Consider the following 144179-nt stretch of genomic DNA (forward strand, 5'->3'; position numbering starts at 1 on the left):
AACAAAGTCTGCATGGCTAGTATCTACTGTAGCTACAATGTATTGCTGTCTATGTTTGAAATAATGAATTAAAACCAGCAGAGAGTAATGATTGGTAATGAATCCAAACTATTCAGGTATGACAGCTGGGCATGCTTTTGTTTGACTGCCAGGTGTCATCCAGATTTCTACTTGATATCTAATAGCAATTAATATTTCCCTGCTCAGAAAGATAGCAAACATTTGCAATAACATGCTTATGCTACCAAATACCAGGAAAAGCAATGAAAATCTTTGTACTGCGTTTAAAATGATTTTGGCAGGAACTCACACCAGACAGATTAATGAAAGCTGATTGTCACTTTTAATACAAAATGTTGTTATAAATATAACAATAATCATGATCAAGGATAATAAATAGCCATCATGCATAACTGTTTGGCTTGTGAGGAATATGCTATGAGTGAAATTCAACCTTGTGCAAATGACCCACACAAAGCTTAAGAGGGATTTAATTGGCACATAGATCTTGTAAGGATTCCATACACAGGGATACATTTTACCCAGTGTGCTTACTTCAGTTGCTGATAGCTTTTGATTGAACACAATTGAAGAAAGACTATTTCTTTGGGTCTGCTCAGTGGCTCTCTCTTTGGAGAAGTCTGTATTTCATGTGGCTGCAGAGACTGAATCGTAGTGCCTGTGTGCAAACCTAATATTTAGTTTGAAAGACAAACAAAAAATTCCAATGTTTCATTCTGTGTTTAGTACATTAATATCCAGTAATTTTTGACATCCCCCCCCAAAGCCTTCATCACAGGTACACAACCGAAGCAATAGATACTGGATTAGATGACCTAATTGGTCTTTTCTCTCTCTAATTTTGATGATATTCTTATCCAAAGCCTAAATTGCTTAGTGTCAAAATAGTTGATTTTGCAGTGCCACCATCCAGCTGTTACACTGTGTAAATATACTATTTATTATTACACTAATCACTCATGGTAGTTGCCTACATTTTATGGGCCACATGCTATCTTCTGCTACACACTGATGAGGGGAGGAAATTGTGGCAAAATTATCTGAAAATCGGACAAAGGGGTAGAGCATTGGCTGTCTTTTCCATTTTTCATGCCTTTAGAGACAGTGAATACCATACAGCTCCAGATCTATGGGTATGTCTACTCTGCAATGTAAGCCCAGGGTTAGTGGGACTCAAGTGAGCTGACCCACGTTAGGCAGCCCTGGACTTGAGGGTCTACATTGTATTTTAACCCTACGTTTAGAGATTTTTCTAATGCGTGCTCGAACCTAGGGTTCTGGTGTCCACACTGCAGTGTACAGAGCTGAATCAAAGTAATCATATCCCAGAGTCACTAATTCCTTCCCCAAAATGTAGCTGCTCTAGCCCTAGGACAGTGGTGTACTGTCAGAAAAATGTACTGCCCACCCTGCACATACCAGTTTGCTTTGCAAAAGGCTCTATCAGGGCTGGTGCAAGGACGTTTCGCACCCTAGGCGAAACTTCCACCTTGCACCCTCCCCCGCCCCGTGGCAGCTAACCCCGCCCACCGCCCCCGCCGTGGCAGCTAACCATTCCCATCCACCCCTCCCACCTGAGGAGCCCCACCCGCCGCAGCAGCTAACCCACCCCCCCACACGCAGAGCCCCCGCTCGCAGCAGCTACCCCCACTTGCAAGTCCCCCCTCCACAGCAGCTAACCCGGCCTGGGGAGCCCCCACCCGGTGAAGCTAACCCCACCCCCCTCCATGGCAGCTAACACTGCGCCCCTCTGCGGCAGCTAACCCCGCCCAGGGAGCCCGCCCTAGCTCTCCTCTGCTGAGCACGCCGGCACTGCTCTAATTCTCCTCCCCTCCCAGGCTTGTGGCACCATTTGGAGGAGACTTAGAGCGGGGGCTGTGTGCTCAGCAGAGGAGGCAGAGTGGATGTGATCTGGGGTGGGGAGCGATTCCCCTGTGTGCCCCCCCCGTTACTGTGGGCGGCCCTCCCCGCGCCCCAGCTCACCTCCACTCCACCTCCTCGCCTGAGCGGGCTTTTAGGCGCCCTCAACCACTAGGTGCCCTAGGCGGCCGCCTAGTTTGCCTAAGTGGTTGCACCGGCCCTGCTCTCTATTGTAAACCCAGGAGGCTCTCTGATAGTGTGCATTCAGATAGGTGATAAGAAGAGAATGGGTTAACTCTGAACTGAACTGCTGCCTTTTGCAAAGGGGTCTGGGGTTGCTTCCTTTTTCAATATAGTGGATTGCAGATTGTTGGGATAGTTGTCCCATGGAATTGTGGGATATTTCCAGCTGAATCCCAGGACCTGGGTCGAGCGGGGCTGCATCTATCCTGCAAATCAATAGGGCTCTGGGTCCCAGCTTAACTTGAGCTCAGACCTTCCAGCTCTTGGTCCTGGGTCCGAACCTTGGGTTACACAATTGCAGTGTAGATGCAAGAGGAGTTAGGCTTGAGCCCGGGCTCAAGCACGGGCTTACATTGCAGTATGGACATACCCTTCAAGGCTAGAACTCCACAGCTTAGAGACAGGAGGAAGTACAGACTAGAAACAACTGGTTACTGCAGATCTCTTCAGTAATTCCAGCTTGTTGAACAAGCAGTAAATTTCACTTGGTAACTTTGATTCTCCTTGTTCCCACCCTATTTGAGGGGTGGAAGGGAGCGGGCATAAGTGAAATGATCACTAAAGACTCAAAGATGCAGCTATATGAGGAGAGTCTAAAGACTGGGCTGTCTCTGACAATAGGTTTGTACCAAGCTCAGCATGGTGGGATTCTCATCCTAACTGGGCCCCTGGGCACTACTGGATAAAGCAACATCTCACCTTGGAGCCACTGTTGGAGACAGGATACTGCAGTAGACAGACTTTGGCACTTCCTCTGTTTCTGTGGAGCCATGATGGTGAGGAGTGGAGGCCAATAGAGCATCACATGGGCCAGGATTCCTTCACATGAATGGCCTGGGTTGCAGTGTGGACCCCTAAACCCTTCTCTCTAGAAGGGAGAATCAGGTGGAAACTCTGTGTCATTCCTGCTATGGCCTCTTTGTGCTCAGCTGCCCTCTTGAAGATACCCTTTGCACAGAGTGAATCTCTGAGTGGTGCAGCATGCTCCAATTCCCTCCCCACCCAGCGCATCAGCATAAAGGATGTGCCTGGGGTAGAAGGGGTTTGCTGGAGATTACTAGCCCTCAGAACAGCTCTTTAAGGCCACACACAGCCAGGTACAACACAGCAGCCATAAGGGCACTCTAGGTTGTGCCAAGTGTCAGTTCTGGCACAGGACAGGCAGAATGTAAAGCGACTTTTCAGCCCTTTGTTGTATGCTGAACACAATTCATATGGACCACAGTGTTCTGCTATGTGCTCACCCTTCCACGGATTGGCCCAAGGTCTGGAAGACACATGAGATAAATAACCTATAAACATTGAAAAACAGGCTCTCAAATTGAAAAGACAAAATTGTGCTAAAAAAGCCTTGTAAATTACAAAAACAAAAAGTGCTATTCTTTATTGGTAGAACTCAGTGTAAGCGCTCATTTCCACTGTAAACCAGCGAGATATATTTATTTAGTCCATGACTGCAAGTGAAATATATAGTATTCAAGTCAGAACCTGAGCTGGTGCAAATCAGCATAGTTCCATTGAGGCTAATGGGGCTACACTGATTTACATCAGTTGAGGATCTGGTCCAATCTCTCATATTCCATTTCTAATCATTTGTTTTTACAAAGAAAATATAGATCAAAGATTCAGCTTGTATTCCTTTGAAAACAATACTCAAGGAGTGACTCAAGGGTTCATGATAAGCAACATACATTTACAAAACATGGATGATCTTGTAGGTAAGGCAACGGTGAGAGCCAGGAAGTGTGGATTCTTTTCTTAGAAGTGCTAAGGATTTCCTTTGTAACCTTGAGCAAGTCCATTCCTCCTTGTCTTTTTCAATTTTCTCTTTTGCAAAATAGATCAAATAATAATTATTTACCTCCCAGACATACTTTGAGACTAAGTTTCATTAGAATATGTAAAGTGCTTTGAGAGTCTTGGATGGATAAACAAAAAGTCATCGGAGTATTTTACCTCTAGCTCAATGGTTCAAATGTGGCTTAGATAAGTAGTGATCAAAATCTATTTTCTGCCAGTGTTGGCATATGTGGAATTAATCATTGGTGTCACTGCAGTTCCCAGTGGAGAAGAATTGAAATCACAAAAAATAGCATTAAAATGGATAGTAACTTCCACCTTTGCTGGCAACCCCAGCAAAGCAGCATAGGCAGGGGCGGCTCTAGGCACCAGCAAAACAAGCACGTGCTTGGGGCAGCCCATTTGCAGGGGTGGCAGGGATCTAGCACGGCAATTGAGAACCAACTGGGACCCCTGGGAGCTGTAATTCGTTGGTTAGCTCCCTGCCTATAGAGCCAGCCCTGGAGCAGGGAAAGAACTACATTTCCCAGCATTCCCTTGGCCACTACCAACAGGAAAGAGGGGGAGGGAGTGAGGAAGCTGAGACCTCATGCTGTAGCCTGGAATGGAGAATTCCTGTAGAATGGAGAGCCGTGCTGAGAGTAGGGATTCCATATTTTAACATTCAAAAAATAGGACACACCACGGGGAGGGAGGGTAGCCCCACCCTGCCCCCATCCACTCCCTCCGACTGCCCCCCACAGAAACCCCAACCCATCCAACCCCCTTGTCCCCTGATCACCCCCTCCTGGGACCCCTGCCCCAACTGCCCCCCAGGACCCCACCCCCTATCTAAGCCCCACTGGTCCTTGAACCCAACTTCCCCCTTCCTGAGACCCCCCCCCCCCCCAACTTCCCCTCTAGGACCCCACCCGCTACCTGTCCCCTGACAAACCCCTGGGACTCCCATGCCTATCCAACTGCTGCCTGTCCCCTAACTGCCCCCCCCCAACCCCTGACCCATCTAACCCCCCCTTCTCCCTGCCCCTGACTGCCCCCCCCGAACCTCCGCCCCATCCAACCCCCACTGCTCCCTGTCCCTTTACTGTCCCCACCCCGGAACCCCCTACCCCTTCTCCAACCCCCTTACCGTGCCACTCAAACCAGCGTGTCTGGCTTCGTGCATGCTTCATACATGCTGCCGTGCTCCCCTGCGGAGCCACAGGCTCCCCACCCCCATCCCCCAGCACCTGCCTTCCAGATTTGAACACCTCAAAATTCAGGAGTGCTCAAGCTCAGTTTGGGCAGCTGTTACTTCATTTCTCCCAAATCAAACATACTGATCCACTGTAACTTGCTGTAGAAAAAGTAGGATAAAATTGAGCAAGAAATGCTTCTCAGTGGTTATTAGGACTGGAATTGCTATTTTCAACAGCCATTGCCTTTTGTTTGTTTGTTTAAAAGGAAGACAGTGCTATTGCATTGGCAAATTCCCCATAGAAAGAAAGAGTGGAACAAAAGAATAATAAAGGCACCTCAACTTTTCCTCATTTATGTAGGACAGTCTTATAATATGCATCCAGATATCCTCCAATCACACAAGCTGAAAATTGTTCTACTTTACTGCAGTTCTGTAACCATGTGGGAATCAATCCTGTCTGTGTTCTGTGCACATCTAAAATTCCTGCTGAATGACCTGCCGTGGGAGCGAGTTACCAGTGACCCAGGGCTGCGGTGGAAGGATGGTGCAGGTGGGGGGAGGGGGTGAGCCCAGGGCTGGGGCAGCAGGAGGTGTGTGTGTGTGTGTGTGGCAATGGTGGGGGGGTAGGGGGAACCCAGAGCTGGGGCAGCAGGGTGTGTGTGTGTGGGAGAGCCCAGGGCTGGGGTGGCAGGGGGATGCGGGTGGGGGAGGTGAGAGCCCAGGGCTGGGGCGGCAATGGGGTGCGGGTCAAGGGGTGAGAGCCCAGGGCTGGGGCGGCAGGGGGGTGTGGCGAGGAGCCCAGTGCTGGGACGGGGGGTAGCCAAAAAAGTTTTTGCTTGGGGCGGCAAAAAACCTAGAGCCAACCCTGAGCATAGGATAGAAGTATAATGGCAACGAACTACCCTTTCACTCCTACTGGTGGTCCCTCCAGAACGGATTTCAGGTACTTCAGAGATGCAGCAGTTGCAAGCTTGTAAAATGTCTGCCCACAGTCTGCTTTGTAAACCATGGTTTTCAGTGCTACTAATTTGATACTTTTCATTAGCATCAAACTATATTATATATAGCCATATAGTTATATATACACACACGTATATAAGAAATGAAAAACAAAACCCTTCCATGAGCTCTGGATATTACTGTTAAATTGCCTTATCATAATTCTTTTCAGCCTCCTAATCGATTTACAGTTGGTGGCGCTAGACATTAAGGGTTTGATCCTCTTTTCAGATGCATGGGCACATATCACTGTAGTATGATCAGTTCCTAAATTCGAACTGATACCCCACCTAGACAGTTTAGATTAGTACACAGGAAGATTTTAGATACCTATTTTGGAGTGATCCAACCATGGAAAAAAACAGCTGAGACCTTTCTGATCATATTCCAAAATACATTTATAACCCATACATTGTCTGGGCTGGATATTTACATTTATTCATAGTGAATTTCCCCTCCCGTCTTCTACAGTATAGTCATCTTCCTTTATGACCTGATCCACTGAAGAAAAGACTCTCATTGACTTCAATGGGTTTGGATCAGGCTTTAAATACATAATTAAACACCCAGGTCCTATACACTGCATGGGTAAGTTGGCAATTGCATTAAAATTATATTTACAGGTTCAACACACTGCACAAAACCTAATCTTCATACTACCTCTTTAAGGCAGGCGTTCACAGGGGTCTTTCCACCTCTTGCTGATGAAAAAACTGAGGCACAGTGAGGACCCAAATGCATTGGGGCTGATTTGGCCCAATGTTCCTAAATGGAACTTGATGTAGATCAAATGCAATAAAGATGACAATAGTTCACCTCAAATAGCATATGCCCTGCGAATGTTGCCGCTCTTACTTTACTCACATTTAAAAAAAGAAATTATCTTCATTCTTCTCACATCCCCCAAGGAATGGAAAATCACCAGAACTGAGTAAAAGGAAAAATTTGTTTCACAGCAGCTCAGCAAATTTCCAAACACTCAACAATACCAAGAAGTTTATCCAGCAGTGAGTTGAAGAATCTGCAGTAAACTTGAATACTGGGCCAGCCTCAGCTCTGCTCCCTTGAGCTACACTGGTAGCATACACGGGCCATAACCAATTTACTAAGGATTTCCCCTAGTGCAGGGGAATCCACAGATGACATATGGCTAGGGCTCCATGTCTGTCACGGAGGTCACAGGAAGTCACAGATTCTGTGACTTTCTGTGACCTCTTTGACTTCTGCAGGGGCCAGGGTGACTGACAGCAGGGCCGCCCAAGCAGCTTGCTCTGGGGCCAGCTGATCAGGTAGCCTCAGGGACAGCCACACCAGCCACGGCTCAGGCGGCTCTGGCAGCAGTCCCTGGGCAATCCATGATCCACGGCCCTGGGCAGCGGTCCCCGGGTGGCTGGTCAGAGCAGCCACAATCCACGGTCCCCGGCCAGCCGGAGCAGCCGCAGTCCCCAGCTGGCTGGCTGGAGCAGCTGAAGTCTGCAACTGCTGGCAGCTGGTGCTGCTGCCCCCCTCCAGCAATACCTCCCCATGCTCCCCCAGCACCCCCCACCCAAAATGTAATCACAGGTATTTTTAGTAAAAGTCATGGACAGGTCAAAGGCTGTGAGTTTTTGTTTATTGCCTGTGACCTGTCCATGACTTACTACTAAAAATATCTGTGACTAAATCATAGCCTTACATATAGCATCTGGGTGGCCTGACCATAGCACTGCAGCATTTTGATTATCTCCAGATGTTGGAATGGAGTGCAGTTTAGAGAAGCCCTGTGGTTAACTCATTCCTATTTGTATCTGTTTAAGAGAAATCCACTCGGGTGTGGAGAGCCTGTCCATGTCCACTGCAACACTCAATGTCCTGTGGGGCAGCAGCAGCCCGTGGGAGAGCCAAGGCTGAAGCTGTCACTCAAGTGAAGTCTGAGAGTCTCTGCATGTCTGGAAGGGAGTCTCTGTTTGGGCCCCAAATAAGCTGGTTCAGAGAGGAATACTGGGGAGGTCTGGTGGATGAGCCTATGTGATCCATGCTTACATGGATGTGATGGCCCAATCCCAGGAGAGATGCTGGAGAGGAGCTGCAGCCATTATTCCAGCCCATAGAGCACAGTAGCAGAAGAGCTGAGTTGTAGTCCTGCAGCCTAGCTACAATTTATGAGCATGTGGCTTCTTTGTTAAAAATCTGAAATTAAACACAAGTTGCCAACAGGAGGAAATAAACTAATTAAAAATATAAGATAATCACCACATGCAGCCTCAAAGCTATGTTGAAAAGTCACTTCAGAGACTTTTTGGGGAACAGAAGTGCTTAGAAATAGTGAGAAAGAGTAGACTAAATGGAGGTATGGTTGTTTCCACACTATTAACTGTTCTCCAGTTGCCCATATTGTATATATGTGAAAGCTATGTAGTCTTGTTCAGTATGAAGTAATTACATAAAGAAATATCTTTTAAATATTGGCTTTGTTTTAGTCAGTGGAATTATCCCTATTTTTTCATTATTCTTTCTTCTTTATGGGAGTGTGATTTTGGATGCCCTCATATTAAGCTCAAGTCCTGTGTTGTTTTAAATTTTTTCAGAGCCACTTTAATGGTCAGATTATGCACTGTTGCTATATATATATCCAATTCTGCTTGGAAAAGTCCATACTGAGCTGGGAAATTTCAGGCTTATCTACAAGGACATGCATAGCAGAGTCTTGATCTCGGGCAAAGAGCTGGTTGCAGTTCAACATGAAGCACTAGATCATGTCAGCAAGATTTAACTTGTTATAAATTGCATCTAATCTCACTTTCAGGCATGTTGTGACCCCCGGGGTAAGTGTGTGTTATGTTTGTAAACATTATTTATCACCTGCCCTTTTGACAGATGATGCCAAAAGCGCAACATACATTCCTCTGCATTAGGAAATGCTTCTCCGGCCCCATTGTTTTCTGCAAATATAGTTCCTGGAGGGCCTAGGTACAGCAAAATACATGTAAATGCACAGCTCTGCAGTACATTTATATATGACTTTATTGTTCATTGATGCATGAAAGCTGGCTAGTCCAATGGGATGCAAACGATCATACCAGTAGATGTGAATTGATCAGAAACCTTGCAAGTAGAGACCTGCTGCTTGTGAATTACTGTACAATGTCTTTCAGTTCAGCCCAAGTGAAGTTTGCCATAAGTGAAAGAGAGAGAAGAAATATTGCGCATTGGGGGAGCTAAATTACATTGCATGGTGGCGGTCAGCCTGTCAGTAAATGCGATTAAAGCAATTCCTATTGTATAGATCTGTCCAGAACAATAATCGAGGAGAAAATGCTCCAGTGAAAACTATAAAAACTGCAGTTAAATTGTAAATTTAATCAGCATCGATTGGCTGCAGCTTTAGAATTTATTAGGGTGCTAAAAAATTCTGTTTTCTCCTTTTTTAAATGGGGCTTACAATATCACTTGGAGGTAGTAAAATACAATCAACATTGATTTTTTTTTAAATTTCAGAACTTAAAAATATTTATAAAATTATGACTCCCCCCCCCCCCTCTCTCTAATTGCTTGCTCTTAGAACACTTTTCAGTGGAGCAGCTTCACATACTATATGTTTACCGTACAGTACGATACATTGGCTTTCAGTTTTAGTTGCAGTTAAGGCAGAGCTATCTGTTTGGTCACAAAATGTTTCATTTCTATAAATACTAATGACAATATTTACAATTGACACACACAGGAAAAATCACAACCATTCCTTGAGCTGCACGTTTATAGGTTTCAAACCTTGCCCTGGAGTGTTTAAATATTGGTGCGATACCACAGACACCAGGCGGTAATGTGGTATTCAGAAATGACTGAATTTTGTGCTTTAAGGTTTAAACATGACTAGTCTGGGTTCAGTCCATTCAGGTTGCAGAGTCAAGCACTCAAAAATTAGGAAAGGCCAGAATTAAGGTTGGCTGTGCAACCTTAATTTGGCCCGCTTGTGCATGTTCATAATGATAGTCTTGTTTAACATCATCGAGGGATGTCTGTGGCAGAGCCAAGAACAGAACGCAGATCTCCTGGGTCCCAGTTTAGTGTCTTAACGGAGACCATCTCTTCCTCATTCTCTCTTCCTCCTGTGCCTAAGGTATGTAACAAATAGTGTGTTAATGTATGTACTATATAACAAATAGTGTGTTGATGAAGACTATCATAATACATACCCATAAGGGGATTGAACATTGGGAATTAGGAATCTGGGGTTGTATTCCTGACTTTGTGGGGAACATGGTCTAGTGGTTACAGACAGCACAGATGAATGTATAGGTTTGGCACATTTATTCTGAAAATCATTGTGGCTGAGTGGATAAGGCTTGAATCTGCTATATTAGAGCCAGATTCCATTGTGGCCCTTTGATGCTGCTCCAGTCACACACCAGGGTTGTAAGAGAGGAAGATATATCACCTGGGAAATTCCCCCAGTGCAGGAGCAACATAGGGACAGAATGCACAGCTCTATGCTGCCCCTGATATAGAAATCATGTTGTGTTGCATGTTGGAAGCACATTGGGGTGAGATCAGGGCCGGCTCCAGGCACCAGGCACCCAAGCACATGCTTGGGGCGGCACCTGGTAAGGGGTGGCGGGGGGAGCGTGGCGCGGCATTCCGCGGGGGGGGCGGGCTCCGGTTGCGCGGGGCTCGGCGAGGGCGCAGCGCTGGAAGGGGGTTCCGGCGGGGGCGGGCTCCGGCGGCGCAGCGCAGGGCTCGGTGCTCGGGGTTCCAGCGCGTGGCGCTCGGTGGGGGTGCAGCGCGGGCGCGGCGCTGGAGGGGGGTTCCGGCGGCGCTGGCAGGAGGCGGGCTCCGGCGGCGCAGCGCTCGGCAGGGGGGGCGTCGCGGGGCTCGGCACTCGGGGGGGGGGGTTCCGGCAGCGCTCGGTGCGGGGGGGGGCTCCGGCGCGCGGTGCAGGGGCGGCACGGGGGGCGGCGCTCTGGGGGGGGTTCCGGCGGCGCTCGGCTGGGGGGGGGCGCGGCACTCGGCGGGGGGGGGCTGTGGGGCGGCCCTTTTTTTTGCTGCTTGGGGCAGCAAAAAAGCTAGAGCCGGCCCTGGGTGAGATCAGCTTACTAGGCACTCCAGCAAATCCATGGTGTGGGGAAACCCAGGGGTAGCTGGATAAAGCTACCTTAATTTGGAACAACTTCCAGCTTTGTGCAACAGTTTGTTACTCTGGGAAGCACAAAGGTGGGTAAAAGTCACCTTCCCATCCTTCAGCCCCTTCCCAGGGTGCACCTTCTCTGCTGCTCCTCCTGAGAAGTACAGCCACAGAATGTGGGCCTTGGATTCTACTTGCAGCATTGTTGCAACTGACCTTATATAACCGTTCAGTTAGTCCATCTAAAATATAGGGAACAATACTTGCCTGCCTCCAAAATTGTGAGTATGAGGCCTTGCTTAAGAATAAGGGCTGTGAAATGCAAAGAATTATTAAAACCAGTGAATGGAAAAGATGACACGAGAACTCATTGTATCCTCTTGATACCTCGGCAAAGGACATGGCAGCAGCAGTGGCTTGTTACTGGTGCTATCTTGTTCCTCTAGTGAGGCTATGGCTCTATGCCTTTGTGCCTAAGAGCATGCTCAGTGCAATTAGCATGTTAAGGATGTCTGTGGGACATGAACATGTTCAGCACAAATGGAAATGTTCAGAGAGTTTATCAGCCAGCCTCTAACAAGCTATACTGACCATATTCAATTTTCAGAGACTTATACCTTAGTCAATGTGGTTAGATGTGCACTGGGACAGACAAAGCACCTCTCTGACTCTAGGGTCAACCACCTGCCAAGTTTCAAGTTCCTGTTCTCAGCCCTGAATGTGCTAGAGTTCTTGAAAAACATTTTGGGAAAAAAACAAATTACTGTTTATGACTGACTACTTACTATTAACATAATTACTTATTTTTTCAAAAGCTTGTTTTTACAAACAGCTGAAACAGTTGTGCTGAATTTAGAATCAGAAATTTTCCATAATTGTGCTGAAAGCAATCATGGAAAATTTCAGTCTGCACGGCGAAGTTATAGATGTTCATAATATTAGATAATATTAACTACAGACACTGGTACCAGCTTTAAAATTAATATTCTGCTGTTAAGGTTACTAGTTTCTCTCTCAAAAGTGAAGAAATGACAATATTACAATTGTTCAACCAACCTTACTATTGCATTCTATTTCTCAAGTAATGTAATATAACATCATACAGAGTTTTGTTACCACTTAACCCCCTGTGTATCTTTCCCCCTCACTATTTTATACTTAAATTAATATTAGTATTGTAATGGTCCAGTAAATCTTTGATGACTTATCTTGTTTTACAAGATGGCAATGGAGCACTTAACTATCAAGCTAACTTAGTTGCACATTGCAGACTTTTGTAGGTACAATTCAGGCAGTTAGAAAACTAACTAAGCTGCAAGCTATCCTGCAAACACTATGCATCTGGATAATTTCATTCTCATGAGCAGTCCTATTGAAATCCAATGTTGTCTACTCTCATGATTAAAGTTATTAAAGCATAAGCGTTTGCAGGATTGTATGAGTGTACGTTTAGATCTCAGTAGATTTTAACCAATGATGCGTTTGACCCAAAGCCTATTGATGTCAGTAGGAGTCTTTCCATTGACCTCAGTGGATTTAGGAGCATGCCTAAAGTCCCTAAACGGTCAAATATTTAAGCATGTATTTAACTTTAAGCATGGGATTAGCCCCATTGACTGTAATGGGGGCACTCACATTTTTAAATTTAAGCACATGCCTCAGTGCTTTGTTGCATCAGGACTTACTTTGTTAATGTCAGTACAGAACTCTCCAACAAACAAGGCCTGATTCTACCTTATATTGTGGCAGCTGTCTTAAAGCATGAGGTAAGGAACCTGAGAATTTTCCCTCTTTTAAGGAGATATCAGGTGTGTTGCTTCACTGTAATGGCCATTCACACCACCCAGCTGCTGACATAGGACTGTTGAAAGGATTAATTAGATATTATTAGTAAAGCTGTAGGAACATGAAAAGCTCTGTGCGTAATGCAAGATATTATTAATATCAGTCTTCAATATACTACATGCAGAAAAATAGGTGAGCTGAAAGAACATAGTGGGTACTGACAAACCCTAAAGAGCCCACTTTACTTCTTTATTTTTGCAAGAATAAACAATCAGCTTTATTCTTTATCTAGAAGAAGGTAAAGTGTTTGTGCTGGTATTATAGCTTTTCTTTACTCATTTCCCAACTTACAGCATCCCTGCTCCAATGCAAAGCCCCTAGGGAAGAAACTAGGGGAATCTGCAAATTAAGTTGGGTGCCATTCAGTGTGTGCTAATGCTATGTTGTGGTCTAGTAATTTAGAACAATTGTACTAGCTATTATTTCACTTGTGCCCTAAGTCACACCAGAGCCCTTCTGCATTTCTGTAAGATCATGATCATTTCAAAGGATTGTAAAGTGAGATACCAAAAACTATTGTATAGAATAGTGAAAATAAATCCTTTCTAAGAACACTCTTTCAATGTACTTTTAATTATTTGTATTTAAGTATTTCCAAAGTAGCATTGCAATTGAGTGAAAATATTTGAAATCCCTGGTAATTAGCAGCAGCTTTTCAAGCTAAACTAATAGGAAGCTGAAAACGAAATAGACAAACTAGGTAAAATGCCTCCTACTGTTTAAGAACTGGCTTTCCAACCTAAAACAATAATTAGATGCAAACTCAATATTCATAGTGAATAAATTCCTCCTTCTGTTTGAACACAAACAATAGGAGGTCAAAACTCAGCTCACGATGCAAGGCAATCTGATACTTTTCTATGGTATGTTTATGAATCATATTAACCGAACCTTTTTCTGCAGGTGGTGAAACCAAGCATTCTCAATTAGTAACCATGGATGCAAAGAAATAGTCACTACAGCTGTCTGCTTCTTTTCCAAGGTTATTTTTCCTGGTAGTTTATCATGACAAATACTCTCTAAAAGAAACCCATCAAAGTCATGGCTAGGGTCTATTCCAGGAGGTAGGAAGGGGAACAAAAACACAGACAGGATTAGTCTGATTTTCTGTAACTGTGACAGTCAGAGTGTGGTAATGGTGGGTAACCTCCTTAACTTTAAAGAGTTCTAGGTGAATGTAATGCTCATAGAAATAGCAAATTCATAGCCCTAGCTACAGTCATACTCAGGGCAAGCTTCTCCACACAGTTCAGAATCCTGACCTAAACTCGAGTTGACTGCGCTGAGGGGGAAAATCACAGGCCCCCACTCTCTCAATGTTTTCACCAAATTGACAGAAGGCAAACATGTTGCCGAATTTTGCTGGAAAAATGGTTCAATAATTGTCTGTATTGCACAAGCCATTTTCATTGTTTTTTTCCCAACATTTATAGCTAATAAAATGTATCTGCAATTTGTTATAAGAAACAAATGCAAAGCTAATTATAGACAAAAAGTAATTTTAAATTTCTAAATAAAATACACTTCTCTTCGTTTAGGAGACCACAGAGACCACGTTCTCCAGCCTATACAAGGGAAAGATCAGTAATGGGAGAGGCAGTGAAGGCCCTTACACTTCCCCTACCATCCCCCCTACTTCCCCCACATGCACATACATATATAACTCCTTGCATCTTCATGGTTCACCAATCACCAGCTGAGTCTCTGAGGACAGGGAGAGGACAGAGCCTCACAAAGAGATTTTTGACCAAGCAGAATGAATGAAACAGTGCCATTTTATTTCATGGTTAGCTACATATCTGGGTGTGTATTTAGATTTAATTTACATCTCGACCCAAATATACAGACAGCAATAATAGTCATACTACACAACTAGCCCATTTATTTGAATTTTTATTTACACCCGAAGACTAATCTCTGTCCTACTGGATTATAATAAAATAGTGTATATCCTGTAGAGCCAAAACAGAAATAATAAATAAAATACTGTAGGCCAGAGACCACTTCTCAGATTTCCTGTTCAAATGAAAAGGGGCAATTTTGCCTCTGCAGTATTATTGCCTTCAATCCATCCTGAACCCAGAGATACCTCTTACACTTGGTTTGGGAGGCTGGAGGGAATACAGCATGAGAATGAATATGTTCTGTGACAACGTCCCCAGTTAAAACTATAAATTTGCCAATGGGGTTTATTCTGCTTAAAGTACCTATGACTGTGGGGGAACCCAATCAATGGCAATATGGTTCCTGCTGGAAACATATTGCTGGGCATAGTGTGGCTAGGTTACTGCCTTAGCAGACATGGTAGTACTTTCCTGACAGACCAATAGATTGAATAGAGTTGGGAGGTTTAACCTGCCACTCTGGTCCTCTCCTCTGGATTTTGTCTATCAGGAGGTGATCTAGGCCAATGATAGAAAGAAAGAGAACACATTTTACTACAAAACAACTGAAAGTCCAGGTTCAGTAAATAAAAACGGATGGATATTCACTACACGGTTTGTGTCTTCTGGAAGGGTAGAGGGCACAGAAAGGTGAGGGAAAAGAGCAGTCCTAGAAAAAACTTTACATCAAGGTGGGAAAATCCCTTGTATATCTATGAAAAGAAAGCCCTATTCAAGGGGGAGGCAGGAGAATTGACAGAGTGCTAAAAGGTAGCATTATTAACATAAGATATTTTTATGAACACTGGCTGTTAACAATGAATATAGGAGTATGCAATATTATTCTTTTAGTTGAAGTATGAGGTAGAGAGATGCACAAAAGAACAAAAAAATCAAAGAAGAACTGGTGACAGACAAAAGTTAATTTAAGAAAGAATAATAAGAAAGGGAAATATCTCCTAGAAGTATTCTTTTTTAAATAAGAGGAAAAACAAAGTAATATTCTATTGAGTTTTGAATACAAGAGGGAGCTATCTGATCTATTAGATTGCTAGGTACAAAGAGAGTGGAGAAGATGAACTCAACGGGATGAGAACAAAAAATGATGCTCTCTCCAAAGAATGAAATGGCATATTCAGACCAAATAGAATGGTAGATGGGCTGTTACAATTCCCGTAGAGCACCATTCCAGGAAGAGTAGTAGTTGGTGGTCACAATAATTTCTCAGCCAAAACATTATTTTACAGCTTTAATTTAGCATTTCCCCCCTTTATTTAACATCTCCCAGCCTCAGCCTTCTCTTTGAATAGCTAGCTAGTCAGTGCCATCCATAGACTAGTTAGGAAATCTGACAGGGAGAGATTATATGCATGTAATTAAATATTCATACACCTTGGAAAACCAGGGAAGAAATTAAAACACTATCAATTTGGTTTATAGTGTCTACTAAAGAAGCATTTTCATTATAGTAATTGCTGTATTCCATGTTCTTACTGGTCATCTCAGAGACATGTTTGCACCAATTTAAATGTATAGGAAAGTAAAGTGATAAGCCAAAAATGCTGTGAATAATATGTATGGGCACAATCATGTTTCTACTGAAGTAAATGGTAAAATAAGCACTGATTTCTATGGGAGCAGTATCAAGCAATTAGGACCCAATCCAATAGGCAGTTTGTCCATTGACTTCAATGGGCAGTGGATCAGGCCCTTATAAAGTTAAGTGTCTTGGTCTTTATTTTCAAGGTGCTCAATGTCCTGGCCATCTAAAAGATCCCCTAAACCTTCATGATGAAAACCATAGTCAACAACTCCATTTCTCGGGTACGACAGATCTTTCTACTGGAAGAACAAAGAAGGAGACAGAGCCTTTTGGGGGGCCAGTCTGAGATGGTAGTCTAAGGACCATCACACATCTCGCTAACTTCCTCTCCACATGCAAGTTGAGCTTCTTTGACCTGACTTTCTCGGAGACAAACTCAGAGCCGGATGGACATTTAAAAAAAAAAAAAAGACAAAACCAAAAACATATCCAAACAAAACACTGCACACACAATTCTACCATTGTGGGGAGGATGATAGAAAGAACAAACCAAACCAAACATGACACATTAGCCATGTCACAATGTACTACTGGAAAGTGCTCAGATATTACAATGATGAGAGTAGTAAAAAACCTATATATAATAGAATTGTAATGTTAAGGATACAATATTAAAAAAAACTTTAAAAAGAAAACAGACTAAGTCTGAGAATTTACAGTCAGTTACTGTAACTAATCTAATAGAGTGGCAGCAGCATTAGTTCACTAGGGTGGTAGTCGCATTAGCACTTTATATTGCCATCCTTAAATTCTGAATTCAGAGAAATTGTACTAAATTCTGTAAAACTTAAGAAAAGAAAAAATGCATATCAATAGCCCTAGCATAATCTATGTAGCTAAAATAGTGTAGTAAAGCCATTCTGAATGTATAGTTTTGAAGGTAATCACTATCTGTAGGTTTAGAATGTCTACATTTTAATTGTATAATATGACATTTTCTTGAACCGAGTTTTAAAAGTCACTGCAAATTCTAGAGCTGATTGAATTCACTGAGAATAATTTATTGAAAATGAAACCCTATTTTCTGTTCCCAAATCATTCATGAGTCACTTCTGATTTCCAAGATGTATTCATTATTGACAAGCATTTGCCAAAAAGTTTACGTACATGATTTTCAGCCTACAGACTGTTCATGAACGGTGAACTGTTCACTTCTGTTAGTCACTATTCGAGGTATGTGATTGGTTACCTAAGGCACATAGTAACTTTTTTGCTCCTTGACTGGCTGACTAAAATGTTCAGAGATCATGACCATGCAAGGCTTGAATGATGTAGGCATCCTATTTGAAAAAAATGGCTTAATTATGAAAAACAGAATAGCATATATTTTAAATGAAAACTTCTTTTAAAAAATCTGGAAACAGAGTTGTTGAGGAAACAGAAATATATGCAACATACAGAAATAAAGCACTTTTGTCAATTATTAACCTCAGTCTCAATCCCTTTGTTCAGGGTTTAACACAAGAAGTAGTACTCACAACTCTTACAGAAACAAAGATGGCAACAATCTGTGCTGACCACATGTGTCAGTGGAATGCAAGCAGAAAGTATCCCATGGGCTTGTTATCCTGAGATTTCTGTAAGGAAATTTTTTAAAAGAGCTACTACATCGACAAAATAAGAAACATTCATGGTGTGAACATGCCAGCTGTAATGAGAAAGTTCCAAACCCTCTGGTTTGACCTGCCCTAAGCAACCTTCGGTAACATGCCAGGAAATTGATGTGGCTTTTCCCCACCTTGAAATGGAAAATTAATTAGCAATCCAGCAAAATACAAATGATCCCCAAAATCTCTGCCTTGTCTATTGCTCTGGATACATATACACTGTAAATGAAATAGACCAAACAATATATTCTAAATGCCTCTAATTTTAAATACAGGGTTTTAAAAACTGTATTGATTTTTTAGATAGTTAGAAGGCAAAATATTTAAGAAACAATATTTCCTCACATACCCACACATAACATAAGATTCTCTTCTATTACAACCAAGTTTTTACTAATCAGGGTGAAATCTCAGCTTCATTGAAATACATGACAAAACTCACTTTAATTTCAGTAGGGACAGGGTTTGACTAGCTCATTAATTTCAGTGGGTGATTTTGTATTGTGGGTTTTTTTGTTTGTTCCAGAAGTGTATTATTTTTCTCAGGATAAAGCAACAGCAAAGTAAACACCAACATTTAAACATAGACTTCCATCCTGCAAATTATCTGTGGAAGAATGGATCTGCCCAGGCAGATGAGTTTGCAGACTGAGCCAGACTCATATCAGATTCAGATTTAGTATGGCCTGCACAAAGAGGTACACACTGCATCTCCCTGCACCAGGCAAGCCCATAGTGCTCAGAAGTAGGGGGGAGGAAAAGGATGGGGACTCAGGGGATGTAGGGGATCAGAGCTTTATTTTTCACAAAGGTTTTCATAAAAGTCCCTGAAGCAGAAGTCAGGGCCTGACTGCATCCTCTATCTGCCCTGGCTCTCAATCCCAGCCACAACCTTTCTGCCTTCAGGTGCCCAGTGCCCTGGTTTAAATTAGAAGTCAGAATGGATCTAATCTTGGGTACATAGTTTATTTGAAGGAAGAGAGGGTTGTCAGGACTTCTGGCCCCTTGCATCTTCTTTCTGTGCAGTCATTTATACACAAACCACCAATCCTACTTAATTCTATGTGACTGGATAAAAAAGAGCAAAAATGAAGATTAGTTTAACCAGGTGCTGCCTACACTCTATACTACATATGGACACTATATTGTTAGTGAGAGTCAGCCATTATACCTCACGTGTCAGCCACCAGTTTGTAGACTCAAGAATCACACCAGGGCCCCAATTCTCAGTTCCTAAATTGTTGCACTTAGAGCAGGAATAGAGAGGAGGAGGAGGGCAGGCAAGTATGACTTAAGCCACTCTGAGCTTCCAAACATTGGGTAGCCCAAAGCTGCTCTAACTAATGCTCGGCTTCCAATGATCCCCTATAGGACTTGGTAAGCAAAGAGTAACTGTAGTACAATATGCTTGGGTATGCCTCTTCAATGTCCTGGGTCCGTTCCCTCCCTAACCCCGGCTTACCCCCCAATGCTCCACTTGCGGTGGAAGCAGAGTGAACCTAGAGCCTCTATGTCAACTGTATGCTAGCCAGGAAGGCCCTTATCACAGCAGGTATTTGCAAAGGAATTTTGCGCGCACACACACACACACACACACACACACACACACTTAGTGTAATTCAGAATCAGACTTTAGGATTGTCACACTCATTATGAAGAACAAGGGAGATATCTGTATTATTTTTCATTAATGTGATGTGTACCTCTGTCTCTTTGATTACTATCATGCTGTCTGTTACATGAAAGAGTTACCTTAGTCCTGGGGGTTTACAAATCTACAGAAGATCAGACAGTGGTTGTAAATATTTGTCACTGATACTTAACAACAAAACAGATGTTGAGAGCTGTTCTTTTGTCCCTACCCAAAGAGGGCACAACCACCCCCACTTTAGGACAGAGTCAAGGTCCTAGCAGGACAGTACGGATTACCAGCCAAAGGGCTAGATATAGCAGTCTTTGGAGGACTGGAGAGTGGCAAAACCTCAGGGGAAGGACAGGAAGAGACAAGGTGCTAGAAACTGCTGTTAAAAGGACAACAAGGAGTCTGGTGGCACCTTAAAGACTAACAGATTTATTTGGGCATAAGCTTTCGTGAGTAAAAACCTCACTTCTTCTTTTACTCACGAAAGCTTATGCCCAAATAAATCTGTTAGTTTTTAAGGTGCCACCAGACTCCTTGTTGTTTTTGTAGATACAGACTAACACGGCTACCCCCTGATACCTGTTAAAAGGAGATGTTCTCCAGCCAGGTGAGACCCAGAAGAGAGGGGAAAGGGTATTCAAGAATCCAAAACTCACCAAAGGACACTGAGTAACACCCAAGGGGCTCTTAAGAGCAGAGTAAAAATGAGGCAGTCTCTTGTGTACAGAAGTTTGGGGCAGGGGTGTGTGCTTTATTACTTTGCAAAGTCTGTGTTATTTGCATAACTGTCATGAAGCCCTGAAGGGTTAAACTGTAAACAAGTGTCCTCCAATGTGGCACTCTGGTGAAGGCATGTTTAAACTACTGGGGAGCTTTGGAGGATCTGCACCAGTCTTGGGGCCTAAGGCAGCTGGACCACAAGGTCCTACATCCCAAGAAGGGGTACCTGCATTGGAGTTTGTACCCCAGGAATGAATCTGAAAGGCCAGACACGGAGACAGTGTTTGGATGCTGTTCAATAGGCTTAAAAACACATGGGATCAAAGGTTTTGGTCTAATACAACAGGCTTATGACCATCCATCCATCTATATTCAAAGTTGTAGAGCAACACTGGGGAGATTGGAAGTGAGGGCACCAATTTTGGTGCCTGTATTCAGATGAGAAATTTAAACCATAGTTTCTTGTGTCTAATCTAAATACCCTTCTTGCAGAAATATATGCTCCATGGTAATGAAAGAAAACAGAATAGTATTAACCCTGATTTTCCTTCTCTAAAGAAAATGAGTTCTAATATACATGGCTACATACAAGCTGCTATTGAATATTTCATGGCTTATTTACATACTCATTGCACCATCACTATCTAATAAAATGACTTCAAGATCAAGATTGGGCCCTGACTTTGTAAAATGCTTTGAAACCAAGTACTATTCTAAGGTGTGTGTTTTTTTTTTTTAATTATTTGTGGCTGAGGTTTGTATTCTTGAAAGACCCAGATGAATAGTACAGGCATGAGACATGCATAATGCATGCAAGAGCTTGAAGAAGTTCCACACAGCTCTGGCAATGTATTTCAATCCTGATTGGCAGCATCCGTGCTCTTTCAGTCATGAGTCTCTCTGAAGGAAGGAATTTTAATTGTACTATATTGTACAAGCAGCAATGTTATGAGAATGAATGAGACAAGGATAAAACCATCAAATGCCTTTGTCACTTAAAAAAAGTTTTAAAAGAGTTGAATGTCTATAATGATGACCTTTGATGCTGAAGCCTTCTATACACAGGGCCTATATAGCACTGGCATCATTAGCCCAAACTTTCTCATATTGCCATTGTCAATGTACAAATAAGCACCTCATATACTGTCGGCACTGTACTAATAATGATAATACCTCAATGAACCACCTTTTGTTTCAAAGCAACAAGCACATTCCTTCTCTGTGATATATACATGCAATGCCCACTGAAGACAATGGGAATTGTTAGTGCATATCTGCCAGGGAGACGATATTCCAGTCTCTACAACCTCTTGCTCCTTGACTTCTCTGTTGTCAAATTTCACTTATGATCTAATCTAGGATTTGAACTCATGTATGAAGAGGTGAAAAGCTAATGTACCATATGAGACATATTGAATTACCAAGCTACCAAATAAACGTATCCTCTAAAATATCAATGACAAGGTTCCTTATTGTTCATATGGGGATTTTTTTTTTAAATCTCAACCCCAAAATGAGTGAAATGAAAAATAAAGCAATCCTGAGAACAGAATGTAACAGGGCACTAACCTTTAACTTCGGGAAGCGGTTTTAAATTTTGTTTAGGTCAGAAGTGAAAATGAGTTTAGTGATTCACATCAAAACAAGATGTCACAACACGTGCCTTCATTGGATTTCTCTGTTCAGGACAGGGCTAATTCTTGACGTTCTTGAAAATCAAGATTAAATTGCATAGTACCTCAGATCTCTCCAAGGTTGCTTGCATAATGAATGCATGCCTCTGCTACTGACAACATTTTCAGTCTCTTCTTTTGCATAAACCCCTTTTTTATTTAATTATTTACACTTGATTTACAAATAACAGTCACCAGAAAGGAGGTGGAGACCCAAAATGGTGGTCATTTAAAATGTCAACACTGTGAAATATATAAAATAGGCATTATACCATAAATGAGTAAGAAGCCCTTTCCTTTCTTAGGGGAAAAACGCTATATGAACATATTCCTATAAGGAATGCTGTGCAATCAAATACGTTGTGTTTAAAAACACAGTCAACAATTTCAAACTTGGGTACCTAAAGTAAAATCCATATTTCAGCTTCTGCTTAAGATGCTGAGTGCCTGCAGGTCTCCCGTCTTGAGTTGTTGGTGTATAGCACCTCTGAAAGAAATCAGGCTACTTATATAAATGCCATTGTTAAAATCTTAATTCTAAGGGTCAGGTATAAATACCAGATCTAGGGAGATCAAGTTAAAGCTGTCGTTTTCTACTTTATCAGTTCTGCTGTACCTAGGGATTGGAATGCATGAAGTCCTGTATTACATGGTAAATTGGCTTAAACTGCAGTGTTTCAAAGACGGAGGGTGGAGGTAAAAGAATGGGGTTGTATTAGGAAGAGCAGGAGGATGTAAAATGTTATAAGATAAAACAGTCCCCTCTCCTCCTTCTTCTCCCTCTTTAATTTTTCATCTTCCTACAACCTCCCCTAGGTGGTTTTTCCTGTTACAATCCTGTGTTTCAGGTCCCTCTGTGTATAAGTTACTTAGCTCATGTAATTTACAGCACCACTTAGGCTCCATGGACCATACTGTGCCATTGATTTTAAAGCAGAGCTCTTCATCGACTTCAATAGTAAGTTCTGCTTGAAAAACAAAAGCATGATATGGCACCATATGTGTAGCAAGAAGCAGACGTGGCAGGGTGAGTTAGAGATACAATTGAATCTCCTTGCTTTGTAGGTTTATGGCAGTACCATAATGTTATTTGAATGAACTTTTATTGTACTGAACAATATCATTGTGTAATATATGTACCACGGATCATTGATCCTTCCAGCATTCAGATATTGGAGTCTGCCTTCTGCTTCCACTGACTTCACTGGGAACAGGATCAGGCATATTTTCTACGGTCTATGCACTGAACGTGTTTTATTTACGAACAAATGACATGGAACATCCTGCAAGATCTGACATTTAGTGTGTGTCATAATTGGTGCCCTCAGTCTGATTTGGGCACATCTCGTCATCTTTGCACAGTGAATTCCTTTCTCTTGTCGATGAATATGTCCACACATCCAATCTATCCTCTGAATAAAAGGGAGAAGAATACAGTCCCTGGCGATAGTGAATTATAACGAAAGGGCTACTGAAAATTAAATATTTCCTTAAAGCTCTTTAAATTAGGATAAAAAAAAATCAGAGAACTTGGTAAGCAGAAAAGAAGACCTGCAGGTGGAAGATTATTAAAATACATTTGCTCCAAACAAGTCTCTCTTCAGTAAGAGCAGTTTCAAATGAAAATCTCGGCTAGATCAATATAGCACAGCTTATAATGACACAATGTTTTTTCTCTTTCCATAGCACTAATATCAGTAATAGCAGTCATTAAAGTCAGCATCTGAAATTCAGAACCCTGAAATTAGTTGTACTATCCCAACCCTATTCATTTGTTTCCAGCAATTCTGGGAGATATGGAAAATTCCTCACTTGCAGACAAATTGGGAATATAAAGAAATGTGAACTCTCAACTGTTAGAAAAGACAGCTTGCTCAGGATCTGCAATCTGCAGGAGTTATTATGTTGTGATTTTTTAAACAACAGTCCATCCAGGACAGACTTACAAACCTCGTATATTTAAAATGGCAGCAAGTCATTCTATTTATCTTTCTATGTTCTGGCTTCTGTGTCTACCTTTTAACCATGTTGCACTGTGAATGTACACACTTTTTTATTCTATGGGCCAGATCCTCAGATATGTAAATTGCCATATGCTGATTTTTCACTATCTGAGAATCTGGACCCTTTAATTTTAAGAAATTATATAATGGTTTGAAAAGTAGCAATTCTTACCTAAGAAAGTTAACATTTCCAAGGTGAGTTACTCTTGGGATGATAAAAACAACGAGGAGTCCTTGTGGCACCTTAGAGACTAACAAATTTATTTGGGCATAAACTTTTGTGGGCTAGAACCCACTTCATCAGATGCATGGAGTGAAAAATACAGGAGCAGGTATAAATACATGAAAGGATGAGGGTGCAAATCTGAAGCAAATACTCACCAGCAACTACACACCACGCAATAAAAACACCAACCCAGGAACCAAACCCTGCTACAAACCCCGGTGCCAACTCTGTCCACATATCTATTCAAGGGACACCATCATAGGACCTAACCACATCAGCCACACTATCAGGGGCTTGTTCACCTGGACATCTACCAATGTGATATATGCCATCATGTGTCATCAGTGCCCCTCTGCCATGTACATTGGCCAAACCAGATAGTCTCTACGCAAAAGAATAATGGACACAAATCTGACATCAGGAATCATAACATTCAAAAACCAGCAGGAGAACACTTCAATTTCTCTGGTCACTCAATAACAAACCTAAAAGTGACAATTCTTCAACAAAAACACTTCAAAACAGACTCCTACGTGAAGCTGCAGAACTGGAATTAATTTGAAAACTGGATACCATCAGATTAGGCCTGAATAAAGACGGAGTGGCTGGGTCATTACAAAACCTAAACCTAATTTCCCCAATGCTAATTTCTCCCTACTGTTACTCACACCTTCTTGTCAACTGTCTGTAATGGGCCACTCTCTTACCACTTAAATAGTTTTTTTTCCTCTCTGGTTGGTATCCTGCTGTTAATTAATTTATCTCCTTAGACTGACCTCACACTTGGTAAAGCAACCCCATCTTTTCATGTATTTATACCTGCTCCTGTATTTTTCACTCCATGCATCTGATGAAGTGGGTTTTAGCCCATGAAAGCTTATGCTCAAATGAATTTGTTAGTCGGTAAGGTGCCACAAGGACTCCTCGTTGTTTTTGCTGATACAGACTACCACAGCTACCAGTCTGAAACTGGTCATCTTGGGATGATAAGAATTTAGATTTGGATATCTGCCATTTCACCTTTTATAAAAATTGCTTGGTTCACAGCAGTTGGCAGTAAAGTTCTTTTTATCTGCAGAACAGGTGCAGTGCACACATGAGCAGTGCAAGCTTCCCCATCCCACTGATGTGCATCAAGCCTCTTTTTTAAGACCACCTCTTGAAGAGATTAGTTAGTTTAGTCACCAGGGCCATTCAATCCTTGGACTCTCCGGTGAGGCTAAGAAAGTGAAAAATGTTGATACGGATACCTATTTCCAAAGAAATGGACTAAGACCTCCAACACCTTTCATATAGGGCTCACTGAACAACCATCATTTACCTACAACAACTTTTGTTCACACTCACAGCCAGAGATACCTGGAATCTTTTATCCACAATCTGGATCTGAAGCACCCTTGGGTTTACTTTTTTTCATACCAACAATTTGACTGACTGAAAGAGGGGGAAAAAATCACTCTCGTACTGATGTGACAAACTAAAGCCTTGTATGTACACACAAGTCTCTCTCTTGCCAATCTTTGATGCTTTAAAAATAGAACTGGGATTAGAACTATTCCTGCTTTTGGTTTTGTTGTATTTAATAAATACATTTGAACCAGGGACTTAAATATGAAAGATTTCATATTCTATAACTCACCTCCTAAGCTACCAGCTTTCAGGCTTTGAACATGTGAACATTTTCTTTGGTTTCAGTCTGTTTGGGTGTAGCTTACTATGCCCCTTCTTCCTGAGATTCTTCTTGAGTGTAGGTTCAAACAAATATGAAATCTCAAAGGGCAACTCAATCAAAATTACCACATCCCAACTGGTTTCCCACTGAAATAATCTCCACGCTCAAATATTACAAAATCCTAATAACAAAAGATAAATCAGCCTGCCTGTTTGAAATATTGGCTCAGGTGTGCTGATATGATCATGAACCCCTGTGACTCTTTTGACAAATCTAATCTGAATTTCAAGTGTATAGCACCACCAGGTAAGTTTCACATACTTTGGGGGTTTATTATGAACAATTTGCATGGTCAGTCCCATTTTCTTGATTATTAAATGTACAAAGACTTTGAGCCTGCTCCTGCTTCTAGTGGAGATTATTGTCACGGATTTAAATGGGTTCAAGACTGGATCTTTATTTTTCTAAACAGTGGAAAGAAAAGATTTTATTTTAAATTCTTGATTTTTTAAAAACAGCCTTTGGTGCCACAAATAAGTGGAAGTTCATTTTTATTAATAAAAACAGCCATTTAAAAAAAATCATAAAGTTAAAAATGTGCTGACCTTTCTTAGCAAGTTTGAGTCTTGAGCTAATTTATCTTGTGGAGTATTAAACCACTTAAAATAGGATTTTTAACAGTGAAAACACTGACCTAACCTTTACTTTGGCAGCTTGATTGTGGTTTTCAGGGTAAGAAAAATGAAGCTAAGAATGTTTGTTTTTCCATTGTGGAATACTTCACCACTTGCCATTCACATTATATGTGTTAACTCATTAGTCCTGAGTAATCTCTCTGTTATATGTGTGGTGTATATAACCCATGTCCCTTTGTTACACTGATAAAATAAATAAGAGGAATAGCTGTGATCTATACAGCTTCAGTTCCTAATGGCTCAAATGATCAAACCTCCAATTAGGCTTTTAATAAGGGAAAACACCAGGACAAAATCAGAGATCTTAAATCAGATTTTCTGTTTCTGGGTTAGTGATTTGTCATGCATTGAAAGGAATGTGAGAAACAGAGTTGTTAAGTTATTCAGTTGAAAAGTATCCCATATAGTATAACTCAAACATTTTGTTTCAGAAGTAGCTTAGATCGCCCTTTTCACCCTTTCATTATCTCTCTGCAATTTCTCATTTTATTTTCCCAATCTCTCCTTTATCTCAAGACAATATTATTAAAACATTGCCATTCATATTAACCTCATGGTGAGTAGAAGCTTCTCCAGGCATTGGCATGCAGGATCAGATTTCCAAAGGGATTTAGAGTAGCAGCCGTGTTAGTCTGTATCCGCAAAAAGAACAGGAGTACTTGTGGCACCTTAGAGACTAACAAATTTATTAGAGCATAAGCTTTCGTGGACTACAGCCCACTTCTTCGGTATGCATCCGAAGAAGTGGGCTGTAGTCCACGAAAGCTTATGCTCTAATACATTTGTTAGTCTCTAAAGGTGCCACAAGTACTCCTGTTCTTTTTTCAAAGGGATTTAGGCATCTAATGATGCAGATAGGCATCTTGTGGGATGTTCAAAAGTGCCCTAGAAGATTAGACACCCAAATCCCATTACAATTGTGACAACTATTGTAAACTAGATTAATACCAATGTATGGGATCCTGGTATTACTTCCCTTAGCGGGGAATAGTAGGAAGCTGTATTGGCTAACTTTAAGCATATCCAACGGGCATTCATTGACCACTGCCAGAAACACCCTAGGCCTACACTTATGAAAGCATGAACATATGAAAATCCCCATATAGGTGGTTATTTGGGCTTCCAGACTGACATAAGCATACAAAGGATGTTCAAAGGGATGACTGCCCAGGCACAGGGCTTTGGCATTCGGAAAGATGGCCACATACAAATGTATTGAGTCATAGGTGTGACCAGGAATAAGCATATACACCAAGGGTATGTCTACACTACAGGATTACTCCGATTTTACATAATTCGATTTTTGGCAACAGATTGTATAAAGTTGAGTGCATGCAGCCACACGAAGAATATTAATTCAGCGGTATGTGTCCATAGTACCGAGGCTAGCGTCGTCGACTTCCGGAGTGTTGCACTGTGGGTAGCTATCCCATAGTTCCCGCAGTCTCCCCCGCCCATTGGAATTCTGGGTTGAGAACCCAATGCCTGATGGGGCAAAAAACATGGTCGCTGGTGGTTCTAGGTACAGCCTCCCCACTCCCCACTGTGAAAGCAACAGCAGACAACCGTTTCACGCCTTTTTTCCAGGGTGAACTGTGCAGATGCCATACCATGGCAAGCATAGAGCACGCTCAGCTCAAGACAGCAGTCCTGAATATTGTAAACACCTTGCGCATTATTGTGCAGTTTATGCTGAACCAGAACCTGAAAAACCGGGCGAGGAGGCGGCGGTGACGGCAGCGGGGGGACGACAAGCGTGATGAGGACATGGACACAGAATTCTCTCAAACTGCGGGCCCTGGCGCTTTGGAGATCATGCTGTTAACGGGGAAGGTTCTAGCTGTGGAACGCAGATTCTGGGCCCGGGAAACAAGCACAGACTGGTGGGACCGCATAGTGTTGCAGGACTGGGATGATTCCCAGTGGCTGCATAACTTTCACATGCGTAAGGGCACATTCATGGAATTTTGTGACTTGCTTTCCCCTGCCCTGACGTGCCAGAATACCTAGATGAGAGCAGCCATCACAGTTGAGAAGTGAGTGGCAATAGCCCTGTGGAAGCTTGCAACGCCAGACAGCTACTGGTCAGTCGAGAATCAATTTGGAGTGGGCAAACTACTGTGGGGGCTGCTGTGATGCAAGTAGCCAAAGCAAATCACTGAGCTGCTGCTATCAAAGGTAGTGACTCTGGGAAATGTGTAGGTCATAGTGGATGGATTTGCTGCAATGGGATTCCTTAACTGTGGTGGGGTGATTGATGGAACCCATATCCCTAATACGTAACGTAAGGGGTACTTTTCAATGGTGCTGCAAGTACTGGTGGATCACAAGGGACGTTTCACCAACATCAACGTGGGATGGCTGGGAAGGGTTCATGATGCTCGCGTCTTCAGGAACACTACTCTGTTTAAACGGCTGCAGTAAGGGATTTACTTCCCAGACCAGAAAATAACCGTTGGGGATGTTGACATGCCTATAGTTATCCTTAATGACCAAGCCTATGCCTTAATGCCATGGCTCATGAAGCCATACACAGGCAACCAGGACAGTAGTCAGGAGCTATTCAACTATAGGCTGAGGAAGTGCAGAATGGTGGTAGAATGTGCATTTGGACGTTTAAAGAGTCGCTGGCGCACGTTACTGACTCGCTCAGACCTCAGCCAAATCAATATTCCCATTGTTATTGCTGCTTGCTGTGTGCTCCACAATCTCTGTGAGAGTAAGGGCGAGACGTTTATGGCGGGATGGGAGGTTGCGGCAAATCGCCTGGCCGCTGATTTCGCGCAGCCAGACACTAGGGCGATTAGAAGAGCACACCAGGAAGCGCTGCGCATCAGAGAAGCTTTGAAAACCAGTTTCATGACTGGCCAGGCTACGGTGTGAAAGTTCTGTTGGTTCCTCCATGATGAAAACCCACCCCCTTGATTGACTCATTCCCTGTAAGCAACCGACCCTCCCCCCTTCGATCACAGCTTGCTTTCGAAGGAAATAAAGTCACTATCATTTAAAAATCATGTATTCTTTATTAATTGATTATAAACATAGGGAGATAACTGACAAGGTAGCCCAGGTGGGGTTTGGGAGGAGGGAAGGAAAAGGTCACTTTAAAAGTTCAAAATAATGACAGCCTTTTGGTTGGGCTGTCCACTGGGGTGGAGTGGCAGGGTGCACGGAGCCTCCCCCTCCCCCCCCCACATTCTTGGATATCTGGGTGAGGAGGCTATGGAACTTGGGGAGGGAGGAGGGCGGTTATACAGGGGCTGCAGCAGCACTCTGGGATCCTGGTGCCATTCCCGAAGCTCCACCAGACGCCGGAACATGTCCGTTTGATCACGCAGCAGCCCCAGCATTGCATCCCGCCGCCTCTCATCTCGAGCATCCCTCCTGGCCTCCTCACTTGTATTCCTCTGGCCTCACGTGCATCCCTCCTGGCCTCACGTTCACTGGCAGGTTTCCTGTACTGTGATACCATGTCCTTCCACTCATTCAGATGAGCTCTTTCATTGTGGGTCAATTCCATGATCTCAGAGAACATTTTGTCTCGCATCCATTTTTTTCTTTGCCTTATCGGAGATAGCCTTTGGGATAGAGGAGGAAGGCTTTAAAAATTTGCACCTGTGGGAGGGGAAAAAAGGGAGAAAAGTATTTAGAAAGATACATTTTACAGAACAATGCTTATATTCTTTCACGGTGAACAACACTATTCACATTATATAGCACATGTGATTTTGGTCGCATTTTGCATCTTAATATTGAGTGCCTGAGGCTTTGGTGTTAGAGATCACAGACCCAGGTCCGGGCAACAGAATTCGGCTTGCATGCAGCCATGGTAAGCCATTGTCTTTTGGCTTCTGAAACCTTAATAAAAGCAGCGCCCTCCTTTCCCACATACCAAGCAAAGCCCGTTGAGTGCTGCGGTTTTCGTGTTAACGCGCAGCAGCAGCAGAAACCAAACTAACCCCCCCCATCCAATTATCTGGGATGATTGCTTTACCCCTCCCCCCACCGCATGGCTGGTAACAGGGAAGATCCCTGCTAGCCAAACACGAAGAGCTCAGCGCCAGTGGGCCTCCTCCGCCCCACCGCTTGGCTAACTGCAGCCACAGGCAAACAGCCCAGTAGGAACGGCCACCTGTATTTCAACCAGGTTACCATGAACGATATCACTCTCCTGAGTGAGATAAAGAGTGGATGTTGCTTGAATGCCAGCAAACACCTGGACCATACGCTGCCAGGCTTTGTCGTGCAATGATACCAGCTTACTTGCTACTAGCATGGCGTGGTCAAGTGTCCTACCATGGAGGACGGAATACGGTGGCCCTGCCCAGAAACCTTCTGCAAAGGCTTTTGGAGTACCTCCAGGAAAGCTTCATGGAGATGTCCCTGGAGGATTTCTGCTCCATCCCCAGACACATTAACAGACTTTTCCAGTAGCTGTACTGGCCGTGAATGAATCCCAAGTCCTCAGTGCAAATTAATCATTAAAAATCGCTTGCTTTTAAACCATATTTTATATTTACAAAGGTACACTCACCAGAGGTCCCTTCCATGGCTTCATAGTCTGGGATACCGCCTTGGGAGGGTTGGGAGGGTACTTCAGACAGGCTGAGAAAAAGATCCTGGCTGTTGGGGAGAACGATGTGCTGTGCGCTCTCCACAAGCTCCTCCTCCTCCTCCTCCTCATCCGCAAAATCCTCAGGCATGGCTGAGATTACCCCCACCTCGGAATCCACGGTTGGGGTGGGGTAGTGGTGGCGGCCCGCCCTAGAATTGCGTGCAGCTCAGCATAGAGGCGGCATGTCTGCAGCTCCGCCCCGGACCTTCCGTTTGCTTCTTTGGTTTTCTGGTTCGCTTGTCTGGTACGCTCCTTAACTTTCACGCGGCACTGATATGAGTCCCTATTGTGGCCGCTCTCCATCATGCCCTTGGAGATTTTTTCAAATGTTTTGGCATTTCGTCTTTTGGAACATAGTTCTGCTAGCACGGAATATTCTCCCCATACAGTGATCAGATCCAGTACCTCCCGTACGGTCCATGATGGAGCTCTTTTTCGATTCTCGGACTGCGTGGTCACCTGTGCTCACCATGCTGGGCAAACAGGAAATGAAATTCAAAAGTTCTCGGGGCTTTTCTTGTCTACCTGGCCAGTGCATCCGAGTTCAGATTGCTGTCCAGAGCGGTCACAATGGTGACTGTGGGATAGCTCCCGGAGGCCAATACCATCGAATTGCATCCACACTAACCCTAATTCGAACTGGCAATGTCGATTTCGGCGCTACTCCCCCTGTCGGGGAAGAGTAAAGAAATCGATTTTAAGAGCCCTTTATGTCGAAGTAAATGGCTTCATTGTGTGGACAGGTGCAGGGTTAATTCGATTTAATGCTGCTAAATTCAACCTAAACTAGTAGTGTAGACCAGGCCCAAGATTCATAGCTAGCTATGATTTTGCTACACATAAGCTATGGAACACTGATAGACATTATTTCTCATTGGCACTTAACTGGCTTCTCGGATTGCCCCTCCTTTACAAAAGAAAAGCAGCTTGGCGGTGAGAGGATTGGGCTGTCTTTTTGAGGTAGACATAGGCATAATTCTTACTTTTGTGCACCAAGATAGATAAGGAAGGAAGGCCCACTGGGAACACCAGCGAAGTGTCACATGGATTAGTTGGTAGGGGGAGCACACTAGCTCGCATAATAGTTATTCATTACTTTTTAAAGTACAGTGGTATGTGGCTATAAACTATAAAAGATGTGAAACAGTTCCTTCTAGAAGAACGTTAGAAAATCAGAATCTGCAGATGTATGTGCTACAGCCTTTTCTTCATACTGTGACATGTTCTTTGTCTTGAAATATTTGATCTAGCATACAATGCAACTATACACTGTATTTTTACTTTGATCGCCAATAAAATGCCGACCTATGTTTTCCATCCCCACAGAGGAATTATGTAATCTACAGTAGAACCTCAGAGTTACAAACACACCAACTATACACCTCATTTGGAACTTTAAGTATGCAATCAAGCAGCAGCAGAGACAAAAAAAAATAGTGCAGTACTGCATTAAACAACTACTAAAAAAATAAATGGAAAAAGTTTAAAAAAAGATTTGACAAGATAAGGGAACTGTTTCTTGCTTGTTTCATTTAAATTAAGATTGTTAAAAGCAGCATTTTTCTTCTGCATAGTAAAGGTTCAAAGCAGTATTAAGACAAATGTTCAGAGTTATGAGCATTTCATAGTTATGAACAACCTCCATTTCCGAGGTGTTTGTAACTGAGGTTCTAATGTACTAAAGGAAGAAATGTATTTCAGTATATTTCTGAATCAACAGGAGGACACCTCAATAATAGAGTTTCATTTTAAAGTACATTGTTCATTGTTTACTTTCCATCCCATGGGAGAGGCTTTACATGTAGCTTCCCCACAGATTACGGTTATAAAATTTTGAGAGAATTGTCTGGCAGAGGGAAACAAGACAGTAGGTGCTTCCTCTCAGCACATCAGAACCTCAGTGTATCTGTGCTCCAGTGAAAATGTGGAGGTGCTCATGAGCTCAGATCTCCCAGGAGGCTTTGCAACTGCAAAGTCCTGCCTGCTCTCTCACTTGATTCACCTTTAACACCATTTCTGGTGTCACATGGCTGTCTCTCATTTGTTGTGCTTGTCTCTGTAGTTCCTTTCTCTTTCTGTCTCTCTTTCTCTAGCATCTCTTCCTTAATCTTGTTCATTTTATTTTGTCTGCTTGTTATGTTTTACCTTTAATTCCCCTATTCCCCCCCCCTGGATTCAGAAACCAATGAAATGTTGTCAATATGTAAGGGAGATATAACATAGGGGGAAAAAAAGAGTTTTCTTCTATTTCAATAAGAGATGGGAAAGAGCAAAAAGATTAGAAAATCCTATTTCTTTTTGGATGGCATTAATTCTCCTTATATTGCAGAGAGGCATTACTACACATCTGGGGAAGGGGGATGGGAAGAAGGGGTAGGAAGGATTGCAGTCAGTAGAAACAGGAAATAGACAGAAAGAGAGAAAAAGCTCACAACTGGCTGTATGCTTTTTCAGTTTTGTTAAGTGAAAATGACATAACAAATATTACAAACAAGCAAGCTTCTGGAAAAAACAAAAACAAAATAACTAAAATGAAAACCAGAAATGTTTCATGCTAATATAAGTTTGAACATACATTCACAAAGCTAGGTTCCATTAAAATAATGTTGAAGAAGCTTAGTATTATCCCTATTGGCTAGGCAGACTTCTGATATTAACCACTTTACTGTTATTCCTGTTTTCAGCAGAGGAAGCAGAGAAGGCCATTATGTTACTGGTAAAGGAAGGCCATCAAAACAGGGCTCTATGAATCAGATTTTAACAGACTGCAATCTTGTAGCCTGCTGAGCACCTCTTGCAAGGTGCTGGGAATTCTTAGGTTTCACTGAAGGGGTCAGTCAGTGGGAGTTTAAGGTACATAGTATCCCTTAGGAGGCATTCAGCACCTTGCAGACTTGCATCTGAAAAATCTTGGTATCATATTCAGGATCATTCCATGTGACTGGTGATCACACTTCCAAGAATTACATTGTGTCCTAGATCTTATTGGTTTGACTTAAACATTGGTCTAATTAAAATGTTGATTCAGCATACAACGTTCAAAATAATGAGTCAGATATAGATACATATCTATCCCTCTAGTCTTCACTAAGTCAAAATTAGAATAATAGAATATTAGGGTTGGAAGAGACCTCCATCTAGTCCAACCCCCAGCTCAAAACAGGACCAACCCCAACTAAATCATCCCAAGCCAGGGCTTTGTCAAGCTAGGCCTTAAAAACCTCTAAGGATGGAGATTCCACCACCTCCCTAGGTAACCCATTCCAGTGCTTCACCACTCTCCTAATGAAATAGTGTTTCCTAATATCCAACCTAGACCACCCCCACTGCAACTTGAGACATTGCTCCTTGTTCTGTCATCTGCCACCACTGAGAACAGCCGAGCTCCATCCTCTTTGGAACCCTACTTCAGGTAGTTGAAAGCTACTATCAAATCCCCCCTCACTCTTCTCTTCTGCAAACTAAACGAGCCCAGTTCCCTCAGCCTCTCCTCATAAGTCATGTGCCCCAGCCCCCTGATCATTTCCGTTGCCCTCCGCTGGACTCCCTCCAATTTGTCCACATCCTTTCTGTAGGGGGGCCCAAAACTGGATGCAATACTCCAGATGTGGCCTCATCAGTGCCAAATAGAGGGGAATAATCACTTCCCTCGATCTGCTGGCAATGCTCCTACTAATGCAGCCCAATATGCCGTTAGCCTTCTTGGCAACAAGCGTACACTGCTGACTCATATCCAGCTTCTCATCCACTGTAATCCCCAGGTCCTTTTCTGCAGAACTGAGTCAGTCAGTCCCCAGCCTGTAGCGGTGCATGGGATTCTTCCATCCCAAGTGCAGGACTCTGGGATAGATAAAAAAAGTCTATCTACATTTTTTTTTTTTGAGAATAGGATTAGTTACTTCCCCCCACCCCTAATATTAGGTCATATAGGTGTTTGATAGAGATTTTCAAAGGCACAGAGGGAGCTAGCTGTCCAGTTCCCCCACCGTCAATAAGGTATGAATGCCTAAAGCACCTTTGGGCCTTTGAAAACTAAGGCCCATATTACCAGTCATTAGCCAGATAAATTTGAGTTAGCAAAGTGCTTTGTTTTGACTTGGGATTCTAAATCCCTTAAGCAGTTTTGAAACTCTCAGACTCTAGCTTTCCATAAAGGCCAATATGTCTTTTTATTATTTTGATGTCCCAAATTGTCACTTAAATTTGCTATATTACTTTTTTTTCTTTGTCATAATCACTATCAGATAGTATGGACAATAGCTCTTGCTTGTTTTGTTGATGTCTGATCAGTTAAATCACCCCCTAAGTGAACACTAAAACCTCTCTTTATGGACACCTGGCAGATGACTTGATATGTCATAATGAGTTCAGTACGTGTAAGAAGGTGATTGCTTTATGGCTCGCAGGTTATTTTTTTCTAGTAAATGAGTTTCATTGTTGATAAGCCTCTAGCAGAGATATGCAAAATACTGAATAGCTGATGTACCTAACTGTTAAATTCATAACAGGAACCACTTCTCATCTACCAACAGAAAAAAAAATTCTGCACAGATGTTCACAATATAGCCCTAATCACTGGAATAAATATTGTATATTATATGCAAAAAAGGTCATTAAAATAATGTTAACATTCCAAAGTCAAGTGCTCAAAAGTTAGGAAATGCCAGAAGTAAGTCTGCCCATGCAACTGTACTTTGTCTCCCTTGTGTCAATGCATTATGATACGGTCTTCATTTACATGATCACATTTCCCCCCCCACAGGTTCCCAGCTTCATTCAGTGAATGGGTATTTATTCAATAGTTTTTTTTATTCTCATGATTCAACATGTGGCTGATGCATTATTTACAGTACATCATCCAAATTTATAGTGCATACAGAATTATTAAATTTCTTCAGGCATGTTTCAATGGTGCTCTCATTATAGTATATTAGCTCTTTCCAAACATTAATGCATTTATCTTCACAACACCTTCTGAAGATGAGATGTCACCCTACCCATTTTACAGATGGGAAATCGAGGCATAGAGATTAAGGCCAAAACTGTCAGAAGTGTCCACTAATTTTGAGTATCAGAGGGGTAGCCGTGTTAGTCTGAATCTGTAAAAAGCAACAGAGGGTCCTGTGGCACCTTTGAGACTAACAGAAGTATAGGAAGCATAAGCTTTCGTGGGTAAGAACCTCACTTCCTCAGATGCAAGTAATGGAAATCTCCAGAGGCAGGTATAAATCAGTGTGGAGATAACGAGGTTAGTTCAATCAGGGAGGGTGAGGTGCTCTGCTAGCAGTTGAGGTGTGAACACCAAGGGAGGAGATACTGCTTCTGTAGTTGGATAGCCATTCACAGTCTGTTTAATCCTGATCTGATGGTGTCAAATTTGCAAATGAACTGGAGCTCAGCAGTTTCTCTTTGGAGTCTGGTCCTGAAGTTTTTTTGCTGTAAGATGGCTACCTTTACATCTGCTATTGTGTGGCCAGGGAGGTTGAAGTGTTCTCCTACAGGTTTTTGTATATTGCCATTCCTGATATCTGACTTGTGTCCATTTATCCTCTTGCGTAGCTACAACATCACAGGCTCATTCACCTGCATGTCCACCAATGTTATATATGCCATCATATGCCAGCAATGCCCCTCTGCTATGTACATTGGCCAAACTGGACAGTCACTACGCAAGAGGATAAATGGACACAAGTCAGATATCAGGAATGGCAATATACAAAAACCTGTAGGAGAACACTTCAACCTCCCTGGCCACACAATAGCAGATGTAAAGGTAGCCATCTTACAGCAAAAAACTTCAGGACCAGACTCCAAAGAGAAACTGCTGAGCTCCAGTTCATTTGCAAATTTGACACCATCAGATCAGGATTAAACAAAGACTGTGAATGGCTATTCAACTACAGAAGCAGTTTCTCCTGCCTTGGTGTTCACACCTCAACTGCTAGCAGAGCACCTCACCCTCCCTGATTGAACTAACCTCGTTATCTCCATACTGATTTATACCTGTCTCTGGAGATTTCCATTACTTGCATCTGAAGAAGTGAGGTTCTTACCCACGAAAGCTTATGCTCCCTATACTTCTGTTAGTCTCAAAGGTGCCACAGGACCCTCTGTTGCTTTTCACTAATTTTGAATAGCCTATTTAAGATACATAAGGTCTGTATTTTCAGAGTACCTAGCATTATATAGCACTCCATATGTTCAATTGCAGTTGTGACTGCTCATTGCAGTACATTGCAAATCAGACCCCAGGTGTTTCAAATGAGGTATTCAGAATAAGGAAAACACAGTAGGCACCTCTGAAAACAGATTTATGCGACCTTCCCAGAACCACATAGCAAGTCCCCGGGGGGGTTGTGTGGTTTAATCCTAGAACTGGTCAGAAAGTGAATTTTAAAAAAAAGTCTCAAAGTTGTTTCTATTTCAGAGTTCAAAACCAACCAACCCATTAAAAAAAAAAAGATATTTTTTGAAAAATAATCATGTTTGATGAACAATTTCCTGAAAAATTGATTTTGTTAAATGAAAAGATTTTTTGTAGCCATTTCAATAATGGTTTTGAAAAAAACATTTTGATTTAAAAAAAAATGAAAGCTTGTTAATTTGAAAAGTCACAAAAACAAAAATCACAGAACCCAATTTTTTTGAGCGGTGGGAAATCAACAAATTGTAAAATTTTTCATTTTGATCAGAAAAGGCCATTTTGTGACAAAATGGTTTAATTTAATTTCTTCCCCACCAATTCTATTTATTCCATGTCCTTTCCCTCATCTTTTTCTGCATGCCTTTTATATGCTTGAGGGGAAGAAGAGAATTTAAAGGTGTATTTTGGGGATTTAATTCATTATTTTCTCATTATACTCAATGTTCCTCATTCATTCTCTTTTCCACATGACTCTCTCTCTCTCTCTCTCTCTCTCTCTCTCACACACACACACACACACACACAAATAATAAGGCAATATTCAAATCATGATCTCTTCATTATGATTTCAGCTGGTCTGGCTCCTATGATTGGAGTGGTTTGACATCTTTTATTGGTAGCTAAATTGAATTGTTCTTCATCCCAAGCCTAACAGGTTAATAGCAGCGAGCTCTCAAGCTGGGAGAGCATATTTTCTTATATCTGTGGGGAATGCTATTCACTGCAGCTCTACCAGTGATGCTGTTCTTACTCTCGGATCAGAAGGCAGATGTATATACCATCCCACTTGGCTTTGTCACGGATGGGTTATGGATATCTTAACTCTTGGGGACACAGCTAGTTCATTGTTAAAAGTCTGACGATGTGTAAAACTGCTCAGTCAATACTCTGCTGATGTGTTTAATAATTTCTGTGCTCCACTGTGTCTATTCTTATAACATTTCTACATTAAATACAAGGCTATAATCTGACATTATGAGTTCAATTAATTTGCAAACTATGCAGGAAATGTCAGGCACTTGTAAATCTGTGTTAAAATGCCATTACCATCTTGCAAAATACTGAATGATTTTTATTTTCCAAAAATGTATTATGGCAATATTCATGCCTTTGAAATTATTCTTATGACTGCTATTCTCTGACCTATAACAGTTACACACAATCTTATTATATCAGTGCTCTGGAGATGTTTAATGAGCTCATGCTACTTACAACCTGTTTTGATGTGCACAATTATTTATCAGTTGTTGAAGCTATGTTGTTCCCATGAAAATGGTCGCTCGGAGAATGCAGCATTTGATGTACAGTCTTAGAAATAAAAACTAGTGGGAACATAATGATAGGAAGAACAACACTGTCATTTCTGAGCTGAAATTGCCCTGGCTATAGCATCTCCAAGGAATACCCTGCTCCCCCACAGCCTCATAGCTCGGGTGTGGGGGGAACTTTGTCTGGGGAAAAGAAAAAACCCATGGTCTCTTTAAGTATGAGTGCAGCACCCCATCTTTCTTGTGAACGTAGGGAGAGAAGGTCGGGGGCTCTGAGGCTAATTGATTAGACAGAAGGTTGCAGCATAAGGATAAGAATTAGAATAGGACTGGGTTTTGGGGCCTTGGTGTGGGCATTGTATTAGCCATCTTTTGGGTGCACGGGAGGATTTTCTCCTTGTTACTAGATTGGTAATGAGGAGAACCAGGGAGCCGGTGGGTAGGTTAGGTTGTTAAATTCATTTTGTTGCAGTTTGATCTGCACAGGTGCCAAGTGGAGGTAATCATTCAATAGGTCAACTGGTTCTGTGATAAACCATAACTAGAAGCAGGATTAAGGGAAGTCATCTCTTAAAGTAGGACGAGAATGGGGGTGGGGCTCCCAAGGTCTGATAAAGTGAGGAGACAACCCTCTCACAATCCATTTAATCCTTGTATGAGAGGAGGGTGATAGAGTCCCAGAAATGGAATCAGGTTAATGGGATTGGGGCCTGGCAGCCCTCTACCAAGTGATATGGATTACAGTACAAAAGATGACCTGCTCCAGACAAGTTATTCTTGGATAGATTCCAGATTTGTTACTTAATAAAACTGTGGCCTAGTTATACCACATTCTTGGTGTCTTTTCTTCCTGTGGCATCTAGGGCAATGGATTACAAAGCAAAGATATAATTCTCTCAAATTCTGTATGATGGCTAAAAGAAGCTATAGAAAGTTATCATTTCCTGTTAAATTCTATGGGACTTTTCCATAACAAATTACTTTAAAAATAACCTCAGTGAAATATAGAAGAAAATGTTAAAAGGATATACATGTTAAGTGTTGTAAGGATAGAAGGAAAATGGGAGAGGCATCTATCTATTGAGGTTGCAATAGTGATTTAGAAGCACAGTGTCACAATCATTGATCATTTTGTAATAACTAAATGGTTCTTATCGAAATGCTGATAGACAGATAGACCATGATATACACAAAACAAGTACTGTAAACTAACAAATTCAGTGCACACACTATTAAAGATACATGTATCACTTGCTGATTCTCAACAGGGTACTGCAATATGTGCTGAAAGACTTTTTTGTGTGTGCTATACCTTGAACTGTGTGAAATAATTAATTTACAGTTTCCAAGTTAATGATATCTTTTCTGAACAATTATTCTAGTGTGCTTTAAAATGTAAACACCCCATGCAGTTTTGTAACACAGAAGTATGAATAAAAAGTGCAAAAAAAATCAAAACATTGTCTATGAATGTCAAATCAAATTTACTTACTATTTTCTTTGAATGTTCCAGTGTAGGCTCTTTTTCTTATTGCATGGTTCTAAAAGCTGAGAAATCATCAACCCCTATATTAGAAAAGTAGCCTGCTTTTTAATATGTCTGCACTTGTTAGAAGGCAGTTCATGTTAAGCTTTGGATGGATGGAAAGGGAAAAATTCTGTCTATGATAAAACATTATTCAACAAATAATAAGTTAGAGTGGAAATATATGTAAAGTCCAGACAAATACATATTAATTATTCAGATCAATACTAGTACTCTTACCGTGAATGTTAAATGGATTTATAATGGCACTACATGTGCACTGAAAACACAGAATTTCTTTGTTTTTACAACAGTATTTCAATTCATCTATGCCTGGTGCCCAAGCTTAAATTACTGCTAAAAGAGCCAACTATTATGGCTAGCCTGTTTATGTATAATAATATTGATAAACGTTTAATCATTAAAAACAATTTTCATGACTATGTAAATCTGAGTCCTTAAAAACATGAATTTTCCCTTTAAGATTTATCCAAGCAGAATATATTTGGAACCACTGAACCCATAAAAAACTATGAATACTGATAATGTTGTGATGAAAGCTCCTTGTTGATGGAATTTGGATCTTCCTTGAAGTAGATGGTTTCTATAAACTTGTTCAGTGCTAAGACATTTCCCCATTCTTGATTCATGTATCCATCAATCACCTCCATGTGGTCACATAGTCTGCACAAACTAATGCAACAGTCCTAGGACTGCATGGATCTCCCTCAACATATCTGACTGCAAAGGGGACAACCAAACATAAATGAAACGTAGATGACAATGCAGATGAGGGGGTTATGAGAAAGGAGGGAAGCTCCTACTGAGGCATCTCTCTGTCCCCACTCACCCCACCCTAGTCATTTGAGTACCTCAGACTCTAGTTCTGGGATGGAGGGACTGCAAGTAATCAAGGAATTATAGTCTGCATCAAGGAGAGAAGGGGTTCTGCCCTCCAAGGCTCATGAAACTTTCTTGGCAATTGAAGATCATTTACAGCTGGATTGGGCCAACATGCACACAGGCATAGCAACTAAAAGTAAGTTATGCAGACATAATAAAACAGTTGTATACTTTTGTGAGGAATATTTGCACATTTCAAAAGGACCTATATGTTGTCTTTAGATAAGCAATGAAGGTAAAGATTATTAATATTGCCAAAGAATTAACCAATTAACCTTGCCATGCACAATACAGTACATTCTTACCATGAGAAACACAATTTTCCATCACTCCATGTTTGTTAGTCTGGGAAGATGGGGGGAGTTACCTAGTCACTGAGCCACAGAAGGTGTTTAAAGTTACTGTGCCTAACTGTAACATTGTTGATATCTCATGGGCATCCTAGAAATCTTGTGGAGATTCAGATAGGACCACTCTCTTCAATAGAAAAAACAATATTTGAAGGAATAGGAATCCAACCCCAAATTACTTGTATTTGGACTTAATTTGATAGCATGGTTTTCAGCCTTCTTTTCAAGGAAAAATGATTTTAAGACACTTAAAAAAAGAAAAAAACAACCATGCAGGAGACAAGCAGCAAAGTCAAAGCCCAGTTTTCACAATGGGGATCACTCCTTATTTGTGAACTGTACACTAGGAGTGACAATAGTAGGAGGAAACAAATTGAGATACACTTAATTTAGGTGCGTTTTTTTACTTTCACTGACAGATATTACAGTGTGTTCTACCCTTAAGGCTGGTCTACACTGAGGGGGGGAAATCGATCTAAGATACGCAACTTCAGCTACGCGAAAAGCATAGCTGAAGTCAAAGTATCTTAGATCGAATTACCTGGGGTCCACATGGCGTGGGATCGACGGCCGCGGCTCCCTCGTCGACTGCGCTACCGCCACTCGCTCTGGTGGCATTCCGGAGTCGACGGGGAGTGCTTTCGGGGATTGATATATCGCGTCTTAACGAGACACAATATATCGATCCCCACTAGATCGATTACTACCCACCGATCCAGCGGGTAGTGAAGACGTACCCTTAGAGTGACAGCTTTTAGACTGAAGTCCCAATCAAATATTTCTATAGTTAGCACTGTCTCTACAAAACACAGGGAAACATGACTTTTTAATTTTTAAATCTGAAGAATCTACGTCATGCTTGCTGCCAAATAGGACCCAAACATTTTGTTGTTACAGAAATGTCTATATTAGAAAAAGCCCATTGAAACAGAGCAGAAATACGCTATTCCACATTTATATACATGTTCCCCCCCCCCCCTTTCTTTTAACTGAAAAGTTGTTTTATGTACACATGTGATCACATTGTTGCTTTTTGCCCTCTCCTGCCCCGGTACTGAAAAGTGCTGATGTATTTTCCTGTGTGCTACATGGACTCTCCTGCTGACAAAAAGCATTAAAAACACATTTTTAGAGCAGAGATGAGCCCAAAAGAAGAATTTGGAACTAGATCTATACTTTCCTAAAGTTGGGAGGTATAGGGAAAAGAATTTGGTTCAGACTAGAGCTGGACAAAATTTTTCATGTAAATATATATATATATATTTTTGGCGGAAAATGCAGCTTTGGGTTAACTGAAGCAATTGCTAGTTCTTGTTGATGTCAGCAAATTGTTTTGGTCAAATAATTTAAAAAAAAAATCAGAAATTTCAAACAAACAATCTGGAAATTTTACTTTTTTTCCCCTTTTCAGAAAGATGTTTTGTTTCAAAATGGCATTTAATTTTATTTAATAATAATAATTAATAATAATAAAATTTTAAAATACCTCAAAAAAGAAACATTTGGGTCAAAAATTGTTCAAAATGTTTTTTTAATTTTTCATTCCAACAGAAAAAATAAAAATAAAGGAATTCATTCCCTCCCCCCCCCCCCGGAAACTGGCTGGATCCACGCTTCCTCAAATTTCAAGGGTATTTGGATCCAGGGTTTTGGTTTGGTCTCATCTCTATTCATGAGAGTCAGTTATAATTGCATATGCACAGTGCAGTAGTTGGTTCTAGATGCTTAAAGGATGCAATGTTCAGATTTAGTAGAGTTATAACTAGAGATGGGTACATGTGGTTTGGAAACTATTAGAACCCACCCTGATTTGTTTCCTCACTCCCACTCTCCATAAACATTTGGCCATTTTAGGGGGGGGGGAAATCAAACTGAGCCTTTTTCAGGTTCTGAAACTGTTGATAATATTTTCTCATTACTTTGCAGCCATTTAAGTCCAAGTGCTGGCTGTGATAAACGCTAAAGGAAGAGCAGTTTCTATGCTTTTTGGCATGAAGCAGTAGTTCTGGAAATCTCACAAGAAATCTTCTATTCAAGATAATACCAACCACATTTTACAGGAGATTGAGCTAGTTTGGAAAAACATCCAAATTCAACTCAAACTCTGAACACATTGAGTTTTACTCATGATTAACAACATGAAATCTCACTCTATCTCCAAAGTAAAATATTTAAGGCAGAGCTGCATCTATTTTTATTTAGGAAGTATTCAATTTCAAATATTTATTTATTTTTCCATCTCTACATGTTACAAGCATACATCCCATGCATGTTGCTGATGTAAAACCACTGTTTTGTGTCCCTTGTGTCTTACTGTATAATACAGTAGGCTACACTATTATACAGTAAGAAAAGACGAGTGACAAAAATATGCTTCCCCACATCTGTGAAAACACACATAGTCATTAGTATTGTTACAGAGCATGGCTTAAGAAAGCAAGACATCAGGAAACAGAATAAATAATGTACAACCAAGACTGATAGCACATTAATAAATAGAACTAAGAAGCATGGCAGAGACAGAACGATGCAAGAGAAGAGATAGAATGCACACTTGGAAAGTCCATGGCCTCACAGGTCACTGCCCACTCAATCACAATGATATGTTGTCTGATCTTAACACAGATGCAGCACGCAAACCAAGTGCCACCACAGAAGGGACCTAATCATAGGGAGACTGACAGGACCACAGAATAGGTGTGTACAAATGAAGCCAATGAAGTGTCACTGGTAATAAGCACAGAGAGCCTATTAGGAGTCCCAAAGAAACCCTGACAGTACCCAGGTAGCAGAGGGTGAACAGATAGCCACACTATAGAGAAAGCCAAAGAACCAAAACCAGTAATGCTGTCCTGACCTATACATGTAGTGCTTTCCTATACATACAGCATCAGTACAGGAGTTGTTGATCCACTAGAGAAGAGCTTACTACACATCCCTCCTGTGTGTAAATTATATAAAAATACAGCCCAACTTCACTATGGTAAACCATTGTCTGAATACCATGTAGAAGGTAAGATACCAGCACAACCTTTTGATGGAAGGCATGTAGAAAATAACACTGCAGACAGAGAGAGAGAGAGAGAGAGAGAGAGAGATGGTAGTTTTCTCTCTCCATCTGTCTCCTTCCTCCCTGCCCTCCTCCCCATCCCCCCACCCCCATGATAGAATCCAGAAAATCACTTAGGATCATTCATGTGTTGGATTCTGCAGTTGAAGAATACCCAAAGCTGGCAGTAGGTAGGACAAATAATCAAACAGGTAGTTTCTGTCTCCTTCCCTGATATTACTGATTTTCAGAAGAATGAACTGTAAGCAAAAGTCAAGCAAAGAATGCGCTTTCTGTAACTTTCCAGACTTTCTACTACTTATGGACTGTTAACTGGAGCCTAGGTGGGGAATTTTTTGACACAACAGTTTTTACATCATAAAATATTGATTTTCTTAAACCAAACATTTTTGTAGGAAAGAGTCAGTTTTGACAAAAAACTTCCATCAGGAAGGTTTCTCAGGTCTGGGATGGAATTTCTTCTCACAATGAGAGACATACAAAAAAGGCCCATGCCAGACTAGCCAATTTCCTGGTGGTTAGGGTATTCACTTGGGAGGTAGGATACTCACGTTCAATCCCTGCTCCAAATCAGGCAGAGCAGGGACTGCCACATCCCATGTGAGTACCCTAACCACCAGGCAATTGGCTAGTCTGGGGGTAGTTTTACCTTTAATGTATTTTTGGGTCTGTGCCCCAGACCCCCTAAATCTAGTATTAAAGGATGTAACAGGTGGATATACAGACAAACACAAATGTGCCTCTTTTACCTCCTGTTCCCACAGATATGTGTGATGGTATTTTGTGTATCCAGCTTCTCCTGTGATTCCATACACTTTGCCTCTTACCTTGCTCCCATTTTTTCCCCAGTATGACTGTGGTTGGAACCCTAGATCTTTACACTATTGCTACCACCATGGCATGATGAGGTATATGGACTGTGGCTTCTGTTGTGTGATTTCTCACTTATGTTAGCTGGGGACTATGGCTTCATCCACTGAACATCACAGAAGCATGATACTATGTGGCCCAATATTTGTTTTGGTAGAATAGTTAATCATGTCACTCATAATTTTGCAAACAGTCTGTGTGTGTGTGTGTGTGTGTGTGTGTGTGTGTGTGTGTGTGTGTGTGTGTGTGTGTGTAAAAGAATGAAACCTTAAACTTTTTTTGCCACATCATACACCATGCCATCTAGCTATAGAAACAGATTAAAAAAACAAAAACCGAAAAAAAATGTGATTGCTTCTTTTTGCAAGAATTTAGATTTGTTTGCTTGCTCTTTTTATTAAAGGGCTTAACTACTGAAACCAGTGAAAAAAGTATATCCTGTCCACCAAACAAAGCCAGAAAAAAAACTACCACTGGGTGCTGAAAATATATTCAGAACTGTTACACAAATTCATGGATGTTTCCAAAGTAATTATAGATGACATTTGGAGGCTTTCATTTGAAGGAAGTTTACAGGATATGACCAAGGACACAAATGAATTTTAAATGAAAAGAATGAGAATTCTTTAGAAATGACTGTCAAAGAGGTAGGAGCCGGAAAATGGATCATTGTTTGTGGCTTTTAATAGTTTCTTGGAAAGGTCAAATACCAATTGGTCTATTACTTTAAATAATCTAGAGTGGAATTATATGTTCAGTCTGCGATGAAATGTACATTGCTTTGCACTGCATAAAAATAAAGGATCCTGATTCTTCTCTCATTTACGCCTCGGTAAATGAGGAATAGCTCTATTAAATTCAATGGATGTACACTGCATAAAACTTCTGTAAGTGACAGGGATATCAGCATGAGGGCACTAAGATTTATGATGTCTTTAACTATTCATTTCCTAGTTGTTACATGATTTAGTTTTGTCAATGAATGCCTAGGTATGCACATTGTTCCAATTTATGAACCATAGCTTGTTTTTAAACTTTTTTTTAGTACTCTATATTTTTCAATTTTTTTTTTCTTAAGGTAAATGAAGACCCGGTATAAAAAATAATAATTGGGAAAGAAGGAAACACCACAAGTTAAAGGAAGAAGTGAAACTAGCCAAGTTGATTGTGCCATAAGTTATTTGTTCATCACCCAGTCCACAGTCCATTGAAATCAATGGGAGTCTTTCCATGTACTTCATCAGAATTTGGATCAAGTCTCATGTCTGTACAAATTGTGAAATTCATTTGTATTGCTTCCATGCAGTGGGTGAAATCCTGACCCCACTGAGATCAATGACAAAACTCCTCTTGACTTAGGTGGTGCCAGGATTTCACCCACTCTGTTCTCATCAACATCATATGAACAGCTTTGCTTTAATTGTTGAAAGAATTTGTTAACAAAAGGGACCTCACAGACTATATTTTCCAGCAACTTTTCTCCTTTTTTTCCTGCCCCTTCTATGACTGTTAATCATGCCTGGCTTTCAAATATTCTCAAACATTTGGGTTTCCTTTGAAAACTGTCTTTTGCACAAACTAGTGTTAAAATATAACTACATCTCCAATTTTGCGGTCTCATGTGATTTTGTTGGGAAGATAAACACAATTAAATGCCAGGCACTTTGCAAAAACTTCAAAAAGGAGTGTTGATTTTATGCTAAGTGGGGTATATCAACAACCTTAAACCTTCCTTAAAGGGAAATTATCAGAGTTTTGTATAAAAAGGTGTACGTGAAAGGTATTATTAATAAAAAACATATTTTCAGTTTTCCACCAAAGAATAAAATCTGGTTGGATTTAAACATGCCCTTGAAGCATTTCAATAAAAATATTGCATGCCTGTGCTAGAATGTGACACCAAAAAGTAAAAATGCCTTTTTTTTTTTTTTTTTTTTTTTTTTAAGTTAAAATGATTAATCAGCTTCCAAGCAGACTGGAATGAAAATGTTAACAAAGAGCATAAATGGTGAAAATTATATTTGATTTTTAAAACATTCCAGTTTTAACTTGATGATGGTGCCTAAGTCAAGAAATATTTTACTTGTGCATCTCTCTTTCTCCACATACAGACACACATGACAGACAGGCAGGCAGGCAGGCAGGCAGGCAGGCATTGGAATAGCACCTGAGACACTATTTTTCTGTTACAGGACATATATAATGTTCACTCATATCCTGGGGAGGGAGATTCTGGGAAAATATATGACATAGCTCTATGAAGATTTTAAAAAGGTCAATGCACAGAATGCAGTCAGGATCGCTGGGGATTCGGTGGCATTTAAGGCTCATGTCCAATAGAGAGGTTTCTGAAATTCTGTTTCATGGACTGGACTGATTTCAATTCATCCCCAGGATGAGATTTATTCCATGTTTCTGAAGGGAAAAGAAAATGTTTGTATTTTCCCACTGAAGCCTTTAACCAGAGTTTCTTCGTACATTCTAGAGGCAGGCAGTGTGCAATGACCTGACTGCACCACGATAGCCACAAATTTAGTGTCTGAGGACTAATAAACACAGAAAATTGTCATGATAAATCAAGAACAAGGAGTTTATAAAACAGGCCTTTACAACTGTAATTCACAAGGAAAAGCCATAGGATCAGATCCTCAGCTGATGATAACTGGCAGAACCTGATTTAAGTAATCAGAGCTATGCTGAGGATCTGTCCAATTATGCTCAGATTCACACTTCTATACGTTCATCTTCCTTTTATTTTATTAAGGCTGTAGCCCAGGGATTGTACCCCATCAGGGTAATCCGCTGGTGGGCTGTGAGACATTTTTTAAATATAAAAAGGTGTAAATTTGGAAGGCCTGACTTTCAACCTGGGGATTTCTTCTACCACAACACTGTCATTTTTCACATCACAGCTCATTGGCCAGTGAAAATATATATTGTAGGACATCATGAGATAACATGACATTCTCTGCACATGTGAAAAAGTGTTCTGCATTTTAGGAGGTTTGCACATAAACTGACAATTTTTCTAATGATTTGCAATACTCTAAAGTTTCCCCATTGAAAAAGCCAAGTTCATTAGCATCAGTTTTAAAGCAGAGACAGGCCAGAAACAAATCTATTTCCTAATTCTTGGCCACAAGCTGTGTGTGCATGCTTATTTGTAGAAGAGGGTGGTTAGAATTCAAGGGCCTGATCAAAGCATAGTGAAGTTAATATAAAGACACCTATTGACTTAAGGTTGCACAACAACCTTAAATCAGGCACTTCCTAACTTTGGAGTGCTTGACTTTGCAACCTTAATATTCTTTCAATATAATTTTTGTATGTAATTATTACTACAACATTAGTGGACAATAAAAATTGCGGTCTCTTAAATTATTTAGGGCTTAATTCTGCCGCACTGAAGTCAATCGGATTTTTACCATTGACTTTAATGAGAGCAGGAGGAGATAATGAAGATGAGAAAGTTCCTATATGGCCTTTATTCTAGACCAATAAGCCTGCAGTGTGAGTTTTTCAATGAACCTTCCCAACAGAGCACCACTAAGACACATAAGACCAAGTTGTGCTAACCTTATTATATATATCTGTTATCTTAGGGCTTTATACTGCTGCCCTTTACAATAGCATCTGAGCACTTTCCACCTAAACTCAATTGCAACAGTGAAATGTCAAGGGGACTTGATAGAGTCTCTGGCACCTCTCATTGAAAGCAATGGGAGGGCTGCTTAGGAGATCTAGACAGGCAGGATTTGGCTAGGGTTACCATATTTCAGCAAGCAAAAAAGAGGATGGGAGGAGCCCTGCCCTAGCCCCGCCCCAAGCCTGACCTAGCCCCGCCCCATCCTGCCCTAGCCCCGCCCCTATCCCTCCCACTTCCCCCCCTCAGAACCCCCAACTCCCCCCCTGCTCCTTGTCCCTTGAGTGCCCCCTCCTGGGACCCCTGCTCCTAACTGCCCTCCAGAACCCCACCCCCTACCTAAGCCTCCCTGATCCTTGTCCCCTAACTGCCCCCTCCTAAGACCCCCCCCCAAAATGCCCCCCAGGACCCTACCCCTACCTGTACCCTGACTGCCCAAAACTTTATCCACACCCCCACCCCCAGAAAGCCCCCCCCCGAACTCCGACCCCCCCCTCCCGTCTCTTGACTGCCCCCTCCAGAACTTCCCTGCCCCTTCTCCGACCCCCTGGCTCCCTTGTTGTTGGCCTTCGCCTAATGTCTCTGTGAGCTTGCTCAGGAACGGCCTGAGCCGTTCGTCCCGGCACGCTGGGCAGCAGTGGGGGAGGAGCTCCAGACTGCGGGAGGCGATCTGCGAATGCAGGGAGGGAGGGAGTGATCTCTGCTGCAGGGGAAGCGGAGGAGAGGCTCTCTCTGGCTGTCAGAGCCCTATGTAAGTGGCACCATCCGGCCGGCTGCTCTGTTAGCCGCGCGCGCTCTGCATGGAGGGGCGGGAAGTCCGGACATTTACAAATTCCCCCCGGATGCTATTTTTAGCTCAAAAAGCCGGACATGTCCGGGGGAATCCGGACGAATGGTAACCCTAGATTTGGCCCACTGTACTTACTGCATTTGTTAAGTGTTTATACAGAACCTCTCTTCTTAATACATTTGTAACTAATTCCTTTGTAAATACTCATTGACAGAAAGTCATCTTGTGGATTGAATTATCCACAGTATACTTAAGGGTTAACCAGAAACTTATAAAAAGGTAGCCATATAAATTAGAGCCTACACACAGATAAAATCTAGTATTTCCATAGCCAGCAATTAAGTGCAGATTAGTCATAACTCCCCCGTGCATTCTTGTACGTGTTGGGCACTTTTGCATTAATCTTTCCCAATCTCAGCTCCTAAAAACGGACAGTGAGATTTTTGCTTTCATTCACACCATAGCAATCTAACATGCTGCAAATACTAGTGCCAAAGTGCTGATGCAGTTTTGACAGCCTATTTGTGTTTGGGCACCACAAGTGTTCCACTCTGGCTTATAAGCAACAACCCTGCTTCTTGTTCTGGTGAACAGTGGCATGTCACAGAGGTAAAGTCTGAGATTTTTAAAACCACCTATGGGATTAAAATTTCCAGTAACCAATTTAAATTAATGGATGTTAAGAGCTTTTGACACCTGATTCCCATCACTTTGAGTTAAGTCTCTAAGTGACAAACTTTTAAAGGTATTTAGGCCACTAAATATGCAGACAGATGCCTAGCAGAGTTTTCAAAAGAACCTAGATGTCTACCTTCAGTTGATTTAAATTCAAATGTTATTTCCATCTTAACATTTGGATGCAAAAGCTGGAAATCCAGCAATGGTACAGACAGACCTCTATATGCCTTTGAAAGCAAATGGTTCAGAAAAATACTGGGTATTAAATGGGATGAATTTATAACAAATGCCGAGATTTGTCAGACAGTTCAACAAGCCCTTATCTTTAAAGTTATCCAGAGAAGCAGATGGAAATATCTGGGACACGTGTTAGGAATGAAACAAGAACATCTGCCATGGCAGGCATATCATTGGGCACCTGGAGGAACAGACAAAAGGGGCTGACCAAAAGAATCCCTCCATTGGACACTGTCACCCTAGGACCCCCTCAGTACCAACTGGCAAAGGGTTCACTGTTTTGTAACAGCAACTTATATCAGGCCTGACAAACACAATACATCTAATTCTTTGCTGGCATAATATTTATCCAAGAATGACATGTGCAAGATTAAATGAAAGCCAAGCTCATGCTGGTCGTTAATATAATTGTGAAATGTATGTACTGATTACATTTAAAAAGTCACATCTACATACTGAAAATATGTCCTTATAGTTTGTATCAAAGTGTTACTTCCCACTAGAGGTGAACAACTAGTTTTGCCACACAATGGGATGTATACTCACGTCTTCCTAGATTCATATGTAGAGTAAGCATTGTAAGCCAAGCAGAATGGAAGCTACACTTGTGGGTGGGAGGGAGTTCATCCTGACTCTGGAGTCTAAACTATGAGTTTTGAAAAATATAAGGAGAATTTTAAAACAGCATTTTGGTCTCCATTTATTGAGAAAACCCTTTGTAAGGTATGGGGATATTCATGAAAACTTGGATCCTGGTTTTAACTGAAAACTAGCACCTCTGTCAAAGACTGAATCCTTGGGAGAAAAATCTACTTTATAAAATAGAAGAGATAACCATTAGTAAGTGCAGACCTAGGATTTTGTTTTATCTTTTGTTTATATATATAACCAGTTCTGTTTCCACAGCCTTTGTCAGTGTCTCTTACATCTTCATCTTTGTTAAAACATATATATATTTGTTTTCACTATAAGTAGACTACAGTGCTGTTGTCATAAAGGACCTGAACCTGTACTGTACCAGTCACACTGTGTGTAGACAGTCTCTTTGGGGACAGCTTACTAGTAATTACCGTGAGGGTCCAGTGACAGGAACTGGATAATGCAGGAATCACTAGCAGTTTGCTGCATTAGGGCCCAATTCTAGGGGGTCTCAACACCCTCCCCTGAAACTGGAGTTTAGTGTGCTGATTATTTCACCGGGGGTGCTCAGCACATTGCAGGACTGTGACCTAAATGCAAGGGAAAATGCATACTGCATAAAATAGAAACAGAACAAACACCTGCAGGTGTTAATTGCCTGCCCCCTTCTCACTGACCCAGTAACTCAGGTACAAACTGCTGCCCATCAGGCCAAAATACAGTTAAAACTATCTCCTTCTTAGCAGCCTGCCTGAATTCTGCATTGCTTGAACTCCAATACCAAAGTATAATGAAGCCAGAAATCTGGGTTTTTATATTGCTAAACCAGCTTTCCTCCATGAGTTTTAACTCCACAAATAAATAATAATATTAGTCATTCATTATGCAAGAAAGATACATACAGCAATGCAATCCCCCTTAACAAAATAAAAATGAAGGTACACACACTTCATATTATTCACATGCAAATTTCATTATGGTGGTTAACACAAGACAGGACAGAACAGGTATCTGAGAACTAAACCCCTCATCTATGGGAAAGTTCAGACCCAAATCATGAACACCACACCTTGGGTTAACTCAGTAAAGGCCCCAAACCAGTAAAGCACTTCATCATATGGGTGACTTGAATCTTGGGAGAGATCCCACTGAAATTAGCAGGACTACTTCCCTCCTTAAAGTTATGTATGTGCAAGTAATCTGATCGATTGTGGCATAGCCAGATCCCACAACTGAACATCTCCCATTCTTGGGGAGAGGTTGGATCCAAACCAGCATCTAAATCCTAAGACTGAGCTTTATTACTAACTCTTTTTCTCCTAAAGTTTTCAACCTCCTTTCCCAAGGGAGAAACAAACACACAAACAAAACCCCATTTAATTATACATAGGCTTTGCAGAATTTGATTTTTTTATCATTTTGATGAACAGTGTTTATTTGTAAGCTTTTTAAAATTTATCAAATTTTCATAGTTCAAAATTTATGGATTTTAAGCCTTTTTAATTTTTATTTATTTCAATTTTCACAGTTATAGGAGGGCAGGTCATTATTTAATGGCAGCAGATGCTGAGATTCAAGCAGTGACACATATTGTCAACATCGCATGTCAAAATATACAACTAAATATCCTCCAGTTAAACTCTACTAAGTGCTCACACAGAATTTTTCTTACTTTCCCACCTGGCCAGTCCAAAAGTTGTGTGAAGTCTGGAGCTTCCCCCACCACTGGCAAGTGGCTTTTGCAGGGGCTAAACTTATGTAACTGTCTGTGAGAGTTGGTGAACTAGAGAAAGGGAAAACACACACAAACGATGAGAGTGATGACAAGCACACAGAGCACAGTTCTTTGCTGCTCTGTATGCCACGTGCACTAGTTAAGCTCTGCACCAGAGGAGCCTTTGCAAAAGGAGTGCAACTTAGGCGATCCCTGAGGGCTGCCTTACCCTGTTACAGGTGTTTCATCAGCCCTCAGCAAATCGTAAACAGAGGGGAGGCAGAAGTCTTCTGTCCTCTCCGCAGCACCTGAGCAGGGATGGACCTGAATTCTTAATTCTGTAATTTTTTTTTTTAATGTTCTCATTATGATGGGGAGAATTGGGGGAGGGGATGAGTTAATAAGAACAAGAAAGTAAAGGGAAAGTGGTTACTAAAACAAAGGAGAGGAGGAGAAGAGAGGAAAGGACAGGACCAGAGAGAGAGAGATGGATGGGAGAGTAAACCTGGCAGCAGGGGGACCGGTAAGGGAGTAAGGAGGAGCAAGCAACCAGTCATCAGAAAGAAGCTAGTACTGGGTATTCAAATCAGATTGCAGAGCCTGATGACATTGCCGGTGTTTGGAACTGATGCTTCCAGTTTTAGAAGCTGCTCTTGTACACTGATCAGGTCCCATGAGGTGCTGCTGTGCCTCCCCCCAACCAACCTGGCTTAAGTTGTCCATTGGTTTTGTGCTGGCCCGCTTCAGAGGGGTGAATTTCATCCAAAAAGAATTGTATTTGTATTTCCATCATCACTAACAGTGTGGTTACTTTGTGCAGCTGCTATGAAATTCCATATGCTGCTTTGTAGAGAAAATATACCATGTTTATGTCATACCACCAAACTCATTCATCTGTTGTTACACATCTGAATTATCCTACTGCCAAATTACGCGATAGCTATTTGCTTGATAAATTGAAGAAATCAAGGTTGAGTCTGGCTGATTTAACACAATTCAAATTCTTTTTCATTTACTGTATTATGAACTATCCTAGCACCCTTTTGTGCTGTTTACTGCACATATGTGGCACAGAATGTTTAAAATGTCCATAGTTATCTATAACATAGCCATAAAGTTCTGCTATTTTCCTAGAAGTATAAACACCACGACTGCCAGTAACATATTCAAAATTATAACTGAGTCACAACAGTATTATCATGGATGGGATGGTCTGCAGCGCGTGTGCCATACTAAACACTACCTTTTCCTTATTGTTTACATAATCCTGTGTATCACCGATAAATACAAAAATTTGAATCTTTTTCACTAAACTGAAAAGCAAGAAACAAAATTTGAGAGATGGAGAAGTAGTACCCTCTCACCCAGGTTACAGTTCCAGTAGCAGGGTTCACATTTCAGCATTTCTGAAAATGAGTGTTCACACTTGTCAATGTGTGAGGTAACAGTGAGGAACTTGTACGGCAGCAGATCACCGTGAAGTGAACAGAAAATGGATTTCATAGTTCCTATGGTAATTTGGAGTTCTTGTGCATTCTCTTCAGGATGCACTAATGATGAAAACAAAAATCAGTTGCTAAAAATCATTCCCAGGGGGGAATTATTAGCTTCAATAAGGAAGATCAGGAATGAGACAAATAATAAGTTGAGATTGGAACAATGACAAATATAAATAATTGCAAAATACCAAATATCCCCTCGGGCCCCAAGCATAGGAATTTTCACAAGTCAAAAAAGGCTCCCTTTATATGCCCCTGCTCCCTCTCACCATCCCTACCCATAATCAGCACCACTACTCACTCCCACCTACTAATACACTCCCTCTCCTGAACCACACCACTTGCTGCTCTTTCCACTCCCTCCCTCAATCTACATAATCCTTCATCTATTACTTGGTAGGTCTTATAAACATTTTTTTTCTGCAAGAGACTGCCCTAGTCTTTATTGGGTTTAGTGAAATTAAAAACAGTATTAATGTAAGCTATTTCAGTAAACCACTCAGTTTTCATTAAGACCCCAACTCAGCAAGGCACTTAAAGCAGGCACCTAAATTCAAGTACATGAGTAATCACGTTGAAGTCAATGGGACTATTACTCTCACACTTAAAATTACCTACATGTTTTAGTACCTTGCTGAACCAGGGTGCTAATGCTTATGTTGTAAAAATAAGTATTGAGGGCCAGATACCCCTGCAAGAGATGCTCAGGTGGAATAAAGTCAACAGGATCCCTTTACATAGTTTCCCCCAACATTAGTCCATCAGAAGGGCCAGGATTTGTGTTCCCTAATAGAACAGATCGCAAACCTTTGTACTCCGGAGGCTCAAAGGCCAGAGCCATCTACAAGGAAGCTCTGTATCTCTGCAGCTGCCCTTACCTCTCCCACGGTGCCTGGCAGACCACTTCCAATTACCAGGGAGTCCCTTGGTTACAGGTGCTCTAAGCGTCGCCCATTAAGTGGTATCTCCAATGTGGAGGGGGTCCCACAGAAAGGAAAATACAGTCCAGGGCTCTATTATTTGGGCTGGTGGAGGGATTGGAAATGTAGATGTCTATCCTGGTCTGCCCATTCCTCTCTAGGTCACTAGTCTTCAAACCGCAACCCCTTTCTCACCATCTGCTGTCTGGATTCCTTGACTTGCACAATGCCTTCTGAATGAGGAAACGGAGCCAAGGACCCAGTTGAGCCTCCCTTCTGCACAGATGTGGGGAGATCCTCACATGGAAGGTCTACTCCTTGCACAAATATCCATAAATTCTAGAATCCTGTCTTTGACAGCAAATTACACTTGATACTTCTGAGAAAAGAAAAAGAAAATAACCCAATGCATCTGCATTTGCGGTACTGTACACAAGGGGGAATATTACTTCCCAGTTCCAGTGGTGATCAGGTTATGCTTGTACCAGGGTGCTGGTGCAAAGGCACCTAATTAGCCCCTGCTCAAGTTAGCCCCAATCAGGGGAAATAGATTGGGGCTGGGGAGAAGCCTGGTGCCTGGCCTTTAGAATTGGCTGCACCTGCGGGCCTGAGGATTCAAGGACTATAAAGGCTGGCTGGCAGCCAGAAGAATAGGGAATGTCCAGGGGAAGGTCAGTCTCCAGGCTGAGGGCAGACTGTTTAGGAGAGGAGATTATCAGGCCTGCATAACACTGGTGGTGGAGAATGTTGTGTAAATAAAGCCATGGGTTTTGCATAACTGGAAGCCTCTCTGAGCTTTATTGGGGCAGCCAGTGGGCCCCAGGAAGAGAGGCGGGCAGAGGGCTTGTCACAATGCTGTAAAGCAACTGTTTAAGTCATCCAGCTCTTCCACAGTTTTTGACTCTGAATAAATTAACTCCACACAACACTTTCCTGGCTCCAGGTATTTGTAATGAATTAGGTTTTCAAAATATCTTTACTAACCTTGTATGGGGCTGACTCTTCACAATTCCCCTTCTTTCTGAATTGCATTTGCATGGAACTCAGTGTGTTGACAAGGTTACACAAATGTACTGCCTCATTACAGTCTGGAAAGAAAACCTTTCAGCCTTATTAACAGGATTCGGAACAATCACACCAAAGCCTGATTCTGAAGTTTTGCCTAGGGAAGGCAGGACTGCCTTTCTAGGTTCCACTTTTCTCCTTATATAGCCCCTTTGATGCTCTACCTAGAACCTTCAAATTTTCTGCTTATAACAACAACTCATCACTCTGTGTTTTTAAAATGTACCTTTATAAAAATGAACTTCAGTTATTAAATAAAAAGCTCTTACATGCATAATGTCTGCCTGTGTGAAGGACCATGTGCTGTGGCCAGCAGTTGGAAGCTGTGAGCTTCTAAACAAAGTTTGAAATCTAGAAGCCTCTGTTCATTGGCTGAGCCTTAGTCAGGGGGCGGGGCTATCAGGAAGGCCAGGGCTTTATAAAGCAGTGAGTCAGCGACCAGGGGCCACTAACAGGGAGTTTCGAGAGGGAGTTTGGAAGGGGAGTGGGAATGGGGCGAGATACACTTGCCATTCTTTAAAACCATGGTGTAACCTTTAAGCGCAACTATAATCAAAACTCCTTGATTTAAACAAAAACCCTATCATTAACCTAGGTAGCTGTAGGAGAGAATGCAGGTAGAAGCCCAGCAGCAGAGTGGGGCCTATCCTGTTTATTGCGCTCAGTGTAGCGTATATGATCACCTGACCCGTGGGCGGGTGGCGTATGTGTGCATTCGATGCAAGGAGCTCCTGGCTCTCAGAGAACATGTACAGACTTTGGAGGCCAGGGTGGCGGAACTGGAGGAGCTAAGGGAAGCCGAGAAGTATGTCAATGAGGCTTTCCGGGACACTGTAGATTTGTCCCACCTCCGGTCAGACAGCCCCTGCGCTGTTAAGAAGGATGAAAGGCTAAGGGAAGGAGAGCAGTCACCAGGAGCAGAGGGAAACTTTCCCATAGTTGGGACCCTACTTCCAAATGATGTTGGGTATCCTCTCGCACTGAGGTTACCTCTGTGGGAGGGAACTCCTGTCATTAGGAAAAGGCAGATGTTAGTAATGGGAAATTCGATCATTAGAAACATAGATAGCTGGGTTTGTGATGACCGGGAGAACCATATAGTGACTTGCCTGCCCGGTGCGAAGGTTGCAGATCTCTCAAGGCATCTGACTGACACATAGATGTATGTGTAGTGCTGGGGAGGAGCTAGTGGTCATGGTACAAGTAGGTACCAATGACATAGAGAAGAGTAGGAGAGATGTCCTGGAGGCCAAATTTAGGCTGCTAGGGAAGAGACTGAAATCCAGTCTATGGTGGCATTCTCAGAAATGCTTCCAGTTCCACGCGCAGGGCCAGGTAGGTAGGCAGAGCTTCAGAGTCTCAATGCTTGGAGGAGACAATGGTGTAGAGAGGAGGGGTTTAGATTTATTAGGAACTGGGGAAACTTTTGGGATGGGGGAGCCTATAAAGGAAGGATGAGCTCCACCTAAACCAAAGTGGAACCAAACTGCTGGCACTTAGTTTTAAAACTGCTCTGCAACCTTTTTAATGTTAAGAGATGGGGGAAAGCCAATTGCTGCAGAGGAGCACATAGATTGGACAGAGACTTCTCTTAGAGGAGAGTCTATTGATAGAGATTCTCTAGGTTTTAGTCAGGAGCATAGGATGGAAGAGGATAAAGTATGGGCCAGATCAGACGGGAAACATTCACAAAAAAGAATCTGACACATCAGAAAAGGGCAGACAAATAAACAGTGACAAGTTTTTAACGTGCTTGTACACAAATACTAGAAATCAAAATAATAAGATGGGTGAACTAGAGTGATTCGTGTTAAAGAAGGATATTGATATAATAGCCATCACAGAAACCTGGTGGAGTGAGTACAATCAATGGAACACAATCATTCCGGGGTACAAAATATATAGGAAGGACAGAACAGGTTGTGCAGGGGGGGGGAAAGGGGGATAGTGGCACTATATGTGAAAGAAAATGTAGAATCAAATGAAGTAAAAATCTTAAATGAATCCACGTGTTCCATAGAATCGCTATGGATAGTAATTCCATGCTCTAATAAGAATACAACAGTAGGGATCTATTATCGACCACCTGACCAGGATAGTGATAGTGGCAATGAAATGCTAAGGGAGATTAGAGAGGCTTTCAAAAGAAAAGAACTCAATAATAGTGGGGAATTTCAATTATCCCCATATTGACTGGGTACATGTCACCTCAGGACGAAATGCAGACACAAAATTTCTCGATACTTTAAATGACTACTTCTTAAATGTATACTCCAAATTAAAAAACACAGTAAAATAACTAAAAAAGAGCCACCGTGGCTTACCAACCATGTAAAAGAAGCAGTAAGAGATAAGACGCATATTTAGAAAGGAGCATAAACACTGCCAAATTAAGTGTAAAAATATAATAAGAAAAGCCAAAAAGGAGTTTGAAGAACAGCTAGCCAAAAACTCAAAAGGTAATAACAAAATGCTTTTTAAGTACATCAGAAGCAGGAAGCCTGCTAAACAACCAGTGGGGCCCCTGGACAATCGAGATACAAAAGGAGCACATAAAGATGATAAAGTCATTGCGGAGAAACTAAATGAATTCTTTGCTTCGGTCTTCATGGCTGAGGAAGTCAGGGAGATTCCCAAATCTGAGCCGTCCTTTGTAGGTGACAAATCTGAGGAATTGTCACAGATTGAAGTGTCACTAGAGGAGGTTTTGGAATTAACTGATAAACTTAACAGTAATAAGTCACCGGGACCAGATGGCATTCACCCAAGATTTCTGAAAGAACTCAAATGTAAAATTGCGGAACTATTAACTATGGTTTGTAACCTGTCCTTTAAATCAGCTTCTGTACCCAATGACTGGAAGATAGCTAATGTAACACCAATATTTAAAAAGGGCTCTAGAGGTGATCCCGGCAATTACAAACAGGTAAGTCTAACGTCTGTACTGGGCAAATTAGTTGAAACAACAGAAAAGAATAAAATTGTCAGATACATAGAAGAACATAAATTGTTGGGCAAAAGTCAACATGGTTTCTGTAAAGGGAAATCATGTCTTACTAATCTTTTAGAGTTCTCTGAAGGAGGTCAAACAAACATGTTAACAAGGGGGATCCAGTGAACATAGTGTACTTAGATTTCCAGAAAGCCTTTGACAAGATCCCTCAAAGGCTCTTATGTAAATTAAGTTGTCATGGGATAAGAGGGAAGCTCCTTTCATTGATTGAGAACTGGTTAAAAGACAGGGAAGAAACGGTAGGAATAAATGGTAAAATTTTAGAATGGAGAGGGGTAACTAGTAGTGTTCCCCAAGGGTCAGTCCTAGGACCAATACTTTTCTACTTATTCATAAATGATCTAGAGAAAGGGGTAAACAGTGAGGTGGCAAAGTTTGCAGATGATACTAAACTGCTCAAGATAGTTAAGACCAAAGCAGACCGTGAAGAACTTCAAAAAGATCTGACAAAACTAAGTGATTAGGCAACAAAATGGCAAAGGAAATTTAATGTGGATAAATGTAAAGTAAATCACATTGGAAAAAATAACCCTAACTATACATACCATATGATGGGGGCTAATTTAGCTACAACTAATCAGGAAAGAGATCTTGGAGTCATCGTGGATAGTTCTCTGAAGGTGTCCATGCAGTGTGCAGCGGCAGTCAAAAAAGCAAACAGGATGTTAGGAATCATTAAAAAAGGGATAGAGAATACGACAGAAAATATCTTATTGCCCTTACAAATCCATGCTATGCCCACATCTTGAATACTGCATACAGATGTGGTCTCCTCATCTCAAAAAAGATATACTGGCATTAGAAAAAGTTCAGAGAAGGGCAACTAAAATGATTAGGGGTTTGGAACAGGTCCCATATGAGGAGAGATTAAAGAGGCTAGGACTTTTCAGCTTGGAAAAGAGGAAACTAAGGGGGGGATTGATAGAGTTATATAAAATCATGAGTGGTGTGGAGAAAGTGAATAAGGAAAAGTTATTTACTTGTTCTCATAATATAAGAGCTAGGGTCAACCAATGAAATTAATGGTCAGCAGGTTTAAAACAAATAAAAGGAAGTTCTTCTTCACACAGCGCATAATCAACCTGTGGAACTCCTTGCCTGAGAAGGTTGTGAATGCTAGGACTATAACCGGTTTTAAAAGAGAACTAGAAAAAAAATCATGGATGGCAATTAGCCAGGATGGGTAAGGAATGGTGTCCCTAGCCTCTGTTTGTTAGAGGGTGGAGATGGATGGCAGGAGAGAGATCACTTGATCATTAACTGTTAGGTTCACTCCCTTTGGGACACCTCGCATTGGCCACTGTCAGTAGAAAGGATACTGGGCAGGATGGACCTTTAGTCTGACCCAGTATGGCCATTCTTATGTTCATTATAATTTTCAGTTGCTTTTGTAATGGAGAAACAAATGTTCCAATAATATTTTAAACATGCTTAAAAAAAAAAAAAAAAAAAACGGAAATCTTTTCCCCCCCAGTCTTTCAGGATATACATTCTTCCCCGCATAAAATCACAAAGGTCCTCTTGTACATTTAATAACCCATCCTGTAATTTGATAGGATTCTTAGTGACACATCCTGTTGTGGCTTATGGCGCAATTAAGGAAAATCCCAACACATACAGAATCAAACAAAGAAAATCTCTCTCACACTAATCCCACTGAGGGCAAAATACATAATATCTTGCTCATTGAATAGTTCCATTGATTTTAGTAGGACTTCTTACTTAGGCAGGCCCCAATCCTGCAAACAGTTACACACATGCTTAATTTTATGCACAGTGAGGAGTCTCGTTGAAGTCACTGGAATTACTCACAGAATGTTAATTATGTGCATATGGCTTTACAGGAGCAAAGCCTGAATGAGGGTGCCAGAATCTGGCCCTGTGAATGTGACTTGAATATCCAACCCCAGGCTGGCACATCACAGAATGAATCAGGTACCAGGAGCAGGATGACAATCCAGGAGAAAAAACTTTGTATAAATCAGTTAAAGCGAAGTTGTACCTTTACAATATGTTCTGAGTAAGAAGCTGCTCATACCCGCCCTGACCCAGGAGCAGGAGATTTATTGTAACAAAGCACCACAATTCATCCTCTCCTTACCACTTGCTCTGGGAAGGAGTAAACTATTTCACTCCTTTATTTTAAACAGTTCATTCCCTATTATGTGTGCGGCCAGCTACACTGAGAAGTGATGGGAACAGTGGGGTGCAGCTCTAGGTTTCTGCATACCTCTCACCTACTTGCTTGCAGTGGGGAGTTTTGAGCCAGGAGCTCCTGCTCTGCACCCTTCAGTCAGTGTCACAATTTGATCAGGGCTGAGCAGGAGAGTAAGGTGTGGGAGGGACCACTTACTCTCCTGCACAACACAAGAAGGGTGGTGAGAATCTCACCCTTGGTAAGCCAGGGGGAAGGGAAAGGAGCTAATGCAGTACCTGACTGTTCAACAGCCATTTGCCAAAATATATATTTACAGTTTGGAAGTATGTTCGGGGCTCCTGAAACACACACACACACACACACACACACACACAACCACTCTTATTTAAAAACTAAATTTACAATCCTCTACCATGCTTGAAATGAACTTCTCCCACCACAGTCCTTTTCTGCCTGTTACTCATTATTCCTTTTGATTTCAATGGAAACAGCATTCGTAACTTGATGAAGTGACTAGAGACCTCATTCTGCCAAGTGTACTTTCTGTATGTAAAGGTCTAAAAGTAAACTAAACACCTTTCCCCCTGTCATCCTCCCCTTATCCCTGAATCCCTCAATGTTGCCCTCTCTTTCTCTCTCTCTCTCTCTCTCAATAGGATGACAGGTTCAGGCAAAGTTCTATAGTTAATGGTCCATAAACATTTCTATTTTAAATTCAGATTTTCTATATTTTATAACTTTGCCGTAAAAAACGAACAAACAAAAAAACCTCTGAACTGAAACTGGCATGCAAAGCAAGCCTGAGACTATTTAATAATAATCCAGCCATCTGAAAGAAACTCATAGAAAGCTGAGAGAGGTGCAAGACTATGTATGTATCACTGTACACAGATAAGTATACAATAGAGTATTAATAACAGGCTATGTTCGGCTTTAAAAATGTCATGATGACAGTTTCTCTATATTCTTTTAAAATGCCAGCTGGGGATGAAACCCAGCCATTTAGATATTTCTGTGGCATAAGAAATGCTATCTGTCGGACTGATGAATGTTGACAACGGTTTATGACTCTTTCTGCTACTATTTATAACAGAGATTACAATTCCGACTTTGTCAACCTATATATTTTGATTCTATTATTACAGATGATGGTGGGTAATATATTACCCAGGATAGATTCTTGATAAATATGGTGTCATCACTACAGTCTACCCACTCTTGTATCACACCAAACTGACTGAAGCTATACTAAAGGATGCATGTTCATTGTTCTTAACTTATTCTTATAAGATTTTTTATTTGTTTTGAGAGCTATATTGTGATTGATAAGCTTTCACAATTATTTTTTCAAAAGACCTGGAGTCTAATTCTCTGATCCATCCAAAATATTTTCTCATAGCTGTATTTCTCTATGATTGGCAGAAAATAACCTAGTAACCTTTTTTAACTCAGAAGTATGGAATCTACAGATAGACTAGATCTAATAGCCTTTTCCTGCAAGTGACAACTATTCCCTATGATGCATTTACTACTGTTCTGTCCAATTTCTTTTTAAAAGTGCCAACCAATGGGGTTTTCCAACTCTTACCATGGGAGATTATTCCACAGACTAATAGATCTCAATATCAGGACACTGTGGTTGATATTTAGCCTACATTTTCATTCTCTTTATTTCCATCCTATTACACCTTGATACACTGCGTTTTATGCTAAATAATTATGCTAAACAATTCGCCTTCCTCCTTTGTGTTTAAACCTTTCGAAAAACGTGTACACTCAATGAGTTTAGGGACAGAATATACATATGTAATTCCTCTAATCCTTCAGATAAATCAGTCCTTTATGAATTAAAAAGAACCATCCTAAATAGATCAGATACATTATGATAGGCAGCTCTAAGATTCATGAAACCTCTCTCATTTATTGTGTTTGATGGTTCAACACCACCTGAATTTTTAGATATCTAATAGGATGAGTTGACATATTATGCTGGCAGGTGAGATGCTTAAAAATATGTTTTAGCTAGAGCTATGTGAAAATATTCACACTTCTAGCAAAACTGTCAAAAAAAGTCCTATTTTTGTCAGATTTGCAAAACTGAACAATTTGACATTTTTTGCCTGAAATGTTCCTGTTCTACTTCTCTGTCCACGTAAGGATGCTGTACAATGTCCATCACTATAGTAGCTAAGTACTAATAAAGTTAGACATATTTCTGTTATGGAAGAAGGCATTCTTAAATAACTGAAAATTGCCTTTATTGTTGGTGAGAGCTGGGAAATAAGGCTCTGATTTAGCACTTAAGCATGTGAGTAGTACTCCTACTAAAGTCTCCTTACTTAACTATTCACATGGTTTAAGTGAAGCATGTGCTTGAGGGCTAAGCTGATTGAGAGGTTAAGTGGACTGGGTGGTATATCCTGATCCTGAAGGAAACGTGGGCTGTGAACCTTGAGAATTAATTTCTCTGTTTTGTGGTACCTAGCTTCCTCTTTGATTATTGGGGTACAGAACCCAGGCAAATAATGTGTACCAAATAAACTATTCCTCTTACCCAATCAAATGGGTTGAGTCTGCAAACAAAGCTGGGAAGAGTGTGGGAAACAGAAAGACTGTGCCCTGCACCACAGGATGTAGAAGAGGTTCTGGGAGCCAGCATGCTACTAGCCAGCTTAGGTGTACACTATAAATTGACATTTGTGCAGCTGTACCATCTGGTGAAGACGCTCTAAGCTGGACAGTAGAGAGCTCGCTTGTCAGCTTAATAACTCTACCTCTATGTCAGCGGGAGAGCTTCTGTCTACACGAGAGGTTAAGATCAGTATAACTACATTGCTCAGGAATGCAGATTTTTCACACCTGTGAGCAACTTAGTTACACCAAAGTAAGTATGTAATGTAGACAAAGCCTCAGTATCATACTAAACCAGATTCTGATTCCCACACTTGCACTGAGTGGCTCCTTACTCCACAAGTAGTCCCACAGAAATCACTCATTCAGCTATTCACAGAGTAAAGTGTTGTTCAACATGAGTAAAGGGTATCAGAATTTGGCACACACACTTATCCAGGCAAACTGACAAAAAAGAAAATACAGAGAAAAGAACAGGGAAACAAAGTACTCAGGCCTATTTGTTTTTAAGGAAAGCATTACAAGTGATGGCCTCAACTGTGAATCAATGGGACAATTCACATATGCATACTTAGCCACCTGCATAAGGGTTTGCAGAATCTTGTCTTTATTTAGTGCCTCTAATACACAAATCTGATCTCAGACCTGCCAACTGACCCTTAGTTCCCACCTGAACCACTCTATTAGAGGACGTTGCAAAATAAAGTGTCAGTTAACCTTATATGTCTGCACACTTGTACTATCTTTATATTATTGTTGCAAAGTCTTCAGTTTATGGCAAGTGGATTGAGGAAGGAAATCCCATTATTGCTAATAATTCTGATTTAGATTACTAATTTGACATGAAATTTTCAGCCTACAGAAAATACTGTTAAAAGACAATTGTTTTAGAAAGATACCAAGTTTTGTTTATATAGGGATAATAAGGGAGTTAATTAAATTTGAAAAGCTGTTAATGTTACTAGTTAAGAACTATGATTATCTTTTCCAATTGGTTAAATAAAATCCAGTGAGAGGGAGTTTTGTTTACTGATTGTGTTAAACCTGTGAAAAAAAAAAAAAGGAATAAATAGGTACTTAAGGGCTTAAAGGAATGTCAGTTGCAGTTATTATAGAAAAACAGCTGCTTGAATCTTTTATTTAAATAATTTCACTGTAAGTAATAAAATATGTAGAAGACAAATAGTGTAAAATCTCAATTGTGCTAAAAGACAAAAAAAGTATGCTGTTTCCTAAAGTCCTAACTCTAATAATTGAGTGATATAATCTTTCTCGAAGAAGTATTTTTAAAGCATGCAGTTCTGAATAAAAAGCCTTTGGGGAGTTGTTAGTTGTCCAGGACAGGTGACAATATGAACATCCCAACTCTCCTGGTAACTAGCCTCTAATAAATCTGTAGAGCTTATAATTATCCCATAAAACTATCTGGTTTCAAACTAACAAGCATTATTACCAGCTATTCCAATAGGATAACCTAGGCCTGGGGAGGTGGGGTGGAGGAAATCTCTCTTGTGCTAGTCAGAATGGCGGCTTAAAAGCCTCATAATTTACTTGTCTTTAATTATAACTGGCTTTATAAATCCATGCTTAGAGGTATAATTTTAAGGAGAAGAATCTCTCTCTCATTATTCAATTTACAACAAGAATAATAAGTATTATTAGTGCTGATAATTCATGTCATCAATATATTCTCATTTTTATTTCAAAGAGAAACATGCACCAGGTAGTAGGTGTAATTGCCATGATATTTTTCAAAATGTTAAAAAGGTGTGTCAACACAGTTCATATCTGCCAATTTTATGTTTATACAGCCCTAGTAGATTGTGGGTGTTTGTAAGCCCACTTGAAGTTTGCCCGCCTCATAGAACCTTGGACTGAGCCTCTAGAGCATCCTACCCTTTGAACTACAACAACAATGGCTACCAGAGCCCCTTTATACATTTCCAAGCAAGTCTGAAGTCAGGGAAATGTACTAAAAACTCCTGGTGAAGCTTCTGAATGGGCTGATCTGGACAAGCAGTTTGTTGGGCTACAACACTGCAGTGCGAGGGGACAGCCTGACAGAAACAAAGAGACTAGATGTAGGTCAGTTTTGAGGTTGGGAGATGAGAGAACAGTTGAGGGATTCTCCAATTAACCCTCCCTCCCCACGGAGGGAATCTTTGAACCGCTGTGGTATCTAGAGCACACAGGTCAGGCAGTGGCAACCCTATGGAGACCAGCATCCAGAGTGGCAGAGACCTGACGCCAGTGGAGACCTCTGCAGGACTCCAGACCAGGGCACCAGGAAAGTACCCTGCCCCACCCAAGGGTGAAGACACTGTACAGAGGACCTTTGTTTGTGTAAGCTGCCCAACATTTACAGTGCTGCAGCACTTGTCTCTGGACTCATTCTCACCTTACCATCTACCTTGAAAGTTACCAGGCAGGAAGCTGGGGGCTGAGAAGAGATGTAAGGTGGGGAATTTGTTGAAGCTTTAGTAGTTAGTAGTTAGCCCTAATCCTTTCCTTCTCCGGATCATATTCTCCGGATTCCAAAAAAGTCCTTCTTTGTTATGTTATTTGGGGATTGTGACACTTTGTACCTCAAAGTAGCACCCTGGGACCCCCACTTTCATATAATTATGATATGTTTTGTACAAAGCATACCTTATGAGGTATCATTTTAAAAGTCTTGATTTGTTGAACATTAATAGCATGTTGGATTGTTTGTACGGGTCTGTCGCATCTTACGCTGGGGTTACGTTCCGCAGTCAGAGCGTAAAGCGAAAATAGCGTATAGTCAAAATTATATTGAGTGTAATGACGGGCGGAATCATCCGCACTACAGGTACAGTATTAAAATTGTTATTTTTCTCTTTTTTGTTTTTGCCGACCACGTAAAGCTGAAATCGCGCATGTTAAATGCGCGTAAGATGTGACAGACCTGTACTGTCAATGTATTTGAAAGTCTGAAGTATTGCTATATGTGCTATTGAAATATGTTGTGAGGCTGGGAGATGCCCTCAGCCAGACTTTCTGTAAGGACAAAGGAACACCCATCACTGGCAAGATGGGCATTGATGGTCCATCAAAAAAGAAACCACTATCCCAGAGGCCCCTTAGAGAAGACACATATGCAGTGGAGACTGCTTGACCAATGGGGATTGCCTGACCCCTATGTCACAGCCAGGATCTTTCTAGCAGCTGGAAGAAGGTATACAAAGAGAGAGAGAGAGAAAGAAATGGCACATCTTCACTGATAGAACAAGGAGTAATGGTCTCAAGTTGCAGTGGGGGCGGTTCAGGTTGGATATTAGGAAACACTTTTTCACTAGGAGGGTGGTGAAGCACTGGAATGGGTTACCCAGGGAGGTGGTGGAATCTCCTTCCTTAGAGTTTTTTTAAGATCAGGCTTGACAAAGCCCTGGCTGGGATGATTTAGGCTAGGTCTTCACTGGGGGGGGAAAATACGCGAATGGCGTAGCTGAAGTCGACGTATCATAGGTCGATTTACTTGGCCGTGAGGATGGCAGTGAGTCGACCGCTGCCGCTCTCCCGTCGACTCCACTTCCGTCTCTCGCCGCGGTGGAGTTCTGGAGTCGACAGCAGAGCGATCGGGGATCGATTTTATCGCGTCTACACAAGATAAATCGATCCCAGATAGATCGATCACTACCTGCCGATCCGGTGGGTAGTGTAGACGTATCCTGAGTTGGGGGATTAGGTCTTGCTTTGAGCAGGGGGTTGGACTAGATGATCTCCTGAGGTTCCTTCCAACCCTGATATTCTATGATTCATAGAGCTGAGAGAGAGCTCTTCCAGCACTTTTAAAAAAAACAAAACAAAACAAAAAAAACAACCCACCTCCACGAGGGGCACGGCTCCCAGCGCTGGTACAATGTCTACACTGGCACTTTACAGCACTGAAACTTTCAGCGCTCGGGGGTGTTTTTTCATACCCCTGAGCGAGAAAGTTGCAGTGCTATAAAGTGCCAGTGTAGATAAGCCCTAACATCATCACTTGGCCTCCCCCTCCCACCCCCAATCACAACACCTGGAAGAATGTCTGGCAGACAAAGACTTTGAACTGGGGAAGATTGTTCCCGGGTGTGACGTTGTGCAGTCTATATGGTTTTATAAAAACATGATAATAAGTGAATATAACGTAACTGGGATATGCTTCATGCAAAAGGTCTCTTGTAAGGTATCATTACAAAGCTTATAATCTACTGAGTATGATCATCTGCTTTGTATAAATGTACCACTCTTGTATCTAAAACTAGAAATATAAAATGTAACTCTGAGGGCCTATTGTAATTATGAAAAGTGTGGGCCATTAATGATGGTTTGGAATCTTGATGACTCCCATTAACAAGGACCATTATCCGCAGATGGCTGTGTTTACCTGTGAGTCTTCCTGTATATGTGTGTGCTGGCAAGTGGGCAATGAAGTCTTGCAGTGACATGTGATCATGTCACCTGAACTGGAATTCATCTTTAACCTGGTGCTTTTCCAGTGAGGGGAGGTGGAAACCCAGAGGGACAAAGGGTTCCTGCCTTATGCAAAAGATATATAAAGGGGTGGAACAGAACAAAGAGAGGAGAGGAGCCATCATGAAGAATCCCCTAGCTATCACCTGAGCTGGAACAAGAGCTGTACCAGGGGAAAGAATTGTGCCCAGGCCTGGAAGGTGTCCAATCGGAGAAAAAAAATTCACTGAAGCATCTCTGAGGGTGAGATTATCTGTATTTAGCTCGATTAGACATAGATTTGCGCATTTTATTTTATTTTGCTTGGTGACTTACTTTGTTCTGTCTGTTACTACTTGGAACCACTTAAATCCTATTTTCTGTATTTAATAAAATCACTTTTTATTTAGTAATTTACTCAGAGTATGTATTAATACCTGGGGGAAGCAAACAACTGTGCATATCTCTCTCTCAGTGTTATAGAGGGCAAACAACGTATGAGTTTGCCCTGCATAAGCTTTATACAGGGTAAAACGGATTTATCTGGGTTTAGACCCCATTGGGAGTTGGGCATCTGAGTGCTAAAGACAAGCACACTTCTGGGAGCTGTTTTCAGGTAAACTTGCAGCTTTGAGGCAAGTGATTCAGACCCTGGGTCTGTGTTGGAGCCAGACGGGAGTGTCTAGCTCAGCAAGACAGGGTGCTGGAGTCCTGAGCTGGCAGGGAAAACAGGAGCAGAGGTAGTCTTTGCACATCAGGTGGCAGATCCCAAGGGGGTTTCTGTGATCCAACCCGTCACACTGGGCTAGACGGGGGTCCAATCTGTGTATTGAGGAACTGTATGCTGCTTGTACCGTCTGTTAAGTGGCAGTGTAGACACAGCCACTTTCAACACTAAAACTTTAATCATTCAGGGATGTGGAAAAAACACCTCCCTGAATGACAAAAGTTTTAGTGCTGAAAAATTCAAAAGTGGCAAGCTGATAACAATGAAATCCTACCCCCCCCCTCCCCCCAAACGTGTAATCAGACTGTGAAACTTATTGCTACATTTAGGTCAAGAAGTTATCAAGATTCAAAAACAGATTGAACATTTCTATGGATAACCAGAAATGTCCAGAGTTGGCATCGTTAATTATGATACAAATTTTGAAAGGGTTATTAAACCTTTTGCTTTAGAGCTTAAACCAAGCTCTAATTATTAGAGACCAGCAGGAGACCTAGTGTGTGGGAAGATTATCCTACATTTGCCTACTGCTGGGTTCTTAAACTTTCCTTTGAAGAATCTGGGGTTGACAACTGTCAGAAACTGGATACCGAACTAGATGGACCTCAAGTCTGATCCAATATGACAATTCCTATGAACCTATGTACAATTCTACAGTCCAACAAACCTATTCATGATCTGAGGATTTGACTCTTCAGAACATAAAGTTAAAGGAACAAGAGATAACATATTCCATAAATATTCTTTTCAAATGTGTTTGATTCTTTTATAGTTTCACCAAAACTCTTATCAGTTTGAGTTTTGATTTGAAAAAATAAATTTGATGATACTATTATATAAAGCATTCAAAAAGAATATTAAAATTCTTTGCAATAATCTGCAACTGTAGTCTCAATGTAGATGCCTTTTATTTTATAGTAACATTTTTGATTTCTTGGAGTCACGAGTCAAGCACAAGAGGCAAGATTCAACTGATGAAGCTAAAATGAAACAGACAACATCCCCCAAGAGACCAGAATTTATATTCAGTTTCAGCCACAGAAATTGAGTCATTACCTTTTCAAAATGAAGACAACTTACTTAGCATTATTATTGACAATTATTCTCCCCTATAAAGTCAAATTGACAGTTTTTTGTGATGCAAATATTTATGATTTAAAAATCGCTTATTGCCATAGATACAGGATAAATTCAGAGTAAAATATTTACATTTTCTTAAATAAAGATTAAACCAACTGCAATAAAGGAAGAAGTGAATCAAATTAATACACTAAGAAAACCAGAGGTTTCTTTATATCACTATCATAGGCAGATTTATTATTTAATTTTTAGTGTTTGGTTAAAGAAATTAATGTGACTGCTAATGGCCTAATGAATAGCGTTATCAACCCATATGCATGAGTATGGGAGCAGTCTTGGGACTGTCAGTCGTCATGCCATCTGGAACAGGGACTATCATACAGATAATGTTCTTAGGCCTATGGGAAAAAGTATATAGAGTGCACTGTGTCTGTGCGTTCCTCTAACAGCTGCTTACAAAGTGGTAACAGTCTCAGTGGGGGCTGCCTGCCATTTCACTTGTAGGGGGACTGTAAATATCACAGCTGTTTCTCTGAGATAGATAGGGAGGGGTGGGGAGAGGCAGCCCTAAATAAAGTACCAGGCAAAAGATTTAGAACTACTACTTGAAGGCAACTTTCTTGAGTCACTGCCTTAGAAAAGCAAGACCCCTTTAAATATATACTGTGTGAAGCATTAGCCATTGCCCTGATACAGGAAACTAATTTATTGTAAAAAAAAAAAAAAAAAAAACCCACAAACCCACTGTGGACCAGATTTACCAGTATCCTTTGGCTGCTAAACACTATTCCAGTGATCCAAAGAAGCCATGACATGCTGGAGAATCCAGCTCTGTACATAAATTGCACTGATTTTTTAAAATCAATTCTCCCATTAAACACAATTTTGTACTTAAATTAAGACTGTGTACATCACAAAAATCCTATGTATTTCTAGATATTTCTGCCTTGTTGAACGGGCATCCAGTTAACAGATTCACTCAGATGCTCATGCTAAACAAGTTGTCAACATCTGTTGTTGCCTGCCATAGAGATATATTTGGGTATGAAAAACACTGTGTTATTAAATCTCTTCACTTAAAACAACTCTGTGCTTGGTTCAGAAAAATGACCTTCCTAGGTCAATGAGGTTTGATTACCTTCTGCAAAGCCGCCTGATGCACTGCCAGGATTATGACCCCAGAAGCAAAAACAATTACAAACATGTTTCTTAAATCTGTATATGAGAGGGTTCGGATAGTGCCCTAGTTAAAGGCACTATGACCTAGCCACAGATTTTGCCTTTTAAAAGAATGCTTGCTATACTTAGTGGAAAATATGTATCAGAAGGGGATCTCATTCACTTTCCTTACAGAAGAGGACTGAACAGCACACCATGCCACTGGGTCCTTGAAGATCATTTTAAAAGGGTCTATAAAAACCACCCTATTTGGGGAGTTTGCTTCCACCCTCTTTCATCCACCCACTATAAAAGCAAACAACAAATGCTCTGAGGCAGAACCTGTCTGTATTGCCTGTCAAGTAAGTTTTAGGGTAAGCGAACTGGAAAAGGGGCCATGCCATCCTCTGTGTCTTGCAGAATACTGAGCCTATTGGCAGTGGCGATCTAATAAATAACAACACGCCCAGAACCAAGAGGAGCAGTTTCTCCCAGACTCACCTCAGGTGACAGGAGCACTGCATGCAGTTTCTGGGACAGGCAGGACTACAAAGATCCTTCTTGCTTCAAGGTCTTAATTGCCTGTGGGTGAGATAATTCACATATGATACTTCAGATAGTTCTTTGCATTGCCTTGACCATGTAAATATCTGCGGATCTCTGTTAGTCATGTATTATTTCACTGTTCCAGAATCAGTGGGCAAATTCTCTGCTGGTCTGAATAGGCACAACTCCATTCACTTCAGAGAATTTGGCCCAGTGCATTTAAAAATCTATTGGAAAACATTCCACTATAGTGGATACCCTGCCACCTGCCAATTGCTTTGCATAAAGCCGAAATAATTTAATGTCAGTATTTGCAGTATCCCCTAAAGTAAATAGGAGAAAGTTAGATGACACTGTGAATATTGCAGAAATCTTTCTAATCCAAGAGAAAATAGGAATGAGAATAAAAGTGACTGAGATGCAAGTTACCTATACATGGTAGTGTGACTATGGTGTCCAGAGACCAGTTAGGGCAGAGGATGGAAAAGAAAATGGTCCACAGATCTGCCCAAAAATGCATAGCCAGTTCTGCCTTCATTGATTTAAGGGGTAGATATGGTAGGTTAGATGTGCAATGAGGTGGAATACAGGATCCAACACCATCATCCATCCTTAGAACATGTAGAGAGTGAGATGCTCTTTTAACCTGTTGCTAGCCATAATGAGTGGCAAGAACAGACTGTCTCTATTCCTTTTTATACCTTTTCTGCACTTATAGAAATACGATAATTGTGCAGAATAAGAATTTTGCCATCAACATGTTTCATATCTGGTGCAGTTTGTTCTATCATCGCTCTTCTAGATGTTTAAATCAGTACAATTATTCATTATTTTATTAGCTATAATTCTTTAAAAAAAAAAAAAAAAAAAAAAGACTATTTATTAAATTCAACAGACAATATGGGATTTCCCCCCGCTCATGTATCCAGCCCTGAGAAAACATTTAAGAATGTGTTTTTAAGAGCTTTTTCCATGTTCTTTTTCTCCCTACAGTCTCTTCAGTGTTTGACAAACACTGAAATTAGCTCTTTTCGGTGTCTGGTGCTCAATCCATGTTCTGCCTTTTTTCCTCATTTCTCTCTCATGTCTGTGTCACACAGTCACAAATCCAGTTTAAGGCTTGTCCCTCCTCTACATCAGCTGAACAAAAATCACGATCAACATGGCTTCCCTCTACATCTGACCTATCCTCACCAGATTAATTTTATTTCCTACCAGTTTGATAAGGCAGACTTTTACATTTTCATTATTTGGTCCTTCACTGTGATCATGACCAGATTTGAGTTTGAGATTTTTGAGAAGCCTTCTTGTATGCCTCCCTCCCTCACTGTTCTATCACCAGCCTCATTCCACCTGAGCACTCCTCTCCAGTCTTCCCTTTTGCCCCTTCTCTCCCACCTCTTCTTTATCCCGCTTACTTCTTGCCTACTGCTCCACTAATCATTCCTTCCAGCCATTCCCTCTTACCCCAACCAACACTCCCATACTTACATTTAAAAGAAAAATAAATGATTCATAACCACAACATTCTCAGCACAAAGATAACCAGAAAGAGCTTCTTACTTCTATCCCCAACCTCCCTCCAATGTTTGGTACATTCACCAGCTGTGTCATTTCCTATATTAGAGTGTAAGCTCTATGGGTCACGAACCATTTCTTCCTCAGCACAATGAAGCACCAATTCTGATTGGAGCCTGTGTGAGTTGCTCCAATTCAGAATTTTTTTTAAAAAAATCACCAAGATGTATGCAGCCCTTTTGCAACTTTATTGATTGCCTATATTGTGACAGACTTTGAGCTTCTACGTTTTGAAAAGCCTGTTCTTCTGGGGGCAAATCTTGCCCCCTGTTCGATGGGTGAATAAGTATATCTAGTAATGGAACCCCTCAGTAGGAAGGGACAGGGTTTTAGGGGAGTCATACAAGGAGTTGGTATCCTCTGCACTAAAGAGGTCAGCTCTGTCACAGGCCTCCCCTGGGTGCCAGTGTGCTGGGTGTGGGCAGAAAGAGGAACTGATATTATACAGATATTCCTGTCCTCCTGGCAGCAGAGGAGGTACCTTAAGGCCACAGTTGATGAGAACAATAGCATCTGGCTGTAGATCAGAGCTGTAGCTACTTTGTAGCCTGTGAAGAGAATTCATTCTTCCCATCCCCAAGCCACTGCAGAAATCCCCAGTCAACAGTCTCTCTGATCCGAAAGGTTTGGCCTTAAAGCATGGCTGCAATGGCCACCATCTTGGCCAACACACTAGGGACTGAACTGGGCACCTTCAAACCTAAAATTACGAGCTTTTACAGCTTGAGTTGAAGAACCAACACACTCTAGCTGGGGCTGTAACCAAATCATGGATTGAGCACCAAAGTATACATACACACACATGCATGTGGATTGTTTCCACATTAAAATAAAATAAAAATAGAATGAGTGCTTTTGGCCTGAGTTTTTAAAATTTAAAAAATAATAAAAAGGCTAGCACAGAAAAAATGACATTGCCCATATTAAAAACTATATGCGGTTCATACTTGCTACTTAGAAAATCAAGAGTCTGCCACATACATAAAGATTGTGAAGCGCTCAGATACTGTGGTAATCGTGGCCACACAGCTACCTAAGCTGGATGGATAGATCACATTCTTGGTGAAAGGCTGCAATTCTTATACTCTCTAAAAGGGTATTGATGGTGCCATTTTAACCAAAAAGACTTTTTGGAATAAGCATTAAAAACATATCTACCCATTTCTAGATCTGGGCTAATGATGACATTCTATATGCAAATACTTTCCTTGCACCTTGGAAAAGCACAGGTTGGTACATTCACATTTATATGCTCACTGAAAAAGTTAGTGCCCAGGAAAAATACTGCTTGTACAAATTTCTGAGCACAAGACAAGATTTAGACCCATATCTAGCATTATATATATATATAAAAATAAGAGTTATCGCCACATTTCATTTTAATATATTGAATCGTAGTCTATTTTCTAATGTGAGACATTTTGTACCATCTCCAGCATTTTAAAATGCCTATCACCTTATATTAATTTGGCCATTAAAATTATTTAAAAATCCACTATTATAAATCATCATCGTAAAGTACCTAACAGTCAGATAGGGCTATAAAGACCCAAATATTTACATGCCAAATTTGAGGTAAACTTGGAAAATGCATGAAGATTACTGGTACTCACTATGCCAGAAACAGTAGGTCTGGATGTTTTAAAGAATGTATGGTAAAGTTAGTAAAAGAAGCCTCATAGATTTAATGGTATTTAACCTAAAACGTGTTGAATTCTTCTAAATGCCCTAAGGCAATTATTCCAGAATGTCAGTTCAACCCTGTCTAAAAGCAGCTGTTTAATAAGGACATTTCTCAGTGAGAGGTATAATTTAGATCTGATGAGCTATGGCTAAGTGTTGAGTTTGATCAGAACAATTTTAAATTACTTTAAATCTGTCTATACCATAGTGGTTTTTAATGGCAAGATTACTTAGGCTCTTATGCTTCCATCTGATGCATGGTACAGAAGGGAACAAAATTATGCTAAGCATATTTAAGTAAACCTGTTTGTTTTTCCAACCCCAGTGGGGAGGGGCTGCAAAACAAAAACAAAACATGGAGACAGCATCTTCCAGTGCAACAACTTTCCCTTTTTTGGCTATTCTATAATGCATGATACACGTAATACAGGAGAAAGTGCAGCCACTGGATACAGTATGTTCTCCATGAAAGGTGGTGTGACTTATGTTCAGTGAATGTCCTGTAATCAATGCCTCTCTGAGTAGCATTAACTTATAAAATAGCCTATAAGACTAACCATTGCAAGTGGCCAAGGGCTGCTATTGACAACATGTCATGGGAGGCAGCCCTATTTTCAGGGAATAGGGAGACCCTATGCTGAGTGCAGGAAATGGGGTCCCTACAGATGAGAAAATTGTCAAGTTGGGCCCCTCCATTTGTCTGGATCACCAGCTTGTGAGATTTGGTATATGCGCTAAGTCTGGGAGAGAAGGATTGGCTAAGGCAAGTCACAGTTCTTCCTGACACCCAAAGCTACAAATGCTTTTTTTGGCAAGGCACCTCTTTCTACAGCCTTTAACATGAAAAGGGCAAATATGTACCACGTTAAACTATATTCTCTCCTTCTTAATCTCAGCCAATAAATGAAAGTTACAAGTATATAGATTCAGCAGAGGAAAGGTTGTGGAAAAATGAATTGCATTATGCCAAACCTACTGACGGGCAAAACAGTACAAACAACAAGGCTACATTTGGTCTATGGTAATAGACTTGTATAACCACATGTATTTTTGCAAAGCCAAAACAAATTAGAAATGGGTATATATTTTTTTTAGGTGCGGGAGGGGAGGAAGACTTTAAAAAGAGGACAAGTCATTAAAATGTCATATAAGAAAGACAGGTTCCAAGAGTATATTAAGACTCAGATCTGAACAGGAATAGATTTATAGCCCAAAGCACCATGGAGAGGATATTGCTGTGTCTTGAGCTTTACCATCACTTATCTAAATAAGTGGCCTGTACAGTGACAATAGTAAACCTGCATCTTACCTTGAATTGAGGCAACTGCTTCATATGGAGGGTAACATTTCATATACATAGTCATATTTTCATAAAATATATAGGGCAGATCCTTAGCTGGCATAAATGGAACCATGTTGATTTACACCAGCTGATGATCTAGCTCAGTCTACAGTGCTCATTCTTTAAAAAAACAAAACAAACACCTTGCCAATTGCTTTATATATTTATTTATATTTCCTAGGTATAGGACTTAAAAACATAAAAACCCTAGAGTGAATACTGCAAATACTGAGACAACCTAATAAGCTATGTATCTGAAGTAAGCTTCGCAAGTTTAAAAAAAGTGTATTTTATATGTGGAACGAGCGAAAGAATGCATGCCATGCCATAGTGGATCAGACAGGGGATGCTTCTAGGGAAAACATAATCCCCACATGTGTACACACAGTGCACTTACTTGTCCAGTACTGTACCATGTGAGGACGTTTCCTCCTGAACTCCACTAGTACTCATCTACGTCCTGAAGTATCACATTAGCCCTTGTTACCATTGTAGTTTTATTGCTTAGTCATCAAATTTCTATCCACAGTTCAAAATTTGCTTAAGTACACAAAAGTGCCTACTTTGTTTTCTTTATGCCATATCTTATTTTGTTCTTCCCATTTCCAAACTAAATGGACCCAGTCTTTTTCCATCTCTCAATCTCATCATATAGAAGCCAGCCCCTTTCTAACCAGGTCTTTTATTTTCATTGCCCTTCTATGGAATGCTCTTATTTTTGCTATGTATTTATTGAGATGAGGTGACCAAAACAGAATGCACTGTGTTTAAAGTAAAAATACTGGGTGTGATTCCCATTTACATTAAGGCCATTTTATACCACTCTAGCAATGTAGAGGGCCTTAAAGGATTGTAAATATAATTTGCTCTCAGATATAATTGCTCACAAAAAGCCACTGCTAGACATGAACCAAAAGATCATTTTTTTGGGGGGGGGGGGGAAGGAGGGGAAGCTCTCTCCCCCTGTTTTTATCCAAATTTTACCAGCCTGAATCTGAATTCCAATTAAATCTTTAACATACTAATACAAACTATTACACCAGATGCCAAATAAACCTGTCCACACAGAAATGTTTTGAGTTGTTTATGATTCATAAGAGCACAAACAAAAAGTCATCTGAAAAATATCCCACTATAATTTTAATCAGGCTCTCTATAAATATTTGTTATGTGGCTGAGAATAACTTTATGTCCAAAGAGTTATTTTTTAAAAATAAAAAAAGTAAGTTAAAAGAGCTTGAAGATAGGCTCAAAATGAAAGTGCCTTCTCAAACATAATCACTGCATTCTAGAGCAGTGGTTCTCAAACTAGGGCCGCCGCTTGTTCAGAGAAAGCCCCTGGCGAGCTGGGCCGCTCTGTTTACCTGCCGTGTCCCCCGGTTCGGCCAATCGCAGCTCCCAATGGCCGTGGTTTGCCACTCCAGGCCAACGGGGGCTGCAGAAAGCAGCGTGGGCCGAGGGACGTGCTGGCCCCCCTTCCTGCAGCCCCCATTGGCCTGAAGCGACAAATCGCGGCCAGTGGGAGCCTTATTCGGACGAACCTGCGGACAGGGTAGGTAAACAAACTGGCCTGGCCCACCAAGAGCTTTCCCTGAACAAGCGGCGGCCCTAGTTTGAGAACCACTGTTCTAGAGTAACAGTATCATGATGTAAGCAGAGTCAGGATGAGCTCTACCCTGACATCTGGTGGTGAATTATGGCGAGGGTGGAAAAGAACTCCAGGGGCTGATCTTGTTTGCATAGGCACACCCACTCGCCTGGCATGAAACCACAGCAACTCAAAGTGGTTACTTTGGCTGGTGTGGGATCCCCAGTTTCTCTGTTATTGGGGCAGGAAGAATAAAGTTTTGTTACCCTGATTCTGTGAATCAAGGCCAGTGGAACTGTTATATGACAGAAGGACTGAGTGAGTCATTCACCATTACCTAAGTAGCATTTGCTTGTCAAGGGGCATGGGTTACAAAACCCAGTGAATTGAGAGAGGATGGGGACAGGTATTTGTACCTGATGGTGTGGCCCCCTCCCCAAGGGGGTTGAAACACCAATTGCACTACCTCCTCTCTCCACTGTTGAATGTCAGAGCTAACTTTGATTCCCTTAGGAGTCTAGTTACAGACTGCTGATCTGAGTTCGCTTTGGGCTAATAGTGCACCAGCACTGGGGCTCCCCTACTACTAGCTGAAATCACAAAAGAGCTAAAGCTATTTAAGAGCTGAGATCACTGAGGCTGTGTTAACTAGTGGGGGAGCCTGAAGCTATAGCTAAGCTAACTTAGCTTAGCGGGGAGTGAGCGGAGTGGAGCGGCTCACAGGTCGGTGAGCGGAGCGGCTGGAGGAGCAGCTAGCAGAGCAGAGCAGAGCCTTGTGGGAGCGGCCCAAGGGACGGCTGGAGCGGAGCGGAGCGGCTCACAGGTCGGTGAGCGGAGCGGTGCAGCTCACAGGTCGGTGAGCGGAGCGGCTCACAGGTCGGTGAGCGGAGCGGAGCAGCGCGGCTCACAGGTCGGTGAGCGGAGCGGAGCAGCTGCCAGAGCAGTTCGTGGGACTGCGGGTGGAGTGGAGCAGTTCGTGGTGAAGGCTGCAGTGGAACCCCACGGAGAAGCAGCCGGTTGGCCTCGGATCACGTAAGGTGCCCCTTAACACCCTGCTCACCCCCCCCCCTTGAACTCTGGGGCTGCACTGATCATGGACAGAGACTTTGGGGGGTTGTCGGACTTTTGGGACTTTTGTGATTCTTGGGTTGCTGGACCCAAGAGACTTTGGGATTGGTGGACTTTTGGGACTTTGGTGATTCTTGGGTCGCTGGTTTCAAGAAACCAACGGGAGAGGACACGGCCCAATTTGCTGGGGTGGGTCTTTGCTCATGGTTTGGTCTAAAAACTCTAGTTGTGGTGTTTTTTCCATTTAATGCTGATGTTGTTTACCTCATGTTATTAAACATTTTCTGTTACACTCAGACTCCGTGCTTGCGAGAGGGGAAGTATTGCCTCTTAGAGGTGCCCAGGGGGTGGTATGTAATTGTCCCAGGTCACTGGGTGGGGGCTCGAGCCGGTTTTGCATTGCGTTATTGAAACGGAACCCCTAGATACAGAACCCGGCCCTTGTTGCTGCCAACTTAGATGGGCAGAAGGGTTACATTTTTGGGGGCTCGTCCGGGATCCCCTGGGTCAGTACCCCTCGCAAGCACCTGTTGAGTGTTCCCCTGCATTGGGAAACAATTGTGGTTATATTTTGAGGAAATTACTGTTTGTATAATGGCTAATATGTCGGGTTTGTTGGGCCCCGGCCCTGCAGCCTCTAGCTCAGGGGCCACAGCCTCAGCCAATGATTGGACAAAAGCACTGGGGCAAATATTGGAAAAGGTTGTGTTGTCCCATGCTAGGTCAAACTCTTGTCGTGAGTTAAGGTTATTTGCTGGGGCAGAGGAGTTCGAACCCTGGTTGGAGCATACCACTGAAATGCTGCAGGAGTGGGCCGTACCTGATGCAGAAAAGCGAAGATGTCTGATAGAGAGCCTTAGTGGCCCAGCATTAGATGTGATTCGCACCCTGAAGCTCATTGACCCTGGGGTCAGTGTGAAGGACTGCCTAGAGGCCCTTGATCATACCTTTGGGAGTGTAGAGGGCCCTGAAGACAGTTACTGTAAGTTCCTTAATTCCCGACAGCAAATTGGCGAGAAGATTTCAGCCTATATACAGAGGCTGGAAAGACTGCTTCAGAGAGCTGTCATGAGGGGTGCAGTGACTGCTGAACAGATGGATCGGACCAGACTGGCTCAAATTGTAAGAGGAGCTCAATATCAGAACTCGATTCTACTCCATCTCCGGCTAAGAGAACGACGGGAACATCCCCCAAGTTATTCCCAGCTGATAAAGGAGGTCAGAGAAGAGGAAGAAAGGCAGGCTGCCAGCGAGTTTTGGGAAGCCCAAACATTGGAGCCAGCCGGCACAACACCACTGCAAATGGCCAGTGTACTGATGGTGAGCACCACAGAGGAACTTGCCCAACAAGTGCAGGTCCTGACAGAACGGATAGCTGAACTGCAAAGCACCATTGACCAAGCTAAGACTTCCGGGAATAAGGAGCCTCTGACCGTGGCGATGGAGAAGTCAGCATTTAGAGCCACCATCCCATCTGGGCGAAGAGGGAAAGGACAATTCTTCTGCTACCGATGTGGTCAGGATGGACACAGTGCTGCCAAGTGCCATAATGAAGAAAACCCCTCCTTAGTGTACGGAAAGCTGAGGATCAGTTGGGAGAGATCCGGTAGCTGCCAGAGAGTCCAGGGACGGGGACCACCCAGGCCTGCAGGATTTGAAGATTCCCCCAGAAAAGACTGTCCAGCTGGGATCCCCGCAGGACTGATAGGGCCTCGAGCAGAGGTCATGGTGAAGATTGAAGGGGTGGAGTGTAAAGCCGTGCTTGACACTGGATCTCAAGTGACTATTATATTTCAGTCATTCTACCAACAAATGCTTAGGCACCTGCCTATACAGCCACTGACTGGCGTTGGTCTGTGTGGCCTCAGCATGGATGAATACCCCTACCAAGGGTATGTCATAGTGCACCTGGAATTCCCAGAGGAGGTTGCTGGGGTAAGAGAAGAGGTGGACACAGCTGCATTAATATGCCCTGACCCTAAAGGGACCTCTGATGTGTCTGTGCTGATAGGGACCAACTCCAGTCTCTTCAAGGTGCTCGCGGATTACTGCAGACGACGGGCTGGGGACCAGTACCTGAATACCCTGATGATCCATACGCTTTGTGCTGAAGCCTATAGGAAGATTGAGGGTGCTAAAAAGGAGACATCTGAGCTACCGATTGGGGCGCTGAAGTACATGGGCACAACCCCGTTAGTAGTGCCTGCAAGGACGGAGCAAGAAGTGCTTGTCATGAGTACTCGGCTGAAAGGCAGTAAAGGGGCATTAGCAATGGTAGAGCAGCCGGTTGAAGGAGAGCTCCCGGAAGGAGTGCTGGTCCCCAGTGGAGTCATAACCCTACCTGCTGAAGCCCAGGAAAAGGTGACTATACTGATTGCTAATGAAACAAGTCGAGATGTTGTTGTGAAGCAAGGACAAAAGATAGCGGATCTCTTTGAGCCTGAATCAATTGTAAAACCCCAGTGTGAGACTCAAGTTCCGCCAATAGACCCTGCAAAGTTTGACTTTGGAGATTCACCGTTGTCCGAGGAGTGGAAAGATCGCCTGAGGAGGAAACTTTGTGAAAGATCCAAGGTGTTCTCATTGCATGAGTGGGATGTGGGATGTGCAAAAGGAGTAGAGCACAACATCAGACTACATGACTCTCGACCTTTCAGGGAGAGATCTAGGAGGATTGCCCTCTCCGAGATGGAAGATGTGCGACAACATCTTCAGGAGCTGGCTGCGAATGGCATCATTACAGAGTCCCGCAGCCCATATGCCTCACCCATTGTGGTGGTCCGTAAAAAGAATGGGAAAATCCGGATGTGTATTGACTACCGCACCCTAAACCGCCGTACTGTGGTTGACCAGTACACAATGCCTCGAGTCCAAGATGCCTTAGACTGTTTGCTGGGAAGCCAGTGGTTCTCTGTGTTGGATCTTCGGAGTGGATACTACCAGATCCCTCTGGGTGACGCAGATAAGGAGAAGACAGCCTTCATCTGCCCATTAGGGTTTTATCAGTTTGAACGCATGCCCCAAGGGATCTCTGGAGCACCTGCCACATTTCAACGTCTTATGGAGAAAGTTGTGGGAGACATGAATTTACTGCAAGTGTTAGTTTATTTGGATGACCTGATAGTGTTTGGAAGAACCTTGGAGGAGCATGAAGAAAGACTTCTTAAAGTGCTTGATAGGTTAGAGGATTATGGTTTGAAGCTTTCAATTGACAAATGCCAGTTCTGCAGGACCTCAGTGAAGTATGTGGGTCACATCGTGTCCCAAGAGGGTGTGAGTACTGATCCCGATAAAATAGAAGCCCTCACTACATGGCCATGTCCAAGTAACTACAGAGAACTCAAGACCTTTCTTGGGTTTAGTGGCTACTATCGCAGATTTGTGAAAAACTATGCTACGATTGTAAAACCTCTGAATGATCTTACCAGGGGATACCAGTCCAGCAGGAACAAATCTAAGACCAAGAATAAGGGAAGGTCCCCAAAGCCTCCTGTGCAGAGACACTATGGCCCCTTCGAACCATTTGGGCCACGGTGGGATGAGAGATGTGAAAGGGCTTTTCGAGAAATCATTACTTGCCTAACTCATGCTCCAGTCCTAGTCTTTGCTGACCCAAGCAAGCCATTTATCCTGCATACTGATGCCAGTTTGGAGGGTCTGGGAGCAGTACTGTACCAGGAAGTGGAAGGAAGACGTAAACCTGTAGCCTTTGCCAGCCGAGGACTGTCTGATAGTGAAACTCGCTATCCCACCCACAAGCTGGAGTTCTTGGCCTTGAAATGGGCCATCACTGAGAAATTTCGAGACTACTTATATGGTGCTCAGTTCCAGGTGTGGACAGACAACAACCCACTGACCTATGTGTTAACAAGTGCTAAGCTGGATGCTACAGGGCAAAGATGGGTGGCCGCTTTGGCTAGCTATGACTTCAGCATTCAATACCGATCAGGGAGAAGCAATGTAGATGCAGATGCATTGTCCAGGCGTCCACAGGCACCAGGAGTTGCTGTGATACCCACAGATGGAGTGAGGGCTATTTGCAGTGTGAGTCGCCGGGAGCCAGAGTCCCATGAGAGTCTTCATGGATGTGCTGCAGAAGCTTTGGGCCTGCCCCCTGAATGCGTGCCTTCTGCTTCAGTGAACTATATTGCGTTGGACCAATCTCCTTTGCCCATGCTCAATGCGGCTGACTGGCAGGAAGCCCAGCTGCAAGATATTGGCATTCGTGATACACTACTTGCCAAAAGGGAGGGGCGAAGCCCAGCTGTGGTTGTCCCACCTAACCCGGAGGGTAAACTACTATTGAGAGAATGGACCAAACTAAAACTGATTCAGGGAGTGCTACATCGAGTGACCACAGACCCTTTACAAAAGCAACGAGCACAGCTAGTGCTGCCAAAAGAGTACAGAGCCCTGGCCATGAGGGCCCTGCATGATGACTTTGGACATTTAGGAATGGAGAGGACCCTGGAACTTCTTCGTAGTAGATTCTATTGGCCTCGGATGGCTGAAGATGTTCGCAGGAAATGTGAGACCTGCGCTCGATGTGTTCAAAGGAAAACTCTGCCCACGAGGGCTGCATATCTCAAGAACATCACCAGCACCAAACCTTTGGAACTGGTATGCATCGATTTCTTGTCTTTAGAAGTAGACAAGAGGAATATTGGGAACATTCTAGTAGTGACTGACCATTATACACGATATGCGCAGGCATATCCCACGCGTGATCAGAGGGCCACCACGGTTGCTCGAGTACTGTGGGAGAAATATTTCTCAGTTTATGGATTTCCAGCCCGGATACACTCGGATCAGGGGCGGGACTTTGAGAGTCATCTTCTGAAGGAGGTGCTGAGGATAGCGGGAATTAAGAAGTCTAGAACAACGCCTTATCACCCGCAAGGTGATCCTCAGCCAGAGAGGTTCAACCGAACCCTATTAGATATGTTGGGGACTTTGCGACCAGAGCAGAAAGCAACCTGGAGCCAACATGTTGCATATCTGGTGCACGCCTACAATGCCACAAAGAATGATGCTACAGGAGTCACCCCATATCTCTTAATGTTTGGACGAGAACCAAGATTACCCATAGACCTGTGCTTTGGTGTATCAGAGGATGGAGATAGCTATGAAACTCATCAGCAATATGTATCCCGACTGAGAGAAAAGCTGCGGGATGCTTATCACTTAGCTACATCTGCGGCTCGGAAGAACGCCGACCGCAACAAACATCGATATGATGCTAGGGTACGTCTGCAAGAACTCCAGCCGGGGGACAGAGTTCTGCTGCGAAATTTGGGTATTGCTGGCAAACACAAGATAGCCGACAGATGGAAGGCAATACCTTACTTGGTGATGGAAAAGCTAGGAGACCTGCCGGTCTACAAGATCAAACCTGAAGAGGGTCCAGGGCAGACAAAGACAGTGCATAGAAACCTTTTGCTCCCTGTGGGGGAATTGGTAGGCACCCCGTATGAGATGGGCCACAACAGGGCAACTGGGCAGAACGAAGGTGCTGGACCAAAGCCGCCCTCCAACGTGGACAGCCAGCCCCCTGCAGCTAACCTACCCCCATGCAGCACATCTGAGAGTGAGTCTGAGGAGGAAGACACAACCATGGTGTACCCTGGGATGGAGACAAGATTTCAGTCTCGATCGGCTGAATCAACAGAGAGCTCCTCTTCTTCCACCCTAAACCCCATGGCAGAAGTATTTAGGCCCATTCCTGACACCCCTGAGCCACTGGTGGGACCCCCATGTGATGACACACCCAGGTTATTGGACAGTGGAGACATACAGGTGGAGGATGTCCTGGGCACCTTGGACCCTCCACTGTTAGAACTAGAAATGCAGGGGCCTATGCCAGTAGCCGAGGGACCCTCAAAGGAAACCTCTCCATCCATCGGTCAAGAGGCTGTCCCGCCCACCACGGCAACAGAGATTCTCAATAGACGAGACAGGGTAATAAGACCAGTAAAACGGTTGACTTATGATGCACCTGGGGTAACTAGTGAGGAACCACTATGTTTAGCACACAGGCTTGTGGAAGCTAGAGTGGGCTATCTGAGGCCCTTTGGAGGGAACCAGTGAGTTGTTATAATAGGGAGTGTGATTTGTCGGGACGACAAATTTTCGGCTGGGGGGAGGATGTAAGCAGAGTCAGGATGAGCTCTACCCTGACATCTGGTGGTGAATTATGGCGAGGGTGGAAAAGAACTCCAGGGGCTGATCTTGTTTGCATAGGCACACCCACTCGCCTGGCATGAAACCACAGCAACTCAAAGTGGTTACTTTGGCTGGTGTGGGATCCCCAGTTTCTCTGTTATTGGGGCAGGAAGAATAAAGTTTTGTTACCCTGATTCTGTGAATCAAGGCCAGTGGAACTGTTATATGACAGAAGGACTGAGTGAGTCATTCACCATTACCTAAGTAGCATTTGCTTGTCAAGGGGCATGGGTTACAAAACCCAGTGAATTGAGAGAGGATGGGGACAGGTATTTGTACCTGATGGTGTGGCCCCCTCCCCAAGGGGGTTGAAACACCAATTGCACTACCTCCTCTCTCCACTGTTGAATGTCAGAGCTAACTTTGATTCCCTTAGGAGTCTAGTTACAGACTGCTGATCTGAGTTCGCTTTGGGCTAATAGTGCACCAGCACTGGGGCTCCCCTACTACTAGCTGAAATCACAAAAGAGCTAAAGCTATTTAAGAGCTGAGATCACTGAGGCTGTGTTAACTAGTGGGGGAGCCTGAAGCTATAGCTAAGCTAACTTAGCTTAGCGGGGAGTGAGCGGAGCGGAGCGGCTCACAGGTCGGTGAGCGGAGCGGCTGGAGGAGCAGCTAGCAGAGCAGAGCAGAGCCTTGTGGGAGCGGCCCAAGGGACGGCTGGAGCGGAGCGGAGCGGCTCACAGGTCGGTGAGCAGAGCGGTGCAGCTCACAGGTCGGTGAGCGGAGCGGCTCACAGGTCGGTGAGCGGAGCGGAGCAGCGCGGCTCACAGGTCGGTGAGCGGAGCGGAGCAGCTGCCAGAGCAGTTCGTGGGACTGCGGGTGGAGTGGAGCAGTTCGTGGTGAAGGCTGCAGTGGAACCCCACGGAGAAGCAGCCGGTTGGCCTCGGATCACGTAAGGTGCCCCTTAACACCCTGCTCACCCCCCCCCCCTTGAACTCTGGGGCTGCACTGATCATGGACAGAGACTTTGGGGGGTTGTCGGACTTTTGGGACTTTTGTGATTCTTGGGTTGCTGGACCCAAGAGACTTTGGGATTGGTGGACTTTTGGGACTTTGGTGATTCTTGGGTCGCTGGTTTCAAGAAACCAACGGGAGAGGACACGGCCCAATTTGCTGGGGTGGGTCTTTGCTCATGGTTTGGTCTAAAAACTCTAGTTGTGGTGTTTTTTCCATTTAATGCTGATGTTGTTTACCTCATGTTATTAAACATTTTCTGTTACACTCAGACTCCGTGCTTGCGAGAGGGGAAGTATTGCCTCTTAGAGGTGCCCAGGGGGTGGTATGTAATTGTCCCAGGTCACTGGGTGGGGGCTCGAGCCGGTTTTGCATTGCGTTATTGAAACGGAACCCTAGATACAGAACCCGGCCCTTGTTGCTGCCAACTTAGATGGGCAGAAGGGTTACAATAATATGAGGAGGAAAAAAATAGGATTGATGGCTAGTGAGGATGCGTTATTTCTCCAAGTTGCAGTGACTACATTACTTATGAATGGCAGAGCTACAAATGAAAACAGCAGCTACTTTAACAAATGTATAACAATTAAAAAAAAGTGTGTACACAGCCATTCTAAGATATTTTATTTATTTGCTATGTATGAATTGTAATTTTAAGACTAGTTTGGGCTTTTTTATTTTCTAACTACATTATGCAGCATTTTTTTAAAAAAAGAAGATTTGTGAGGAATGTTGTGTCATGCATGCTAATGACACAAGTATATTTCCTGAATGGTGCATCTAGGATATAACGAGAACAAACTGCATACATCAGCTTACTGACTTAACATGAAAAGTTCTGGTAAGTAAAATACATCAAACTATTGGGGCCTCTTTATAGCTTGTTCCCCAAATCTTTAGATATATTCGAGAAAGAAAAGTTAAAACCTTTCTTTACTCAAATTAACAAAATTTGGAAGAAATGCTAATGTCGTCTAGAAATTGCAGCAGGAAACAGTTCTGCTACTGACTCATTATGGCTCCTGGCTAACTTAACACCTCTCTGTAACAGTTTACTCATCTGCAGAACACCACCCCTGCATGTTAGGCTTAGTTCTGTGAGATGCTAATTGCCCTAGCAATCAGCATGTTGCAGGCTTGGGTCTTGAAATATGTTTTTCTCCTGTGTGTTTTCTCCTTTCAACTTCTTCTGCAGTCAATGCACTGTGAATGAAGTGATCAGTGGCAGATGTTTCTGATAACAGCTGATTTCTACTGCTGTCACTAGGCACACAGCAGGTGGGAAAATCCAACAGTGAAGTTCAATTGCCTACAACTCTTGCTCTAATGGTCCCTAATGGTCTACTGTGTAGATTTGTGTTATCAGCTAGGACAGGGAACCCTCCTGTCCTCCTGGTAGCTGTCAGCTGTGGCCTTTCCCTTCCCTTTACTTAAAGGAAGTATTACTATGGAACTTGTCTGTTGCTTGTAAAATCTGGGAGTTAAATATATTGCCAGGATATCTGGCATCTTTCTCCATGCAAAATGGCTCTCTTACTATATGCAATTACCAGTATATTATTTTTCATATTACAGTAGCAAATAGAAGAATAGAGATGCAAAGAGTTTGGCTTGTTTAGCCTAACCAAAAGAAGGCTGAGAGAAGATATGATTGCTCTATAAATATATCAGAGGGATAAATACCAGGGAGGGAGAGGAATTATTTAAGCTCAGTACGAATGTGGACACAAGAACAAATGGATATAAATTGGCCATCAGGAGGTTTAGACTTAAAATTAGACGAAGGTTTCTAACCATCAGAGAAGTGAAGTTCTGGAACAGCCTTCCAAGGGGAACATTGGAGGCAAAAGACATATCTGGCTTCAAGACTAAGCGTGATAAGTTTATGGAGGGGATGTTATGATGGGATAGCCTAATTTTGGCAATTAATTGATCTTTGACTATTAGCAGTAAATATGCCCAATGGCCTGTGATGGGGTGAGATCTTAGTTACTACAGAGAATTCTTCAGAGAATTCTTTCCTAGGTGTCTGGCTGGTGAGTCTTGCCCACATGCTCAGGGTTTAGCTGATCGCCATATTTGGGGTCGGGAAGGAATTTTCCTCCAGGACACATTGGCAGAAGCCCTGTGGGGTTTTAGCCTTCCTCTGCAGCATGGGGTCACTTGCTGGAGGATTCTCTGCACCTTGGAGACTTTAAACCATGATTTGAGGACTTCAATAGCTCAGACATAGGTTAGGGGTCTTTTTCTATCTAGCAAATAGCTGTGAAAGCCAGTGGCAAAGTCTGTTGCTCCAACTCCCTCTAGTGGCAGGTCCATATAGAAGATAACAGCCTTCTACTGGGACCAGTTACTCTGTTACCTCAGGTAGTACAGGACTGTAGATTGTAGTCTTGCTGATGACCATTGCAGAGACTCAATATGGTTTCACTGGGTTAAATTTGTGTTTTGTTTTCAAGTTAAGTTTAAAAAAAAAAAAAAAAAAAAAACTTAGGAAGTTAACATTAAAAAATACTAAAAGAATATGAAGGTTGCAAAGTGAAATACTCAAAAGTCCCCAGGAGCGGGCAATAGCCACTGTTTGGTAAGCATGGTGCCATACTAAGCAAATATGAGGAACAATTATAAGTGTGTGCAATTATTATTTTTGTATTGTGTTCCACAGATTTTAATTCCAGCATTTATTTGCAGGCATTCCAATGGTCATTCACTGTGTTAGGAGTAACTGTACTGAATGGCAGAAGCATTAAGAAGAGTAAGTTGGCAGAAATGTCATTGTGATAGGAGGAGAGGTATACATATATCTTGAAGGGTGAGGTATGCTTTATTTCACCACAGGGTTCTGTAGGTTTTGTTAATTGAGGTGCACAAAAGGTGTCTTGTAATGGGGATTGCCAGCAGTCTGGTGATACATATGACAGGTGGTCTCAAGTCTTTAATAAGCAGCATGTGAAGGCACCATCTCAAAAAGAAGCCTCAGGTCAAGGGTAGGGTGGTTTGAGTGGGATAGGCTTAGTGTTTGAGTGTCAGCTGATGTAGCTAGCTCCTGTTTGCTATGCCTGACCTAAACCTGGTTTTGCCTGTAGCATCTTTAAGGTTAAAATGCTATTATGCATGTTACTGGCCCTCTGAGCAACGTCCCAATGCACAAGCTTAAGATTGTGTTGTAGGAGGTAGTGTGTACACCTTGTATTTTTGGGGTTTCAGAGGATTAAGGTGTGCCATTCCCCAGGGCACAATGTGGACCGCTGAACAGCTGTGTCCCCTTAAGTCTCTAGCCTAGGATGCCTTTCACACTGCTTTACTGTCAGAACAGCACCTCTTGGCCTGCTCACACAGCCTTTAGCATGCAAATTCACACCCAGCTAAATACATGAGCACTCTGAACAGTCACTTGTGAATTACATAGAGGGTGACACCCACAAATTCTAATTCCTAGCCTTGTCTCCCCAGAAATGTACATCTTGTACTGTCCAGCAGACTACTGAACAATGCAAGATCATAGAAATTCCATCATTTCGTCAAATGAAAATGATATATGCATCAGCCTTCTTTATCCCAAATTGAATCCCCCTCCCATACACGCACACACTTTAATCCAAACACACTGGTTAAGATAAAACAAAAACTTATCTTGTTAACTAAAGAAAGATAGATTTTAAGCAATTATTGGTATAGATGCATAAAATTCATGATTGATTACAAAAGAAAATAAAAAAGAGTAATATGAAACTTGACAAGCTAAGTGGCCTTAAAAGCAAAGGTTAATATCACCATACACTGCTGTAAATTTTACAGGCTAGGTCTCCTTCCAGCCTAGGACCACTCCCCCTCTTAGTTCTGTTCTTTGAGAGTTGTTGATACAATGAGCAGAGATGGAAGGAGGCAAAGTGAGTTGAAGGTCACCGTCTCTCATTTTTATATCCCTCTCCCTACTTCAAGGATTACCCCACCTCCCCAACCTGGGGTGTAGGTGACAAGCAGTCACCTGTGGACTTGAGGTTTGAAACATTTCTGAGATGCAATGTAAATTTCTTATTTACACCTGCACATTGCTGAAGAATGGCTGAGATAGCCCATATGATTTTGTTGATACCTGTCTGGGGGTGCCAGTGTCTTTGTCTCTGAAAAACTGGTTTTGACCCACCTTTCTTACTCTGGAACATGTTACAGCAATGTTATACAGTAGAAACTTAACTTTAGATACAATGTGGAAACATTTTAGTAGGACAGTAATGTTCAGTAGATTATGAGTTTTCCAATCATACCTCACAAGGCATACTTTTTGTACAAAATTTATCAGAGTCTTGTAAAAGTGGTGAGCATAATAGTATAGACCATCGCATAAGGTTAGTCTCTCTCTAGATTCTGGAAATGTGTGAGGCAATGCAGAGCAACCGTGACTATGTTAAAATCCCAGGGCAGTCAATAAGCTACACATACATTGTTTGCAGCACCCAGTGAGATACATAATGTATCAGAAGTTCTGCTCTGTGTGTTTGTATCAATTCAGAACACGTATGAAAAATATCTTCTTTGGAAGACTATATCAGTACCATGCATGCTGGCAGGGATCAGAGGAGCTAAAGTGTTTGTATATGATTCCAGCAGTTGGGATGGATCATATCAGGCCCTTCTCATGCCCTTGCTTTACATCTGTGTTACTGTTCCCGTCCCAATGGCAAAACTGTGTATCTACATTGATTAGGGCTCCTTTAGACCAGTTGGACCATATGTCAACTGGTGTGAATTGGTGAAGGAGGAATTTATGACCCATTAAATACTGTAGCATCTCAGATCAGAAATGAGGGCTGTGTTTTAGTTTATGATCAGGATCTAACTATGCTACCATGCAAGCAACTTCTACTCTCTTTTTTTCCCCTCCACTCACGCTGTAGGCATCTTTGCAGATGAATTACAGAGACTTGATGATCGCTGTAATTTACAGATAGGCAAAGTAAGAAAAATGCTGCTCGAGAACTTTGGTTTGATTTAAAGATATATACTTTGTGCATTTTGGCCTGTGAAATTGACAATTTACATTTTAATAGAAAGCTTTAACTTTTTGAATCTCAATTCTACTGTCATTTAATAATTGTCTGACCCTCCCCCCATAATTGCCCACAACTGAAAATTTATATTGATACAAACTAAAAATGATGCTTTAAAAAAATTGATATCAAAATTATTTAGAAAATAAAGATACAATTCTGCCAAACCTAACTATTTTACATGAACCTCTATACCCAAAATTATAACAAAGAATAACTGGGATTTCTGATAATTGAACCCACTGGGTCTCCAGGTGTGACTATCTATTGTTATGGTAAAAGCAGGAAATGGCTGTCATCTATTAGAATTCATTGAAAGACCCAAGAAATGTTAAAAAAATAAATTATAGAAAAGTTACTGAACTTCAGTGTTGCAGAAGTCATTATTATTTTTAATTTAAAAAATGATAAATACAGTGCGAGCAATTTTGATCTGGCAGTTAATTATGCCTGTAACTTAGATAATTATTCATGTAAATGCTAGAATTTCTACCCAGTTTATTCCTTGGAATTACCTGTGGATACAAAGTTAGGCCTGCAAAATTGAAAACTGGGTTGATGCCATTAAAAAAAAAATGTAGCCCTGAGAACTGTAAGCATATTGTACTTTCAACCAGCAGAAGTCAGTGGGAGATCTGAGGAAAATGGTGATTGATTAATATTGTTTTTTTTTTCCCCTTGTTTGCTTCAGAAACTAGCACTTCATTCAGCTTCAGTTCTGTGGGATCACTCCCTTTGAATTTAAAAAAAAAAAAAAAAAAAAAGTGTCCAAATTTTCTACCAAAGCTTGTGGATAAAGCATTGGAAGAGATGGATAGTGTAAGAATCTCATTGTGTCTCAGATCCTCAGAAAGTTAGCTGCTCTTGAACCTCATCAATATTCAAAATTATTGTATCAGACAGGGGACACAGGACTACCAGGGGAATAGAACACATACTTGAGACACCTTTATGAAACAATAAACTAAAGAACTTATGAGTAGAGTAAAAAGAAAGCAAAAGAATAATCAAGAATTTGTTGTGAGAATTTCACTTACCACTTCACACAGTGAATTCTCAGAACAAGTCCCTTTCTGTCCACACAAGGCTCTGTCTTATCTCATGCCAGATGTAAGATAATATATTCTTTAGTTCTCAGAGAGAATAAAACCTCTCGTAACACCGTTTGTAACAATTTCAAAGCCAGCCTTTTTGCCTAATGAATCACACAAACCAGTCATCTGAACCAAGAGAAATACAGTAAAAGCTTTGTTATCCAACATGTAGGGGTGGATGGGGGGGGGGGGAGGGAAAGGAGTGCCCATAAGTCAAAAATTCTGTTTAAGTAAGAGTTATATGGAGGGAGTTTCGGTGAGGGAAGGGGCTTGGGGCAGGTGCGAGGGAAGGATTTCAGGGTGCCGGATCTGGGCGGCGCTCACCTCGGGCGGCTCCCTGCAAGTGGTGACCTGTCCCTGCTGGTTCTAGGCACTGCCTCTGCGTGCAGATGCTGCCCCCCACAGCTCCCATTGGCTGTGGTTCCCGGCCAAACAGCTGGGCAGAGGAACAACATGGAGCCACCCTATGGTCATTCCTCTGCCTAGGAGCAGCAGAAACATGTCGCCAGTTCTGGGGAGCCGCATGGAGCCAGGGAGGGAGCCTGCCTGGCTCGCACAAACCGGACTTTTAATTGATATCAAATGCAAGTTTCTAGAGCTTTCCAGTTGATAAAGTGCCAGATAACACAGCTTTTACTGTACTATCTATGCAGAACACTTTTAAGTACAGATACTATTTTAAGTACCTCACAATTTTTAAATGTAATTGACCTCACATCACCCTGGGGTGATAGGGAACTGCTATTATCCCCTGTTCATAGAGGGGAAATGAGGCATGAAGAGAGTACACAAATTGCCCAAGATCACACAGGAAGTTTGTGTCAGAACAGGGAATTAAACCCAGGACTCCTAAGGCCCATTCTAGCAACCTTACTACTGGACCATTTTCCTTCCCAATAGTGTCTTCCTGAAAACCAGATCATATACTAAGGAAATGCTGCAACCACCAGGAGGCACCAGCAACTCCATGTAAAACTTCAATCGCACTTTAAATTTTCTTGGCTTCTGTAGTGACAGGTGGCACAAAACACACACAAGACATCTGCACCATGGGAGTTTAACTTAATCAGGGACACATCCTGTGCCTGATTTGTGGCCATAGAGGGTCCCTATACACTAGAACTGGTATATAATAGAGGAATTACAGAAGGATCTATACATTGAGTGAATAATTAAAAAAAACAAATGTCTTGAATACATTAACACAAAATAGTGAAACTCAACTTACCCAGTCAATATTACTGAACCTGCCAAAAAGTAAATAAAGATAATTTTTAATTTTTTAAAATAAAAAAAATTGTTGCTTTAGTTGCTGTCCTGTAATATAATTTGTTGCAGCATGAATACTTTTGCCAGAGGCAGAAAGAAAGGTTTACTTAAGTAATATTCTTCTGCCTGTCATATCTTATTATAGGTATCAATGTCCTGTACATAGTTACAGAAAATATACCCATACCTATAGTATGCATATTTTGTATCTTTCTAATAGTCTCTATATCTAAATCCTTAAACCATTGAATTGCATATTAAATCCCAGGCAAAATCTGATACCTCCATTTTCATTTAACAAGATTCCTTTAGTACTCATGAGATTCATAAGAAATTAGATGCTATCTGAAGAGCTAAGATTTGTAATAATGGCCCAGGTATTATGAGGATTAGAGGAATATGAATGAACAATCCCTCAGCTCATAAAAGAAAATGAAAAAGGATAAAAGGTAGCATTAACTGTGCAGTGGTGTTGGCTATGTACTGTATGTACAGCTGCACCAAATTAAAAGTCACTTGATCACTTAACTAAACATGGAAGATATTTCTGCAAAAAGTAAAAGATTCTTGAAATCCCAAAAGTATGTTAGTGAAAATAAAGCTGTATTTTTTTTTTATTGTGTCCTTACATTATTCCAGATAAAAATCACTACTGACCAAGTTATATTTCCCTTTATTTTTCAAACCATTTTAAGGTTTTTTTTTTTTTTTTTTTTTTTTTTTTTAAATTAAAAAAGTTCTCACGTAAAACCTGGGATTGCAAAATTAGAGGGAGGGGGAAGAAAAAAAAATATTATCTAACACAGTGGCAGGCATGCCTCATTCTTTGGGTACAGAATAGACTCAGCACAGAAAATATGCTATAATGTTTTCAAAAAGTTAATTTAGAGTTGGTGTTGAATTCAGCACCGATTACTACTTCATCTTGGTTGGCCCTGTAACAAAGAATTACACAGGTGACACCTCATTGGAAACATGGGGGAATATCACCATAGCTGATCGGAGTTGTAACATATTGAAGTAAATACTGTAACTCAGCCTATGCTGTCTGTACTCTGGAAATAAAAGAAGCTCAGGGATCTACAAAAAAAGGTAAGGCCCTGAACAGCATGAAGCTCCACTAAGGGGGAAAAAAAAAAATCTTGTATTAAATTATTTTAATTGTTCTCAGAATAAACTATAAGGTTTACAAGGCCCAGGCCTTGCATAGTTTTGCTTAGAGCAGTGTTTCCCAAACTTGGGACGTCGCTTGTTTAGAGAGAGCCCCTGGCGGGCTGGGCCGATTTGTTTACCCACCGTGTCCGCAGGTTCGGCTGATCGCGGCTCCCAGTGGCTGGGGTTCGCAGCTCCAGGCCAATGGGAGCTGCTGGAAGCGGCAGCCAGGACGTCCCTCGGCAGCTGGACCTGCGGATGCGGTGGGTAAACAAACCGGCCCGGCCCACCAGGACCTCTCCCTAAACAAGCGACCTCCCAAGTTTGGGAAACACTGCAATAAATAATCATAAGAAAAAAATCAAATGAATGTTTTTCCTCCCCTCCTCCCCCAAGCATTTTCTTCCTTGCTCAAGGGTAGCCTATGTTATGTGTAAGACATAGAAAAACATCCCCGAAAGCCAGCCTACTAGAAATGATTGCCCTGAATGTGCCATATGGTATAATAATGTTTTTTTTTCTATTCTATCACCTATTTTCTTCAGTCCTTCCCAAGCAACAGATGCATCAAGTTGAACTTTTGACCTCTTAGTGTTTGACTAGGTTTGGAATTAGGCAAAATGAGTTTCCTTCTCCCTAATTTTAATGTTTTTTGCTAACAGCGTCACTGAACCTGATCTCCCTGCCCAAATGAGAGGAGCTTGGTTCTAGAGCAGGTGTGTGGGGAATAAATATGACTTTAGGCAGCACTGACAACCCCCTGGTCTTCAGTCACCTCAGAACTGGGTGGTTCTCCAGCGAAAAGATTACAACCATCTTAAGGCTTCTAAAGGGGCTGGCTGTGAGGAGCCCCCCAGGAAGTCGCTTCAGCAGTAGGAATCATTGATTTGTAAGGGTCTCCTTGCTAGGTCCCAATTTCCCCAGATATGCCCCCTTCCCTGGGGATGATATGGGGTGGCATATGTGTAGCTACAACAGCTCTATGCTAGCTAGAATTTCCCCTATATAAAGGGAATACCCCACTGACAAGATCAACTGGCTTTCTATAAGGAAACAGGTGCCAGCTACCCCAATAATCTGGAGTATCTGGCCCATAGTTTCTATGGTATATGGACAATGAAATCTCCCAGATCCACATAACTGTCTCCTTCAGTTAGGACACATATGGATAAATGGGAGTTTTGTTTTTTGGGGTTTTATTTTAAAGCTGCCTTTTATGCAGCTGGCTCTTTGTCATTCTAGGACTTTGTAGCACCAACTGCCGTTTAGGGATGAGCATAGCTCCTTATGTTTTTGTTACTTGACACAACGCAGATTATTGATGTCCTCCTAGATGGACACTTCTGAAAGAACATGAGATCATTTCTTTCTTCTCCTAGACACTCATCTACAAAGTATTACTTTTCTGGACTTAATTTATCATCACACACTGTATTGGGGGTTGGGGAATGCAAATAAAAGTGCAAGTCCCACAATCATAGCCAGTGCTTCTCAACATGTAACTTTTAAAAAACGTATGTAGTATAACCCCACACTAGGTCTTTTAACATTTCATTTAGTCACAAAGGAAGGTTGTGTCTTATATGACTGTTTTTCTCAAGTTGGGAGTCAGGATTAATGCTATGCTATTCTTTAGGGGCTGTTCATTTGCAGAACAGTCCCTCAGTGTCATTAAACAGAAGAGCATCAAAGAGTAAAGGGTAGCATGCTCCACTCACTCAGGTTGTTAACGAACTAGAAGAACCTATGAGAGTTTGCAGGAGTGAGACCCAAAGGATTCTTCATTGCCAGCTCTCTGTTTTCTCATTGCCTTTTGTATGTTATGTTTAAAACTAAGACTGAACTTTATCTCAGGCCAGTAAGCCACAGAGATATGGCTCTGTGGAGAGATGGATTATTCAAACAGAAAGATCTGTAAACCTTTGAAACATCAAGGTCTTAAGTGACAAGTGTGATAATATTTTTTAGTTTAATTCAAACCTGTACCCAGTGCACCCAGGCAATATAGACAATGCTACTACACATAACACATCAAGTAGACATTTGCTGAATCAACAGCAAACCCAGGCAGAGAAGAATCACATATTTGATATTTCCCTGGTTCTATCCAGCACGGAACATGCAGCCTGCACTGAACAAATAATTACTAATAACTTTTATGTATTTCATAGACTTAGACCTTAAGGTCTAAGGGACCATTATGATCATCTAGTCTAACCTTCTGCACAACGCAGGCCACAGAATCTCACCCACCCACTCCTGTATCAAACCCCTAATCTATGTCTGAGCTATTGAAGTCCTCAAATTGTGGTTTAAAGACTTCAAGGTGCAGAAAATCCTCCAGCAAGTGACCCATGCCCTACACTGCAGAGGAAGGTGAAAAACCCCTAGGGCCTCTGCCAATCTGCCCTGGAGGAAAATTCCTTCCTGACTCCAAATATGGCAATCAGCTAAACCCTGAGCATGTGAGCAAGACTCACCAGCCAGACACCCAGGAAAGAATTTTCTGTAGTAACGCAGATCCCACTCCATCTAGCATCCCTTCACAGGCCATTGGGCATATTTACTGTTAATAGTCAAAGATCAATTAATTGCCAAAATTAGGTTATCCCATCAATTTGAGTTGTCAAACAAGTTTTCCCTAAAAACAAGACATGTTTTGGTGTTAAAGATTTGAGCTTGTTACTGACACAGCTTGTGTGTTCTCATGTGTGAGAAGAATTATATACCTAATATAATTGGACAACCTTTGGGATGCTTCGGCACGAGAGGTTAGAGAGATCATGTAACAGGAAGTCACTTCCAAAACAAAGGAAAGCCTTTACTTATACAAAAGATGCTGCCCTGTGTAATGTCTGAGCCTAATCAAACTGCTAATCAGAAATACTAACATGGCAGTAGTGGCTTGGGTGAGTGTTACACCAAGACTCCCCTTGTGGCCACTGAGGGACTATTCCCACTACCTCAGTTTCCTCCCTCCCCCCCAGGAAACTCTCTTGGCACCACCCAGCAGGGTGCTAGTAACAGAGAATAGCTGCAAATGCAACATAAATAAAACATCTTATTAAGCCTGGCCACACTGGGTCAGACGAATGGTCCATTATCCCAGTGTCCTTTCTTCCAATGTTGGCCAATGCCGGGTGCTTAAGAGACTATGAAACAAACAGGACAATTTTGAGTGACCTATCCCCAAGCATCCAGTCCCAGCTTCTGGCATTCAGAGGTTTAGGGACACCCAGAGAATGGGGTTGCATCTCTGACTATCTTGGCTAATACCCTATCATCTATGGACTTATCTAATTCTATTTTGAACCCAGTTATACTTTTGACCTTTACAACATCCCCTGCCAACAAGTTCCTGGTTGACGGTACATTGTGTGAAGAAATACTTCCTTTGGTTTGTTTTAAACCTGCTGCCTACTAATTTCATTGGGTGACCCATAGTTCTTGAGTTATGTGAAGGAGTAAATAACATTTTCCTAGTTACTTTCTACATACTATTCATGATACAACTATATTATATCCCCCATTAGTCATCTCTTTTCTAAAATGACCAGTCCCAGTCTTTTAATCTTTCCTCATCTGGAACTGTTGCAGACCTCTAATCATTTTTGTTGCCCTTCTTTGTATCTTTTCCAATTCTAATATATTTTTGTTTGAGATGGGGGGGACCAGAACTGCATGCAGTATTCAATGTGTGGGTGACCACAGATTTATATAATGGCATTACAATATTTGCTGATTATCTATCCTTTTTCTAATGGTTCCTAATATTCTGTTAGCTTTTCTGACTGCTGCTGCACACTGAGCAGATATTTTCAGAGAACTAGATACAATGATTGCAAGGTGTTTTTCTTGAGTGGTAACAGTTAATTTAGACCCCATCATTTTGCATGTATAGGTGGGATTATTTTTCCACTGTGCATTACTGTGCACTTAACATTGAATTTCATCTGCTGTTCAGTGAGATCCCTTTGTAACTCTTTGCGGCCAGCTTTGTACTTAACTATCTTGAGTAATTTTGTATTGTCTGCAAGTTTTGCCATCTCACTGTTCTCCTTTTCCAGATCGTTTATGAAAATGACGAACACCGCAGGTGCTAGTACAAGTCCTTGGGGGACTCCACTAATTACCTTTCTTCATTGTGAAAAAGGACCATTTATTCCTATCCTTTGTTTCCTGTGTTTTAGCCAGTTGACCAAACTTCCACCCTGTTTTATTAGTTTATATGAAATATATGGACCCAAAGAGTAAAAGGTGTTTTGATCCTGACGTTGTCCAACATTAAACAGCATAAACAAGGTTCAGTAGTTGGTATACAGACACCTCAGCCTGCTTAGTACCATGGCAAACACACCATCAACAGTCCTTTTAGCCCTCTACTAAAAGGTACAGAAAAGAAGAAGGAAAAACAATTAAAGAATTTGAAATGTAAAATATTAAGTATGTCTAACATCTCTTATTCCCTTTTCCTTTAGCTGAAGAGAGTTTCAGAAAGAAAAGAATCCTCTTCTGAAAGTTTATTGGATAGTATTAAAGGTAGTAATAAGTGTCTTTGGTAGAAAAAAAAAGAGAAGAAGAAGTTAGTTGAGATGAGCTGGAGCTGGTTTTTAGTTGTTATTTTTTTTAAAAACTGTTGTTGAAGTCCAATCCCATTTCCTTAAAGGAAAAAAAAATCCAAGACAAACACACACAAAAGGAAAGAGAAAATAACAGCAAAGACAGAAAATGCAGCTTCTGTTTCTGGTGTTGACTCCCCTTTGCAACATCACAGCTAAAAAAACCCAACCAATTAACCCAAACACAGATTCAGCACACAGTCTGATCAGTCACTCCAAGACCTGGCAAACTTGTACAAGCATTGGGCTGTTTGGGGCATGCTTTCAGCTGCTTTTTTTCAGTCTGAGGCTTACAGCAGTGTTGTTAAATACACAGTCTTGGCCAATTAAGCCAGACTCTTGTCAAACAGAAGGCAAAAGAAGAGAGATAGGAAAGAAGAAGTCAGGTAGAAAAGAAAGAGCCAAACAGGAGGAGAGAACAAAGTCTCACATACCAGCTAGAATTTGAGATTCAGTCAGAGCTGTTAGAGGTAGTAATATCACCTGGATGCCTCTCTCTGGTTCATAAAGGTCAGAACACTACTCAGGAACAGGTTGCGAAAGGCCCAGGATCCAGGAGATGGTAGGGCTAGCAGCCACACTAGTAAAGCTTGTTCAGTAGTCAATATTTGTCACAAAGTCTCTTTCTTTAAGGACCCTAAATAGGAACAATAGGCAGAATAGCCCATCCCCTCATTATTTTGACCACCAGTTAGGCCTAATATCTGATACACCAATTTTATTTAATTGATTTCCAGTCCCACATTTTTCTGATTTACAGGCATGATCTTAATACAGTCCTTGAATATATCAGCAGGCCTTTTTGTTTGTACTAAATTAGTCTGAACCCCTTTGCAGTTTTCCCATCAACTTTGATTGTAACCTTTGGTTATTGTGACTCTTTATGAACTTTTTCACTCACTTTTCACAATTGAGCTTACAATTAGGGTAAATTTGTAGGTCCAATTATCACAACAGCATCTCTTGGGCTCAGCTCTCAATTCTTTCCCACTCACCTACCACGTGCTGACTCTCAGGACTTTACCCTGTGCAAATCTTCGTCTTTCAGGACTCAGTCACAGGAGCAAGCCAGCCAGTGTCATTTCTGCAGGTTCTCTCTCCCAAATGAGCTTTCACAGCACTTTGTTGGAGTCCCATTATCCCTTCCCAGTTGGGCCTAATAATTAGGCAGGGCCATCTGATCCAAGCTGATCAGATTTAGTGGGAGGGTAGCTGATCTGTCACAGATAAGGCTGAGATTATGCTACACCAAAAAAGAGTGTGGGATGTAAAACAGCATTCTAAGAAGCTCAGTGAAGAGAGGAACTAGATAAGAGAAAAGGGATTTGTATCCAATAGCAAAATGAATAATTTACTTCATTGGCTTTGGTTCTTGATTAGTCAACACTGAACATAAATTAAACTTGTGAGTTTGGTGTGAATTACTGTTTTGCAAATAATTAGTGATGTTTATATTCTCCACATCTGAATTACAGGATAACTGAGATTAGCAACTTTCTATGGGACTTTTTGAAAATGTGCCTTTAGCACTGCACTGCAAGTTTATAAGCTATTATTCAAACACTAAAAATGCCAACAAATAATCTTAATAATAAAATATCAGATATTAAAATATCATTTATAATATTTGAAAATAAAGAGCACTAAGACACTGTGACAAAACAGTGAGACAGTTATATCTGAAATTATCAGAAATGTTAATTATATGCCTGATGCAAAGACCTTTGAAGTCAGTGGTTTCAGGGGTGGGGGTGGGGGTGGGGGGAGGGAAGGATAATAAACTGCAAACCTACTCAGAAGGAAATCTCAAACAGCAGATACACAATGTTATACAGAAAGAGAGAAACCCTCTGGTAAAATGTGCAAATAGCAGCCTATATTAGAAAAATATATGTTGCCATCCGTTTAATACTAGTACAATACCCATAATGCATATACATTAAGCAGCTAAAAGTTGTGAATCATGGAAAAGACTGGGGAGTGAATATAGTGTTGTTTCACGTAAAGGTAATGATTTTCAATAAAGTCAGTGCTTTTAAAATGAATATTGACATAACAGCACTACACTATTGTATCACGTGTAGGACTTGGAGTAAAAGCTGAGGCATTACTAATAGTTTATCAGAAATGTGAAGAGTGGAAGAACAAGGGATACTTTTACATCTCCTGATCTATGTGCATAGCATTAGGTGATTTTAGAATCTTGGGTAAGCAGGTAGCCAAGTAAAGTAAATAGAAGTGCTTTGATTAAAATGTTATTGTGATAAGAGGAGTTTTTTTCTGAATTGCTTTAAAGATACTTTTCTTTGGAATCTGCTTTGTTTTGCTGCCATATTCTTAGCTATGGTCTTATCTTTTTCCCTGACTCAGTGGTTTTCAACATTTTTTCATTTGTGGACCTCTAAAAAAATTCAAATGGAGGTCCTGACCCCTTTGGAAATTTTAGACATAGTCTGCAGACCCCCAGGGGTCCATGGACAACAGGCTGAAAACCACTGCCCTAGATCCTAGGAAGGATCCTAAGATGTCAGTGTTAGGTAGTTTTTAGCTACCTAATGGTGTAAGCTTCAAAAGAAACTAAAAAAACCCCACAAATCTTTCAGTTACTGATTTCTCTCTTTATCCATCAACCTATCTCAACAAGAGGCCATCAAGCACATTAAAAGGTTGTAGATTTTTCTGTGTCAATTCCTTCTTAACCATAATAAAACTAGAAATATATACCTGAGACTCTTTTTCATCCCTTGTGGCAACTCAATTGCCTATCATTTGCCATCTCACTCACACTCCTGCTTCTTTCACCCACTCCTTTTTTATATCTCCATATGTTTAGGCCTGATCCTGCAGACTTATGTGTGTATGTACCTTAGGCTTTGATTCAGGAAAGCACATAAGAATGTCCCTTCATCCATCTCTAGTCAGGAAAGGAACCTGCGCATGTGCTTAACAATACACTTTAAATTGACTTCAGTGGGACTTAAGCAGATCTTTAAAGTTAAACACATGTTTAGGTGCCCTCCCTGATTAGGAATGCTTTCTTGAACTGGAACCTTCAAAGACTTCAGTGCAACCCAGAAGTGTAAGTAGGGCGGTACCCTCTGGTACCTTGTACCTGCAAGAGATTTCTAGCTGGAACAGTGTACCAGAAATACATGGGGCAAGCCCACCCCCGTGCCGGAGCACATGGCGGGCAGTGCTGCGCTCTGATCCTCAAAGGAGCAGAACGTGGCTAGGGAGGGCATTCATTCATTCTTTATGGCTTTACCAGCACAATACATATGCTAACAAACTTAAACAAAGCCTTTGTTTAAGTTTGTTAGCATATGAATTGTGCTGTTTTACATTGGTCAAGAGTCCTCAAAAGGGGAAGGGTGGGGGGACTGAAGGTGTTTAAATAAAACTGTGTTTTTTATTATGTTTCTCCTCATTGGTCTGAATTATCCATGACATTCATACTGCATCACATCAATTCCAAATCATTAGAGGAAAGCCTCTTCTTGCACTGACCAGAGGATGTTTGGATTCTGATGTCAGCCCAGTTCTGCAGCCTGACAGGAATCAGTGGTGTTGTCTCCAGTGTAATTAAACATTGAATACTTCTTTGCACCCAAACTAGTCTAACATGCATTTTGTTAACTGGAACTGGAGCAGCAAAACAAAGAAAACAAATGCCTCATTTGTGGGAGAGAGAACTGTAAGTGAAGATTATAATGCCAGACAGTGACAGCCTTAAACCAGCTGCCTCAGAAATCTGCCAAGAACTTTGCTGAAAATATGTTCCTCATCTTAGCAATGGAGCTAAGACTTATCACACATCTGCCCACCTTTATTCGTATTAAGCTCCTTCTGATCTGACAGCTCAGGCATTGTCAGTTTCATCCAGAACAATTTACAAATTTGGAACCTAATCCTGTAAACCCTTAATCATTTGATCAATCCCAATGAAGACAATGGGACTATCTGCATGACTATGGACCACTTTTGTGGCCTGGTAAGAGTTTCAGGAGTCAGTTCCTATAAACGAAGTTGAATCCCACATTGAAATGCAATGTCTGGGTACAATACCATAAAGCAGTTTATGATACAGTTCTACTTAAAATTTGTCTTTTTAAAGTCATGCGTATGCTGAAATGGCTCCTCACCCAACTCCCATATTCCATATAAACAAACTGAACACTACATATTTTGGGGGAAAGTGAGTAATTAAGCATGTTGATGTTTGTATATACAAAGGGGGGGATGTCGGAGGGGACAGGGAAAGCATGGGGCCCCCGGACTGGGGGCGGGGATGAGTCACATGGAGGGTCAGTGGGGAGGTCACGTGCCCCCCTTGTGTCCCTCCCATGAGTGCAGTACCGGCAAGAAATTATTTCTACTTGCACCATTGATGCAACCACTCACCAAGAGTTAAGTTAACCATGTAATTGTTTGCAGGAACAGGGTCTTAGCCTGTATACTTTGAGACACTGTTGTGTCTTCTTCTGTATTTATAGAGTGCCTCACACCTTTTTTAGCATTATATAGATAACAACAATATATTGAACATTTGAATTTTACACAGAGAGATACTGTGCAAAAATGTGGAAAGTCTGGACAGAAAGAAAGCTTATTTTCTGTGGCTTTTGCTATGCTGAAACAAGAGCACACTGTTAATTGAAGTTAGGGTTTTTTTGTTGTTGTTTATATGGGGCACTGGCTAATCAAGAAGCAAACATATGATATTTTACAGTATCAAGAACAATCAGTACTCAAAATACCAACTACATGAAAATTAATTTTATATTTCTGCTAGATGTGCTTTTACACCTAATCAAAGCCTAGAACAAGCATTCTGGCAGAAATTTCTGTCTTGCATACATCATCCAATTGCTCTGACTACTTTTTCAATAAATCAAAACCACACAATTATAAGCGGGGCTGATGGCACAACCTATTACTAAGGTTGCCATTATAAGAGCCTATTTTTAGTGGCTTATAAGTTTGCCAAACTTTAAGTGTTGGGGCTGACAGCTTATGTCGGGTGTTTGCCTCAGGCTGAAAGTTTTGGAAATGTTCAGCCTTTTTGAGAATAAGGGCTGGTTTGTTCGTGCTAAAAAAAATTCTGGTGGAGTTTTCTTTGAACAGCTCTGGGAGCCCCATAATTTGGAGCAGGGAGTTGATATTTTGCAGGAAGATACCCTTTGTGTCAGGGATGTGCCTTTTACCATTCCTGTGAAAATATGCCCAAATCTGTCCAAGTTTAATGCCTTTGAAAAATCACAGTTCACACATGCTCAGTACAGACTTCTTATTATCCAGCAGCTAAAGTTTTTGAAGATTCCACTCATTGTGTGGGTATGTGCCAGCCTCTCACAGCTCCTAGTGCTGACCAACTTGCATATGTGTCATCCCCACATGGCAACTGAACATGGTTCATCCCCTCATAGCTCTACATATGACTGGACTGCGCAGTAGGGTTGCCAACTTTCTACTCGCACAAAACTGAACACCCTTGCCCCACTCCTGCCCCACCACTTCTCCAAGGCCCCACCCCTCACTCACTCCGTACCCCTTACCTCTCTTGCTTGCTCTCCCCACCCTCACTCACTCGCTCATTTTCACTGGGCTGGCTCAGGGAGTTGGGATATAGGAGGAGGCGAGGGCTCCGGCTGGGGGTGCAGGCTCTGGGCTGGGGCCAGAGATGAGGGGTTTGGGATGCAGGAGGGGGCTCCGGGATGGGGCGGTGGAGTCAAGGGGTTTGGAGTATTGGAAGGGGCTCTGAGCTGAGGCAGGTGGTTGGGGTATGGGGGGCCATGGGCTCTGGGCTGGGGGTGTGGGTTCCGGGGTGGAGCCAGAAATGAGGGGTTCAGGGTGCAGGAGGGTGCTATGGGCTGGGGAAGGGGGCTGCAGTCCAGGGGGGGTGAGGGCTCTGGCTGGGGTTGCGGGCTCTGGTGTGGGGCTGGGGATGAGGGATTTGTGGTGCAGGAGGGGGCTCTGGGCTGGGACTGAGGGGTTTGGAGGGAAGGAGGGGGATCAGGACTGGGGCAGGGAGTTGGGGCGCAGGAGGGGGTCAGGGGTGCAGGCTTCAGGCAGCACTTACCTCAAGCAGCTCCCTGAAGCAGCAGCATGTCCTCCCTCCAGCTCCTATGCAGAGGCACAGCCAGGTGGCTCTACATGCTTCCTCAACCACAGGTGTCGCACCACAGCTTCCATTGGTCGCAGTTCCCGGCTAATGGGAGCTGCGAGGATGGCGTTTGGGGTGAGGGCAGCATGTGGATCCCGCAGGCTGCCCCTACTCCTGGGAGCTGGAGGGGGGACATGCTGCTGTGGCCAGGAGTTGTGCAGAGCCACAGCAGACAGGGATCCTGCCTTAGCCCGGCTGCGCTGCCAACTGGACTTTTAACAGCTCGGTCAGCGGTGCTGACCAGAGCCACCAGGATCTCTTTTCAATGGGCGTTCCCATCAAAAACCAGACACCTGGGCCTGGCAACCCTACTGCTCATGCATAATCCTCACAGAATGACTGAGCATACTCCCTCCAGACCAGCGCTACAGGCATAAAGCCAGACTGTCCCTGGAATGGCTGCTGTGGGCCAGGGTGGAGCCAAGTGCCAGAACTGAGAGAGGGGAGCCTGACTTTCCTATGCTCTCAATGACACCCTCTGCAGGCATTCAGATAGTACTAGATGTGGAAGAGGTCATTCAAATAAAGAGGGGAGAAAAGTAGATAAAGAGCCTGGTGAGTCTAAGTCTGGAAGCAAAATGGGACTGAGAGTTGGGGAGGGAAGAGGGAGAGAAACTGGGTCTATGACTGACTGGCCAAGGAGACTGAGACGGGAGGCTGGGACTGAGAGCCAATGAGGAAAACAGTTGCCTATGCAAGCATAATTCGCCCCCCTTGTGCACATACATTATGATACAGTCTTTCATGACATAATCACATATTTTTTCCACAAATTCTATTCCCACTGAATGGCATTTATAAAACTTTGCATTTATCTAGTACTTTTCAAATATTACTGAGAAACAAAGTAATAATATAATTAAAATATCATTATTTCCACTTTGCTGATGAGGAAACTTGAGGAACAGAAAGGATATGCAACAGGCCCAGTTATTATGAAAAATCCTATTTCCATTAATAACAGTATGTGAAATTTGAAATAGCATCAAATGAGTAAAAAAGAGCTTTGTTCCACAGACTAGTGTTGCTGATCATGATTCATAGCAATACACATGCTGCTTCTACATCTGTTATGAATGCTTCTTTTGAAGGTGAAGCAGCTCCATCTAATTCTTACTGTTTCTGCTGATGATTTCTTCCTCAGCTAAATATGATAAGTCAGCTTCCACAATCAAGTTAAGAAGTGGAAAACTAATGTCATAGTACCAAAAGTTAAACAAGGAGATGGATTTTTCTCTATAGCTGATGGTCTGGAATGGGGTTTTATACTAATTTAAACAGAACCAGAGAAGGGCTTCTCCTGTTCATTTATTTCAATAAGATACCTTATGTTAAGTATGTAGTGCAGTAGCTCAGACAGAATGGAAGGAATCTCTGCCTTGGAGTTAGGTCAAGTAGCCAAACTATAAAGCAGCATTTGAATCACCATCCATGTCACCTGCAATATCTGCCTCATGATATCTAAGACATCAATGTAAGTTTACACTGAATCTCAAAACAAGTCAAGATATCAATATGTGTAGACCTCCTTCTTCGGTAAAGAATTTTTTTCCTCCTTAAAAAACTGACCAAAAGGAATCTCTCTCACCAATAATGAACAGGCTATGAAGAAATTATCTGGGGGAAATCAATGAGGCAAACAGCTAAAGGTGTAAGCTGGTCCTCATCAGGAACCATTTCTGCCACAAAAAAGAAATCAGCTAATGTGTAATGACTAGGGTGAGGGGTTCCTGGGGCAGGGGGTTAAGAAGGAGTTGAAGAAAATCAGTATTTAGGGGATTACAATTCAAATAGTATAGAAAAAAAATATATATATATATTAAAAATATCAGGTCATGTGTATAAAATAATTGTATATGTTTTATTGCCCCCAACCCTTTGATTCTTGCCCATATTCATAGATTGTAAGCTCTCTGTCTAAGAGATAGTGTCTGCCTCTGTGTTTGCATAACAACTAACAAAACTGACAAGAGCCATTGAGCTTGTTGTCTGAAATCCAGACAAAAATAAAAGTCTTCCACTTCAAAAGCTTATTCATTCAAATGGAGTTCTACCTAGCACATGACTGAATAAATAATTTATCAGAAAGTAGGAAACACTGAATATATAGCAGAGGATTTTGGAAGGAAATTTAACTCACTTGTATGCGTACATTCCTGTGGCCCGAACTTGTGTACAGAAATTCCTGATACACAAATCAGGGACTTGCACACAGCTATGACTAGTCAGATACATGTTTAATGATCAGAAATGTATGCTGATGGCTAACATTGACATTTAGGCACGCAATAAACAATGATATTAGAATGAATGTTATGTTGTTCTTCATTTTGTCCAAAGGATGATGCCAGCACATCCCTCAGCCCACGTCGCTTCCCGCAGCCCCCATTGGCCTGGAACGGCAAACCCTGGCCAGTAGGAGCTGTGATCGGCCAAACCTGTGGACGCTGGAGGTAAACAAACTGATCCAGCCTGCCAGTGGATTTCCCTGATGGGCCGCATGTCAAAGGTTGCCAATCCCTTTTCTAGAATAACAAAACACTATACCTTTCAGGAAAAAAACAACAACAACAACAACTAGCCATACTAGGGCTGTTTATTCCTAAAATATGTCCATGAGTGTCAGTTGAGACAAAGAAGCATATACATAACATATAATATAACTTGGTGATAAAATGAAATTTTAAAAAATCACCCTATTTCGACCCCAAACAGGTGAATATAGAAAAAGAGGAATTAATCCTGATGGTGTAGCAAAAAGAATAAATATTTAAAATTTGGCATGACCTTTTATGTACCTCTGCTCTATTAGATGCCTATTGTCTGCAGAAAAAGATGCTGTTTAACTTTCAGAGTCGATTTATGAGGTAGTCTGGGATATGCTTCACTGGGGAACACCATCACAAAGCCAAAAATAACACATACATAATGTCACTTTCTCAAATGCTTCTACAGTCTCAGAGGATTTCTTATTGCATCTCAGCACATGAAAGATTTACAAGTGGTATAGAAAATGGCCTTGAAAAATCCCAAATACTAATGGTAGTTTTCAGTGTGTAGTTCCACTGTATTGTATTAAGAACTGTATTGTATTAGTCCAATACAATACTAATAAAATCTTATAATAATATAACTTGATGAATGAGTACTACTTCTTCCATATTGTATTAGCACTATATTAGGTTAATAGGATACAGTCCTAACACACTATGATGGATGAGATGCATGTTATTGTCTGCAATTATGTATATGAAAAATAAACCTTGCTCCAGTATTTTCCCATATTTGATCTTAAAGACAGATTTGGATGTAGATCACAATAACAACTTAACTTTTATAGAGCTTTTCATCTTTAGAACTCAAAGTGCTTTACAAAAGATGTTAAATGTCATTATTCCCACTTTAAAGATGGGGAAGACAGACACTCTTAGTATCTGTTAGTAAATATTAACCTTTTCAGTCCTTTCTTTCTGTATGTTTAATTCATTTATATGTCAACTATTCTTTAGAATCTTTATGATATTAACAAATAGTATATCTGAATCAGGAATTTTATGCACTAGGCTATATTTTTTGTGGCATCTTTATATCTATAAACAACCAATGTTTTCTGTTGGGGAATCAATAGGGAAAAATGATTGTGGGTAAGAAGGACCCTCAGAAACATTAACTTGAAAAATTGTTAGTCTTCTCAATTGTAAGTAATTATGTCTTCACAACTAAATCAGATAAACTGAGAATGTATAGAAATGACATCAGGACATACGTTTCTTTTGCAAAGAGATTTCCTTTATTTGGAAACCCTGTATGATGACACTGGTATGGGAACTTTGTGGGGTAATGAAACTGCGTGTCTCTCCAGATACAGTGAAGGGGAGAGACAGCATCAGCTTTGATCTGACAACAAAGAGTGGTAATGTGTCCATGGTTGGTGCGTGAACCACCGGCTCGGGGAGGCTAGCCTCCAGCCCCACCCTTTATACATGAGGACCCTCCCCTTCTGGCTCCCCACTGGAGCCCACAGTTCACCCCCACAACCGCTAGTGGCCCAGTCCCACTCCAGGCTAGCCCCCCCAGCTCCAGTGCATAGGAGGGCGGACTAGAGCCGCTGCATGCAGGGAGTAGTGGTAAGCAGTGGGCGGGGCCACACCTGTTTGGGGAGGCACAGACCATGAATGTGTCTATACTTTCTATATATTGCTGTACCAATCTTTGATTAAATAATTCCAATTGAGCCTGTTATTTGACAATATTGAGTCATCATTAACTCAGACATGTAACAAAACAGAGAGGTGAAGTGACTTGCTCATGATCACAAAGCAGGTACATGGCGTTAATAGGAAAAGAAATATTAATTCTTGACTTCCTTGACAATGCCCTGGTCTGTGGAACCACAATACTTCTAAATATATCTTTGTAGGTCAACTCACACCCCCTATGGAAGTTAAAGTAGGCCATTCATGAACTCATGATCCTCTAGACTTAATTTTCATGTACCTGTTCAATACATAAAACATATGATATGGACTACTCTGGGTTCGGATTTGGAAGAAATGATGTGTCAAACCAGAGGGGGGGGGGAAATAGCAAAAATACACGTGAAAATATTTTTCATACAACTTTTCTAATTGTGAATAAAATTAGCATTTATGAGAATTTTAAATTCTCACACTGTCACACAGAAGGCGAGTCATAGTTTTGAAAGCCTAATTCTTTTGCAAAGGTATCTAGGCCTTATGTCAGCAAGATGCTTAAACTCATACCTAACTTTAAGCACATGACTTCAGTGGGACTACTCATGTGCTTCAGGTTAGTTAGGTTTAAATACCTTACTGAATCAGGGGCATAGTGAGTAGAGCTGGGTATGCTATGAAAAAAAAACCACAATATCTGCTTTCATATTTAAATGGATTCACTTTGGCCATACTTCTACTCCTTTTTGTGTTCACGTGTCAAAAATATTTGTTCCACTGCTCCACTGAATTTCAAAATTGCTCTTGCAAGTACTCATGGAAAATAGACTTAATTTTGCATATCTGAATATTTGTACCTCAATCAATGCACATTCATACTAAAGGGAAAAACAATATTATGTGACAGGTTTCAGAGTAGCAGCCGTGTTAGTCTGTATCTGCAAAAACAACAAGAATACTTGTGGCACCTTAGACACTAACAAATTTATTAGAGCATAAGCTTTCGTGGGCTACAGCCCACTTCTTCGGATACATATAGAATGGAACATATATTGAGGAGATATATATACACACATACAGAGAGCATGAACAGGTGGGAGTAGTCTTACCAATTCTGAGAGGCCAATTAAGTAAGAGAAAAAAACTTTTGAAGTGATAATCAAGATAGCCCAGTACAGACAGTTTGATAAGAAGTGTGAGAATACTTACATGGGGAGATAGATTCAATGTTTGTAATGGCTCAGCCATTCACAGTCCTTATTCAATCCTAAATTGATTGTATCTAGTTTGCATATCAATTCCAGCTCAGCAGTCTCTCGTTGGAGTCTGTTTTTGAAGCTTTTCTGTTGTAAAATAGCCACCCGCAGGTCTGTCATTGAATGACCAGACATGTTAAAGTGTTCTCCCACTGGTTTTTGAGTATTATGATTCCTGATGTCAGATTTGTGTCCATTAATTCTTTTGCGTAGAGACTGTCCGGTTTGGCCAATGTACATGGCAGAGGGGCATTGCTGGCACATGATGGCATATATCACATTGGTAGATGTGCTGGTGAACGAGCCCCTGATGGCATGGCTGATATGATTAGGGCCTATGATGATGTCACTTGAATAGATATGTGGACAGAATTGGCATCGGGCTTTGTTGCAAGGATAGGTTCCTGGGTCAGAGTTTTTGTTCAGTGGTGTGTGATTGCTGGTGAGTATTTGCTTCAGGTTCGGGGGTTGTCTGTAACCGAGGACAGGTCTGTCTCCCAAGATCTGTGAGAGTGAGGGATCATCTTTCAGGATAGGTTATGGATCTTTGATGATGCGCTGGAGAGGTTTTAGTTGTGGGATGAAGGTGACAGCTAGTGGTGTTCTGTTATTTTCTTTGTTGGGCCTGTCTTGTAGGAGGTGACTTCTGACTAATCAGCTTCTGAACTAACTTATCTGACTAATCAAGACTAACCAACGGAGCTTGAGTAACAAGTAATAAAGAATAATAAAGAACTTATACTTAGTATATACATAGGTCTTTTCACAAACATAGGTCATATTCAGTAAAGCATCAAAGCATTTGCCGAACTATAAGCAAGCTTAAGTCCTTTTTAACATTGACCAACTTCTGCTGGTGAGACAAGCTTTCCAGCTCTTTTTCATGTCTGGGAAATGTACTTAAGAGTGTCACAGCTAAATGAAAGGGGGAACAGATTGTTTAGCATAAGTAGTTAATACATATTTCAAGGTAGTGTTGTTGTAGCCATGTTCGTCCCAGGATATTAGAAAGACAAAGTGGGTGAGGTAAGAGCATTTATTGGACCAACTTCTGCTGGTGAGAGAGACAAGCTTTTGAGCTTACACACAGCTCTTCCTCAGGTCTAGATATTACCTCACCCACCTTGTTTCACATATTTCAAGGGACCAATGAAGGTGAAGTGGCCCATTAACACCTTTAAGTCACGGGTAAGAGAGAAAGCTGGCGGGGGGGGGGGGGGGGGGGGATAGAAGGGATGGGGTTACAGATTGTTGTAACAGGCCATTTCACCTTGGATGGACCCTTGAAATGTGTTAACTTCTTATGCTAAACAATCTTTTCCACCTTGTATTTAGCTAGGACACACTGAATACATTTCCCAGACCTGAGAAAGAGCTCTGCGTAAACTTGAGAGCTTGTCTCTCTCAGCAACAGAAGTTGGTTCAATAAAATATATTACCTCACCCACCGTGTCTCTCTAATATCCTGGAATCAACACACTTACAACAACACTGCATATAACACATACTAGATCAGCATTTTAAAGCCTTTTTGAAAATTTTATTGCGTGAACGTTACTTCCTCCTGTGTAATTATTCAGCTAATTGTGCTTCCTATAAATTTTCAGTGGATTCATTGCAAGTTGACACCTTTAATATCTGCACTTGATGTGAGAATATTCCTCTTGCTTTACAGCTTCTCAAGTTAGGAGGAATGATGATGTAGTAGTATATTAACTATCCTATCACATTATTTATTGCTATTTTTAAACCCAGGCATGTCAATGTTTTTAATAGCTTTTCCATATTAAATCAGAAAATAATGTATTCATGTCCTATGTTTTACACTCATCAGAATATGCCGATGAATCATTATGACTCAATATAAAAATGTGTCTAAATACTTAAAACTAATTTGGACGATGGGCAAATGTAAGCCGAGGGGCTGCAGATTGTTTACTATTCATAAAAGTTAAAGATATTTCTTATTCTGGTCATAGAAAGCTTTCCCTACCAAATGACATAAGTCACGAATCGGTAAGTAAGCGAAAGTTTATCATATCCCTTTGAGGCTGTATAAACAAAATTGTCCCGCTGCTTCCAATGAACATGGAAATACATATGCATCTGTCCACTTTTCACATTTTTCTTAAACTGCACTGTCAGGGAAGATATTCTATAGAGAGGACAAAGCCATTTTACCCAGTGTGTGTGTTTCTTGTATTAAAATATTGAGAAGTAGATTGTGTATGTTCTATGACATTTTAGAGTGCTCCACTTAAGACATCCCGAATGGTGCTAATTTTCAGATGGTATGCATTCAGCACTCTCTGAAAATCAGATCCTTTAAGGTATCTCAAGCTGGGCACCCAAACATCATTTCACTTTTGAAAACTGTCTTTCCATGGCAGAGCTTTTATCAATATCAATAAGTGTAGTATGCACTCATTAAGGGCACTATATAACTCCTATAGCTGTAGCTTATAAAACTTAGAATTCTTCAGTGGTGCATTTAGAGGGGAAAAAAGACAAATCGTGGGCTGTTCTATGCACAGGTTTACTTCAGAAGAGAGAAACGCCTGCACCCTTTGACAGTACATGAGATTGACTAGGAGCAAATGAGAAGTACAGAAATCCTACTTGAGCTGGAAAAGGTGCAAATGTTGAGCAGTGCACAGGCTGCTCATAAGTAAGCACAGCTAACAAAAATCTGGCCTGCCAAGTGTGAACTGGGTTTTCTGTGTTTATACAAAAATAGACACACAAACTGTATCCATATAGAGGCAAAGGGATAAGTTTACAATGATGATTCTCAATTGCTTGTGTTGGGACCAGTAATAATTAATGTGTCAAAGTCACAAACAGCACAACCGGCAGACCAGAATATCTGTGGTGCCATAGATTTGCTCATCTGTTTCTCGTCATCTTTCCAACTGACCAATTGTGGAGATGTAATAGAAGTTTCTATGTCAAATAAGTAACATGTTTTGTGCTGCTGTTGGGCATTCTGATAATACTTTGATGATTCATTCACACTATCTGCTGTTTTCCCTCCAGTGTGATGATGATGCATAGGGACAACTCACAAACAAAGCTTTATGTGTTAATTCCTCCCATTTTTCATTAGTGCAAGGACTCATGCTGTGCAAGAGCCCAATGTGCACACTGGTGACATGTGAACATTTACCAAGTGCTTCATCCATTCTCAGACAATTTTCATTGGTGACTTTCAGAAGTGTAGCTGGAAGTTGCACAGAGACTTGTTCATAGTTTACACACATGCCTCAGAGATGTCTGCTTTTTTGCCAGAATGTAATTTTCTTTCTTGTGCACTCTTTGCAGCAATACTTCTGATCACATATAGGCTTTGAAAGCTTTGTGATCTATTACCCAGGATTTTGGGAGCCTACACTCCTTTATCAAGGAACAGGGATAAGTTTCTCTTTGTCCTAATATTTTATTTTGCCCACTCAAAGCTTAAGTGATTTTTGTCTGAACCCTCCCAATGGTTTAATCAGAATCTACACCTAAGAGATTCTCTACTTCTTTTTAAAACACAGTTAATTTTCCCTAAATGCACTTCCATTTATAATTTTTTTTAATTTTCCTTCGTTTGAATTAAACAGTAATTAATGAAGGATAAGATTTGCTTTAGTAGTCTATGTACATCACAGACAGCACAGGGAAATATTAAAAGGATGTCCTTCAACTGCAGAGGTTTCATAAGAATGGTGTTCCTAAAAATCATATTATAGTATGAGTTGGTTATGCCATCTGGATTAAAATTTGTCCAAGACTGATTTGTTCTCTGTGAAAAATATATGGATTGTGTCTCTTAGTGGCATGTTGGGGCAAACTGGCTGGAGCTAGGACAGAGATGACTACATTGCACCCTCTGTACCTGCTTAGCTCTGTTGCTGTTGCCTTCCCTCTTTCAGGATTTCTGCTATGGGGAAGCAGCTATGAAATCTATTAAGAGGTTTACAGGAGCACTCCAAGTGAGCCTGTTGAGGGGATGCACTAGATTAGCACATCTGCAAACTGCCTTTGTTGAGCTCTTACCTAGACAGCACCACCCGTTTTGAGGCCAGCACTAGCCTCTGCCCTGTAAAGCAGATTGTGGCCTCCTTCTGTATTTGAAACTTCTCTCCCAGAAGGGAGTTGGCCCGGGGCTAAATCTAGCTAATTCTATTCTGGATATGTCAGACAATATAATAACATATTGCAATAATACGGAAGATTAAAATTATGCTTCATTCTTGGTACCTTGGCTCCGAGAGGACTACGCTCAGAAACCAGGCAAGGAGGATTTGGCCCTAGAAATATAGCACCATTCTCTTCGTTAAATTCTGGGTTGAATGTATCTCTCTTAATATGCACTTGTAATCATTTTGAGGCATATCAATCTATTTCGCTCATTCTCTGTAATTGTTCTTGTGAAACTGTTTTCAATCTGAAACGTATACCATCAGGGCTTTTTCCAGTGAATACTGTATATGGAGTTAATTGTCGGTAACAGGTATTTTAAAGACCCACTGATATCTCATAAAAACTTTGAAAACCATTCAATTTTGAGTCACTTTGGAGCCTATAGATTACATTTTCTGCAATCCTGTCCCCTTGTTTATTTCAAGGAACATTTGCATGTAAACAAAATCTTTGTTCATCTGCTCCTGTTGCTTCTTCCTCACCTAACGACATAATTCTCTGATTGGAGTATCAAAATTAGTTGCTATGGGCACATTTATGATGTCACAAACAGAAGTTTATATCTTCAAATTGGGAATAAGCAAAAAGAGCGGATGAACCGCAAAGATCCTGTTGTTATGCAAATGTGCCTAGTAATAAAAAAATATGTGTTTTTTTGTGGGGGGGAGGGTGAGAGACATATGAGCAGAAATGTTCTTAAACAGAATGTTTTTCTAAGTTTTCCATGAGATATCGGCAAGTTTTCAAAAGTTGGTAGATTAGGACAATATATTGTATTCTTGAGCTAACCTCATCCATATTATATTCATATAGTGCCTTTCATCCCAAAGGATCCCTAAGTGATTTTCAAACTACATGTAGAATAAACATTTCCCATCACTGAAATGCAGTCATTTCTGCAAGGATGCAACATGGCAGCATTTTAAACACCACGTACCAACACAACACAGCAACATTTTAGGGCAAAAAAATGAAGTGGAATGAAAAGAATTCAATTAAAATGTGGCCAAGTCACTTTGACTGGTGCATTTCAGTAAAGAATAGCTGGACCATGATGCATGGGAAGCTGAAAACAACCTGGCCACTTTGGTATGGGATTTGTGTTGTTGTTCTTTTACAACTACCACTACCACAAGCCTGGAACCAATGCTGCAAGACATCTGAAATCTCAGAATCCTAGGTTTACTACACTTATTGTATTTGCATTACAAGAGGACCCCCGTTATGGATCAGAGCCCCATTTCTCTAGGCATTGTACATACACATAAGACAAAGATGGCCTCTGCCCCAAAAAACTTGTTTAAAATAATGCTCTGATTCTAGAGTTCAGAAGAATATTACCTGTTGAAATCATACTGGCCAGAGACCATGGTGCACTCTTAGCAATTAAAATATAGGGAATGAGAACAGCAGTAATTAAAAAAAAAGTAGGGGGACACTAACTAGGAGGAAGAAAGTATGGGTGAAAGTTTCTGGAAAGGCATTGGAAAGTAGGGTAAAGAGGGGGTGAGAAGAAGCAGCAGACTCTTAGTAGGTGTAGGGGAAAGAGAGGGATTAAGGAAATTGGTATCCTCTAACTCATGTACTGTGTTAATGTGAAATGCAAATCTGTGCAGAATTTGCACAAGGCATGGCAATGATAAGTCTCACTTAGGCTATATTTTGAGAGCTTAAGTTGGACTTCAGTGGGGTCAAGGGTGCGTTTACAAGTTTGGGGGCAGATTGTGAATTCTTTACTCCTAATGCTGAGCCCATTTGATTTCATGGAATTACTTGTGTGAATAACTGGTCATGAATTGGAGTGAAGGGTTCACAATGTGACCTTTAATATCTTAAGATCTTTTGAAATGTATCTATTAAAAAAAATCAGTTCATGTTTATGTACTTTTGGGAATCTCAAACTATGACCAGTCAAGAATATTACCAGGAAGACTGCAGTCTCATTTGTGCCTTCCTCTTGACAGGTAATATTTTAACCTCTGTAAAAAAGGTGTAATATAATCTATATACAAATAAATAAATTGTTCCATATAATACATATTTAAGAAATCTATGCAAAATTTAATAAGCCTTCTCCCCCTGCCTTGAGATCTGAAAGATCTAAGAGAAAACAAGTCAAATTCAAGAAAATAAGTTGTATTTGTTTTCATTAAAATATAATGATTCCCTTAGTACTTGATTCTTTTCACAATTCAAACATTAGCACAGCATGAGGATAAAAGCAGATTATGAAACACTAAGCAAATTTTGTTCAGGAACACTACATCCTAAATAAAGAGCAAGTTCAATTGTTATAATATTTGATATTAGACAAACGGGAGGCACCATGTTTTGAGTGCTAAAAATACCAAACATTTTGGTAGCCTTGTGAAGGTCACCGGAAACCATAATGTAACTGTGGACATAAGTGACAGATTAATTATTCTTCCCAAAATGGGGGAAAAAAATCTGAAAGGTGCTTTAAATTAATGGGTCTAACCTCATGTTCAGCATATAGTTATGTACCTTGTTAAAATGAGGCATAGATTATAAACTAGGGTATTAGAATGTAAAAGGTACCATCATTTTGTTCTGTGTTTGTACAGCACCAAGCACAATGGGGTTCTGGACCATCACTGGGATTCCCAGGCAATAAAGCAATACAAATAAATGATAAATAATAATAATAGTAATAACGGAACGGTGAATGAGATGAATACTTATTCTCTATGATATTTGCTTTTTGTCACTATCAATTTTTTTTATAAAATTATTTTAATGAATGTTCTCTAGAAATGTCTCAGGGCTGTTACCTGGACTGAGTTCCTACAGTCCTGGGGCGGTGCTCAACCCCTGCTCTACCCCACGCCCTGCCCCCACTCTATTCCTTTTCCCAACCCCCCCACCTCCACCCCGCCTCTTCCCACCCCGTATTGCCCCTTCCCCAAGCGCACCCCATCCTCACCCCTCCCCAGCACCTCCTGCATGCTGCTAAACAGCTGATCCGTGGCAGGCAAGAGGCACTGGAATGGAGGGGGGGGTGCTGGGAGGGAGGGGATAGGTGCTGATCAGTGGGACCACCTGCAGGTAGGAGATACTGGAGGGGAGGAGGAGGATCTGATCAGTGGGGCTGCCAGAGGATGCGGAGAACCCACCGAGTCGGCGCCTGTGCCTTGACTCTTCTGTTTATCTACACCATAGGCACACCACAGGCAGTGGCAGTGCAAGCTCCTTTTCACTGTTGCACAATTGTGTTTTAACCCTGCTTAGGAGAGGACACTTCTTGAGAGAATAATTCAATCCCCAGGTTTATTCATCCTCTGTACAAAGACTGCCAACTGGGCTAATTAGCACCAGCTGAACACAATTACTAATTATTGTATTAAGAATTAGAAAATGTACAACTTCATTAGAAATCAATACTCTGACAGTAACGTTTGCTTGGAGCTAGCTACATGGCATGGTGATTGAATGTTTTATAATCACCTACACAGTTAGATTTGAGAGAGAATATATTTGATATTTGCCAGTTTAAAAAACCTGAAACCAAGCCCTATTCAGAAGGGAAAGCAACATAGTGTATGTATCATACCGACTTAATTCTAAAAATTCAACACTCTCTGGCACCTCAAGCAGAAAGTAATAAAAAAGAGTGAAGAATGTAAAAAGTGTGGAGCTGCAGGGAAAAGGAACAATGACTGAAATCAATAAGTACTCGCCACATTGTAACAAGGATAATGCATTGATTTCTCAAAATGAAGCTTGTTGCCATTTTGGAAAAAGATTGCATTGTGTGAAGCTGAATACATTTATATAAATATGCAGCACCCTCACTCTTGTGTTAAGCCATCAGTACTGTCCAATTATTTAATCTAAAACGTCTCTGATTTTTAAGATGATATAAAAGTTGCGTATTATCCGCGCATTCTTCTCATATGGGAAAACAATGAGATCTGGAAGTGAAGGTAGACTTGAGAGTCAAAACACTTGCAAACCTCATACTCTTCCTGGTCTTGCTATTTTCCTCATATTCCTGCTGACTGCAATCAGAGCCCTTATAGAGTCTTCTGGGGAGAGGACTTTCAATACTCTCACTTTGACTGAGTGCCTAGACAATAATACTTCTCCTGTTTCCTTTTATTTTTCATAGTATGAAAAAGCTTCTTTTTCTTTGAGGGCTTCCAATAGTAAATATCCATAACCATGTGGTTGCAATTATTTTTTTTTATTTTAATTTTTCCAAAATTTAAATTAAAAACAAATGCATTAGGTGCTGGGGTGATGGAGAGGGGGACTTCTGAAGAGACCATTAAAATAAAAATCAGGCAAAAATAAACATGCCTCAGACTAATACTTGAAAAATACCACTAGATGAGCTACATCCACGTGTTACAAAGTTTACCCCAAGATTTAACACAATATTAAATAGTTATTTTCCCTACACATGGTTGTATGACGGACCTCTTCAGGCAAGATGGCTAAGGCTCCCCTCTAATTAGTATGTCTGTTTGGCCTTTAGTCCCTTTCCATGATCTCTAACATGAGCTTCATAGGCTGCATGAACCTGTAGGATGTCTTACTTTCTGAACTGCTCCAGTGCATTGAGGAGGAAAACCAAAGGAAGATAAGGTAAAATGGAGGGCTCTCACACTGTCGACAGGAATATAGAAGATCAACTGCCATAGACATTCTGGTGATATGGGTGTGACATTCTGTACCTTGGGGGAGCACCCTGTAACCCCCATATTCCTCATTTATATATAATTGTGATCTTGCTTATAAAGCATGCCATGTGAATTATCAGGGAAAAGGTTATGATTGGCTGAAAGTTATTGTTCTATCTAAATAGTCCACTTTAGTTCATATGAAATTATGAGATTGTGTTGTATGGTTGTCACTAAAATAATGCTGAAATGAGCCAGATATTAGCTCTCCAGAGACCACAGCAAGGAAAGCAACCAATGCCTGGGTGGGGTGTCAAACAACCCGTCAACAGTCATTGTCCTGCAAGGGAGCTACAATTCAATGACTCACCTGCATAAGGCCATACGAGAGGAATTTCTCAACCTTGCCTGAGGACTCAGGAATGCCCATCAGACATGCCTGGACTTGTGTTCTCCAAGTATATTGGACTGAGGGTATAAAACAGAACACAGGGGCCCCATGCTTCTCCTTTCTCCTGCCCCTACCTATGCTGCAAGCAACAAGGACACTGAGAAGACTTAAGACTCCAACACAGGGCCGGCTCCAGGGTTTTGGCCGCCCCAAGCAGCCAAAACCAACCAACCAAACAAACAAAAAAGCCGCGATCGCGATCTGCGGTGGCAATTCGGCGGGAGGTCCTTCACTCCCAGGCGGAGTGAGGGACCGTCCGCCGAATTGCCGCCGAATACCTGGACGTGCCGCCTCTCTCCGGAGCGGCCGCCCCAAGCACCTGTTTGAGAAGCTGGTGCCTGGAGCTGGCCCTGCTCCAACAGAAGAGACTGGCTCAGGTTTCAAGGGTGAAATCTGTGTACTATGAACTGCAGTATCCAGTGGAGTGAGAAAAACTGCTTAATCTAGATGTTGCACAGTCTAATAGGGTTGAGAGTTTAGAAACAAGTAACACAATAAAAATGTATCGTTTTTCACCATAATGGCAGCTAAACACACACCTTTCATTGATCTGTTTGTCTTGGCAGGTGTGAGAATGAGGATTTGTCTGTGGGTGCTGTGTGTATATGTCGAAAACATTCAATATTACAGCTGGATGACATTTTTTCAGCAAATACTTTATAACCCTTATCACCATCCTCTCCCTCAAAAAACTAGTAAAACTAGTAAAATGGTAAAGGACAGGGGGTAAAACAAAGTCTTGCATCCCTGAAGCTGGTGTGTTTTAGAAAAGCTGAGAAAGCCACAAAAAGCCTGTTTGAACTAAAACAAAAAGCACAGGGAACAGAGGTCCCTAAACAAAATGCCCCCCAAAAAACCCAACACTTAAAAACCCTCCTAAAAGCCAGAGCAAGTTACAGATCAACAGTGGACCCTGAACGGCCTGTGCACAGGACACAGCAGTCTCTATGTCCAGCCACCATGGTCAACCACACACCCCAAAGTCTAATCCCTCCTGTCAGGGATCTGGCGTGGTCTATAATGGCTGCTCCCTACGGCCAATGGCTGGGTGTACTGCAAGGGGGGTGGGGGGGACCCAGGCCCACCCTCTACTCTGGGTCCCGACCCAGGGACCCTCTGGTGGCAGCCTCGCTGTCCTCCTTCTCTCCCCTCATCTGTCTGCTTCCCTGGGCCGCTTCCCCTACAGCCTCTTGCACCCTCTAGGCCCTTCCCTTCAGGGCCTGCAGCCTGGCAGGCCTCAGGCTAGAGCTCCCTTTTTGCTCCCCGAGCCTGGCTATCCGCGGTGCTAGTCTCCCTCCTCTGGAAACAGACCTTCCCCTGTCAAAGGCCTGGGACAGACTGCCTGCTCTCACCCTGAGCAGCCTTTTTATAGGGCTGAGCCTGGCCCTGATTGGCTGTCTCCAACCTGGGCCCTGATTGTCTCTCAATAAGCTCTTCTCCCATTGGCTGTGCATCTGCGCAGGCCCACTGGCCTGCCGCAGCCCATATTCTCAGGGAGTGGGGCAGCCGCACCACTACACACATACTGTCCCTCAAGTACTATAGTCTGTATACAGTTTTTACATTTAGAAGAAAGCTGTGTAAAATCACATGTAGGTGGACAGTTTTGCATAGATTACTTCTCTGAGACGACCCCCGTGCATTGTTTATTTACCAAACATATGAAATATCTTTCATTATTAAAAAAAAAAAAAAAAAAAAAAACACAGCTACACCAGTTTTCAATGGGAAATCACAATTGATGCATTGGCCTAAAATCCCCATTTTAGGATATTTGAGCACAATAATGTAATATTAGACATATACAACAATTCCAATAGGTCTTTGGGAGTAGAAAAATGTCTTAATTAGTCCTTCAGGTGTACCCTGTACATTATTCCATTTTTTTGGAAGCCACTTATTGGAAGATTTCACCTCAGAACCAAGCAGAAAAGGTGCCAAAAGAACAAACTTAAAGTACTAAATCAACCTTTTCTTAATTTAACTGAAAAAAAAATTGGACAATTTCAATTAATCTTTCACATTAGGATCAAGCTAAAGTCCTGATACATGAAATAGCATCTATATAAATTATAGTTTGAGGGATCTGGTTATGACCATATTGAGCTGATAGGGTAAAATGTTGACACATAAACACTTCCAACAATAAGAACCTAAATCATGTTTTATGACCTGAAGAAGAGAATTCCTATGGGAGTTGCATACTTCATGAAGAATTATGTAGTTGACACCTACTCAAAACAAATATATAACACAGGTAAGTTAACGCTGTTAACAACTGGTTTGGTGGAAGGCAACTGCCATACTACATTGTCCTTTTATATAAAAATCTGAAGGAGTTGTAATTTAACTTTAAGTTCTTAACAGTAAGTCTGGGAAATCCAGACCCCTGAGCAACACAGTTATACTGACCTAACTCCTGGTTTAGACAGCGCTATGTCAATGGAGGGCTTCTCAGGGAGATGGAGTACCTATGGTAATGGGAGAAGCTCCCCTGTCAGCGTAGGTAGCATCTTCACTGAAGCGCTACTGCGCTGCAACTTCGCCGCTGCAGCCTTTGAAGTATAGACAAGTCCTCAGCCATCATAATGTAAATACCAACTCTCATCCTGTCTATCTCCTGAGTTATACTTTGTGTGGACCATTTTAACTTTTGGCTGTCCCTTGGAAGGAAGGCCAGTCATGGGATTAAAGTTGTGGACTGGGACTCTGCAGACCTGCATGCCATTCACTCTCTCCCACAGATATCCTTTGTGACCTTGGAGAAACCGATTAGTATCTGTCTATGGTTCAGTTTCCGGTCAGTAAAAATAATGGGGAACTTCCCTGCCTCACACAGCTATGAAAATGCCATAGATAGATCACAAACTTTGATTGATGGAAGCATGTGGCTATATGATTGATGTGATTATGAACATTAGTGTGAATGCTTACATATTATAGGGATATTTACTCAAAGTATTTTCAGTTAGATTTAAAGCAATTAATTTGAGCATTTCTAATAGTCTTCATCTTTTAACAATGAGATTAAAAAGAGAGATTCCTTACTGTTTTTCTCTTCTCCTTTAATTGGGTTCATATTTATCTATTTATTTATGACATTTTGGCAATGAGTTTAAAGTAACTGATAGTTTCCTAGTTACATATTCCTAGCCTGTTGGCATTCACATTTGTGTATTTATTTATGTCATTAATTAAAATATTTTATTTGGTACCAATGAAATGAAATGTCTCATTTTCAATGGGTCTCCATGGGCACATCACAACGGGAGTACTAGCATACACTAAGGTATATTATACAATTAATACTAAATGACACTAAGCTACCAAGAAAAAAATCAATTACAATTTCAAAACCTGAGCTGTATATGCAACGAGAGTCTGACTACTTAATTGTCAGCAAGATATTTCTAAAATGTCTCAATACTAGCAAAAAATTAAATACATTTGGACCAAAATGTTATCGAAAAGATTGAACGTCTCTCCATAGAATCTGTTTTTCTGTAGTTGTCTTGGTATTAATGAACCTTGTAAATGTCGGCTCACTATTACCAGGACGTTTAAGTTTAGTTCAGTTATCTATTAATTTCACTTCTAAAGCCTCTCTCAGGCAGGCATCTTGGAGCATTTTGAAATGATCACTCAATTAAACAACTGCAACACTAAACAAGTATGCTTAATTTACAATAGTTTTCAGTATTTACCTATAGTATGGAAAAAAAGGGAAGGTATTTCTATTGTAGCCTCTGGCTACATGGGTAAAATTGGCAGTTTTGTGACTAACTGAATACATACATAAACTTGTTGAATGAGTATAAAATGAGTATAAAATAATTAATATAAAAATTAATGCACAGTTGTGGCTTCAGAAGTCAACAGAAAGACTCCTATTAGCTTTATTGTCTTCATTAGGCACCCAGTGAGAGCTCAAATTATCAAGACCATAAATGCATTGGACTGAGTGTTGCGTGCATCTCTAATTATAAGAGCAAAGTTATTTTGAAATAACAAAGCACATAAGCTAGGTGTCTCTATTTATTCAATGTATTTATATATGAAAGCAATTTTAATTTCTTCAAATGCTGACAGCAAAAATCTGCCATTATTTACATTCAGGGTTTGTCAAGGGAATATTATTTCAATACAACAAATCACTCAAGCATGTTTGTACCTTTAGGTACATGAAGAGTCCACTGAAGTTATGCATGTGCTTAAATGGTTGGCTGGATCTGGATTGAAGAAAGCAAAATTTGCTACACTGTATCCATATTTCCCCCCCTCAATTTCCTATAAATTCACATTATTGAGTAATGCATTTGATTTTTAATTGTTTTGGTACCAGTATCAGTCTAAATACCCCTATTGCTTAAAAAAAAAAAGCCATAAGCTCTTTTGTGTCCTTAAAATGTGAGGACCTAAATTTTCATCTACAAGATGACACCTCCTTTATCCAGTAGCATCCTGAGGGATTTGTTCATTAATAGAGCCGGTCAAACTAGTCACTGCAAACAATTTAACTGACAAACTTAAAACATTTTCTGGTCATGAATTGTGATTGAACAAAACACTTTTTACAATAAATAAACTATATTTTTAAAAAATTGCTTGGCAGTTTTTATGTGAACAAATTTGAACTATGGATTTTTTTCCACTCACAGTTTGTAGTGAGCATGTATTCAATTAATAGATATTCAAACTCACCATTTGAAATTTTTGTCTGGTATTGTTTCTGTTCCCTGATAGACAACTTAATCTTCTGTCTCAAAGACATTTCAGTTAATCATGAAATTAATTTAATTTCCTGATGAAACAAGCTTCTGCTTGAAATTCACTGTCTGAACAAAAATTTCAGTCAGTCAAATATTTGTGAACAGCAAATATTAAAAGGAATCAGCATGCCAAGTCAAAACCCAAATTCTAAATTAGCAGACTGTTTGCAAGCAGGTTGTTAACATAGTCAGCCTCCTCTTTTCAGTACTGACTCAGACATGCCTGACTGACTGACTCCTGAAGGATCAGCCCCACCACTTGCAATACTATATTGGTCAAACTACATCACTCATAGTTACTGCCTCTCAGGGACATGGATGACCTACACCAATGGGAGAAGCTCTCCCATTGGCATAGGAGCATATTCATGTAAGCGCAGCAGCTGCATCAGTGCAGCATTTTAACTGTAGACCTTCACCTAGAAAAAGATTTAAAATGAGAAGACATGAGACTAGTAAAATTAGAAAGGCAACATACCCAAAAGTAACTGGTTGGCTGAGAAATCGATAAAGATAAAACTGATGACAATGAAATAAAATTCTGCACAAATAAGTGTAGACCCATTTAACATTGAGGTATTAATTGTGAGTAGAGGATATTTAACATAAAAAAAATGTACATTTCAACTGAAAGACTAAAACAAATAGAGTACAATTGCATGCGCAATAGGTCATGAAATGCATAAACATATAAATGTATTCTGTTTAAGACTATTAATCTACATAACTCCATAATCAACACAAAATACAGGTTGTAAAAACTTATTCACCCTTATCCTGGAAATGTATCCACATATTATTCCTACTCATTCAATCATATTTGAAATTTATGTTTTAATTTTTCATGCCAAGGATAACACAACACAGACCACAAATCAAAACAAATATTTAATATGGCAAGAGAACCATCTATTTGGTGGGGCGGGGGAGAGAGGGAAGGAAAAGCTTGGTGGGGGGAAAAGTGGATTTCATGGACGCTGATAGTTCTCCCTTTACAGGGTTAGAACTCTGTTTGGCATAAGGTGTTTTTTTGTTTTTAATAATCTACAGTATTTTTCAGGTACTCTCTATGGTACCTAATCCATCAGACAAGAATTGGCTTCAATGCCTTTTTACAAAATTTCTAACATGTTATATAGATTTGCATTCAACACTTTGGTAATACATGCTGTGTGTCACTCAGCATTCCCAAAGGCATCCATGGATCTGTATTAAAGTGCTTTAATATTAGACCAAAGTCCTTCAACAGATGATGATGAAGAAAAAGAAATAAATTAAAGGAGCCATAAATGTGAAAGTGATGCATCAGTCTCACATGAAAGATGTTTTACCATCTTTTCTTTTAAAATCAATAATCTACTAAGTAGGTACAGTATTCTGTACTGCTCTATGTCTGGATACTTCAAAAGGGATGGAAATATGTTTCATGCATGAGTCTTTATTTGGAACTATGGATTGCTTTTTAAATCTATATAATTGTCCTCGGGGTTTTTTTTTTACTTTCAGTTGTATTTGTTACTTGTTCAGTTTTATTTTCCTTTCTTCTACTAAGATGGGAACATCTCAGTATTTCTTGCATCATCTATTATTCCATATTATTGCTAAATAGGTCCCTCTCGCATCTCCAGTTTAGGCTCAGTAATTACAAGAACTCAGAAAATACTGAGCTTGAGCTTTCAGCAAAGCAGAAAAGTGGATTGTTCCCCAAGTGGTTTCTGCTAAAAGTAAGGAAGGAAATTGAGGAAACCAGACACTTAAATTTTACACCACTAAGCCATATTTTGCTAAGTCATATTTTGTTCCGTGTGACCAGAGACTACTTTGCTAGCTCCCTACTGTGGAGAAATTTCGTATGTTGATTTATTTATGGTCCTGTTTCTACTTTTAATTTTCAAAATTAGGATTTTTTTTAAAAAGAATTGCTTTAGAATAATTGGGTTTAAAAGTCTGTTCAAGTAGCCTGTAGTCACATTATTTAAGACTAAGATACTCTCTGAAGTACTCCTGTTCTTTCTCTGAATTCAAATGCTAAACTAGGTCATGATTGGTAACTAGTTGAACAAGAGACTCAAGAAAAACACAACCTCCTAGCACTTCAATGGATGTCATTCTTCCTTCCTTAAACCCTGATCCTGTAAACCCTTATGTATGTGATCAAGTTTCTGCTTTGGAATAATCCCGTTGATTTCAAAATATAACTTCAGAAAGAACTGAAATCAAATTCCTAATAAGATGGTAAACATACCTATTCTCTGGGTTCTTGCTTTGGTCACACAATTGAGGATAGATTAATAAGAATACAGATGGACTGTAACTTTTTTTTTTCATTTCATGTATTTCACTCTGCATTGGACAGACAGTGTTGAATTTACAAAGACTATGATAAACTGCTTCATTTTAAGTGTTAAAGTGATAAGACCTGCAAACTTTTGAATTCACTTCAGTGGAACTGCAGGTCTGTGTCAACAACAGCATTTACATAACTGTTGTAGGATAGGGGCCTTAATATGGAACCAACACCGCAGCCTGGTATCTTTTGAACAAGATATTTAAACAAGATAATTAAAAATTCCATTGCACTTTTCATAAGATTAGCTCTGGCACCCTTGCCAAATTCCTTTCTGGATTATTACATTTTGCCTTCCTAAATTTCTAATGTAATTTGAATTTGATATGATATTCTTCTCTACCGCCTAGCCTAAACTATTATGTAGCATTGCTCTGTGCCACTATGCAGCTGTCACATCCCATCCCTGTGGAGGGTGAAGCAATTCTGATAATTTGGAAAGTGCTTTGGGATGAAAATAATTACTGTATATCACTTTTATTACTATGTACAAGACAAAGGTGAGAATATTTGCCTTTCAACTTACCTTATGCCATATCACAATGAATATTTTTGAGAAATAAAATGTAGTGATCCTATTGAGTGAAACAGCATTAACATGTGGCTTATGTGATACATAACAAAAGCCAGAAGTTTACTTGTGTCACAATGTTGCCGGCACAGAGTGCCCGAGGACAGCAACAGCGGGGTTCGTTGCCCGGTGTGCTTCGCGCCAATAAAACAATCAAAGTTTATTTGGGATCCCAAAGCGGTGCTAGGAGACAGGCACGTCTCAGATCAAGCACACTGAGACAAACAGTTTTCCCTTTTTATTCTTTTGCAGCTAGGCTTCACCCCCCCCCCTTCACCCACCCAACCCCGCTTTCTCCTATAATAGTTTACTTTAAGCAAGTAGCAAGCAATTACATTTAAGCAGTTATGTCATCTTGGTGGCTATAAGTCCAGCTTGTTAGTAGCTCCTTTAAACCATTATCGTGTCCTTTTTCCCTTTGAACTGTTATTTTCCCTTCAGCCAGAAACATGCAGGCCTCATTATTACCACTTGATACCGGTGTGAGCAGGGGGTTGCACACAGATAACTGGTTGCTTACACATTCCAATTGCACCTGGCTTGTGAGGTCGATTAGAGTTTAAACATGGGAGAAGTTTGGTTCTTTTGGGCCTAGTGCAGGAAGGCTTCATTGACACTAGTGGCCTTCCACCCTCCCGAGTTACCTAGGGTTATGCCTAGCGACACCAACATCAACAACAACTTTAGTCTTTAATGCCTAAATTTTGTAGTTTATCATAGAGCTTGGTAATTGCTACATTGTCTGTCCTATGCAGACTATAATATAAGATGAAAAAGTGTTAGGTGGCCATCTGTACTATTATTATTATATTCCCATTTGTGCAACTAAAGTAAGAACCCAGCTAACAAGAATGTTTTCCCTCTTAATAGATTTTTGATTTCAGTTCTCTCTGATGTCAATTTTTCATGAACTTTGCTCATATTAAGTGATTGGGAGTTTACTCCTCCTATAGAGAGGTCTTAATACTGTAGTGCACAATGCAAACACAAGAAGGACCATCAGAAGCATCATTTAAGGACACATTTTTTTTTGCCTGTGGTAAATTCTCTGTGTGCAGTTTAAAGGTGTTTTGTTTTAAAATATGAAAAAGAGGCATGAATTTCTAAAATGAACAGGACATCACACCTTTTTTTATACAGTAACTGTCTAATGAGGACAATGCAAATAATGGAACTCAGCAAAATACACTGAGATACTTTACTAAAGCCAGTTGAATGCTTTTAAAAATTGCTAATATTTTAATGACTATATGACAGGGTCCCTCCATTGTTATTCCAGAGGTAATTTTTGTTGGTTGTGGGTGTTTTGATGACTACTGGTTTATTCATGAAAGAGACAAGGACAGTCAGAAATTTGAAGGAAGACATAAAAAGGGGGAAAAGAAATTGAAGTACAGAGACAGAAAAGAAAAGAGAAAATGGAATACTATGGAGGAAATGAGGAAAATACAAAAACTGAGGCCTAACAACTTTAGGATTACACATTTAAAAAAGTATGCTAAAGTTAAATTTCTAAGGCAGATCAAAAAACATTGTCTATTAATTTTTTTGAACAAAATGAAAAACATACATTGTTTGAGAATTCACTGGGTTTTTATTTTCCATTTGTCAATTAAATGAATCAGAACAAAAATGTTTGTTTCACTTAGTTTTAAATTGAAAATGTTCATTTCCTTTTGACTTATCTCTCTCCTATTTTCCCCCTTCTTTTCCAGAGAGGGGAGTAGTAAGGGGAATAAAAGAAAAACACAAAAATAATTGAAAGGAAAAAACAAACATTCTACTCAAATTGTTTCAATGAAAAAAAAATTTCCAAAAAGAGCTATTTCCCTTGAAAAGCTGGGTTTTTGTTTGTTTGTTAACTAGCTCTATTTTTTTAGATTTTATTTTATGACCCTGGCAGTAAAGGCAACTGAAAGGAAGAGGAAGAAACTACTTGTGGGCACGTGGGTGGGGAATATTCAAGTTGATTGTGACCAAAGAGAAGAGGGATCGAACTAGCATTCCTATTTTTCCAGTTCAGTCAATGCATATAGACGACTGGAATATCACAGAGGAATAAACTGTCTTTATGTAGAGAATAAAAAAAGTCAACAGCTGAACAACTCCTAAAGAACCAACATACCCTTTCCCTAAAATAATAAAAACTATATTTCCTAAAAGTAATAAAAATGAGGGATGGGGTGAAAAATCCAGAAAATAAAAGGAAGAAGTATTGTCTTCTGGTTTAGAACAGAGGACTGAGCATCAAAGAACTCCCGGATCTATTTCTGGCTTTGACACTGTCTTATTGAGTGACCTTGGGAGAGGTACCTACCCCCTCTGTGCTTCTATTTCCCCATCTGCAAAGAGTGAGCATTAATATTTACCACCTACTTCTCAGCGCTGTTTTGAGGCTTGCTTAATGTCTGTAAAGTGCTTTGATATTCTTAGACAAAAGACTTCATGGCCTTGATCCTCCGCTGCAGCTGAGGAACACTGTTTCAGCTGAGAAAGCAGGTTTTAAGTCATTTTTACACTTCCCCAGTCATGGGGCATTCCAGATCCTGGGCCAGTCTGTCATAAACTAGACCCAAAAGAGACCAGCAGAGCATAAGACAACACTGGCCATGCTCCCATTTTCCCAGCTACACCACCAACACTACCCCAGAATTCCTGTGTGCAGTGAAAATCCTGCAAATGTCCTGAGTAAGTACAAATGAGTACATAAAGCCACCTTAATGCACCAGAGAAACTGGTGCCATGCTTACAAAATAATACATTATTACTATTGCTATTATTAGAGACAGAGACTTATCCCCCTTAATGTAGCACATGATGTGAATGTATGGTACATTTTGCAATGAATCATGTATTTTGTATACAGCAGCTAATAGTTCTGAAACAGGTATTATTAACATTTGCTTGAAGTTCTTGCTGAGCAGGGCAAGTATTCAGGCTGGAATTTCTAACGGAGCTTAAGAGTTCAGCACCCAAGAACTATTGAACTCCAATGTTAGTTGGGTGCCTATGCCCCTTATGCTTGTTTGAAAATCCCAGCCTTACATTTTAGGTTTACTGCGTGTATTTGGAAATTAAAAAAAAAACAAAAAACAAAAAAAAACAACTCTGTACCTGAGACAGCTGATCCAACAATGGATGTTTAGAGACACTAGTTCCTCAGGAAACATATATTCAGCATTAGACTGGCCCTGCATTTGTTTCAATTTCCCTTTTCTTTCTCACTTTTCCTTTCCAACTATAATATATTATTATATGATCAGAACATATAAAATCTCATGACAGTCTGATTTGCATCACATGTATTTTTAAACAATGTATAAATATGTATGAAATGGATATAGCAAATTAGCTGCATCTACTAAGTTTGTTTTCCTATATTTTAGTTTCGCCTCTCTATCTATAACCATATATAAAAGAGAGAAAAAATACAGGGAAATATACCTCCCTATATATATCTGCAAATGGAACTAATCAATATACTTAATATGCATTCATATTCATGCTACATACTTGAGACAAATAGCAAACAGCTTATGTAAATAGTCACAGAGTTAGACAGCAATCAAAATAGAAGTTACAGTGTGTGTTCTGACCCACCGTTCCCATACAAATCCCACCTCATTTAGAGCCGCATTCTGATACCCTCTCTCATGTACATGTGGTATTTTTCTTTGTGATTATTTCAATGGAAGTATTGAAAACAACGGGACTACTCACCTAGTTAAAGTTAAGTGCTTTGTTGAATCAGAGTCAGAGTAAGCACTACTCAGCTGGTAAAATTTTAGCTTCATTAAAGTCAATGGTTCACTCTCCGTGGACTTCCATGGGGCCAGGATCTTATCCAACATGAGTAATGGTATCAGAATCTGGCCATGAGAAGAAGTTGCAGGATCAGACCCCAAAAATGGATACCTGAGGACAAATTGTGTTTTTAAAAAATCCCACCAAATCCCTCTTCCTACAATGTCATGGAAACCACAAAGTGATTTTTCATGTAATACAAAATGCTAGGTAGATTTCTCCCCTCCGCACCCCTACCAGAATACCAAAAGCTGTTGAACTGTAATATGGACCAACAGATAGTGAATTTTTAGAATTAAAAAAAAAAGATGCAGAAATGACTTCCTATTTTCTATCACCCTTAGATAATTAAAAAGAAAGAAAGAAAGAAAGAAAGAAAGAAAGAAAGAAAGAAAGATATTTTTCCCCATCTGAGAATCTACAGTTTCATTTTTCAACCAAGCATATATTTTTATGGCTGAATTTTAAACTTCTTGTAATACAAGTCTTCAATTGTAACACAAATACACTGTTATATTGGAAAGAATATCACCAGGACAACAACTGCTATTCTTCTCATTAGCTGTTTGAGCCCAAGCATATTGATTCAGTGAGCTCAGCCTGACAAATTAGGATGTACTAGTTGAAGAAACTAAAAGTGTGTGCTTAAAAAATGCACATCTTATTGAATTACTATTAGAGCGGTAACCCTCACTAACACTTACTTATAATAATGAATCAAGAATAAGGAAAACTGTTTGAACAAGGGTATAACTGCCAGCTAAACATACAGTCAAAACTACTTTGCACTAAACAGCGACGACTAGCTGTATAATTGGATAGTCTAATTTGACAGCATGTGTACTGCAGTGAGCTTGAAAGATCTATCAAGTGTTAATTCTATCTTGGAAAGTAATCCTTATGAATAGCCCTTCAAGTTTGGGTATTTTTTTAGAAGGAAAATTGATCATGGCATTTACAGTCCTAGCTATTGGCATTGTGTCATAAAAAAGCAAGCCAACTTGAAAGATGAATCATATGCAATTTTTCTGTCATGACTATTGATTATCTTTCAACCTATAAAGAGCATGTAAGGTTAAAAAGCACTTAAAGATTTATTACTTCTATTGATCCATCTTTTCTGTAGTGATGAAAGCAAACATAAATCCTTGTTCTGAATGATACAGTAAATGTGATTGCTTAAAGGAATTAAAAGCAAGTTAAACATAAGAAATTAACACACTAAAATCTTTAGTGTAAAAGAATTGAATGAGTGTCATTAATTTGCTATGCTCATATGAAAGGGTTTAATAAATATTTTGATGTGGAGAATGTCAGACTTTATGCAAATATAACTTTAAACCTCATTTCATGTAGAAGACTGAAAAAAAAAAGAGTCATCTGCATTCAAACCAACCTCAGGGAAAAAAAATCTATACACCATTCTTGCTGAATTTTGTTGGTGTGTTTCAGTATTTGCTAACACTTTGTACAGAAGTAAGGCTACTAAAAAGTGTAAAAGAACTGGAAAAGTCTAATTATGTGGCAACAAATTTGGGTTAACTACTTTAAGAGGTTTCATATTTTGGAAACTATTCTTCAAGAAAATAGGCAGAATTCATTTTAGGATACAATGGATCCTAAATACAGGGCACAAAAATTGAGTTTTCTTCATGCTTATGTCTTATCTATATATAAAACTTTTATCTTATACTAGTATAGCTATTCCCTTATGGAAAGGGGAATAAGCTGCATCGGTATAAGGCACCATAATAATAGAATTACTGCATCTCCACTATAGATCATACTGATATAACTATTTCATTAAACAAACAAAACAAAATGCACTCTTTACCAAAGTAGTTATACTGACACAAAATCTGTGCGTAGACCAGGCTTTCATGAATGCCAAATTTTTTTAAAATGCAGGAAATTGAACTTCGTATTTCAACATTTTAAAAAAAAGAGAACTTCAGAGCACCATATTTATATTAATTAATTATGAATTATATTATTATTATTATTATTGACTCTCCATGTTACCCACACCTAAAGACCTGCCAGTATCTAATCAATTTAATTCCTTTCTCTTTACACCATCTTCTAATTCACACATTAATTCCTTGTGATAGAGTTACAATTATGGAGTGTCCCCTTCTAGCATGGGGTGGCCCTGCAGATAGACTAGCCTCAGTTTCCCTTTCTCAGGAGTCCTAAAGAATTCTTCTCCAACACAGACTGGAATATGTGACAGGTTAATTAATTAATATAGGCACCTCAAATGACAAAATACAGTTCAATACAATAACTCAAAAGGTTTAGGCTGCACCGCCTTCTGTGACTCCCAGGTTTTTTATCAGTCTTAATCAACCTCTTCAGATTGGAGGGCTCTTCTCAGGCTTACTCCTGGAGACCCCTATTAGAGTAGCTGAGGAATTACTAGCCTTCTCTATTTTTATCAGAAGGTGGGTCCCATATAAATAGTTTGTCTCCCCATTTCACCTTCATCTCTTTCTATTACAACATTGGCTTCCTCAACAGGAGTATTAGGCTTCCAGTTCTGAAGTACAGAGTGCTCTACAATGCTCTTGTATATAACTCAGCACCTCTGGCCTCGATTTAATGTACTTAGGCTCTGACAGCCACGAGCTGCTTGCACCAGGTACACACACAGGCCCCTCGGCACAATGTAATTAGTTGTACATTATGGACTCTGTGCAATAAATTGGATATCACCCACCTGGATTGATCTGTTTCCCCCCCCCCCCCTCCACAGTCAAACACAAGTTATTATTTTATGACTGGATTCTTGACTGTCCTAGGTTTTATGTTTAAGATAAAAGCTAGAGTTTATTTGCTTGTTTTATATACTTCATTTTAGTCCACTAATAACTGATCAGCTTAATCTCCTGCACAATCTGTATTCTGCCATTAACTTTTAAACAGTATTATTTAATGTAGTAAAGCATTTTAGCATACAGTTTACATTATGGATGCTATATAAAAATAATGCAATTGTGTATACCATTGTCCTTTTCTTCTCTTACTAGAGTTCAAGAGCTCAAACGAAGCAACATGTACACAATATCCACCCAACCTGGGCCTAATAAAAGTCTCACATCCCTGCTGTGTCGTTCCCAGCTTCCTTCACAAAAGGATGTTTTTTTATATACACAAAGAAGGGAGTTTAATCTTGGGTAACTGGTAATGGCTAAGAATACAATTCTGTCATGGAAATCACAGATTCTGTGACTTTCCAGGACCTCCATAACTTCTTCTGGGGCCAGGCTGGAGCAACTGCCGGCTCCGGGGCCACTGGAATAGCAGCCGACAGCCCACCAGAGCAGTGGCCGGGGTTGGGTCAGCCCCTCTGGGGCTGGAGCAATGATAATCAGTCCCTGCCCCAGGAGCAGTGGTGGGGCTGAAGCAGTTGCAAGCCCCCAGCAGCACTCTATTTGTCCCCCCACTCCCAGGGTAAAAGTCAGGGATAGGTCACAGGCTACCTTGAATTTTTTTTTATTGCCCGTGACCCTGTCCCTGACTTTTACTAAAAATACCCATGACAGAATCTTAACCTTAGGAATGGCATATAGAACCTTACCCTGTCCTATTAGTCAAAGGTATAAATTCAACTTAGGCCATTAAGCATCAACTGTTGATAGGAGTGGCTGTGACAGTCTGTACCCTTATGTTCACCCTTTTTACAAGGCTATGATGAATTTTGTACAAAGTATGCTTTGTGAGGTATCATTTGAAAACTCAAGTTGCTGGTCATTATTTTCCTGGTAAAATATGTGTGCCAACACTGTATGTAAAGTTATAAGATTCTACTGTATGTTTTCACTGAGAATGCTCCAAGTTTAGAAAAACAGGCATAAACTAGTTCCTCAAAGACAAAATGAAATCTGGTGCCTCAGCCAGGTGTTAACAAAATCAAATGGACCAGCACTTGGTTAAGCGGCCATTCCTTGGGAGGAAGAAGGGTGTGAGCAAGAAATATACATGTTGGCAAAAAATCAACTGGAAGTTCCCATCTTCTAGACTTGCTGTGTCCTGAACCATAGCTGGAAATGATTCTCGAAGAGGACGAAAAGATATAAAAATGAGGAACAGAGGCCCCAGATTATCTCTCCTCTCTTTATATTAACATATATACATCTATAGAACAGAGCATAGCATGAAAAGGAAGCAGGCAAGCTTCCTACACTATGCTTCCTTTTCATGCTGTACCCTGTTCTATAGATGCATACATATTAATATAAAGTATCATGCTCTAGCAACTTCTGTATGCATGGACTGCCAATCCAGCATGTTTTACAAGCTTTGAATTCACTTTATAACACTATAACAAGGTTTACATACAACACTATCAGATTGCCTGGGATATCTTTGTTTAATTATTAGTCCTCAATTATTTGTCTTTGTAAGTGTGACCCTGGGAGCCCCTCAATGCCAACTGGACCCTCTACCCTGTAACTCACATCAGGCATGTCATTCTCAGTGCCTCCAACACACTGTTGTCATAATATGTATCTCAATGGTACCGTGTAAGGTATCATATGTAAACTGGTGACACGCTGGTCACAAAAATCATGGTGTGATGCATGTACAGGTTATGTACATAGAGTTATAGATGTGTGCTGGAAATACATTCTTAAAATGTATTTGGAAGACAGTGCATAAACCCAGTGTTCCCTACACGAAGGAATGCGTATTTACCTGTCTGACTGGCTTGGTTACAGGCAGGGAATAATGAAAGTATATTTACATATAAAGTAAACAAAGCTATCAACTAAACAAGCTCGGAAGAAGACCATTTAATTAAACAGGGCAGGGAACAGACTCTGTACCTCAGGAATCCTTCATGACTCTTGAGACAATGGACATTGGGAAACATAAGGGAAGCAAAAAGATCTTTTAGGGATCCATAACCAAAGGGACATAGGGTACAGCACTCTTTGAGCCTATGAATGTTGGATCTCCTAGTCCGGAGGTCTGGGGATGCTGGTAACTTGAAGAAAGAAAGAAAACTGCTTAGGTAGACATTGTGAATTGCTAAGATTAAGCTTCAGTCACGAGAAATCATGTTTTATTTTGTTCTGTCTAATCAAACCTGTCTCTCTTTCTTTTGCTTAGTATCTCTTACATCTGTGTTCTTTGTTAATTAACTTTTTCTTGTTTTATTACAAAACCATATCACTACAGTATTAAAGTTAAGTGTGAGGCTTCAGCTAACCTAATAGGCTGATATGTTCTCTGTCTCTTTGGAGGCAGCAAATTTAATTTCTATGAGTGTCCAGTGAGGGGGAGTAGACACTGCCAGGAGATGTCTCTGGGGATCTTGGGAAATGGGGTTCACAGATTGTTACCATCAAGGAAAAGTTTTGAATGGCAGAATCCTGAGGAGTTTGCTGGCAAGACAGGCTTGGCAGCTGACATTGAGAGCTTTGCTGATGCTAAGATCTCACTCTTGCTAAGGCAGAAAGATAAAACTTGCAGTTCTAGGTGTCCTGAGCATGATGGCACAGTAAGCAACAAACTATGCAAAAAGGTAAAGTATAAAAAAAGCTAAAAGGGATTCATATCTAGTAGGGATGTGTCTTTTCTACCCAAGCCTGTCAAATTCTTTTAACTGGCTGAATGCTCACTTATTGAATTTCTGAAACTCATTGAATTTGTACAGAATAACTGCCTGCAGAGAAATTAGTTTTTGCTTAGAAAAAAAAATCACCATACATAAATGTTCATCTATCCACTTCACCAGCTACCTATCAGTATTCAAAGGCCTGACCTTCATCTAACCAATAGGAAAAAACCTGAAGATGCTTGTTTTCTCAAGACTTATGCATCAAAGTGACATTCAACACACTGTTTTTTTGTTTTGTTTTGCCAAGTAAATAGGTATTGTAATTATCCCTTCTATGCTACCAGACTCCTTAGATATTCTGTATGCATTTAGTTGCACTGCCCTGTAGAGAGCATTAATTCTGCGAAGCTAAGAATGAGTCTTATAATAATAGTTAACCTTAAAGTTTAACCTACAGTAGCTGCAGAAAACCTGGTCCAGTCCAGTTTGACTTGACTCTCTATATTCAGATTATCTTGGCTCTAAGAATCAAAGCATGCACTGAGCCATGGCAATCCGTATATTTACTAAATGACTAACAGGATTTATATTAATACATTCTCCCTACCTTGGATCTCCCTGATCCATCTCACATACACAGTATAGAAAGCTGTTAGAGCTAGGCACTCATGCTAAGCTTGAGATATCACTGATTGACTTACAGAAGGTGGACAGAAAGAGAAAAAGAAGTAACATTTCATCTTAAATAGGTTTAACATAAGGCTACAGAATAGGCACTCAAGTCCTTTTTTTACTATTCTCATGTTAAAGAGTTGCTTTAATACTGGCTGTCACTCTTTGAATATCAGAGCTGATAAAACACTCAATTGAGTTTCTGTCCCACTATATTTCTAGATAATCTTTTCTAGTACTAACTGTGAATGAACAAAATAGCCACTAGGGGTTATGAACAAAGAACATTCATTAATTACTGTGCTGGACTAGACTTGTTTTACTGTAAATAGAGTATGATCTCATTTAGTAAAGAGACCGGTAATCTTTATCTTTATCTTTACACTTTCTAAATACACTTAATAAAAAAAATCCTCATATTTCCTTAATTCGAGTAGTTCAAGAAGTGCCATGCCAAATCTGCTACAACTGTTGTACAGTACTTGCATTCTTAATTTAATTTCATAGTTATCTGTATGTATTATTTAGTCATGCTTTTTCAAAGTTTTCCACACATTTGTAGTAACTGTTTCTAAATAATTGGCCAGATTTCCTCCTGCACCATAATCCACTTGGCTCAGGGCAGAGGGAGGGCCATCAGGAATCCAATTATTACCCCTTGATTTACTGAGATATTTTGGCCCCGACATGAACTGGCACAGTCTAAAAGCTGCTGTCACAAAGGGTACGTCTACACTTACCGCAGGGTCCGGCAGCAGGCAATCGATGTTCTGGGATCGATTTATCGTGTCTGGTTTAGACGTGATAAATCGATCCCGGATCGATCCCGGAAGTGCTCGCCGTCGACGCCAGTACTCCAGCTCGGTGAGAGGAGTATGCGGCATCGACGGGGGAGCCTCCCTGCCGCGTCTGGACCCATGGTAAGTTCGGACTAAGGTACTTCGAATTCAGCTACGTTATAAAGTGGGGGGTTAGTGGGGACCAGGCCTCAGGCAGCCTATGGAGTGGGATTTTCAAAATCAGTCAGAATAGGCATACCTCTGCTCCCACTGAAGTTACTGTAGAACTCTCGTTGACGTAAGTAAGAGCAGAGGCAGGCTAACAGTCAGTATAACTGAAAAGCCCACCCAACAGCCCAAGGAAACATATGCTAGCAAAACATTGTTAGGGTGGAGCTGCGCTCTGCTCTACCCCCTTCCTGTCCTTCCTCAGAGAATCAGAAATATAGGGCTGGAAGGCACCTTGAGGCAGGACCAAGTATAACGAGATCATCCCTGACTGGTGTTTGTCTAACCTGTTCTTAAATTTGAAAACCTCCATACAACTTCCCTTGGAAGCCTATTCCAGTGTTAAACTAGCCTTATAGTTAAAAAGCTTTTCCTCACATCCAGCCTAAATCTCCCTTGCTGCCGATTAATCTAATTCCTTCTAGTCCTACCTGCAGTGGATGTGAAGAACAATTGATCACCACCTTCTTTATAACAGCCTTAACATACTTGAAGATTGTTATAAGGTCCTCCCCTTTGTCTTATTTTCTTCCTCAAGACTCAACATTTCCAATTTTTTAAATCTTTCTTCACAAGTCAGGTTTTCCAAACATTTAATCATTTTTGTTGCTTTCTTCTGGACTTTCTCCTGTGTATTCATATCTTTCTAAGGCCTTGTCTACACTTACTGAGGGTTCGATGCGCAGGGATCAATGCATCGGCGGTCGATTTAGCGGGTCTACTGAAGACCCGCTAAATCGACCGCAGATCGCACTCCCATCGACTCCTGTACTCCACCTGAATGAGAAGCGCAAGGGGAGTCAATGGGAGAGCGTCTCCAGTCAACATCGCAAAGTGTGGACTCCGCGGTAAGTAATCTAAGTACATTGACTTCAGCTACGTTATTCATGTAGCCGAAGTTGCATAACTTAGATAGATCTCCCCCCGTAGTGTAGACAAGGCCTAAGTGTGGTGCCCAGAACTAGACAGTACTCCAGCTGAGGCCTCACCAGTACTGAGTAGAATGTGTTCTCCTGCATCTTACATAAGACACTCCTGTTAATAAACTGCAGAATATTAGCCTTTTTTTGCAGCTGCATCTCATTGTTGACTCATATATAATTTGTGATTCACTATAACCTCTAGATACTTTTCAGCAATAATACTGCTGACCCAGTTATTCCCCATGTTGTAGCTGTGCATTTGATTCATCTTAGTGTACTACTTTCCACTTATCTTTATTATCTTGTTCTCCAATTTCTCAAGGTCAATTTGATTTCTAATCTTGTCATCCAAAGTGCTAGTATCCCTTCCCAGATTGGTGTTATTGGCAAATTGTATAAGCATATTCCCCACTTCCATTATCCAAGTAATTAATGAAAATCCTGAACAGTTCTGGACCCAGGAGAGACCTCTGTGGCATTCCAGTAAATATATTCTACCCCTCATCCCTGTTTGACAGTGAACCATTAATAACTACTGTGATACAGCCTTTCAGTTTCACACCCATCTTATAGTAATTTTATCTAGACAATATTGCTCTAGATTCCTTATGAGACTGTTATGTGGGATGGTGTCTAAAGCCTTACTAAAATCAAGATCTATTACGTGTACAGCTTCCCCCCCTACTCACTAGGCCAATAACCCTGTCAAGGAAGGAAATTAGGTTAGGTTGTTTTTGACAAATCCATGTGGCTGTTACTTATAACATTATTATCCTCTAGGTGCTTGCAAATTGATTGCTTAATAATTTGTTCCAGTATCTTTCCAGCTATGGAAGTTAAGATCACTATAATTTCCTGGATCCTCTTTGTTCCTCTTTTTAAAGATAGGTGCTATGTTAGCCCTTCACCAGTTCTCTGGGAATTTATCCATCCTCCATGAGTTCTAAAAGGTAACCGTAAATGGTTCTAAGTTTGCTCCAGCTAGTTCCTTCAGTACCCTATGGTGAATTTCATCACATCCTGCCAACTTGAATACATTTAACTTATCTAAATATTCTTTAAGCTGTTTTTTCCCTATTGTCATTTGCATTGCTGCTTTTTGGTTGTTAATATTAATTGTGTTAATAATCTGGTCACAATTTACCTTTTTACTGAAAACTGAAGTAAACTAAGCACTTAACCTTCAGACATCTTGTTGCTGGCCATTATTAGCCCTCCTTCCTCACTAAGAAGACTAAATTCCCTAACTATTACATCCGCATCTCTGATCTCATGTCTTCTTTCTGTCCCTTAAGCTCCCTGAACTTCTCCCAAACTCCTCATTTTTCACCTGCATTTCCCCGCCCCAAGTATTTTCTCATACTTTGACAACCTTCATCTCTTTCTTTACCAAATGTCCACTCTTTTTTCCTTCATATAACTTCTCAAAACACACTTCATCAATACTCCCTTCCATCTTTTCTTCCCTCAAAATCTCCCCACATCCTCCCATTCCTGAAACATTAATCTATGTCTTTTCTGGCCTTTTGTCCATTTACAGTGAATGGTCCTTGGCGTAACTGGATCTTTCTATCTGTTTGTAAAGCACCATGTAAAATTTATACTGCTAACATCTTGGTATTTAATAAAGAAAATATATAATACAACTAAAGCATAATGGACCAAATCTTTGTCCAGGTGGTCAGTTGGCAACATGACTAAGCACAACTACAACTGGGCTCTAAATTTGTGGACTGCTGCTCATACCTTGATAAGGGAGGCCAGACTTCATATCTTCACCCCTCTGTTATATATGGCAATAGGAACTCCAGGAGGTGATATTGGTAGAGATATGCTTCTGTTTTCTCAGTGACAGATGGTGAAACAATAAGGGGTTAAGTTATCTCCCTAACCCCTTTCCCTCAGAGAGATATTTCTGCCAACTATTTGTTTTTGTTAAACAAAAATGTAAAAAATAAAAGTAGAAAAATAAAATTCCCAAGAGACAGAATTTTGAACAATATGAGACTAGCTGTCTGGCTTTTCACTAGGGTATTTCCCTAAAGAGAGAGCTTGTTTTTATAACTTTTAGAATGTTACTGTTCTGTAGTTTGTTCAAAACAGAAAACAAACCAAGAATTTTGTCTATTAAAGGAGTTTTGATTTACAGGTTCTTTGCCTTAGCCTCTTGACAGTGCTTCCCTTGCCTATACTTTATGATCTTCTAATCAGCTGCATCAACAAAATACATTTGGGTTTGTGTACTGGCTGTATTCCTGTATGAAGTACATTTCTTGAGTGAGTAAAAACTCTTACTTACTTGCAGAAATTCAGCCATAATGAGTTAACAGGTTTTTCCTCTCCACAGGATGATTTAGTCAGTTCCATTATAAATCTATCTATACAACTCAGTGAAACCCATTATGACTGTGCCAAGATGTGATAAGATAGAATAGGCAGAATTGCTAAAAGCGACATGGAGTAAATTTCTGAATAGAATTGAAAATATAATGTCAAACCTGGATAATACGGTGGAGATTTGAAGTTCAAAGAAAATTCCTTTCAACTTTAGTGTACTTTTCCATAATACACTTGTGCCATGCACGTATGATAAACTGAACCATATCCGTTGAATTACAACTACATCCACACACTGTGTGGTAATTAAATTTCTCTTGACTGTCTATTTGTACATGAATTTGAGGAGTTAAAGTCCATACAATGCTCTGAAGATGTACAATTTCACTTAAAAATTAAAAGCTATTACACCTCTACCCCAATATAACGTTGTCCTCAGGAGCCAAAAAATCTTACTGTGTGATAGGTGAAACCGCGTTATATCGAACTTGCTTTGATTTGCCGGAGTGCGCAGCCCCACCCCCCCGTAGCACTGCTTTACCGCATTATATCTAAATTTGTGTTATATCGGGTTGCATTATATCGGGATAGAGTTGTATTTTTAGCTACACTTTAAACAATGGTAGGACCATCTACTAGTAAACAAATACCTTGATGCAATTATTTTTTTCAAAACACTTGAAAATTATTTTTGAAATATCGTGGACTGCTGAGAAGGTAGTGAAGGAACAGGAAAAAGCAAATGTAATATTGAGTTACAAAAGAAGGAAATAGAGGAATCCTAACGATTAAAAACTAAAAATGTAATTTCTAGGCCTGATAAAGAAATGGAAAATTATTGAGGCAAAAGTAACTACCATTTAGAGGGTAACAACAATTATCAATAAGCATAAAAGAGTTTATAAACAATAAATCTTG

General features: G+C 41.0%; 1 protein-coding gene and 1 long non-coding RNA gene across 2 annotated transcripts; one reads left to right on the forward strand and one right to left on the reverse strand.

Moving 5' to 3' along the window:
* Positions 1 to 357: 357 nt before the first annotated feature.
* Positions 358 to 101480, reverse strand: LOC135981148 (uncharacterized). Its single transcript, XR_010598109.1, has 4 exons — positions 101367 to 101480; positions 72704 to 72784; positions 2824 to 2992; positions 358 to 691 (listed from the first exon to the last, which is right to left on the reverse strand). It is a non-coding gene; the product is annotated as an uncharacterized LOC135981148 (long non-coding RNA).
* On the forward strand, positions 79013 to 87451 carry LOC135981670 (uncharacterized). Its single transcript, XM_065585174.1, has 2 exons — positions 79013 to 86944; positions 87003 to 87451. The coding sequence occupies exon 1, from the start codon at positions 80602 to 80604 to the stop codon at positions 86092 to 86094; it is 5493 nt and encodes a 1830-aa protein (XP_065441246.1). The 5' UTR covers positions 79013 to 80601; the 3' UTR covers positions 86095 to 86944; positions 87003 to 87451.
* Positions 101481 to 144179: the final 42699 nt, after the last annotated feature.

Source organism: Chrysemys picta, chromosome 2 (genome assembly GCF_011386835.1).
Source record: "Chrysemys picta bellii isolate R12L10 chromosome 2, ASM1138683v2, whole genome shotgun sequence".
Classification (NCBI taxonomy): domain Eukaryota; kingdom Metazoa; phylum Chordata; order Testudines; family Emydidae; genus Chrysemys; species Chrysemys picta.

Bases quoted from the DNA above. Each gene is read 5' to 3' on its own strand.
- LOC135981670 (XM_065585174.1), top strand. From the start codon at position 80,602: ATGGCTAATATGTCGGGTTTGTTGGGCCCCGGCCCTGCAGCCTCTAGC.